Source organism: Pieris napi, chromosome 21 (assembly GCF_905475465.1).
Source record: "Pieris napi chromosome 21, ilPieNapi1.2, whole genome shotgun sequence".
NCBI lineage: Eukaryota > Metazoa > Arthropoda > Insecta > Lepidoptera > Pieridae > Pieris > Pieris napi.
In genome coordinates this window covers 4,411,655-4,555,833 of record NC_062254.1, presented here as the reverse complement: position 1 = coordinate 4,555,833, position 144,179 = coordinate 4,411,655, and the positions used below count along the sequence as shown (strand labels likewise).

The 144,179-nt window shown below is 32.2% G+C and overlaps 12 protein-coding genes and 1 long non-coding RNA gene across 20 annotated transcripts; 5 read left to right on the top strand and 8 right to left on the bottom strand.

Moving 5' to 3' along the window:
- The first annotated feature begins 31,080 nt into the window (after positions 1 to 31,080).
- Positions 31,081 to 42,360, top strand: LOC125060452. The gene is made up of 3 exons (XR_007118860.1): positions 31,081 to 31,310; positions 37,842 to 37,963; positions 42,289 to 42,360. It is a non-coding gene; the product is annotated as an uncharacterized LOC125060452 (long non-coding RNA).
- A 688-nt stretch (positions 42,361 to 43,048) lies between these two features.
- Positions 43,049 to 46,856, top strand: LOC125060107. The gene is made up of 4 exons (XM_047664823.1): positions 43,049 to 43,943; positions 44,126 to 44,242; positions 44,551 to 44,625; positions 46,696 to 46,856. The coding sequence occupies exons 1-4, from the start codon at positions 43,215 to 43,217 to the stop codon at positions 46,726 to 46,728; spliced, it is 954 nt and encodes a 317-aa protein (XP_047520779.1). The 5' UTR covers positions 43,049 to 43,214; the 3' UTR covers positions 46,729 to 46,856.
- Positions 46,857 to 48,207: 1,351 nt separating this feature from the next.
- On the top strand, positions 48,208 to 50,926 carry LOC125060295. The gene is made up of 5 exons (XM_047665140.1): positions 48,208 to 48,532; positions 48,624 to 48,890; positions 49,050 to 49,261; positions 49,773 to 49,922; positions 50,744 to 50,926. The coding sequence occupies exons 1-5, from the start codon at positions 48,523 to 48,525 to the stop codon at positions 50,828 to 50,830; spliced, it is 726 nt and encodes a 241-aa protein (XP_047521096.1). The 5' UTR covers positions 48,208 to 48,522; the 3' UTR covers positions 50,831 to 50,926.
- A 2,350-nt stretch (positions 50,927 to 53,276) lies between these two features.
- On the bottom strand, positions 53,277 to 71,574 carry LOC125060333 (solute carrier family 46 member 3-like). The gene is made up of 8 exons (XM_047665206.1): positions 71,375 to 71,574; positions 63,571 to 64,453; positions 61,549 to 61,708; positions 57,853 to 57,954; positions 56,903 to 57,040; positions 56,122 to 56,205; positions 54,607 to 54,763; positions 53,277 to 54,436 (listed from the first exon to the last, which is right to left on the bottom strand). Exons 2-8 carry the CDS (start codon positions 64,447 to 64,449, stop codon positions 54,223 to 54,225), a joined length of 1,734 nt encoding a protein of 577 aa, XP_047521162.1. The 5' UTR covers positions 64,450 to 64,453; positions 71,375 to 71,574; the 3' UTR covers positions 53,277 to 54,222.
- A 511-nt stretch (positions 71,575 to 72,085) lies between these two features.
- Positions 72,086 to 86,853, bottom strand: LOC125060457 (angiotensin-converting enzyme-like). 4 transcript variants are annotated; one of them, XM_047665361.1, is made up of 11 exons: positions 86,428 to 86,853; positions 85,749 to 86,171; positions 85,222 to 85,383; positions 84,681 to 84,783; positions 84,050 to 84,385; positions 83,558 to 83,795; positions 82,965 to 83,098; positions 78,858 to 79,077; positions 76,726 to 76,824; positions 75,543 to 75,665; positions 72,086 to 72,846 (listed from the first exon to the last, which is right to left on the bottom strand). In XM_047665361.1, the coding sequence occupies exons 2-11, from the start codon at positions 86,166 to 86,168 to the stop codon at positions 72,474 to 72,476; spliced, it is 2,208 nt and encodes a 735-aa protein (XP_047521317.1). In that variant the 5' UTR covers positions 86,169 to 86,171; positions 86,428 to 86,853; the 3' UTR covers positions 72,086 to 72,473. The 4 variants fall into 4 exon arrangements, with proteins under 4 accessions (XP_047521317.1, XP_047521318.1, XP_047521320.1 ...); XM_047665362.1 differs by having other exon boundaries at positions 86,487 to 86,853; XM_047665364.1 differs by having other exon boundaries at positions 86,612 to 86,853.
- Positions 86,854 to 87,752: 899 nt separating this feature from the next.
- LOC125060299 (glutathione S-transferase 1-like) lies at positions 87,753 to 104,883 on the bottom strand. 5 transcript variants are annotated; one of them, XM_047665149.1, is made up of 7 exons: positions 94,070 to 94,107; positions 93,355 to 93,415; positions 91,988 to 92,168; positions 91,140 to 91,198; positions 90,669 to 90,810; positions 89,671 to 89,835; positions 87,753 to 87,947 (listed from the first exon to the last, which is right to left on the bottom strand). In XM_047665149.1, the coding sequence occupies exons 2-7, from the start codon at positions 93,399 to 93,401 to the stop codon at positions 87,807 to 87,809; spliced, it is 735 nt and encodes a 244-aa protein (XP_047521105.1). In that variant the 5' UTR covers positions 93,402 to 93,415; positions 94,070 to 94,107; the 3' UTR covers positions 87,753 to 87,806. The 5 variants fall into 5 exon arrangements, with proteins under 5 accessions (XP_047521105.1, XP_047521104.1, XP_047521106.1 ...); XM_047665148.1 differs by having other exon boundaries at positions 93,966 to 94,098; XM_047665150.1 differs by lacking the exon at positions 94,070 to 94,107 and adding an exon at positions 94,035 to 94,053.
- On the bottom strand, positions 96,720 to 100,262 carry LOC125060300. The gene is made up of 3 exons (XM_047665152.1): positions 100,157 to 100,262; positions 99,277 to 99,396; positions 96,720 to 97,122 (listed from the first exon to the last, which is right to left on the bottom strand). Exons 1-3 carry the CDS (start codon positions 100,256 to 100,258, stop codon positions 96,880 to 96,882), a joined length of 465 nt encoding a protein of 154 aa, XP_047521108.1. The 5' UTR covers positions 100,259 to 100,262; the 3' UTR covers positions 96,720 to 96,879.
- On the bottom strand, positions 101,337 to 103,908 carry LOC125060301. The gene is made up of 5 exons (XM_047665153.1): positions 103,659 to 103,908; positions 103,078 to 103,329; positions 102,278 to 102,378; positions 102,104 to 102,197; positions 101,337 to 101,698 (listed from the first exon to the last, which is right to left on the bottom strand). The coding sequence occupies exons 2-5, from the start codon at positions 103,327 to 103,329 to the stop codon at positions 101,420 to 101,422; spliced, it is 726 nt and encodes a 241-aa protein (XP_047521109.1). The 5' UTR covers positions 103,659 to 103,908; the 3' UTR covers positions 101,337 to 101,419.
- Positions 104,884 to 104,960: 77 nt separating the features above from the next.
- Positions 104,961 to 113,701, top strand: LOC125060523. The gene is made up of 13 exons (XM_047665488.1): positions 104,961 to 105,281; positions 106,179 to 106,526; positions 107,346 to 107,759; positions 108,073 to 108,403; positions 108,469 to 109,197; positions 109,297 to 110,274; positions 110,353 to 110,432; positions 110,500 to 110,667; positions 110,737 to 110,878; positions 111,284 to 111,477; positions 112,376 to 112,495; positions 112,985 to 113,146; positions 113,681 to 113,701. The coding sequence occupies exons 1-13, from the start codon at positions 105,231 to 105,233 to the stop codon at positions 113,699 to 113,701; spliced, it is 3,738 nt and encodes a 1,245-aa protein (XP_047521444.1). The 5' UTR covers positions 104,961 to 105,230.
- A 54-nt stretch (positions 113,702 to 113,755) lies between these two features.
- On the bottom strand, positions 113,756 to 117,862 carry LOC125060337 (chymotrypsin-2-like). The gene is made up of 5 exons (XM_047665211.1): positions 117,014 to 117,862; positions 116,802 to 116,949; positions 116,071 to 116,314; positions 115,005 to 115,154; positions 113,756 to 114,121 (listed from the first exon to the last, which is right to left on the bottom strand). Exons 1-5 carry the CDS (start codon positions 117,057 to 117,059, stop codon positions 113,957 to 113,959), a joined length of 753 nt encoding a protein of 250 aa, XP_047521167.1. The 5' UTR covers positions 117,060 to 117,862; the 3' UTR covers positions 113,756 to 113,956.
- Positions 117,863 to 118,190: 328 nt separating this feature from the next.
- Positions 118,191 to 124,275, bottom strand: LOC125060227 (pre-mRNA-splicing factor 18). The gene is made up of 8 exons (XM_047665018.1): positions 124,228 to 124,275; positions 123,688 to 123,831; positions 123,482 to 123,605; positions 123,108 to 123,280; positions 122,632 to 122,712; positions 122,213 to 122,347; positions 121,631 to 121,843; positions 118,191 to 118,444 (listed from the first exon to the last, which is right to left on the bottom strand). Exons 2-8 carry the CDS (start codon positions 123,748 to 123,750, stop codon positions 118,205 to 118,207), a joined length of 1,029 nt encoding a protein of 342 aa, XP_047520974.1. The 5' UTR covers positions 123,751 to 123,831; positions 124,228 to 124,275; the 3' UTR covers positions 118,191 to 118,204.
- Positions 124,276 to 124,361: 86 nt separating this feature from the next.
- LOC125060228 (mitochondrial transcription rescue factor 1) lies at positions 124,362 to 125,573 on the top strand. Its single transcript, XM_047665021.1, has 4 exons — positions 124,362 to 124,691; positions 124,770 to 124,909; positions 125,027 to 125,099; positions 125,266 to 125,573. Exons 1-4 carry the CDS (start codon positions 124,512 to 124,514, stop codon positions 125,464 to 125,466), a joined length of 594 nt encoding a protein of 197 aa, XP_047520977.1. The 5' UTR covers positions 124,362 to 124,511; the 3' UTR covers positions 125,467 to 125,573.
- Positions 125,574 to 125,596: 23 nt separating this feature from the next.
- On the bottom strand, positions 125,597 to 135,281 carry LOC125060226 (DNA helicase MCM9-like). The gene is made up of 12 exons (XM_047665017.1): positions 134,959 to 135,281; positions 134,602 to 134,873; positions 133,719 to 133,948; positions 133,105 to 133,211; positions 131,855 to 132,074; positions 130,868 to 131,018; positions 129,880 to 129,989; positions 128,968 to 129,114; positions 128,330 to 128,454; positions 127,399 to 127,522; positions 127,178 to 127,323; positions 125,597 to 126,611 (listed from the first exon to the last, which is right to left on the bottom strand). Exons 1-12 carry the CDS (start codon positions 135,051 to 135,053, stop codon positions 125,597 to 125,599), a joined length of 2,742 nt encoding a protein of 913 aa, XP_047520973.1. The 5' UTR covers positions 135,054 to 135,281.
- Between the last annotated feature and the right edge of the window lie 8,898 nt (positions 135,282 to 144,179).

Genomic DNA, 144,179 nt, shown 5'->3' with positions numbered 1-144,179 from the left:
AAAAAAGAATTGGCCAAATTGGTCCAGGCGTTGTTGAGTTATGCGCTTACCAACACATTTTGCGATTCATTTTTATATTATAGATGAGTTGATAATCATGAGACACGCTTGTAAGCTTTCATTCGGCTATATTGTGATTGAAACTATAAAAACTTCCTCGATAAATTTACTATTTAGAACAAAAATAATATTCAAACGCGAAATGTCGAAGTAAATTAAATTTACTCGTTCAACTTCGGATAAATCCTTATAATATGAGTATTTCTATGGTGAAAACAATCCATTTTGAAGGTGTTCAAAATACTTTTAATAAAATCCAAAGTACAGGAGTCTGATTAAACTCATAAATACAGACGCCAGATGGCGCGCGCCGCGTTGTAAATCCACAGCCGATACGACATTTGTCTCTATTCCCTCTGGCTCGATAACGTCACGCTATATTATGTCATCAATTTCAGATTTTTAAGCAAAAAAATGCGTTTGCGTAAAAATGCACAGCTGCGTCAAACTCGCGTCTAAATTTATTTTTATCTACGGAAATATACTACTTATTGTTAATTATATTATTAGTCAATAAGTCAAGCGATTAATTCATCTAAATTCGTGCTTGATGGATCGATATACAGTGGTATACCCATTACCTTCTATTTACGCATAGCTCTTGCTCGCCCTGTAAAAAGAACACATCGTGAGGAAACCAGCTCATCTAAGATATTGTGTCATATGCGTTATGAAATAAAACAGAAGCTAGAAAACAGATACAGAAGTCTGAAGCACTCAGAGACAGAGAGCCCAGTCAGATTTCGAACAAGCCTCATTGGTTTTGTTTCTTATCATAAATACAATTTCCATCTCACAGACGTAGAAATGTCTCTACCCTCACTACAAGGAACTTCATGCAACTTAGGGTACAGTAATTAGGTTTTGATTTGTAACTTTTAAAACTATATCATTAAAAAGATCTGAATAATTTCGAGACTTCAATTCTACTAGCTACGTTGTTCAATTGAGAATTTCCACACGTTCACTGGAAGAATTCTTAATACCATACCAAGTTTACCATTCACTATCCGTAAACTTTAAGCACAGTTTTTATTACTGAAAAGCGTGTCTACAAACTTTTGCGGTTTTATAAAACATTCAATCAAGATTAACTAGACAAAGATTGTTTTGATACGATTATTTTATCTAGACGAGACAAAGCTTTTAGTAGCAAAGTATTTACGACTAGTCCGTGACGTTTCTCAATTTCTAATAATAATTCATAAAAAAAGGGTGCATGTACTTATGTACGCGCGTAAGAAGTTATACTTCTTTGGCATTATTAAAAATAGTTTTAGACAAATAATTAATTACAATTAAATAATCAAAGACTGGAAAAGGAGTCATTATAGTCAATAAAGTTCAGTTTACATTTGAAAAATTAAATAAATAAATATTTATTATTATTCTCTTACATCAATGTGTAACATCAATTCTATTATTCGAATGTTGTTTTTAAATTATGTCCAATGCCGTAGCATCTTCTGTGGGCAACTTCATTCTGTTAATTTTGTATCACGGTGCACGCGCATCGTAAAATTTCACACTCATCAATTTTTCATAACGCGCCTAAAGAAGTATAACTTTAAAAACTACATTATTTCAAAAAGAAACACAATTCTAGGAAATGTAAACAAATTCTCCAGTTTATGGCATTGAACTGCTGGGCAACAAATTAAAGGGTATACGGTCATACTCGTAAGTCATACTTAGCGTCAAGTGAAACGTCTAAACCCTCCCCAAAGATCGGTTAGATCTCACTGTTATTGAAGTTACTTACTATATACTTCTTTTGGCGCGTGAGGAAAAAATTAAGAGTAACTTTTGTCGATGTCACCGTTACAAAAAACCTACACTCTGAAGTTACGTATAGTCAACATTTTAGTTTTTTTCTATTGTTAGTGTCGTTTTTTCTACAAAAGCAGAATACATTTTTTGGAAAGAGTCTTTCTTGTTATGCCAAAGAACGCGTGTACATAAGTACACACACGTTTTTTTATCATAGAAACTGTATCTTTACACCCAGTATAAACAGTATATTTTAAGGAAGTAACCATATGACATTCTGCTATAACAACTAGTTACAACCGGATATGTGTTAGTGCATTTGACAATAGCCACCTGAACCCTGGCAACCGTTTCCTGCACTAAGTGTAGCGAAATTCAATGTCTGACCTCATTGTACAACCAACAAAATTATACAAGCCATCTCGACGGCTTTGAATACATTATATACATAAAGTGAAGGAAAATGTGCTCAACCAAGACTATCTTAGACGTTTTAAAATTTAATATAAAACCAACGTACATTTTATCGCTCGAGGTTGTTCTACTTGATTTTCTTGTTCACTGTAGTTAACTTTTAACACTACAAAATTACAGAATCGTTTTTACCACTTATTAATAGCCGTTTTGCTAGAACCAATATATAATAATAAACTTTTTTATGTATAGGAATAGTAATTTTTTTTTATAGAACGGGGGGCAAACCGTCAGGCCTGATCAATTAAAAAAAACGAAGAAATTAACAAATTATTTTATTTTAGGCAATAAGAGTAGAACTTTTGTCAGTTCACTCAACGGACAATAAAAATGTTCTGTTAATTCGTTGACTAATGTAATACAGCCAATAATATGTACCTACCCTTTTTAGAAAGTTTGTCCTTTATAAATGTACCTACTTTATCATATATATATATACCATATAAGTTGTTTTTAAAAAACCTTTATGATACCGCCGCCCATCCATACTGAATCCCAGAGGGCTCGCGAGAGCGTTGCCGGCCTTTTAAGAATTGGTACGCTCTTTTCTTGAACCCTAAGTCGAATTGGTTCGGAAATACTTCAGTGGGCAGCTGGTTCCACAAAGTGGTGGTGTGCGGCAAAAACAGCCTTGAAAAACACTCAATAGTGGTACGGCGGACGTCGAGGTGATACGAAATGTCGAAAATACGTATAAATTAATAAAGTTCAGCAAAATATTTTTTCAAATGTCAGTGTTTCATATTTATTTGTCTGCCAAATCTGTAGGTAAACTAAACATAAGTGCAACAAATCCAGTGGCGCTACCACCGCATTTCTGTTTAGTGATTTTTCTAATAGGTAAGTAAGTGATTTTGTGCCAGACGAAAGCCGTGCACTGGATCTGAAGTATGCTGGTTTCGTAACTCTATCCACAGTACAAGAGAGTATTCTATGCCGGGGTACGAACCTACGCCCTCAGGGATGAAATTTGCAAGATCAAACCCTGCTCACCTTCAGTAACAGGAATCATAAATTTAGATATCCTCAGTGAATAGAGCGATTGTATGAAATTCTAATATCACGAAGTGCAATAACTGCAAACAAATATATTACCTAACAGCAAACAAGACAGTAGAACAATGTCTAATATCTATACAAAGGGGTGTTTACATTCACACTGGCAGTGTATTGCGTACGTTGTGTGAACTCGTGTTAAATAAATATAATTTTCCGTACGAAACAAGATACACAGTAAGATAGAGTAAGTTACGAGTGCACGAACTAACTTCTTAGCTCCGAGTTTATTTGTTTTACTACGTACTGAATACGGGCAACTTATATCGTAGTACTTGGCACATAAATTAAAGATTTAAGCCATTTATGGCTTTGTTGAATTGGCTCGAATTAACATGGTGTGGTAATGTCATGAGTAATTTATTTTATTGTCTATAGCACATTTTATTAAATTTAATTCTCTAGTATCTATTTTGTCTATTATTTATTTCAATTATAGGAACTTGTGTCGAAAAGGGATCTAAATTCAGCCTCGTCTAATACTTTACAATCAAGCAGATCTACCTATACAGTATAACCGTTCACGCTTTGCCCCTTTTCACTTTGTGAAATCAGCTGAATATTAAGATACAAGTTGGTCCTTTAAAAATATTGCTTACATTTTACAACAGTTGTCAATAACTTATAATAATTCTAAAATAATAATAAAATAAAAGATACTAAACTATTAAAGAAATATAATATTTTAAAACTTAATCTTGTTGCAAATATATCGTATTTAAATAATATGTAAAATCATAGTTAAACGAAATTCATACAGTCTGGATTTTAATTTAACGAAGAATATTATTAAATTTGAATACAGAAGCTGGGATATATGAATACCAAGTTTTCTCAGGAGTGGAAGTGATAACAATGGCGGGGTGTTTCAATGAAATTTGCATTAGAATGCGTAGTAGAATGGTGCAGCCGGCTTTTGTGACGGAGTTAAGCGTGGCCTCGTGAAAAGAACACTAAATGTGGGTTCAAAGTATTAAACCAAGTTGGCATTTTAAAGCCTTCATGCGGCGATTACAACAACTTTAACTAGCTTTTTATATGGTGTTATACTGGATAAACATAATTCAGTCTACGAATGGGAATATTATTAAGGCAATTAATTGTTGTAGAAAATGGTTGGGCAATAAATATAAAGAAGTAAAGAAGAAACATTAATTTATCACCAATAAATCATGGGGACACATACATTTCTGAAGATTTATAAAGCAAGTAGATAATACCAAACAAACATAATTGTTTTACTACGACTGAAACTTAAGACCTTATTATTATTTTCGATCCTATATTTACGAAACAGTTAAGATATCTGCCTTGCGATTCTGTAACTCACTTTTCGAACTCACACAGCGGTTTTCGCATCGGCGGTCGCTCTCAATTCAGTCGTGAAGCAGTCATTTTATGACTGATTTGAGAGCGACCGCCGATGTGAAAACCGCTGTGTGAGTTCGAAAAGTGAGTTACAGAATCGCAGTACAGTAAATTACCGCGGACTGAGAATCTCCTCATTATAATTAAAAAGGAACCAAATTCTACATCAAAGTTTCAAGAACACAACTATGTTTAAAACACATTTAACAGTTATGTGTTTACGTCTTTAAATTATTTAGCAATTTAAAAATATATTATAAAAAAGTGGATATATTCTGTGTTTTATTTCCAATTATCTGATCATTCAAGTCACTATATATATTTTATTGTACATATAAAAAATAAATCAGTGGCGCTACAACCTCTTTTAGGTCTTGGTCTCAGATTTCTGAACCTGTTTCATGATAATTTTTTAATATCTTAGGCACCTCCAGTGCCTGACACACAACGTCGACTTTTTGGGTCTAAGACATGTCGGTTTCCTCACGATGTTTTCCTTCACCGTTCGAGCAAATGTTAAATGCGCACATAGAAAGAAAGTCCATTGGTGCACAGCCGGGGGTCGAACCCACGACCTCAGGCATGAGAATCACGCTGAAGCCACTAGGCCAACACTGCTCTTGTACATATTAAACGTTTGAATAAATAATAATCATGCCTTCTTTGATCATTTTTATTTCATAGATAAGTAGGTGATCAGTTCTGTCTGACTGATGTAAATTTTTCGATTTGAGACATGCCGGCTTCCTCACAATGTTTTCCTTCACCGTGCGAGCGAGTGTTATATGCGTTAAGACAGTAAATCCAGTACAGCCAGGGTTCGAACCTACGACCTCAAGTATAAGACTCGCACTCAAGCCACTAGGCCAACTGTGAGTTCCATATTAATTTGTATAGGCAAGTACGTTTTTTTATATATGTTATCGATTAACTGTTATGGCTATGTATAATACTTTATGTATGTGTTTAACGTCTGAATATATATTATATTTGTAATTAATATCGCATTGGTACAAAACTCAAGTTTGTGTGATCAAATAAAACTGATTTGTCAAAACAGCTTATAGTTAAAAAAATACTTATCTATGATAACTTTAACATTTAATTAACCTTAACTTTTTATTTCATACATAAAATAGAGAGAGTAGAGTAACAAAAAAGTAATCGACCAGTATTCAATCAGAAAATAATTGTATTTGACGTAGACATACAAAACTTGTTACAACAACTTAAACAATTTCTCCAAGTTGAATCATTTATTTGATCACTTATGAAAGGCTTATAACTAAGTTGCTCTGATTTGAAGAACGGCCAAGAATCATTAGTATAAATGTTCTTGGGAAAAATGCTGCAATTAAAGCTATGAGCGTCCATCAAAGAGATTTTACATCGCGTATAACTTTGAACGATATCATAGTTATACATAATAATACATTTTCAGGGTTGTAAAATTAAGTTTGCGCTAGTTTCGTATGAACCACATTTAAAGTCATTATGATTATTATTGATAAGTCGAAAATGGCCAAGTAGGAAAAATCCTTCAAATCAAAATGGCAACTGAAATTGTCTTTCTGGTGGCTAATGCGGCGGATTTTGTCCTCAATTTTAGATTCAGACAAAAAAAGGTTGTGGAAAAAAACTAAAGGATGGTGCAATAAAATTTCTACTTAGAATTAATGGTAAAATAAAATAAGACGACAAGACAAGCAACTCCATCTGTACGACTTTAGTCACCTTGTTTGACTTCGTTTTCAAGCGAGATCTAAGCAAACCAAGCAAATAAGTAAGAAAAATCATATTCAATCTTTAACTATGAAATTGGAGATTTGTATGAAAATTTTAAAACTTTAAAGTTATTTTTGTCTATAAAAAAAAAGAAACCTTAGATGTCGAGTATGTGCTAATCTTTATATCGTATTAAGATTTCTCTTCCTGTAATAGTAAAGATGAAGCAAGACTAAGTAATAGATTATTAAACAGATTAAGAAATATATCTGTGTGTATATTCCATATATTGGTTACAAGAACTTAATCGAATTAATGCTATTTCAATTGGGTTCTTGAAGACTATAGGGGAAGATCGTTACCCTTCGTACGCGGGGCACATTCATACAGTCAAAATAAAACTTGAACGAAATAAAGTACAGTCTTGCTTTTGTATGTGTGCATGAGTCGAGGTACCAACTATACATCAACGAAGTTTCGTGAAATTCGCACCGATGAGAGTGAAGTTACAGGCATGGACGTGTTTTCGCGCTCGGTAAGTAATTTTTTGATCTATGTTTTTATCTCTTGTTACCGTAGATAAAATAAGTTTTCGTGTAGAGTATTCTATCAGTAACTAGCAAAATATACTTAAGATACGTCTCCAATACTTAATTTATGACGTTTTCCTATTAATATTAAATAAGTTATATTTTGTTGTTATTCAGTTAGCGGGGTACATTCGGACAGCACTAGATGGGGCACATTTGAACGAATTGTACAACTAAATTTGTATAAAAATTTGTCGACCTGAACTGTCTTTTTCATACAAATTAAGTTTTCGACTTTCTACATATTACACTACTGTTAAGGCATCTTGACTAAGGTTGATTTTGATGCTTGTGAACCAGATGCTGTGAATAATTTACCAATCCATCAAATAGTAGTTCCGTCGAAGTCAGTTTTGACACCAGAGGCATTTCGACCCTATTCGCATTCTGTAAGAAGTAATAAAACAAACAAAATGACGATGACGGCCAGGAAAACTACGAATTTATACTGCCACACCCGAAAATAAGAAATTCTAATCCACACCAAAGAGTAAAAAATATGTATAATTCTAAATTTAAGATACCTAACTAATTAAATTTTGTTTTACATAAGAAAAGTATTTTATTTTTGTTTAATAGAAGTTAAATCTTTATTTTTGTGTTTAATTTCATTGCTAATAAATGAATTTTGAACTATCCCACAGCGTAAGAAGGTACCCCCGACACTGTACGAAGGTGCCCCGTTGACGGGGCAGATTCGTACGTATTCCAGATTTAGTTTAAATCATAATTGTGGTTGAAACATCGGATGAAATCATTTGTCATTTTTTTATTTGAATCTCAGATAGTTAGACTATAAATTTAAGCTATCAGGTGATAGATTCATGGAAAAAGAAAAAAATTAAAAAATAAAATGTGAAAACCGTACGAAGGGTCCCCACCTTCCCCTATACAATAAGGAATAAACCTTATTATATATAGTCTTAAACATTAAAAGTATATCAAATAGGTTAGTTTACATAAATATTAACAATTTCTCTCTCTTCAGTCGGCAGCTCATGTCTGAGCGTCGTCAACAAGGAGCATCTGGAGCGGAGAACAATCTGTTTCCACCGGTTTCTGGCTAGCTCCCCTCTCATGACAGTGTATTTGAGGACGATAAGTCTCGCTTGATCGGTCCATCTGGTTAGTGAAAAGCCCCGTGAACTCTTGTCTTCAGTGTTACCAACCACGATCAGTTTCTCCAAGTTCTCATCGCCTCAGCGCATTGTATGGCCGAATGAGATAAAATATGCTGTTGGCCTATGGTAGATAGGCGAGTCCGTCTAATAGTTGGGTGTCGATGTATTGGTGCGTCTAACAATAACAATTTTTTTATTTTTTTTATTTACTTTCTCACAAAACTTTGGACATAAGCAAGTGACAGTTATATTCTTACTTCTGTTTATGGAAAAAGCTAGTCTGTGTGAGACTGATGCCTGCTAAAGGTAAGAGTACCTGTGTTACAGGTCATCAGGCCTCCACCACTTCGGATCGATCAATACAATACAATATATAGAGGAAATGGTGGTACAATACAATATATAAGGAAACCACATGGGGTATATGTGTATGTGTAAATTATGTGTATGTGTGTGGGTGTGTGTCTGTGTATGTTTTATATTTAAAGTTCTTAAAGAACTCAAAACTGTGACTATACCTTTATACTGCAAAATGTTCCAGCCGATTAATTTTTCTGCTCAAGTCGGATGGTCGTTACATTTAAACATTCAATTTCATCCGCAACAGACAGTTGCAAAAATTAAAGCTACATGGAAATTTTCCCTTACAAAAACTCAAGAGCTGCACTCAACTGTATCCGCTACGTTGAAGTGGTCGAAATGCTGCATTGGTTGCTTTATGTAAAAATCTACTTCTCAAACCTCACCTCTATCTCTATTTTAAACTTTATTCTATCACATTAGAGTTTACTTTTGAGTGTGTTTTATGTCTTGCAAAGGTTATATTTGTATGCAAACAAAAGACTGCATGCGAGTGGAGTCGCTTCGTTATCCCGATCTCGCAGGACTCCGCTAATTGTATACTTCTTATAGGCCTTGTAATGACGTACTTGGATATAAAAATGAGATGATGACAATTCCCTTTTCATGGTTCACGTCATAAGTAATATTCTTGAATAGTAAAGTAAGTATTGAGGAAAATATGAGCCAGCTGTCATGTCTGTCATGTTAATACTATGCCTTGTTATTATTTATTCTATAAAGTTTTTTCTTTGGAAAACAGGCCTAATCTCTTAGTCAAACAAAAATACCAACAACAGGCAAAGAGGTAAGATAATTTCTTTTTTCATTTCTCACTGTGTTTGCCTGGAATAGATCGATAAGGCCGCCAGTTGCCCTCCTTTTCATTTAATTATGTTAAATTTTTAATTTGTAATCCAACGAAGTGTTAATAAATAAATAATTCACAGCCATCAAAATCATTTAACATTATAAAACGACTTTGACGACTCATTGGTCTAGTGGTTAGTACCCCTGACTGCGAATCCATGGGTCCCGGGTTCGATCCCCGGCTGAGACGAACATCGATGTGATGAGCATTTGGTGTTGTGCTTAGGTCTTGGGTGTTTAAATATGTATTTACATGTCTATCTATCTATAATATGTATGTATATCCGTTGCCTAGTACCCATAACACAAGCTTCAACAGCTTAGCATGGGACTAGGTCAATTGGTGTGAATGGTCTTAAAAAAAAAAAAACATTACTAAAAAAATTTACTACTACTAAGCTGCTTTAAGATATATACATTTACAAGTAGTTTTCTTAAGTGGAGGGTGTCAATTAATATCCTTAACGCACGTCTATGACCCGCAATTAGGGTCATACAGGTAACGGCGTGGTCAATAATTAGTTTATTTCATTCCACATTCTAACTTAAACTCAAAGAAATGAAATTTTCTAAAACGAGCCTCCATACAATATTGTCACCTGGAATCAAATCTACGTCATGTGAATTAAACCATGGTGTTATGTACTTATTGTTGCTGTGTAAATAAACTCTGCACAGATAAAAATATTAGTTCTAACAGTTTATTTGCTACGACAGCAAGCTGTTCTCTAATACCCGACCGCGATGGAAAACAGCGGAGAAAACTCGAGGCAATATCCACTGTGCAAATACATTACCGTCCACTTCGCAATAAGTTGGTGAACAGTAAGCATAGGTTCGAATCATAGGTTTTTTATCAAGTGAATAGTTGAAAGAAGACGCACGATTGCATATTCTTGCATGTTTACCTATAACAGCAATGCTGCTTATTTAAATCAAACTTATTTTATCTGTTGCTGAAAAGCACTCGATATTTGTTTGAAGTGAAACTTCTTTAGGCGCATGAGGGTAATTTTTTTACGGATAAAACGCAATAATAATATTAGCGTCACGAAGATGTGCAGGGTTTTTGTCGAAGAAAAGGGAGAGAGCGATTGAGACTGATTGAGAGAGAGTGAGAAGAGTGAATTACTTTGTACGCACGCACTTTTTTTTAGAAAGATAACTCAAACTCAAAATAACTTTATTCATATAGGTAAACAAATACACTTATGAACGTCAACAGAAAAGATGTTAAACTGATTCTAAATTTACATTTACTAACAGTGCGGTCAAGTCAAGGCCGTAGAGCGGGCCTGAAGAACTGGCAATAAACTCTCCGCCACTCTTTTTAATCGCCAAGTTTTGAGTTATACAAATTGTTTGAACCGGCCCAAGGATTAGATCATTTAAATAATCGTAAATTTTATAAAAAGCTTTATTGATTAATTTACATTTAAAGAGAGTTTTGAATTTATTCAGTGATAATTCTCTAATTTCGCTTGGAAGTTTGTTGTAAAATCTAATGCAATTTCCATATACGGAGTGGTTTATCGTTTGGAGCCTGATTGGTCGTACGCTTATATTAGTTCTCTTTCGACTATTATACTGGTGAAAGTCACCATTTGTTTGAAAATCGCTTATATTTTTTTGTACATACAAAAAGGTTTCAAGAATATATTGACCAGATATTGTCATAATATTCATTTCCTTGACCTTATTCCGTACCGACTTCCTCGGGGAAACACAGCAAAAACCCGGAACACCCCGCTTCTGCAGCACAATGATATCGTAATGGTTCGTGTTAACATTAATTAAAGTAATTAATTTCTTCTATCAACCAACGATTACTGATAATTTTCAAAGATACATATGTTCATGTAAAGATCTTCGATTCTCGATGAATAATTTGTTATTTCGGAGACAGAAGACTGATAACCCACTTGGCTAAAAAAATGGTCTTGTTCAAAGATATGGACGCGGAAAAGTGTGTGCCCTATTAGGTACACGAGTTGAAACGGAATATCCTGCTTTATTAAACATTCAAGTTATCATTTCCATTGAAAGAACCAAAGTCCTTTGTAAAATATACTCTGAATATCTAATTTATAAAATTCTCGTGTCGCGGTGTTTGTAGTTAAACTCCTCCGAAACGGCTAGACCGATTCTCATGAAATTTTGTGTGCATATTGGGTATGTCTGAGATCGGGCAACATCTATTTTTCTTCCCCCTAAATGTTAAGGGCAAATTATTTTGCTTTAATTTTTTTATGGTACAGCATTAAAAAATACATACAACCCCTAATTTTCACCCCTCTACGATCAACCCCTATTTTTTTATTATTAATGATATACATGGCAAAACGACGTTTGCCCGGACAGCTAGTTTATATATATATGTGTCATAATAAACCTACATTCATCAAGAAACCTTCTTAACAAGTAATTTAAAATAAATTATTTGCTTCCCTGAATATAACTTTTATTGGATAATTTGAAGTGCCAGCGTGGGCCGAAGTAATTCTATTGACTGCTTCAATATAGGGTATTCGAAAATAGCTACTCGTAACATGATAGTCGCTGAAGGATCGATTCGCTGTTATAATTGTATAATGGCGATGTTACTCTTTAGTCAACGGTGGGGGCGAAAATTAAGATACGCCTTTGAGGATTTCCTAGATGAGGAAATTGTGTAACACCTTGCTCCGGATAAGCATGCAAAGCTAATACTGTAATACTCCAACCGTGTGCACCCCAAGGGAGTATGAGTGTTGTGGAATAGAGAAGACCCTTATATGCGCACGTGTGCACAACAATATCTCCATACATAGCCATTCTTAATAGAGAATAGTATAGTATTGTCTTTGATTGACATAACCTTTACACATTTAAAGAAAAAACTTTTTAACCGGATTAAAGTTATGTATTATTATAAATTTACAACTATTTAACATAATTTTAAATTTATCCGAAGTTTCGCGTGCTTTACAGCGTGCGTGGTCACGGTGACTGAAGACAAAAGGTGTTGGATGTCAAAAAGTATCACAGCTATAGAGAAAGTTGCATTATCTGTATTTATTTCCCCGGAGTTGGTATCGACTAAAAGATGGACCCTCCATCTTTTAAATCGTAAATCTATAATAATACATAACTTTAATCCGGTTAAAAAGTTTTTTCTTTAGAGAATAGTACTCGTGTCCGTCCTGGTGAAAATTATTTTGTTACTAGTCCAAGTCCCATACTCATTGTTAAGTTAAAGATCGCTCAAGAAAGAATTCAATCGATAAGACATTGGAAGCAACTGTGTCAATATTGACAGATGCAGCATTCCGCTAATCTCATAAAACTATTTGCTTTTACGATTGAATGTTCGATGCTCTTCAAAGTTTTCCTCAATTCAAATATTATTTGCATTTCGGCTGGATAGCAATATTTCCACCCACAATTTCCATAATGCTGATAGACAAAAAGTTATCTGAATATTGTTTGCTGATTTGAGTGTTTTTTGCTTTGAAAGTTGTTTAAGGCGCCGCAAAGCGTAGCGTAGTTTTAATGATATGATGTTACGCATGTCAAGTCGTTAACCATGGGATTCTCGTCCCCGAAGTCGGGAGGTCGAAACCCAGTTCGTGGTATACAATTGATTTGCTCGTTCGTTGAAGGAAAAACACGTGTTTCCTTCACCCAAACCAAAAATCGAAGATGTGATTCACTTGTCTAAAAAATTATCCTTGAAACTGATGCAGAAATCTGTGGCCAAGAAGGTGGGTGGTTTACAGCGGATGAATACGATAAGATCTATTACTTGAAAAATCGGTTTAAACTTTAAAGATTATTTGATAACACTACTTGCCTTTACCGCGTAGAGACTTAAAAAACTTAAACTCTTCATAAATGTACACACTTTTTCTAGCAATTACATGTTGTGATCTTGTCCAAACAGACTTTGACAAAATAAGAAACTAAGTACAGCTTCATTCAACAAAATAAAAAACTAAGAACAGCTTAAAGTATTCATTCAAAGTAATTCAAACAGCAAAATAAAACGATTGCAATGAAATCAAACAAAAATAATTTTGTGTTTGAGCCAAACCGCTGATTTATTTTCATTATACGCTCGAATTCGGTTCCAAATTGTGCATCGATTTTAAAGTGTTAAATTGCGGAATGACTGACGATAGTTTTGTTAATAAATGGGAAATTATAATATTTTCATAGGTAAGTGATAGGTTTAGGTAGGTTAGGTAGGAGCAGTGTAGTGTGCAGGCCTAGTGGCTTCAGCGTGCGACTCACATTCCTGAGGTCGTAGGTTCGATACCCGGCTGTGTACCAATGGACTTTCGTTCTACGTGCGCATTTAACATTTGCTCGAACGGTGAAGGAAAACATCGTGAGGAAACCGACATATCTTAGACCAAAAAGTCGACGGCGTGTGTCAGGCACAGAAGGTTGATCACCTACTTGCCTATTAGATCTAAAAATGATCATGAAACAGATTCAGAAATCTGGGGCCCGGACTTTAAGGGGTTGTAGTGCCACTGATTTTTTTTTAAGTGATAGGTTTGATAAATTATAAGAATATTTTCTGATATTATGTACTATTTATATTTCTTCGAACTTACTGGTATTATTCGAAAAAGCCGCTATGACTTACTTAACAACGGCGCCAACTTAAATCTATAATTAGCGCCTGTGCACTTGAACACACGGCCCAAGATTCTCTACTCCAAAAGGCAACAACATCGAAGTTGGAGGAAAGATTCTTATAATTTAATGATCCGTTTAATTTTTCTTCTAAATTATATCATCAAAGAGAGATATCTAATCAATCTAACAATTTCAATAACTTTTTATGTCTTGGTTATGCTAGTTCGGTAAAATTCAGAAATACGGTGAAAGCATAAATAATAAATCCTACAAGGTTTCTCTGTTATTAAGAGAAAAACTAAAAAAAACTGTTAAAGATATATAGAATTATCATTTGTAAAATTTATAGAAAGAAATTAGTTATATTGTTAAATACAAAAATATCAATATTTATTATTTGTATACAGTTCTGTTGAATAAATATTATTGATATTATAAATATGCATAACGTTTTACAAAATGGATTTATTAAAATATGAATTGGATTAAAATAAGTTTAAGTTTATACAAGCGTCGCAGTTATCTGAAATCTGCACAAAAAGCGCTATTGGCCTTGTGACTTCAGCGTGAGAGTCCTTGAGGAATGAACCAATTGACTTTCTGTCTATTTGAAGGAAAACATCGTGAGGAAACCGGTATGTGTCAAATCAAAAAAATCGACGACATGTGTCATACAGAGATAAAAATTATCAAAAAAAAGGATACTATCTGAGGCCAAAACCTATTTAGGGTTGTAGCGCCACTGGATAATTATTATAAACTAGACTTATACATCATTAATAACATAACTTGTTTATATTGATCGGTCATTGTTGACTGGTCGGACTTGAATTCGTGTATGCGGTGAGGTTAGTTATTTCGACTATGTACGTATATTTGCGTGTTGTTCCCAGGAGAATGTAAGTGCGTGCTCCTATTTCAGAATGCCTCCTGATAGAGGACAAATCTTTGTTTTTAATTTATTTTATTATTATTGATTAACTATTAATTACTTAAGATGTCATGTGGAACATGGTGTAATGGTTGCAGCTCTTTACAAACACTGTGTAAAAAAAATTACTTGGCGATGAAAGAGTGGCGGAGAGTTTATCTCTTCCACTCGTAAAATTAGAAGCATTTAATAGATATTTCCCTTGTGACGTTCATAAGTAGGTATACATACATACATACCTATATGAAGAAATGATTTTTGTTTTATTCATATACCAGATGAATATTCTTCTATGGTAATTTTTTTTAGTATATCAAAATAAGTTTTCATAAATCAATAAATTTTGTGTACTTTGCCGAAGAAGAGTCATGGTTTCGACCATTTCGGTCAATAAAGACTATTAAAACATTTTTGTGAGGTCATCCCTTATCGTTCACCACGAATATTAAATAGGCAAATACTATTTTTAAAAAGAGACAATATTGGTATTTTCTAACTTTTGTAACGTGTAAACACACAATGTTAAGTAGCGATTTCAAAAATTGTTTCACCATTAGAATACTACAATATCTAAATATCATTTTCTAATTGTATTTTTATTTTAAAAAAATATGACCTGTCTGCGTATGTATGAAACTAATTACACAACAATTATCATATGTAATACCACAAGAGCTTCAAAATTATCGGGTATTTCCCGATAGGTTCGTTGCAAACAATTAATATAGTTGTCATGACGACGACAGTCGTCATGACGACTCTATTTGTTTGCAACGAACCTTGAGGGAAATACCAGATAATTTTGAAGCTCGAGTGGTATTCGGTGGATTATTTTTCCGACCCAAATGTCGGCCAATAGAATTGCACCATGAGACGAAATGTACAGTTAACAAATAAGAATTTCATAATGAATAAAACAACTACTTAATACTTTTCTTGAAGCAACGACCAGAGAAAATTTTCACAAAAAATTTTCAGTATAATACCATGTAGGTTGTACCACGTGACGTCGAATGGTGCAATTCTATTGGCCGACATTAGGGTCGGAAAAATAATCACTAATATTATACTTTTTCCTGCTGCTGTTTTCAGATCTGATTTCGGATTGTTTTAAGTTTTTGAGATATAATTAAAACGCGTTCTTACGAAAAATCTTTTGTTTATCAAGAATCGCGTTAGAAAAACAAGCAATACTTTTTAAAAAGGATCTTTATAATGCCAGAGTTCATTATATAATAGACTCCACCATTATAAATATTCAATTTCGATTAGCTAAGTGATATAAGAACAAAGTGATTCAAATACTCGTCTAATTCTACGGCACCTTCATTGAATGCTACGTGACGTGACCTCGGTCTCAAAGCAATTAATCACTACGTCTGGTCTTAATAGAATGGGATTCAACGATCGCTATTTCTGCTATTTATTTGCTTAAATGAGGAGAAAATACTTCATATATCCCCCTTACTGGTAAGTAATATAAAAAAAAATTCACCCACGTAGTCCTGGTAGCCTGTGGCTTTTCAATGAAAAGAAATCCTAAGAGCAGTGTGCCCATTAAACTTCGAAGCTTCTGGAAGGATCTAGGCTGGCTTAATTAGCCAGGACTTTACGCACAACAGACCAAGTGCGCGTCTAATTGCGGAAACTGAGTTCACACTATATACATATATATATACCCCCCCAAAAAAGGCAGACAGATATATCACGTATTCAATGATTTGCTTGACGTTTATATGACTACGCGACAAAGGTAAAATAAATAGTAGAATTGTCTATATTACTTGTTAAACTAAAAGTAAAAAGGAAAAGGAATTCTTAATAGATCTTATTGCAAAATGAGTTCCAGAAAAAACAGGGCTATATACAGGTATATATATTATAGAACGGTGGAAGCTATTCGTCCAGTACTTAGTGACTGGGCAAATAGAAAAAGTGGTGCCCTTACCTTTCGTCTTGTGCAGGTGTTGACAGGACATGGATGTTTTGGGCGATACCTGCATGACATCGTGCGGCGGGAACCAACACCGAGCTGCTTGCAGTGTGGCGCAAATGATGATACTGCACAGCATACGTTGGAGGATTGTCCGCAGTGGTCTCAGTTACGTCATAATCTTAGTTCTGTGGTGGGTAATAACCTTGCTTTGCCTTGTGTTGTACAAAAAATGGTTGGCAGTGACGAGGTATGGAATGCAGTGGTATCCTTCTGTGAGCATGTCATGCTACAGAAGGAGACAGCAGAACGAGAGAGGGAGCGCTTTAGAACGAATCCTAGGGGTAGAAGACGGGGAGTAAATAGGAGAAGATATGCCCATCTCCTACCTCCTATGTAGTGTATACTGCACCAGAGGTTTTTGAGTGAAACATGCCGTTGAGGTCCCGGTAGAATGCGACAGCGACCCCGGAGCCTCTGTAACGCGGCTTTGTCGGAACTACTCGAGGTGGTTTTAGTGGGTATTGCCACCCAGTCTCTGAATAGCAGAGATTTTGGCGTGGGTCGAGTCCCACATACCCCTGTTCAGGGGATGCGCAAATGCATTTCCACCTCGGATATCAAAAAAAAAAAAAAAAAAAAAAAGGTATATATATTATCAGATTGCTCAATCTGAATGTCGATGAGTTTTATCCAAAAATAGTTTTTTCTAAAATGACGAACAAAAGGGATGCTTTCCTGTGAATTACCACCACCCACCACCTTTACCTTACAAGTTTTACATCACTAAATAATAATTGTATAAAATTACAATACATTTCTCGGTAGCAACGTTTCCTGGTATGAAAGGACGTTTCTTACAACACACTTTCCACTGTTACTTCCGTAGTTAAAACTCACGATATTGAAAATTCAAGATTTAGACGTTAAATCTTAAGATTAGTCTTGAGTTGACAAACTTTGTTATTGAAATTGTCAGGTATCACGTCTGCGAAGTTCGTTGTTGGTTAGATGTTTATGTTTCTGGATTAATTTTAAACTTGTATCAACTGATAGAAGCGTGAGTTATACCATATGATGTGATAACTTGAGTGCTAAATTTCTATTGAAGGCGGTGCTATATTTGAATTGAACGTGGTTTTATGCAAGAAAATCTTACAGTCTCACATATTAACGCAACTTTGTTCGCTGTTATTGTTATTGCTTAACTTTTCCGTCGCAGTAATAAAAGTGTTTAGGTAAGATACACAATTCATTTTTTGCGTCTTTGAGTGACAAAATAAACAGAGAGATTCTTCACGGGCTATATAACGCCAAAAATTGTACATTGTTTTACTAATTACAATAACAAAGTTACTATACTTATTTACGTACTGTGTAGTCAAACATTTGTGATTTGTGAACAGGTCACCAAGATATAAGGACATGAAGAAGATATAAGAAATATCAAAACAGGCAAATGTATAATGGGCCTGAAAAAATGTTACATCTTGTTAAATTTATTTAGTAAATAATATTTAAATGATGAAAACCTAACATTTCAATCTGTATTATATATTTCCTTTAAAAACTTGTACTCTAAAAGAATACACATTTAAAATAAAGTATTATTATATTATCTTAATAAGACTAAAGAAACAAAAGATGTACGCAGCTATTCTCTTTGGAAATATTTACAAAAAAGCCCTGGAGGCGACAGGACTACGCAAAAACATGATTGAATACCGAACTTTGTGACACGAGGTCAATTTCTAGCTATTTTAAGACTAAACAGTTTACGGACAAATATATTTGAGTATGATTATTTTAGCTGTAATTTATTACAGTTCGATGCTTACCTTCATTGACTAAACTTAATTCATCAACCTAATAGAAAATTTTGTAAACTGTTCTCCTTATTACATCAAATTCTCAATTCGTCGGCATGGTTGACAATTTTTGTAATAATATTTTATGGTCATATTGACCTTTTTAGAATGTCAAATCATAAAATGACTGCTTCACGACTGATTTCAGAGCGACCGCCGATGCGAAAACCGCTGAGTGAGTTCGAAAAGTGAGTTACAGAATTGCAGGGCTGAGCTAAATTAGTGGTAAAACATGAGATTCTCAACCTCAAGGTCGTTCGTCCATTCTTTAACTGAAGGTAAAACGGAAATAAAAGCCTCGTAAAGAAACCTATGACATGTATCAAGCACAGGGGTTGTGTACGTTTACTTGCTGTACTGTGAAGAAAAACTTTGTGAGAAAACCGGTCTCAAAATTGTTTTTATCGTATTAACCCGTCAAAGTTGCACCGCCACGCAATAATATTTGTCCTACTCGACTTTTAATTCGGCAAAAGGGGCATTAACGCTTATCGTGCAAGTTTTATCAGTACAAAAGATAGACAACGGACGCGTCAGTTGTACGAAATTCACAGTACATGCGGGACTATCAAGACTACCTACATATATAGTTTAAGTTTTAATAATAATTTTTACTGTACCCACTAAGATTTTGATGTCCAAGATTTCCTTGTAAACCAAAGGTTGACGATTATCAGGCAGACCTTCATGATAATGCAGACAACATAAATATATAAAACATAATACCTAGAACAAAATTCATAAGGCACGTATGTGTGCTTGAACTTAAAGCTAGTGAAGTGCTATAGTACGTGACCCGGCATTTAATTTCACTAAAGCACTACGTTTGGCAGCCGTTTCCGCATTTTGTTTGACTAGTTTCTTCGGTGTCCAACTTGTCTAAGACCAACAGGAAACTCGGACCCCACCCGTTATCTTAATTAACGCAAGAAAGTTTGAGAAATTTATTAAAACTTGACGTTTGTTCTGATCTGTTTAGAGATAGCGTCTGTAGATGGATTTGATAGCTCGGGTTTAGTTCGGGCTCAAAGAGGAAATTAACTCTGTCATATTCATTCGAACGAAGGGAATTACAGCTTTTTGTTAAATATTAATAAATGAAATAGTATTGTATTATGCAACGTAGAAAAAACGTTATGGCCTTGTTTTATACCTAGACTTGCCACAAATACTGAAACAAAGAAAAAAAATCTATCGCAAATAACATTTACAGTGTGTTAGTTTAATACGTAAATATAAAACAATTTAAAATTTAAAAAATACATTCGAAGTCGTCGCCATTGAAATTGAGAAAAAATTGCTAGATAAATTTAACGCTAATTTATTCATACTAGACATAGGTTAAAAACTGCAATGCCGCGCATTGTCGTGCTCGGTAGGATTAAAAGAATACCTACGACCGGAACGTAAATATTATCGATAACTTCACTTGTGTCGAGTTAGGATTAATAGGATACGATTGTTTACTTTAGATGATCAGAAGTGTCGAATGAGTACTTCATTAAATCTCAACTATACCTAATGTGTGCCGTGTAGCCTATAATAAATGTATCTTTATAACGCGATTTGACGACTCATTGATCTAGTGGTTAGTACCCCTGACTGCGAATCCATGGGTCCCGGGTTCGATCCCCGGCTGAGACAAACATCGATGTGATGAGCATTTGGTTTTGTGCTTAGGTCTTAGGTGTTTAAATATGTATTTATGTCTTTCTATATATAATATGTATGTATATCCGTTGCCTAGTACCCATAACACAAGCTTCACCAGCTGAGCATGGGACTAGGTCAATTGGTGTGAATTGTCCAATCTAAAAAAAAAAATGCATTCAATAGGTTCACGTCTGCTTAAATTGCGTAAGCTGACGTTATTGAACTCAATGTAAAAACCATACGTGGCATCATATGATTTTGTGATCTTTCATTCCAAGATGTAAAATGCAAGAGGCGAATCGGTGCACGTGGCGCGACTAGCTTCGAACAAGAAATGTCGGCGATTTAAAATAAGTTTATGCATTGTTCAAAATTTCGCTCATAACAAATAAGTCGATCTACTTTATGTTGCGTGTACGACGATTATTTAGTGTATAGAAATTATTATTTTATTACGTTTATACTTCTTTCAAAGGAAATTATATTTAGGTACACATAATAAATTGACTAAGAGGATGTACTTGTATCCTTGATTAAAACTGGTAATCTTGTTGATTGTCTACAATCGTTATAATCAAAATTAATCTTTAAAAACGATAAATATTTTTTCCACGAACGAATTATATTATTGTTGCCCGCGCAACTTGGTTCGAGAAAGATATGATAATGTAATATTAAGTCCATAATACATATGTCTTTTTAAAGCATTATCTAAATCAGTTCAATAGTTCCAGAGATACTCATTAACTCGCAAACTTTATGTCTGTATTGGAGCACTAACATCGAGATGTATAAAAACTTTCCTTAAGGAAAATGATAGCATATTATTAAAAATAATAAGAATATATTAATATCATTTCCAATTACTGGTTTTTATTTTTGATTTAAAAGAAAAAGTTGACTTATCTGATAAGATGATCCCTTACGTAAAAATTTGCTTGCGTCACGATTACGTATATCCATGATTATTTTAAAATATATAATTGGATATACTTCTGTTGCTGATTACATGCATTATTTGAAAAAAGCGGAGACATCATCCCTAAATCTGATTTTAAGGAATATTTTACTACACCTGATGTTACACGTACTCAAAGTTACCCATTAAATTAGCTCAAACGTAAATTAGTTAAACGGAAATGTCAACTTTTTAGCTATCCTTGGAATCGACTTGTACTCAAGTTATTCAAATAATAATTAAAAACTCTGAGTAAATGTTCGAGTTTCTATTAATCTAAAAAACTCCTAAGTAAATCTCAATAAACCTGACCTGGATAATAGTAATCTAGACTAGATTTTAAGCTTAGGCAAAGAACAATAAATATATCTACAATCTAGGTTACGTGGAGATTGAGGTCTGAACTTGATAGCTTTTAAAAGATGGTAGGATTACTGCGAGATTCGTATCAGTTTTTCCTATATTTTTAGTTATTACATTCTCAATGCCGCTGCTACAAACGCGAAGTAAGGTTCTTATTAATGCATTTAGAGAAACAACAATTTTTCTTATTTGGTTTCAAATCTCAGGTGGAGAGATTTAAAATTCCTGATCACAAAATGACATGTTAGACAAAGAGTGTGTGACGTAATCAAAGAGTAAAAGATTTTGGGTAGGTATGCAAATTCTACATAGTAGTTACTTCATGCTTTAAGAGTTTCTGTTTATCTCCTCGATCGGGCATAAAGACATAAACTCATATGGGTCTTATGGGTCCATGTAGTATAATATATATTAACAGTACTGTTTGACTTATATTTCTCTTAATAGTTCAAATGTTGTTGGATTGCAGGCCTCCAATATTTACTAAAAAATAAATGAAAACGATAAAACCTTAGATTTTTGCCCATAATGCTCATGTGATCAGTTTAACTAGATAAAAATACCAAAAATTACAAAATATATATAACAGAGAAACCTAAGAGTGATGACTGAAATGCCCTTCCTATAATCGAATGGACTGTTCGAAAAATATCAATATAGGCAAGGTATGCTTTTTACTACTTCATTTGGTATATAAAGACACAATTTCAATTCGAATGTTTTCATTTGTTAAGGTCGATTTACATCAAACGAGCGAATGCTCATTCTATCCCCACTACATCAAATTCTTCTAGTGTAAACAGGCGTAGAGCATTCTTTCGTTGTTCTTAGTGCGTTCGCAAAGATTCTATAGAATATTCTAAGAATGCTCGTTCGCTTGATGTAAACGGCGCAAGAGCGCGCGAACAGTTGCTTAGAGCGTTCTATCGTGTTCGGACGTGCTCGCGCCACTGAGCGGTCTTTTCAAAGCGTTCTTGTGTTCTAGCGATTGTTTACGTATCTTATCGATTAAATTATAGATTGGTCTCAAGAAAAATGTTTATTAATGATAGAAGCCTACCGCAATTTCAGATGCCTGTGGGATCCGACGTATGAAAACTATAAAAATACAACTTACAAACAAGATGCTTGGCGGGAAATCGCAAAACAACTGGAATGTAATGTTGAAAAGTTAAAAAAAAAGATGGACTCGCTTCTTGCATCTTAGTTTTGAGTTTTCGCGACAAAATAATAAATGCAGCACTTTCAATAATGATATCGCTGTCAGAGTCAGACATAACGAAGCACTACCAATACTAACCACAGAATTGACACGAATGAGCAAAGAACATTCGATCTAGCTTTTGTTTACACTAAAAGATTACGAAAGAATGCTCTTGTTCTAGCTCTAGCTCTATGTTCGTTTGATGTAAATCGATACCTCTAGCTTTCGTTTACACTAAAAGATTACGAAAGAATGCTCTTGTTCTAGCTCTAGCTCTATGTTCGTTTGATGTAAATCGACCTTTACTTGAATATAAATCGCACAGTGCTGCCGAAATTTTCAGTATAAAAATCTATGTCTTTTATTTCTTATGGCCATGACTGAAAATAACATAGATTTTTGTGTCCAATTTTACGCAGTGCACAGTTCTTTTTTGCGAAGGTTTTTATATGTGTAAAAATCGTTTGAAAGGCGAATATTTTACAGCTATATTTTTAGCCTACCACTCGACGTCTCTCGATCAATTTGCAACCAATGACACGTTGTAAATAAAGATTTATTCACGCCATCCATTCTACTATCGCGTTCCCGGGGGTGGAAACATTGTGGTTTTAAATTTATGTTAGAACTAGCTGATGCTAGTGGCTGACGCAGCTTTGGCCAAGTAGACGTCAATCAAAGTTAGGATTACAATATGCGGAAGTAATTTTTTGTTTTTGAATTTAAACCTCTTTGGTGTAAGAATTTTTTTAAATTTTTTTTTACGATACCTACTGAGATTTAAATTAAGAATATAACTGTGGAGATGGGTCCCATTACATTATGCGAAAGTGTAACGTTTTGTTTTTGAATTTAAACCTCTTTGGTGTAAGTTTTTTTTTTGTTTTTTTTACGATACTGAGATTTAAATTAAGAATATAACTGTGGAGTGGGTACCATTGAAATATCTGGGGTCAAGACAAAATGTTGTAGTGCCACTAATACTTTCAGTATCTTAACAAAAAAAGGAAAAGCTAGTCGTAACAAAATAGACACAATATTAAATTTATACTTTAGACTAAATGATACTAAGCTTGATACTTGAGATCCACCATGTTGACAGTTTTCATACAATTTTGTAACTCTACTAAAAGTTAAGACAACATTTAGATACGAGCATGAATCATGTCTAAGATACTTGAAAATTAGTTATTGTTATGTAATTAAAACCGATTAAATCGATTAATATTGATAGCTTTTACTAAGCCTGATAAGTTTAGAATAATAGTAATCTTAGAATACGATAAACGGATCAGAATGTGATAAAAATAAAACAAGATTTTGTGTGTGATGTCGGACCGGAATTCTTCTTTTTCGTTATTACCAGATGGTAAAATTAGGAATATTGCGGCACTGTGCCATGTGTCTTTATATTAGTTACGGGTCAATTTGACATAATAATTATAAGTTTAATAAAAACTAGTGTTTAGCCTTTTTTAAACTTTATCTAAGTTAACATTATTTAACCAATTTCTGTAAAGTATGCAACTTTAGTATAGTAGATCATTTTTCGTAAAATAAGGTCATAAAGAAGTTTCACTTCTTACGTGTGTACACTAGTATTATTATTATTTCTACAGATTACTCTCAATAAATTTTTTTTCATATACTCTATTCTCAGTTACTGTTAACAAATTCGTTCCTTATTTAAATTGAAAAAACAGATAATTTTACCAAAAAAAACAAAAAAACGTAAAAAGTTCGACCGACTTTTGCCTAGGTACATAGTATGACAAAGCTCCAGTACACGTGATAGGCTTTCAGAACTAACAATGAAAATCGACAAAGGTGGAATCCATACTGACTTTAAAATATAACAGAATATCTAGTACAGTACAATTTTGCAACGAATGCATACAAAGTAATTTGCGTGGGAGATTATAGGGTGCAGTTTGAGGTAAACTACTGAACAGAACATAGAGCGGTGTAAGACTACTGGCTAAGCTAATAGCCGAACCAATCCAAGTACAAATGGATGTTTCTTTCTACGTGTACTTTAACGTATGGTGATGTAAAACATCTACGGGAAGTCTAATATGAAAATTTAAAAAGCTAAACCTTACGTCAAATATGTGTGCGATAAAAGAGTGAAATTATATACCTTCTAGACAAAAATCTTAAGGAATGCATAATAGTAAATAGCTCAGGCAGATTTTTATAACATATCCATTCACTTCTTTTCTTGTAAGATAATAAACCTAAGTACGTAGTAGTGTATTAACGCTAGCTTTCTGTCCGAGAATCGAAGAAGTGTCAGGCACAGATCACCAAATAAGCAACGATACAGATACAGAAAAGTAACCTTTAGGAACTTCATTTTATGACAAAGGAAAAGGATTGATATATATACGTGTTTATAATATAGGATATGAGTAATACTTGAATCATTTAATCATGCTACATACGTATAATTTGTATTTATAATTTTCTTAACTTACAAAGTAATAATAAAATTATTAAAAAGGAAATTAAAACAAATTTAAATAGTTTGGTGCCTGTGGCAGTGTACCTTTAACGCTTCTTTTTTTTAACGCTGGCAGCATTTCCTCGCTGTATTGCGATACTTATTCGTTAAGCCAGGAAAGCACCAGCTCTGGGGTCACCGGTACTATGTACCAGGCGCCAACTTAATTCTTTAATAAGCGCCTGTGCACTTGAACCCCAGGGCCCAAGATCTTATATTTGTGCCGTTTATTATTTTCTATGAGAGTTGCATGCAAAAATGGTTGGAATCATATTATAATTATCGACGGAACTTTGCTCAGCAAACACTCCTGACCTGTCCCCTATTCGGACTCGGATGAAATTTTGAAACTTTTCCGCAAGATTGATTTCGAAACGTCTCGAAATTCTCATTGAACTTCCATGCTCGAGCGGCGAAAGTTTTAATGAAATCGGACACTGAATGAGCAAAAGAATTTAATATTTCATTTCCTCTATTGAAATAGTGCATTTAGAATAAGGAAATGGAAAAAGGCATTTGTGCCATTGTTTAAATGCACCACTTGCAGTTGACATGGCTCGTTGTTAAGACTGTCACGATATTTAAATGGAAGAAACTGTTTCATTTCTGAAAACAATAACTTGTTTTAAAACGAGGTCCAGAGCAAGCGCAGGTGCATTTGACTTAACGGAATTGAGTTCGTTATTCCAAGATGTTGTGAGAGCTGCCGACACTCTGAGCGTGTTAAAAATCTCACAGAATTCCATTTTTACTTATAGAATTAGCAATCGAAAGATTTCGGTTTAGTTTACAGCGACTAAACATACAAAACATACATGTTATGGTTATAAAATGCGACCTCCTTTCTATACATACAGGCTTACAAACTTACTAAAAACTATACATAGCCTATTTCAAATCCCAATACAAACACTATAAAAAAACATATTTTGTAAAAAAATAGCATTTGATATATTATTCTGTGTAGGTATTACGAGTAGGTACACCTATTATTACTACACCTTTTTATTACTACAAGCCGTGAATAGTTATATAATATGTGTAGTCAAGTACCATGAAAGACATTAAGTTAAATATATGGTGGATATGACATAGTTAAAATTACAAGCAAGATTTAAATAATATGATACTCGTAAGTACGTCTATACATATTACCCTAAATTTGGGGCTAACATTATTTATTTACACTTCGTTACAGTTATACAGAAATACAATACAATTTAAATATGCAAATAAAAAGAGACAACTGGCGGCCTTATTGTTTCGAGCAATATTTTAGAGGCAACACTGTGAGAAAAAAATAGATAAGATTAGCGCAAGAAGTGCAAAACTGAATAAAATAACTTAGACAAAACTAATTGAATAAAACAAAGCAATTAAAACATAAGTAAACTGTTAAAGGGACCATAGCAACTATTAATTTCTCGCTTCCTCTCAAAGTGGCGAAGACTACTTCAAGCCCTTAATTATCGTGGTGAGCCTTCCCGACCCACCACCTCGAACATTTGTACTACCCGTAGGGCTCCGTCTGTTACCTTAGATCTCTTAGTGCAGACATCCCGTACTTATTTATGTAGGTACGACTATAGGGCTTAGGGATCGGTACGGTTGTTAGGTTCTTACATCTCACCCTCTCATATATTTAGTTATCTAGTGCCGCTTGCTCATACATACATTACATAATATACTCCTGACATTCAATACAAATAAATTTAAACAAACATTTCACAGTTCACTGGCTAGCAAGCTGTACAAAAACAAAAATATGACGATTGTAAACGTCCTGCGGAATTATCAAAATTTCATCGCCTTATACGTTCTGTCTCAAAAACAATTGCAGCTACCCTCAAAAGCTCTTGTTCTACACAATATTGCCCAGAGAATGGAGACTTACGGCGCCGATCTACAATCACACCTGATTTATAGAGCTGAGAACACGACCGATGCACCCGTTGGTCCTTTAAAATTGCTCTAAAGACTTTCAATTTGTACCTAACTTGTTCGAGGGTCAGCGCAGTAAATTCTACTTGGATTTACTTGAAAATTGGGCCATCTCTTTATATGGCCAATAAACTGCGCGATCAAATGTTAATTTTTAAGACAATATGTTAGTTATCTATATATATAAAAGAAAGTCGTGTTTGTTACAACACTTATAACTCGAGATCGGCTGGACCGATGTTAGTTATGTCTTTTTTGATGGATTTTTCTCCACTCCGAATAGCAGAATAAGTAATAAAATATCGGATAAGTTATCGAATAACAATAAATAAATTAATTAATTTTACGAATGCACACGACATGAGGTGACATTTGTTGACAAAACTACGCATCATGTTACGTCGAATTCGTGTCACTTCAAGAAATTCCGAACTTGAGGTAAATGAGGAGATGCATAACCAGGCTTTGATGTTGAGGCGAAAACATGTGTTACCTCATCAAAAAATGTTGTAAAGCAGAAAGTGCTTTAACATGCAGTATCGCAATATTGGCGATAGAGAGAAGAGGCCTAATGTGTAAAACTGCCATTCTTCTTTTGCAATGGCAAGCAATAAAACATTTCTCTATTTGCAAAAAAAGTTATCACCTTAATGAAATCCTAAAATAAGTTTAACTAAAGTAACAACGATATTATTATTAAGGCGGAACAAAGTTAGCCGGGTCAGCTAGTATAGAATAAAAATGGTCCAATAAAAATATATGGATTGTTTTACATTAAAACATCATTTAAAGCGCATCCTACAGCCTTTTGCATATTGAATGTTTCTGGATCACTAGTCCAAGTAAATAAATAATCAGCAAGAAAATCTCTATGATGACTTTTATGAGTTCATCAATCTGGAGCTAACTGTCATAATCACCATGAACTTAAGTAACTAGCACAACTTTCATACGTCAAAGCATTTAAAGCAAATGTTTGTAGAGGATGAGATTCATCGGATATCAAATGTAACTTTCTTTGGACATCCACCTCCCTTTTTTCTGTCAGCCGTTAAGTATTGTATGCTAGGTCCTACTATTACATAATGAATTACCATTCTGTAACTCACTTTTCGAACTCACACAGCGGTTTTCACAGCGGCGGTCGCACTTAAATCAGTGGTGAAGCAGTCATTTAATTATTTGGCATTCTGATAAACAATAAACTACAAGCTCCCTCCTTATCAGAATGCCAAATCATAAAAATAATGACTGCTTCACCACTGATTCGAGCGCGACCGCCGCTGTGAAAACCGCTGTGTGAGTTCGAAAAGTGAGTTACAGAATCGCAAGGCTGTTGTTGCGGCTGCTAAACCATCACGCAACTTAGAAGAATCACTATCTGATTACTGCATTATTACATCAATATACCTTACAATATGAACTAAACTTTTGGCGGTAGCAATGTTTATTATAGTATACTGTTAAATATTTTCACGCTCATCAATTTCACTTAAAATGTTTTCAGGACTTAACACATTGATTTCACTTTTCAAATCATAAAACCTAACTAAAAAAGCCTTAAATTTACCTAGCTTTAACTTTAATTCTGTAAACTCGATATTATTTAAATATCATGACTTAAATAATGTTTAAATTAGTAATTTGACCTTTCGCGGACGACCTTTTGATAAATAATTATTTTAATCTCAACTTTCCTTCTACAGACATGATAATCTATAATAAACAATAATAAAGATACGACAAAAATTAATCATCGAAAATAATGCATTTAAATGAAAATGGCTCTTGTATGAGCAGTAATATCGCTGCTTATGCACTGTTCCCTGCGCAACTGCTGCAGTAACACCAAACAATATCCTGGAAAAGTCAACAAATACGTGACTTTAGATAGTGTTTATCGTATAAAAGCAACGAAAATATTATCAGATTTTAAAAAACATATTTAAAATAATGCATTCTTGGTAATATACACAAAAAATAAAAAATAATACCAAAGTATATATACGTATATATAGTAACACATTTTACAAAGAAATCACTGTTAAATGTAACAGAAATCGCAAAATGATAACAGGACTGGTGCGACGCCATCTTGCATAGAAAGCGTTTTAGCGGGTTATCAAAATCATGAATGGGCTTCAGATTTCTGAACCTGTTCCGTGAACATTTCCATAGGTCACTAGGCGCCAATTGCCACACACTGTCGATTGGGTCTAAGTCATGCCGGTTTCCTCACAATAGTTTCACAAAATTAGACACAAAATCCATTAGTGCACAGCCGGGGAGCGAACCTACGACCCCAGGGATGGGTCCCACGGTGAAAACTGGCCACACACGTTGAATTAGGCGAACATTCTCTGAAAATTATGATTATTTAATTTTAATTTCTAATGCTAATATAAAAAATATATAGATTTTTTTAACAATAAAAAAATATATATTAGTTTATGTTCCATAGTTACTAAAAAATATATTATTAGGTATGGTAAAATTTTAAAAATAAACGTTGCGCCTGATGCGAGATATGTGCAATGTCGCATAGGCATGCTCTTTTACTGTACCAACCAAAAAAATATTTCTTATTCTTACCACATTTGTCAAAAAATATCTTAAATATTTTAAAAGTAAAGGAAATTACTTTGCTAGTTCAGTAGTTGTGTTTGTTGAGTAAAGTTTGTGATAAGTTTGTTTGATAAGAACTTGGATCGATTAAGGCTAACAAAAATGATTGAATTATAATGAATTAAAATCTAATATCATAGTAATCTAATCATTATCGAGTTAATTAACTCTTATTGACACTAGCAACACTGCATGAATTATATGACTATCTAGGCAAAATATTGAAATGATACTGCCTATAAGTATAAGAATGTTATGTTTATACGTATAGAATAACGATTATTTATTTTTTATATGAAGTCGTATACGAGCCGGCGCCAGTATTGAGTAAATAAAAGTATTATAGGCGGGAGGAGTCATTACTTTCTCTCCAACGTAAACCATGTCATGCTGCCATGTTTGTTCCATTTTCAATTTCAAAAAGTTTCTATAAATTTTAAAATCGTAGACAGGAAGTCAGATCGAAATCGCGGCGCTGTTGCGGAAATTGCTCATTCTCACGCGACCGCCTTACTCCGGGCACACTCTAATGGAAAAAGTTAAAAAAATATACAAAACTTCTTTTTATAACGTTGCCCTCGCTGAAATCATCGAGAATAGCTCAGCTATCCGCGGACGAGGAAACTTTCAATTTAAATTTCACCTGCGAGTTTTAACTATCAGGCAGGGTTAGATTCGAGTTCTACAAATATTTTTGTTACTGATCTAAAAATGCAGTTGCTTTTTCAGTACGTTATGAAGGATTAAAGCCGGTTTATCTTTTTAAAATTGGAATTTTTCAAGATAACGAGAATCTGAAATTTGTTATTTTTTGATAAATGTCATTGCAAGATAAATTTTGTTATGAATCCTACAAAAACGTCTAATTATTTTTGAAGATGGAATTCGATATTTTTTTTAAATTGCTTTAATTAAGTGCCGGTCAAATTTCATTTATTTAACTAAATGACCTTTACGGGGTTATTATAATAAAAAAGGCTACAGATTATAATCGTTTACGTTTTACGAGTTTTACGCATAACGTTTTTATACATTTTAAGGTCATTGGTAAATGAATCACAAAAGTACCCACAGAGTGTAGTAAAATTACAGAACTTGGCCGCGTGGCATTGTAACGGTAACAGTCTGTGCATAAGTTCTATCACGAATACTACTTGTTAAGGACAAAACAATGTAAATAAAAATCCGTATCTTTTCCGTGCATTGATTTTTATATTATCGTTGTGATAGTGAATGAGATAAGATTATTGAACGATTGTCGACACAACGAGTTTCGACTTTGAGTTGTTAATACCTTTTCTGTGTTAATAGTTTATAAAAAAGCAAAATGTGGTATGTATTTTACTAATTTATAATTCAAGAACTAGTTTTAGCATTTTTTATCAAATGTTTTAATTTGTACCTTAAGGTAAATTTCCACATATAAACAACCTTGTCAGCTTGTAATGAAGGTGAAACTCGTTATACAGTTGCACTCGCCTAATGCAAAAGCAAAGTAATGTTATTATATTCATAAATCTTCTGTGTCTATGTTTGTAATTAACCTCCTCTTAAACGGCTCGACCAATTTTTATGAATTCTGATATTTGATTAGAGATTTTTTTTTAAATTTAGATTTACAATTTTTTTATATGTATTTAACATTGTGTTAGAAGACAACATTTGTCTAACTATAAAGAGCTATTATACCTTACTTTGAATTTATTTAATAACTTTTTATCTATTTAAAACATATTACACAACAAACATAACTATCTAACATCCTTATTACAACACATTCACAATCGTGACTAAAAATATATAAATAAATGTAAAAAAACCAAAATAATAGACGAAAGTGACCATTGATAAACATCAATGATATGTAATTTTCTAAAATAGCATATAAAGTCAATCACTTTGTTATAATCTGTTCTTTGACTATATTCTGGCTTATCCAAATCTCCACAAAGCATGTTGCAGGGCTCTTGTATAATCTCTAGGTATCGATTTTTTTTCTTTCGATAGGAAATAAAAAAATGGTTTATTATTTGACATGAAAATTATTTTAGACTTTTATAATCCGAACGATTCGACGTTTATTTTTTATATGTAGTATTTGATGATTCGATATTGTAATTTATATGGCAAAATATAGCTAACACTAGACTAACAACCCCGATTATTATATCAGTGCGAAACCTGTCGGGAGCGCGTCATAAACAAGCGTGAAACAGTAGCATCGGTCGACAAGCGCGGTTAGGGCTTGGCACAATGCGCTTAGTCTAGTCTGATAGTTCTCGTTTTACAAAATATATGTAATAAATTATAGGAAAAGGTTGTCGCTGTTATGACTTGAACGTACAGTCCTCTACAAAATGGGAGATAGATATATTCATGTTCTTGTCACATTAAAATAAACCACGAGCTATCATAGAGGATCAATATACAAACCTAAGTTTATTGTTTAGTTTCTGTTCTGGAATAGAAATTACTTTTTGTCTTTTAAAGTTATATTTCGCCCATGACTATTAACAAAGTCGGATCTGCAAAATGGCAACTTTACAGGAGAGCGATTCAAAGTTTCAATTATTTATATTTTTGTAATCACTTGAGATATAATCATGAAACTTTGCAGTAATACTGTACAAAAGGTGTATGTCTAGGACAGTATTTTAATTAGCAGGTATTTTATGTGTAAGTATGAGAAAAGTCAGTTGCTACCTTCTTAAAGGTGAAAAACTAATGAAGATTTGTCGGAAGTACCAGATCCGACATTGTTGCACGTGCGAAACTGATCAGTGTTTGTCGGGTGTACCACAACCAACATTGTTGCGGGTACAAAATTAATGAGTATTTGTCGGAAGTGGCATTTACGTCTTTGTTAGTCTATTGATAAGGTATGTCGTATGTATGAATTATTAAAAAGAAAGGCCAAAAATATGAAAAAAAATCTTATTTTTTAAAAGAAGAAATCTTAATCTTACCACCATAATATAAAGATATAAAGATATAAAACCTATCTTAAGCTATACTAATAAGTAATTTTAAATTCTCACTTAGGTAATAATCAAAGATAATAATATAAGTTTCATAAAAATAATAAAATGAAATAAAATTCCGATTTATGTCAGTCTTCAAATCAAAAGTCTACGAAAATTAAATTAACAAAACAAAATAAAAATTTAGGACACTAGATACAAAATCTAATTATTAATGAAAATTCTAATCCATTACTAATAATATATAAGGCATTATTATTTATTAATCACAGCGTTTCGTTCTATTACTTTTTTATACTAGGATAAGAAATCAAAGTATCAATCTTCTTCGTCCATGTTTCCTTCTGAAACAGTATAGAATTTTAAATTTTCATAAAAAATATGATATTTTGCTGGGATTACACCACTTTTACACAAGCTTAGCAAATCTTTATATTTGTTGTAACTTATGGCAAGTTCTCCCTCATAAGCCTGCTTTATAATCAATTCATGAGATATTCTAGCTGCCCTTCTTGTGCTAGATCGCAGGACAATTATTGTTTTTGGTTCATCTTCAAAATTGTATCTGAACTCTATCCTGTCAAAATTATTCGCATTCACTGTAACCTCTCTCAGAAGTGTCCAATTTACTTTTTCGTTGTTAGTGTCTTTAATCCAATTTTTATTTACCAGCAGAGATTTGAAATCTAAGATTTCTGAGGTGGTTATCTCTTTGACTTCATATGGGTCCCCTTCAACTTTGGCCCATCGAACGAGGCAATACCATTCTTCAGGCACATACACAATTTTGCGCTCACTAGCGCGCTCGATAGTTGAATGGACACTATCCCCTTCATTTTGTGTGTGGCCCTTTTCCATAAATCGATGTGTAATCGTGACTCCAAATTCTTTTGCTGCAAGCAAGTAGAGAGAGAACACTATTCGGTTCCTATTCTGACCCGCACAGTTGTCAGACCAGAATTTAAAGAATTTTACTCCTCTTAAAGCGTGTTCTTTTATATATTCATAGAGGCAACTAGAGACCTCATTTGCCCCGCGTTTAGCTATAGCTTCATGCCACATAAAACAGGTACCTTTTTTGGTAGCTAAATTGTATACCGTAAAGTTAAAAGTTGATAATTTTCTTTTATAGTAAAATACGCTTACATCACCGTGTGGTGTTATCAATACTTTTTCAAAATCAAAAGTAGCTGCTAATATATCAGTATTCGACTTTGCATCATCTTTATCCATCTGTTTTAAACGACGTGCAGCTATTTTTGATGCTTGATGCTGTAAGAATCTTGATTTTTCTTCTTCTGTAGGTAATTCTTTATTTTTGTATGTGTGACAAATATCACATAGGTCTTTTTTCGGCTTATGGAATGCAATATTAAAATTAGCGTTGAGTATATACTTGTATTGTCTCTTATTTGCTTTATTCTTATATTTTTCAGAATCAAACCATTCAGCGTACAACCCATACATTCGAGATGTATTATCTACACCTTCTAAATATAATTTTTTGGATTTTTTTCTGATGTAATGTGACTCCACCAGTGGAAATGAATTGACGTGGTCACAAACGCTTCTAGACATCTCGTCGTCAATAACTCTTTTTTTATGTCTATATTTACCACGCCCATCTTCTGATACTGATACTTCTCCATCATATTTATTCCATGATGTAGTGATAATGCGCTCGCCTGCAGATATTGTATTTAAAAACATGGTTTTGCACACCCTAACAGTTTCAGCCTTGCTGTTGGGAAGGAAATAGGTAAATGTATTCTTGCGATCGTGCTTCGTAATTTCTGTGGTACTTCGTCGTTTCGGTATTTTTTTGGTAAAACGTGCAACAAATTCCCACTGACGCTGGCGGTCCCCTAGCTCCCAAAATTTCTTGAAAATTTTGTAACGCTGATTTTCCTCGAACTTAATCGAGCACTTTAATCGACATTTTTCTGTACATGGTTCTTTTAAGCCCTTGTCTGGCACTTTTTTTCCTTTAGCATTTGTAAAACTTTTTCCATGATTTTTTGCAAATTTTCTTTTAGTGACAATCCAGTTTTCTTTGTGTGAAAGCCTTTTCTTTCCTTTATCAGTTTTATATGTAGGTTTACGAGTTTGAATGCTTTTTACAGAAGTGGGGGTATTAAAACTTGTTATGGATGCAACAGAAGGTGTAGGCAAATTTCCATACAGGTCGTCATTTGTTAAAATTGGCGGACTTTCAGTGTCAACACATGTACAAAATTCAGTATGACATTCATGTACTGAAAGTGGTGATGGCATTGGCGTTTTAAAGTCATCAGTAACATTGTCTACAAGAATTTGAGAGTGAGATGTACTGTTTATATTAGGTGATGGGTGTGGTGGTGATACTGGTAATATTACGTTGCTGGTGATATTCCCTTGATTAGGGGACACCTCGTCATCATCATCATTAAAAACGTCGCCGATCAATTCTTCTAGTTGAATCAACTCCTCTTGAAAACCTTCCGGTAAAGGAGACTCTCGAGGAACTAAAACATATGATATTTTATTTAATAAAATACTTTTTTTTTACTTTAAGAATAGTGTGTCGTATTAAAATTATTTTGGTTCATACATTTAAAAAAAAACAAAAACTAAATATTAACACATTCTTTTTTCCATGTCGCTTAGTATATATTAATTATAAATTGTGTAATATTGTAAATAAATAAGTTTCGGTGTAAATAAAAATATACATAAATTATTGCTTATTAATTTAGCGGAAATTGTCGCTAAAATAGTATAAATTAAAGATTCATGTTTTATTCATATCACAATTTTTATATTTAAAACTCATTTAAAAAAACCCTCAAATGTCGGATGTAGCGCTTCTGACAAAAAAAACCTTTTAAAAAGCCATGGACAACGTTGTGTGTGGTACTTACGACAATTAAGTAATTTTAAAATACGCTAAACAATGTTGAATGTGGTACTTCCGACAGTCAAGTAATTTTAAATAACGCTAAACAAAGTCGGATGTGGCACTTCCGACTTTCAAGTAATTTAAAAAAATGCTAAACAGTGTCGGATGTGGCACATCCTACTATTTTATTTGCACCTTAAAATATAAAACTTTAATTCAGTGTAAAGTTTAAAGTATCATTAATTTATAAACTCTAACATTAATATACTATAAAATTAATTCATAATTTATAAAAAAATACCTGTTTTGATACTGGGATTGACTATGGTAGGAATACGTTGACCGGCCTTTAAGTTAATTTCATGTGTAGTATTATTATTATTTTCTTTTTTACACCTTGTAGCAAGTTTGATTAAACGTGCTGATCTTGTAGACATAATAAACGTTGTTATTATTAATGGTTTTGCAATTGACCGTCGAAAATATTAGAAGCATACGCAACGTCCGTTCTATCCGTTAACAAAGTTGGAAATGGCAGATCACGCGCTCTCACCCTCCCCCGCGTCCCGTTAAAAAGTTAGGTTGTTACTTCGCGACATTGTTAACGGGCTGCCTATTAAACATCCGACGTTTTTAACCTCGGTATTTCAAAAACTATGCATAATTATATAATTTTGATTTCGGCTGATGATAACCTTGGTTATTAGGGCACGTTTTAAGAAATAAAATAAAAAACCAATTTTTGCACATCCGACTTTGTTAATAGTCATGGGCGATTTTATGTATTCGTAGGGAAAACTCGTCGGTATACTTATTTAAGCATGCGTCTCAAATTAAATTAAAATCGCGCAAGGTCTAGTATTTTTAAAGACAAATTACGATTAAATCCAATAAAAATCCTTGGCATCAATTTTCAATGAGGAAAACCGAAATAACAGGACAAAAGTACAAGTTTCTATGTAATTTTAGTGAATTATCCCACGATTAAAACTGTACTATGAAATAATAAACAATTGTTTTTTAATAGTCGCTGTCGGTACTCTGTAACTCCCAATAGCGAAAGCGATCCCAACTTAAATGATAAGTGTGTGCTGCGCTATTTCAAGTGATGTTGTAACATTGACGGAACGAATACTAATAACTAACGGTCGCTTTCTATACTCGATCTATGATCTAAAATTATTTCCAATCCACATTTTCACAAAGTTAGATTGATAAATGTCAAATTCAAAGATATTTTACAAAAACGATCCATCAATCGGGTATTGAAAAGTATTTTACGAGAAATGCATTGAAATATCAATCACTAGTAGTAAATTTTTTATTGGGATAGAAAGCGGCCATAAGAGAGCATTTTACACTATTTAAAGAATTACTTTTTGAATGGAATCTCACTGTTGGGCATTGACAAGTCAGTTGGAACTGTTTAGGATAAGGATATCAGATTCTCCTACAATCAAACAAATTTATATTACTACTACTTATATAAAACGTCTACCGCCATCTAGTTGCATTTAGAGTTTAGACGATAACACTTAACCTCATATTACTTTACTACTATTACTATTTGCGACACTTTATTGTGCATTTTTTCTAATTTAACTATCAATTCTAAGAACAAATAACATATACCTAAAATATAATTTGTAGAATTGAGCAAGATAGCAAAAGATTAAATGCCACACCTGTTTCCGCTATTGTGATAACTGATAAGCCTTGTACCTAATAACTTAACAAAAACTTCGAAAAATCATAAAAAAAATTTATGTACATGAATAAAATGTCTCGTAAAAGTAAAAGTCATGTACATAAAATAATTATCTATATATTATTTCAACAAGTTATTGTTACCATGCGGGGGTCGGGATAAACGATTCGTTTTGTCGACGGCGAGCGATTCGTTGGATTGTAGGGGACATTCACATACCCATGGTATTCATGGTATTAGGTTACGTTATAAAAACTCTGACCAATAAATAAATTAACTATAGTTTGTTGTTTCAGTTGCTGCGTCTGTAATCTTCTATGCAAAATCCTCAGTGCAATCTTCTCTTTATTATTCTTAGTTGCTGTAATACTACTCATATTATGGGGAGTCGGAGTAATTTTTCAGTAGCACAAATTAAGTAAGTTTTATTACTACTACAAATGTATTAATATAATCTATAATACATATATATATCCTATCCTATCCTGTCCTGTCCTGTCCTGTCCTGTCCTGTTCTGTTCTCTTCTGTTCTCTTCTGTTCTCTTCTGTTCTATTCTGTTCTATTCTGTTCTATTCTGTTCTATTCTATTCTATTCTATTCTATTCTATTCTATTCTATTCTATTCTATTCTATTCTATTCTATTCTATTCTATTCTATTCTATTCTATTCTATTCTATTCTATTCTATTCTATTCTATTCTATTCTATTCTATTCTATTCTATTCTATTCTATTCTATTCTATTCTATTCTATTCTATTCTATTCTATTCTATTCTATTCTATTCTATTCTATTCTATTCTATTCTATTCTATTCTATTCTATTCTATTCTATTCTATTCTATTCTATTCTATTCTATTCTATTCTATTCTATTCTATTCTATTCTATTCTATTCTATTCTATTCTATTCTATTCTATTCTATTCTATTCTATTCTATTCTATTCTATTCTATTCTATTCTATTCTATTCTATTCTATTCTATTCTATTCTATTCTATTCTATTCTATTCTATTCTATTCTATTCTATTCTATTCTATTCTATTCTATTCTATTCTATTCTATTCTATTCTATTCTATTCTATTCTATTCTATTCTATTCGATTCTATTCTGTTCTGTTCTGTTCTGTTCTGTTCTGTTCTGTTCTGTTCTGGGGGCCTACCATGAACTTTCTTAAAACAATCCAGTTGAGATGCAGTTGAGTTTAGGTACCTAAAGTCAATCGCATTTTTTCGTACCATGACCGCCTATAAGCTGAATCGTATTAGCATCGCAAGACCGAATGAAAGAACGATAATTTTGTTTGTGGTTTCAATGTAAGTTTAGAAATTTAACTGTCAAACTTACTTCGACAGATGTTTCTATAAAAATAAATAAAATATAAAATTATTTTAAATAATTCATCAATTACAATAAGCTATTATGTCTTTATATATATTTATTTAATATAAAACTATTCTTTTGATATATTTTAAATTTAAAGTTTTCTGGTGCTGTGCAGTTGACACTTATTATTTTTAAACGTTTCCTTCAAATTTTGATAGGAGCTTTCAATATATTTGGTGTTTACAAAATTTCGGTTTCATAAATATAGTTTTACAAATTGTTTAACTTATAAAATAATATGATGGGGTAAGTATTGTTCAAAAATTGGTTTATTAAAAATAAATATCTATATCGAAGTGAATTGCTGATATTAAACTCTTTGCATAAGATATTACAATCAACCTATTACTCGAAAATCATAAGTAAATAATGATAAAAATTGATTCCTTAATATTTTACAAATTCAATTTATACGTTAACTAATTCATATAATATAAATAATTATATTGTCTTTACAGCTTAAACCTGACAAACTCCCTGAATTGAGAAAAGGAAATATATAAATGAATATATGTTTATACTTTATATCCAATTGAACATTGCCTGATTCAAGACAAGACAAGACAAGATTTTTCTATCTTGATGGAGTCATCCTAACTAAATAAATACTGTTATTGTAATACTTTCAAATGGCTTATTATTTACACATTATAAATTTGAGAAACACCTCTGTTTTTTTAAAGAAAAAGCAGAGAAGAATAATTCAATTCATGAACATAATGAGGAAAAATTTAACTATAATAAATATCTACTAGTGATATGGCATTATTATTTATTGTAAATATGATATATTGGGGAATTATGTTTTTGTTAGATATGCCTAAATAATTAATTGAATATTATTGAACCATGTGCAATTATTTGTAGGTACACTGAAATCTTCAATGAGTCAAAGTAGTTAATCTATAATAAATTATAAACTCAATATCTACGAAGTCGGTAGAAGGGCATTGTCGTCTTGTTTCTCATCTCCGTCGATAATTTAATAATTTATTTATTATCACACTCTCTAAACTCAAAATACCCCAAAATATATTATATTTTTTTTTCATATTGTTAGCCATAGTAGATAAATCTTATTATTTTAACTTTATTAAAAAGTTTTAATACAAATATTGAATTTTATAGGTTCTAAACTATTATTTGGACATTTCGATACAAAAAAGTTGAACAAAAAGTAACTTTTTTAGAATCGCTTATCCTGTCATAGTTGGAAGGCGCAACTGTCAAATTTCGGTTCAGCCGAGCGGTCATGGTACGGATTTTCATACAAATTGAACGAACGAAATCTGATAATCGCTAAGGTCACGTGGGAACCTAAACTGTCTCGTTTTTTCGATGTCATGGTACGAATTTGCGATGCATCTCAGTTGTAGGTTGTCAATAGGCTCGCAATAAGAGTTCATGGTAGGCCCCCTGTTCTGTTCTGTTCTATTCTGTTCTATTCTGTTCTATTCTGTTCTATTCTGTTCTATTCTGTTCTATTCTGTTCTATTCTGTTCTATTCTGTTCTATTCTGTTCTATTCTGTTCTGTTCTATTCTGTTCTATTCTATTCTGTTCTATTCTATTCTATTCTATTCTATTCTATTCTATTCTATTCTATTCTATTCTATTCTATTCTATTCTATTCTATTCTATTCTATTCTATTCTATTCTATTCTATTCTATTCTATTCTATTCTATTCTATTCTATTCTATTCTATTCTATTCTATTCTATTCTATTCTATTCTATTCTATTCTATTCTATTCTATTCTATTCTATTCTATTCTATTCTATTCTATTCTATTCTATTCGATTCTATTCTGTTCTGTTCTGTTCTGTTCTGTTCTCTTCTGTTCTCTTCTGTTCTCTTCTGTTCTATTCTGTTCTATTCTGTTCTATTCTGTTCTATTCTGTTCTATTCTGTTCTATTCTGTTCTATTCTATTCTATTCTATTCTATTCTATTCTATTCTATTCTATTCTATTCTATTCTATTCTATCCTAATTCTTATCCTATCCTATCTTATCCTATCCTGTCCTGTCCTATCCTGTCCTGTCCTGTCCTGTCCTGTCCTGTTCTGTTCTGTTCTGTCCTATTCTGTTCTAATCTATTCTATTCTATTCTATTCTGTTCTGTTCTGTTCTGTTCTGTTCTGTTCTGTTCTGTTCTGTTCTGTCCTGTCCTGTTCTGTTCTGTTCTGTCCTGTCCTGTCCTGTCCTGTCCTGTCCTGTCCTGTCCTGTCCTGTCCTGTCCTGTCCTATCCTGTCCTGTCCTGTTCTGTTCTGTTCTGTCCTATTCTGTTCTAATCTATTCTATTCTATTCTGTTCTGTTCTGTTCTGTTCTGTTCTGTTCTGTTCTGTTCTGTTCTGTTCTGTTCTGTTCTGTTCTGTCCTGTCCTGTCCTGTCCTGTCCTGTCCTGTCCTGTCCTGTCCTGTCCTGTCCTGTCCTGTCCTGTCCTGTCCTGTCCTATCCTGTCCTGTTCTGTTCTGTTCTGTCCTATTCTGTTCTAATCTATTCTGTTCTGTTCTGTTCTGTTCTGTTCTGTTCTGTTCTGTTCTGTTCTGTTCTGTTCTGTTCTGTCCTGTCCTGTCCTGTCCTGTCCTGTTCTGTTCTGTTCTGTTCTGTTCTGTTCTGTTCTGTTCTGTTCTGTTCTGTTCTGTTCTATTCTGTTCTATTCTATTCTATTCTATTCTATTCTATTCTATTCTATTCTATTCTATTCTATTCTATTCTATTCTATTCTATTCTATTCTATTCTATTCTATTCTATTCTATTCTGTTCTGTTCTGTTCTGTTCTGTTCTGTTCTGTTCTGTTCTGTTCTGTTCTGTTCTGTTCTGTTCTTTCCTGTCCTGTCCTGTTCTATTCTATTCTATTCTATTCTATTCTATTTATAAGTTAAGAAAACAAAGTAAAAAAAATACACACCTACACATAAATTATATTAGAACAGAGAAATTAGAACCGCGCACCACCACTATGTGGAACCAGCTATTCACTGAAGTTTGACCGAACCAATTCGACTTAGAGTCCTTCAAGAAAAAAGCGTACCAATGAAACGCACGCCATAAATGGTCGGCAACGTTTTTGCGAGCCCTCTGGTATTGAGTGTCCATGGGCGGCGATATCCCTTAACATCAGGTGAGCCTCCTGCCAGTTTGCCCCTGTTATATAATTTTTTGACAAGCTATCTGCTTAACACACCTTTGATTTTACTTTCACCGTACGTGCAAAGATTGAAACGCACATACAGAGATCACCCATTTGAGTAGGTATAAGATCGCACCCACTATCATAAGATTAAAATTCAAACGTCAAAGCTAACATAGCCCACGTGACAGTCACTTATTGATCTATTCCTCTTATTTCAGAACCTTCAAGATAATGGTGACGTAGAAGAAGTTATTTACATTCTGTGACTGTGAAGTAATTAATGATTTTTTTGAAAAACAGTGAAGCCCAAAATAATTAACAAACCAAAGATTTTATTAGGCTCTTGACTGTTCATTCTTAAATTTATATTTTATCTTCAACTTTATATTTATTAAAGGTCGGATCATCTAAGATGTCCCAACTTTTTTACGATTTTTAAACCTCTTTCAATTTGTTACACTTTCTTTCTTAGTACGAACAAAATGCACTTCAACGATTATTTTTTAACGTATTTATAAAGGTGCGTTTAATAAGACTACTGACGATAGTATTGAATAAAAAGAAACATTATAAACCTCCTTCTGGTTTTTTAAGTGGGTTAAAAATAGAATTACGTCAAATCAGCAGTGATGTTTTATATATTTTCATTTCCAATCCATCATTTAATTTGATAAAGAAATATTCGCAAGATATGACTATGATGGCTTATTTTCTAAATTTTTTCTTTTACTTCAATTCTTCTATTGTTAGGAAATGTATGCATGAAATACGTTTATTCTAGCGATGTTTATGTTTTGTGATCGGTAAGAATAATTCTTAGCTTATAAACTGGTAACTGAAATGTGAATATGTTTTTGTGTTCTATTTGAAAAAAAATACAAAAATATTATAAAATCTATTGGGGTTTTCTTTATTATGACAATAATCTAAAGAAGAAGAAATAATCTGGAATCCAATCACAATGGTGAAGAACACCGTTGAAAAAAATTCGTTGCAAGTAACACCGCTTGTATAAATTCATATAAATTGGACTGAAAATGTTATCAAATACAATGATAATTAAACTAGTATATGAATGGTACTTAAAAACGAATCAGCTCACGCACTCGTTTGATTACCTCCGTTCAGCATTGAAGTGTTCGATATGTTTTACACAAGTGATTATAACTCATACAGAAACCAAAATATTAAAGGAAACATTTTTACCGTTATATTAAACGGGTTTTGCACCTCGAACAGTTTTCCTACATTCTCCGTTGCACATGCATCGAAACCACTCATAAATTTTTCAACTATATTTGGAATGCAGAATGTCCGTTTCAATAAAATGGACATACAACGAGTTTCAATCTTCAATAAATTCTACTGCGTTTTTATATTAAGTCTGTTAATTTGTGTCATTGTCTACATCCCGCCTCTTAGTTGGAAAGAAACTAAATCGGATCTACCTTTAAATATACTAACGAGATTATTCGGAGTTTTACAAACTTTCGAGATATTTTATTACGTTTTTATAGTCTCCTTTGGCAACGCGAGTTATTACTGGAACTTGTATAAAACTTTAAACAGTTTGGATAACCATTATGAGAAGAGGTTGAAAATGTTTCGTAAACGACGATATTTGGCTATTTTTCTAATGTTTACTCCGCTACTGTTAGTCTCATTTACTTTTTATTCACGAAAGTTTACCATAAAGAATGTTGTAGCACATATAACATTCTTTCTTATTATGGTCCAGGGAGTGAACTTTGTATATTTCATCGTCAATATTTTTATAGAGGTTTTAATCTTTAAGGCTGTATTGTTTAAAAAAGTTGAAGACTTTGTTCCTACAGATATTAACAAAAAGTGTTTTTTTACGAAACTGTTGATAGTAAGTATAGCTAGCTCCTTATTTTTTTACTTGTTATTTACGCCTTGATATATGCCTCCGTGGTTTAGTGTTGGCGATCATACGCCAAAGGACACATCCTGTAAAGACTCAATTCCTGGCGAAGCAATCATTGCTTTTAACAGCATGCAAAAACAATATTATATCAATCTTGTCCATTTCAGAAAAGACTTGTTAGCACAGAAAACTTGAAGCGTAATTATTGCTGGTTTGAACTTATGCAAATTTATGATAAGATCGCTGATTGCGTTTATATCTTCAATAAAATATATGCAGGGCAGGTAAAAAAGCTTTTATTTTATACGAAACATTACTAAAATCACAATTTTTCATGAATTCTAACCAATTTATAAAACTTATGCCTTTGGTATAATAGAAACATAATTTGTAACATGTAATATAATAATACATTATACTTTGGAAATAAGATTTAATTTATTAAATTCAGAATTAAGAACATTTTCATGTATCCAGTATTAACAAAAGTTGAAATTAAACCTAAACTTTTAGGAGTAGCAAAGTATTGTATACCGTTTATCAAGTACCAACCACAAGTATAGTAAATTTTATAAGGAATTATTTCTTCTAGATTTTGATTATGTTTGAAGCCTGGCTGCTAACTACTGTTCTTGTTATATGCAGATCATTATCGCCATCTATGAAGGTATAAATTGATTTATTTATAAGTACACTTACATATACTTAAGTAAACTTATTGAAACATTTGTGGATAATTTCTTAGGCGCCTGTTATACGTAAAATATTTACTGTGATTTATCACATTCTAAAGGTTCGTCAATACTGAATCAAGATATCTAGAAATCCATTATTAAATATTGAAATTCATCAGTACGCTAGTTACACGTTCAATAAATATCATGATACGTGAGTATTTATTGGCGAACACAGTAAATACTTTCTTTACGTGTAACAGCCGCCTTAGAATATTAATTTAATATTGAACCGCTTTGAAAGCCAGTTTAATTAGTTACATGCAAATGTGTTCTTCATGATCTCGAATACGAACGTGTATAAAGACCTACTGAATGTATATGTCACCGTAAAATTGTAAAAACCGTTAGATTGTAATCTATCTCGCGAGATTGTAAACTGTCGAAAGATTGTCAATTCAACATACTGCTTGCAATTTAACGTATTATTATTCGGTAGTTATATGAAATTGTTGGGAAGTAAAATTAATCTGTAATTGACCAAAGAAGTTTGAATGATAACTAAGTGTAGTACAATCTACCGAATACCGATAACCGATAGATTACAATCTAACGGTTTTTACAATTTTACGTTAACATATACTTAGATGCGTTGAGTTTGTTTATATTTAATATGAAGATAAATTACAATGTCCTTTACCGTGCAAGTCTTACTGTTAAAAAAGCAAAACCTGTTTTCAAAGCAACTTCGATTTCGTAGTATCAAAATTAAAATCAGACGACATTCCCAAGAGATGTTTAACGTGAAAGCGTAACAATCTCATTACTCAGTTCACGGATTGCATTTGGATTATATTTATATTAGCACACATACATACCATACCAGTATTTTCCACTGACCTGACCTTCACACTACCATGGTTTCAGAGCCGTAACTCTAAAACTTTTAATAGCCTTGCTGCTCAATTGAGTTTTAGTAATAAGCGATCATGTGACTTCAGGTACGCTTTGAACCTCAAGATTTTTCGTCATCTATTCGCTACACATATCTTAACTACTTGCTCCTAACAAATTCTACGGTAACGGCTTTGTTAGGAGCACAAGCAAGCACAATTGTATTTATAAAATACCAATAAATAAGACCCACCGGCTACCACTAAAATCATATAAAAATTCCATCATTTGAAATCCCAGCATCGCGCGCGGGATGTCTAGCACACACAGCGCATACGTAGGTAATAGTTATACTGTTCAACACATTAAAACTCACGAAAGGCGGGTAGTAAGATATTCTACTTATACATTAGATAATTTTAGCTAATTTTATAGCCTAGATATTAGAATACTTATTAAAGTATATTTTAAATAATACATTTTATGTTTGCATGGCCAATTTCTTATTTATAGTATTCTGATGTGATGTGGAGTGATGCGTTCTATTACACATTTCTAAATATACGTCCATTTTTTCTTACTAAAATTAGTGATTTCTTTATACAAGATAGAAGAGAAACACTGTCTTTACTCATACGTGTATTAATTCATAGTGATGTGAATGGTAAGTTACCTTAACATAATGATTATTTCAAACTGTCACCTGTTTTACCGACAACTTTTCATATTCTCTGCCATTGTTGCTCTCTCTGGTATTGTTCTTTTTAAATTTTAAATAAAAAAAAATATGTAATTTCTTAGATAAGTTTGTATCACTGACAGCTCTTTAAAAAAAAGCCTGTTACGCACTGGCATACATACTGTCAGTTTGAATGTTAATCGACAGCAGTACCGTTTAAGCCTTTTCTTAATAAAAATATCCTAATTTTAAAAACCAACTTCCAGTGAAATATTACAAAAAATTTAATAAATTGCCACAGTTTAATTACATTTTAAAGAAAAATAATTATTAAAAATTCATTTATCCAACATTCAAACATATTATATTCGCGGTTGATTCTAACTAAATTTGTATGAAAATGACAGTTCGTGTCGACAAATTTAGTTATCGAAGTTCTACATACACTACTGTTAAGGCATCTGGACTAAGCCCCCTTATATTTTTGCAGAATATATATATCAAAGCCAAGTACAAACTATGATCAATCTAGTGCAAGGCAGAAAAATAGAATTATCGGCTGTCGTGACAGCGGTGGATATACCAATCCTGATTGCGTTTGCTGGCAAAGTTATATCCTATAGTGTTTTAGTAATACAATATTTTTACATTAATAACTAACTGTACCATGTGGTTTCACTCGTGTTAATTAAGGGCCCGTGCACATCATAACTGATGAGATTTTGTTAGAATATGTATTTTGGAACGCAACCAATTTTTAGTTCCTAATTATGTCACGAGTGGTTCTTTAATTACTTCTACTGTTTTGCACAAAATGTTGTAGTGGTTAAATCTCAGAATAAAATGTATTCACTGTATATTTCTTTTATTACAACATCCATGTACATTCTAACAGATTTATATATTTCTAGCTACCCCCGCGAATTTCCTTAATGTACTAACATACCAACATGGTACCATTCTACCCCAAAGACTGTTCGGTTTTTTGGAAACCGAACAGTCAAGTTGAAAATAAAACAAAAAACTTTATCTAAAAAATAAAAATATATGGGTGGCCCGGCCCACCCTTTAATATTTAGGGGTTTGAAAAATAGATAGTAGCCGATTCTCAGACTTACTGAATATGCATAAATTTCATGAGAATCCGTCGAGCCGTTTCCGAGGAGTATACGAACATTGTGACACGAAAATTTTATATATATAGAGATATATAAATAAAACAAGTTAAACTTTATTCAGCATATTTAGGTCCTCTTTAAATTGCAATGACAAATTATTAAGTACTACAATAACGCAATCAACAGGTCATGTTTGTGAGGTAAAGAAAAAAACATTGTGAGGTATTTATAAGCTAAGAGTTAAAACTTAGGGTAAGTTTCAGAGTTGCAATGGCAAATCTCATTAATTTTTGATATATTATTGAAGTCGTACTTAGCGCTTTGTCTCGACTTTGAATTTTACACTTAGGTCCGTATTCGAAAACGTCAATAACAGTTAAATCTAGTTTCAGATAGAGAATATACTTAATATTTGAACACCGCGCAAGACGAGATTGTGATTTGAGATAATAATACTAAAATACTGGATCTAAGACTCAAAAATCCGTCTGTTTTAGACACAGAAGGTCAATCTCCCACTTGCTTAAAGAGAATAGGTAATATCAATAAAACGAACGCAAACTTTGATTTATTCAATTTTTAATTCAAATTTCAAAACTTTATTGTTGGCATAAAACCATTACAAAGTAGCATTTTATACTTTATCTGAAAGCCAATAAAATTGTCATGTAAAGCATTAAAAGCCAGGCCTTTCGCTTTAAGATTATATATTTCTATTGTTAATTAAAACTAAGGTTTTATGTTAGGTTAGGTGTATTTTATATGTGATAACAAGTATTAATTTAGCTTATAAAACGGTAACTAGTACGGTAAGCTTGTAACATTAATCGTACCAGAGACTATAATATTATGACCCTATGAATAATGTACTCTATGGATTATTCGATTTCACAGACTACAGAGTACCTTTGTTTAATGTAATTGCGACGATTATTGTTTGCGTTTTGCGATTAATTTTTGTATTTCATCAGCCATCAAGTAATATCTTTCCTACATAAAATAATATTATTACACATTTGCAGTTTGAATCATATTTATGAAATAAAAAACAGTGAGTCATAGGTAACGGCCACGTCAGTTAACAATATAGCCGGTCTAAATTGTAATAGATAACATTTATATTTAGTTAATTACAGGCAGCTATTACGTTAAAAGATTTAACTTTCAACAGCGGAACAGAAAGCGAATTCCAAAACATCATGTCTGGATGTAAGTAATTTTGAGTGTTCTACAATTACTCTAAGTATATTATGTAAATGTAATTACGTTACTAAATCAATTATATGATTCTGATTTCCAGATCCTTATGGAAACCCACAATTTCCTCAGCAGCCAAATGCAATATATCCTCAAATATATAATCCTTCATCTGCTCCACCCCCTGGTCCTCAAGGACAACCCATGATGCCAGGCTATCCATACCAGCCAGGATTTGCAGTTTATCCTGGTCAAGGAGTTGGACAGCAGGGACTGCCTCCATCGGCTATGTCATATCCAAATGTTGCTCCAACTGCACCAGCTTATGGCTACCCTGGCTTTCCAAATGTTACGCCACAACAACCATGGTGTAAGTAGATTTTTTTTTAAAGAATAAACAAAAAATGATATATAATTCTTTTTCTACACCAAGATGCACCCAGATGTGAATTATATTTATATTATTTACATTATATTTCAAGCTCTATTTAATTCTGTTTAGTTTATTAGGATAAAATTCTGCTTTCAGCTGTTGTTGAATGGATACCTGCGACACCACAGTCTGCCCATTCTCTAAGCAACAAAGCAGTAGTTGCTGGCTATGAAGGGCATGACCACAGTCCTCTTTGGGTTATTCGGTCAAGAATTCAGGGAGATCTTGTTCCTGGCAAGCTTGCTATTAAGCATAGTGCTGCATATGTACCTTGGAACGGACAAGAAAATCCTGTGCAGAACTTTGAGGTAAGGAGACTACCAAAGCTGTTTTATGCTTAACTTAATCCTTAGTTTTACACATGATAAATTTTGAGTTTATAATCATTATTGTTAACATATTATTTAATAATATGTTCCAAAATGTTGTTGATAAAACTGCTCTAAGCTGACTAGGAGAAGATTGATCAGACAAATTGGGTGGTTCTGTAAAATCAAATTGTATATAAATATATTGTCCGAGTGATTGATTGTGGAAAAGCTATTAATGACTAACTCTGGGATATTTACGTAGTAATAATATTTATTGATGATTCATTAATTGGCCTAAGATAGTTTAAATTACTGTGGTGCTTAATTTCTTTTTAATCTGTTTTAGTATCTGACTAGTTGTTATCTATTAAATAAAAAAAATTTGAAATAGTTACTTCTAGTTTTTACATCATTTAAGATAAAATGATAATGAATTGTCCAAATATACATACTGGATAAATGGCCAATTGATATTTTTGAAATGCAATTTGGATGTAAACATTTTCAGGTGTGCTGTGCTCCGGCAGACAAGGTCCGTTGGATTGAGACTAGAGATGGTATAGTGCCACCTAACGCTATAGCATCTGGTAATACAGCTGCTGGAGAGCCGCTGTATGTCGGCAGGGCTAGGGAGCAAGGCTCACTTACTCCCGGAAAGGTGAGATTCATATTTTTGCATACATTTTTACATGTTATGTCAATAGTTGTGGATAGTAATAAAAGTATGTATTTATAGAGAAGTGACCATTTCATATTAAAACTTAATTTATGCATTTAGACATGCAAAAAACATATTTAAGATTTTTGCATTGGCTTAGTGGTTAACCTATCTACCTAGACTCTGTCTACTGTTAGATATTTCTTTAGAAGAGAGAAGAGAAGAGACCTAATCTCCTATGTAACAATACATCAAAGAAACAATATAAGGCACCCTAATATTATTAATTTTAAGTGCATCTACTTGAATCGCAGTTCTTATTATAAATTTACGTAACATCATCTTACGTCTTGATAACTGGTACCATACTTTCTCCATGGCTCAGTGGAACATGGAAAAGCGCCATCTAGCGATCTCACATCTCGTAATATATTGGACTGATGAATTTAGTGTTGTTCTTTATCAAGTGGTCTAATGTCATATCATGTAAATCAGTGACAGTTTAATCGTCATTTTAATAATCAATTTTTATTTTTTTTAATGGCTCTGGCACGATTTGTGCATTAGCCAGCGTCAAGTATAGGATTTTTATAATTCGTGCTTGTCTTTTAGAAATTCGACCGTGTCCTCCATGTACGGTTTAGGCACTCGCCCGGTACCGCACAACCCTCCTAAAGGCCGAGAACAAATTTAAATTAAATTAAAACTTGCCCTCGAACCGGGAATCGAACCCGGTACCCCTCACCTAGCTGCCACTTAATAAGACCGCTAGGCTATGAGGCCCCTATATATTTATACTTATGATAATTTTAATTTTTCAGGTCCACCCAAGCCACAAGGTGCTGTACATATCCTTTGGCGGCAAAGAAATTGGTCACAAAGTCTATGAAATACTGTGTACAGTGTGAAAATTTATATTTACTTTAAATGTAACAAAAACCCTGAGGTTTGAAGAAATTCTTTCCCATAAATAATTCACATGAATTTTGAATAATATATTTTCTATAAAATTAAAGTAAAGCAATGTTTTAGTGTACTTAAGAAATGCTGTTTAAAGATGAATTATTTTACAAAAATGCATTCATTTATTTTGCTTATCAACGTTTCCGTTGATAAGCAAAATAAATTAAAAAAAAAAAGAATGAATTTTAAATGAAAATAAAAAAATATCTTTTGTACTATAGATTACTTAAGCGTTGCCAAATTGTATCCTTAATGTTTTTTTTCTTTTTTACCTTACAGGGTTTTTGTTTATAAGATTTTAAAGCCTGTTCGAGAACGTCAATAGCCTTTTTTTTTGTTTAATGTTTCGCATATTAGACTGTTCTTAAAGACAACATTGTCATTTCGAATAAGATTTCGGCCCTAGAAGTAGTTACGTTCTCGCTAAAAGCGTTTATATTCAATATGTTATCTCGAATAATTTAAGGATAATTGTAAGAATGCCTAAAGAATGTTGCAGAGACTGTTTAATAAGTATTAATTTTATATTCTGGGAACTTTGAATTAAATTTTAATAATACTTTGTTTTTTATTTTTACGATATCTCTCTTCAGTCGGTAGCTCATGTCTGAGCGTCGTGGTCAAGAAGATTTGTTTCCAAAAGTTTTAGTCCTCCGCCTCTTATAACAGTGTGTAGTATTGAGAACGACGAGTCTTTCACTAGATCGCTCCTCTGGTTGATGATCTGGTTGGTGAATGTCCACGTGATCTTTTGTATTCTGTGTTACCAATCACAATCAGTTTCTCCATTTTCTCATCGCCTCTGCGCATTGTATGGCCGAAATATGATATAATTCGTTGGCATATTATGGTAAGCAGGTGGGTCATTCTCGATGTATTGGTGCGCTTCACAGTCCACGACGCATGGTATTCTTAGAATTCGCCTCCAGCACCACATCTCAAAGACATCAATGCTATGCCCTTTTCGAGCCAAAATAGGTCCACCTTTCTGCTCCATACAGAAAGACAAGGAATAGTAAAGCTTGCATCAGTCTGATTTTGGATTTGATACCTCATTCCTTCCAGATGTTGCTTAACTGAGTTATGGCATCTTTAGCCACGATTCGCCTTTTTATTTCGGGGACAGTGCTGCCGTCGTATGGGATTTGGGATGCGCGATATAAAATGCAGTTAACGATATTGATCGCAAATATGATATCTATATCGTATAGATATACCATATAGCAAATATAAATTACTTCGTTTCATTGAGCTGCCTATTTTTCAGGTATTACTTTTCGTTCAAATACTTTTACACACACGTTCTTGTGTAAAACATAGATGGCGTTTTACATTGTGTTGAAGATAATTTAAGGCTACGAGACTTTTGGATTAGTAAAATTTTCTCTTTTTTTTTGGTCATGCTACTACGATCTTTTTTTAAAATTGTTTCGTTAAACTCACGGATTCCTTAAAAATAAAAAAAAATCATTGATATTCTTATAATTAAATACATACTTACCTTGAATTAGGATAAAAAAACTTCAATCCTAAAACTCCCTCTAACCTCAAAAATGAATTCAAATTGTTAGATCCTTAATAACTATTTTACGAAAATCCTTTAGGATCTCTGCCATAAAGTTGTGGAATACGCTTTCAGAATCCATACGATTGGCTTCCTATCTAACCTCTTTTAAAAGTCTACATAAACACTTCTTGACTTCAATGTTACTAGAAATTTTATTTTTGTTGATTAGGTTATGCACTTTATTTACCCTTAGTATTTCTTTATTTTAGTTATTTTACTTACCGCCCGTGACATCCCTAATAAGTTATGTAACTTGTTTGTATTTCTAATGTAACGAAGTTTAAATAAATAAATAAAATACAGAATCATGCATTTTTATTAGTAAGTACATCAATAACAATAAATATAGATACATGTTTTAAAAGTCGATTTCTAACAAAAATATTTTTCATGCTAGTGTACGATTCTTACCTTAATTAATCTTATAATTCATAAATTATCAGTAGATTTTAGATATGACTTTCTTTAAATGAATTTATATTTTTAATTCTTTTAGTAAATATAGACGCACATACAAATATTTTTACACATTGTAAAAATACTGTGAGTGATAAACTAATCCTTATTTGTTGTAGGTATGAATTAAGTCCTATAATATTATAATAGGGTGCAATAATGCAGTAGATTCATTTATATCATACTTTTCCGATTAGGTATTAAAATAAAGATTTTTTTCAATACTAAAAACTAAAATCAATTTTACAGTTCAAATTAGTATTTGCAAAAAAAAAACCATTTTAACCTCGTTAAAATGTATTTTAAAACACGTTGGCATACATAAAGAAAATATAACGTCTTTAAGGCACAAGAGGTAAATATTTTGTAAAATTATACTAAAACTGAATTTAAATATTGCTACAGTTATGAATTTACACATTTTTATTAACAATCTCAAAATCTCATATAAATAAATTGTTTTAATAATTATTCTTAAGTACTAGTAAGTATAGGTACTAATTATCACTTGATCGTTCTAATATAATAATGTCAGTTGTGTTTTTGATTTAAGCTCTTTCAAACCTATGCATGTAGATATTCAATTTATATAAGCGTTGATATAAGTGATAGAAAATAAGCTTTGAGACACAAGAATTTAAGCATTTCACAGTTAAGTCATAAGTGTCATGTTTAAATCCTTATGCGATAAAAGCGCGGGAATTCGCGCGTCGCAAGTGCTCTACTCTCGTTGGTCTACTTGAACGAAATACGCTTACCAGACCATAAAATCTTCAATAAAAAAAATCTTATGTTTGGCGCTTGAGAATCGAATATATATTGTGAAATTATTACCGTAGTAATATTTTTTTGTAGGAACGCGACCCTATCGCACTAATATATAATATTTGAAACGGAAGGACAATTTTATGTGGTAACTAGATCGGACTTTTTTTTATTAACATGACCATAGATACAAGTATTTCAGTTTGAATAATAATAATTGAAATATCATTACTTTATCTGACATATATTCAAGAAAAACCATAATCTAAAAACGAATGACAAAGTAAAACTAAGCCTTATTCTCTCTACCCTGTTAACTAAAGTACTGTTTCGTCTATTCCTGACAAATTGTTGTTATTTGTCAATGTCGGTGCAATTCGACCTATGTTTTTTATGAATGAGTAGGTCAATATTTACGCTAGCCTGCTTACTTATTAAATAAATATTTGCGTTTGTTTGAAAAAGCTCAATATGAACGACAGGAACTTAAATATGTCTAATAAATATCGTATATCACAGAAATTCAATATCATAATGCGTTCAATGCATTTATAGCTTACTTGTGCAAACCATACTTTGTGTGAAACCTATTTCTATCTGTGCGGCAACACTATCTGGATTTTCTGGGATGGCTTCGACTTTATGTTTTTGATCATCACTCTCGAATGCTTTGTTTTCTTGTCCTTTTTCACGTTCTTCATTGACATTTTCTTTGTTAGAGGTTTCGCTTGCGAGAAATTTCTTGTTTGCCAAATATAACCATCTGTAATCAAGTGATACATTATTCGTACGGATATCTTCATGTTTATATACATTTATTAAACAACAAGCAAAAGCCGGTTTTTTAATGTTTAATAGTCCACTCAAAGCAAAATGGTCCAAAGGTCTCGTTTCTGAACCTTACTATTAAAAAATATTTAAAAAGATACTTACAAAAATATAAGTACAGCGGGTATTGTGAGACCACCGCCCAATAGGAAGAAGGCACCAGGGAATGTCTTGATGGTTGCTGTGTATACTGTAGTATACATTGGTGCGTATACTAAAGGCATCATGGCTTCCGCTACTCCAAAGAACGAGTTCACTTTACCTAAAACAGAGTATAACTCTTTGTTTATCTATATGCATTTAGGTAATTTGACTACTACATAGTTAGCTAGTATAAGGTATGAGTCAATACCACTTTGTGTTATTAATAACAATCATTGTTTGTTCACACATTCATAATATATGAGGAACATTTCTAGGTATATTTTATAAAGTTATTGATTAAACTTAAATTTAAGCTAATAATTTTTTTTTAAACTGGCTCTTATTTGGGAGATTATACAGTGTTAAATTATTCTCCAATTCATAAAAAAAATTGCTAATTAAAATATCGTATCATAACTACGTTTTTGAAGTGAAACTTCTTTAGAATCGTTGTGATTTCAAACCGGATGCAACGGAAAAAGCGACAGTAAAAAGAGACAGACACATCAATTAATAGGATTTGGCGTGAGAGAGAGTGAGATAGGAGGCATTATACAGTGTATAAACTTTAAATTAGTGTGTATTTGAACATTTTCTGAAATAAAAAAACAGATTCGATGTAAGTAAGTCAAGTAAGTAGTTTAATTATAAAATTAGATTATTTATCAATTTTATTTACAAATCATTAGTTATAGAAACTTTTTGAAGTGAAAACTTCGTACTACACTTAATTAAAAGTTTATACACTGTATAATTCTTCCTATCTCATTTTCTCCCACGTTGGATCTTGTGAATTTATTTCAAACTTTTACTATTTTAGTTTTTACCAAATTAAAGATTGATATTAAAGTTATAAATAAAAATTTAACATTAAAATATATATTTTTTTTTTAAGAAAAGATCCTACATTTAGATAGAGAAAAAGTCTAATTTACATATTTTAATTATAAAAACGTTGTTTTTGTAGGTTTCACTTCTACCATGTGTGAATTGGACACATGATTTTTTTTTTCATAACGAGGAAGCCATTTTCGTCGCTTTTTTTTGTCCATTTATCTTTATCTTCTCTCATAATGACAGATTCATGAAAAAATAAAACGAGGAAGACTAATAAAAAAATGGGAAGTTGATGTGCGAATAGCAGCTGGCCCTATGTGACTACGTAATGCTAGAAACAAAGAAGAGTGGAAACTCTTAGAGGAAGCTTATGTCCAAGTACAAGCTGTATAACAGAAATTAACCGGCTTGCCGAATAATTAATATTGGAGTTTATTTTTAATTATTTCTTAGAGTTCATTTGTTAGTACTTCACGTTTTTATGTACTAGTATAAGTAATTACAGCAATAAAGTCTTTTATTATTATTATTATATCATAACTACGCATATATTACTGACATTTTAGCCCTAAACGAGAGCGCAAGAATTGGCAAGACCCAATTTATATGAAAGACATAACGTTGAAATGAAATACTTGCCTAGTTCATCTTTGTCGACTAACTTTGACACCATAGACCGCATTGCTATAAACGAAGTTCCGTTGAAAACCTCGACAAGCGGTGCTGAAAATAAAGTAAATTTATTGAATTGTTCGATAAACTTATTAAATAACAAATATTATATTTTTTTTTCACAATATACAACTATAAAAGAAATAAGAAAGATTACATAGTGCAATGAGCGTTCTTAATAGGCGAACTCTTCCTAAATATCTGAGAGGTCTCAGAGGTTCAAATAGGTATTCTTACCTATGTTTACGAAACCTACCTAAGTCTATAGACACAATCAGCTTAGACTAGTGTTTCCCAACGTGGGTTCACGCCATAGGGGGTAGTTTGATTGTTAAGGGATTAAAAAATTCATTAAAATTATTTGAATTTTAAATTCGGTTTTTGAAAATTAACTTTCTGTTTCAAAACTTATGTGTTGAAAATTCAATTACTGTACCTAATACAATTTCCTAGAAATTTCTTTTATATCCTAGAATTTAAGTTACCTGATTTTTTTTTATATTTAAAATCATGTATGTTACATAAGCCATAAGAATTTTAGGAAGGCTTAGGCATGGCGTAAAAAAGGTTGGGAATGGTATATAAAACAGTGGATATTACTATAAATTTTGGGAATCATAATCCAAAATATATCTGAAACGAAGTAAAATTGCTAATACTACTTTCGAGATTGCAAAACGTAATGCAATATAGTCGAATTGAGCTGGCAAATTAATTTACAAGACTATATTTAATCAAAAGTACTTACCTATGTACATATGCCAGGATTTAGTAGCAAACGCGTACATGAAGCCAGACAGAATTTTACTCGTACATGATATGACACCAATGATTGCGTCATCAAATTTTAGTACGTGGCTGAATATGCCCACAGAAAACAAAGTGCCTGAAAGTTAAGAAACGTTACGTCATTGTTTATATGTAAATTAAATGAAGGTACTTTAGAGGCCTTTTTGTATCTTTGTTGTAACAATGTTTTCCTTTTTTTTATGTGACACTTGATATTAAGTGATAGGATTGGTACGCTCTTTTCTTGAAGGACCCTAAGTCGAATTGGTTCGGAAATACTTCAGTGGGCAGCTGGTTCCACATAGTGGTGGTGCGCGGCAGAATTTCCGCTGAAACGCTCAGTTGTGGAACGACGGACGTCAAGGTGATACGGATGGTATTTTGTATTCTGCCTTGACGTCCGATGTTGAAACTCAGCATATAACTAACTATAACTATATAACTGTATGTTTTCGATAGTACTTGGGAACTACCGTCTTTTTTTATTTGTAAATAATATGGGTGTTAGTTTTTAGATGCTTCAATTTTGTCGCTATTCTTATACTATATTAGACAAATGTGTTTGAAAATTACCATCAGGATAATTAGTATCCATGTTTATCCTAAATTAATTGTAATAGAGAAGGAAGCATGGCGTAATGGTAGCAGTTCCTTACTTTTAACTTAAGCAATTAAAAAGAGTTGCGAACAGTTTCTTGCCAGTTCTTCTCGCCCACTCTAAGTCCTTGATTTGGGACCTGGTAAATGTTGGTTAAGATCTTCCTTTTGAAGTTTCTTAAGTGTACATATACCAATATAAATAAATTAATTTTAGTTTGATTTGCAATTTTTGCTTCATATTGAATTTGATCTGCAGTTGATCGAGCTAGACCAATGAAGACCTCTCACCTACAATGTATGTTTACTTACCTACTAATGAAGTACACATAGCGTAAGTCGAGAACATGCTGAAATCCACTTCGTTCCAATTAAAACGATATCTTGTGAACAGATACATGACTGACATTTCACCTGAAATCAAATTATAAGACATTAAATCATTAACGGATAATAATACACATGGCAACACAAAAGTGACCAAGAAAATGCTAAACTAGTGCTCTCGGTGCAAAAATGCAAAAGAGAAAGACGTTTATACGGTGGTTAGACAATATTAAGGAAACAGCAGACAGCAGAAACTGGCACAGGCTATTACCATTATTATTATTAATAATAATAAAGTGACACTACAACCCTATATACTAGTCTTGGCCTTAATTTCATAGACAAGTATGTGATCAGCCTTCTGTCTAACGCATGTCTCTGGATTTGAGACATGCCGGATTCCTCAATATGTTATCACGGTTCGAGCAAATGTTAGATGCACACGTGGACAGAAAGTCAATTACCTAGTACTGTACGATTAATGACTTAGCAAATTTCGTCCAACTAATTTAATAAAACTTTATGAATTGCTATTTTAAGACGGTTAAAAGAAGTTATGGAACGGCGGAAACGATCATACACTAATAGGCAACAGTCTAAATATATGTATATTATTATTTAAAGAATTGAAACCATTTTTTTAAAATTATCGACGATAATATATAAAAGGAGAAGTAATTTAGCAAAGTTCAGTTACTTTCGAAGTCATGTCATAAATTATTCTAATCAAAAGACAATTTGATACAAGACAATCGGCACTTACTCATGCCACAAGTAATGTCAACCAAGGACTTAGAACAATGAAATAAAGGACATCAGTAAGAGGCGTAATGACGTAGGTGCTACCTATACTTTTACACGTACTATACATGTATACTTGTACGTGTATACTTTGATATATTGTATGATATATTAGCAAGATTAAATCATGACTTCGGATAAGTACACAAAATTATAAGGCGGTCATGGATATATGAAACCAGTGGCGCTACAATCTTTTTAGATCTGGGCCTCAGATTTTTATATCTGTTTGTGAATCTAATATATAGTAGTTTATCCGCCTTCTGTGCCTGTCACACGCCGTCGACTTTTTGTGTTAAAGCAAGCCAGTTTCCTCACGATATTTTCCTTCGCTGTTGGAGCGAATGTTAAATGCGGACATAGAACTAAATAATATCATAATTATCTATAGGTACCTACTATATATTATATATATACTAGGTACTAATCATACATTCGGACATCAAAAACTACACAAAAATTGCGAAATAAGATAAAATCGATACGGTTTTAAAGAATCTTATTCTTTAAAAAAATTGACTATCATTTTTAGCTAATATTTAATAAGAGAGTCGTCTTTATTGTTGATAATATTATAAGTAATGAATAAACAGTCACCCAAGACGGCGCGGCATCGAAATAAATTATAGGTAGGTACTTCATTAGATAAAAGCGCATTGATTTATCACAGTTCAACAATAGTCTCACGTTAGTAGGAATTGTTGACCTCTGCGTCTGGTAGAGTCAAAACAAAATACGAATACAGACTATAAAGAATGATTTTTTTTTGAATATTTTTCGGTAAACCCCATATATATATACTATTAATATGGCTATGAAACATTACTTTACAATTATATTTTTAAATTTAACCCTTCTCTACATTTGACTGACACAAAACAGATACGAATTAAATGCATTTTTTTTTTCGTTCATACAAATGCGCATTTTTAGATCTACTATGTTAAATTATCCCATTAATATTATATCTATACCGTGATGTAGAAAGTATATGTGGAGATAGAATTGGAGTGACTTCTGAAATCTCGCGTCGCTGTAGTGCGAAATTATCTTTTTTTTGTTGGCAACAGTATCATTATGGTTTGACGTGAATCTATATACTATTATATTATAATCTCTTTAAATATAAATTTCCATAACGGCCACGCCGTTACCTCTCTGCACAAGCTCTATGTTATTATAATTGGTTCAAAATAAGCCTACAAATTTAACAATCGAAAATACGTTAGGCAAATATCTTTCCGAATAAAAGCGCGGGCACATGAATCGCCGGAAGCGATGCTCTGCTGCGTCTGACGTCACACTGCTAACGTTCAACGACACATCCGATTGGCCATTCATATCAAATGAATGACACATATTTAGTATTTCAGCGGGACTAGTTCAATGGACTAGACATCAATCTATTATTTCATTAATCTGAACTTCGTGAATACAGCGAGTTGAATGTAATAAAATACGCTAGTTTTCGTAGTTTAAAGCCATACAAAGCAATCTAATTGTTACGAGTTGAAATTTGCTATAGAAAGCGCTATTGATAGCTCATATCAATTCAACGAGTAATAATTACGGCTTTTTTTTTAATATTTAAGCCCAGGTTAGTGAAGTTCTGTAATAAGGTCCTATAGCCAGGCCTATTAACCTACGTGTATAGAATCAATCACTTTAAACAAAAAAAATGTGCGTGTACTAGTGTACACACGTTAGAAGTGAAACTTCTTTATGACCTTATTTTTCGAAAAATTATCTATAATATGCAACTTTACAGAAATTGGTTAAATAAAGTTAAATTAGATAAAGTTTAACAAAAGGCTTTTAATATCACAGACTTGAATACAAATAATACAATTATTTCATTTTACCTTATTACCACTAAGATTATTACAGAATTTCATAAATTGTAATAGAATTTTTAGTATCATTGTTATCGTTATTATACATTTTTGTTATTAATGGTTTAGAATCTCTTTGAATCAACCCTGGTAGGGACATGAAAAAGACGCGCGTAACGGTCAAATGTGTCGCGTAACCGAAACATGTGACGCGTAACCGAAAAATGTGACGCGTAACGAAAAAATGTTACACAAAATTTTTTTCCAACCCCGATAAAGAAGTTTCACTTCAAAAATTATTTCCGTTGCCGCGAATTGAGAAACGTAAACATAAAATCGAACCATTGTGCATATTAAACATAGTTATATGTTATTACATTTATTTTCTTAAAAATTGTCTAGAATCTAAATTATAAAATAATACATAATATATAATTGTAGGTATATTGCTGCAAAATTTTACGAATCATACTACAGTCATTGTCAAAATGACATGTACGATAATATATTTTTTCCTCTCAATACTAATTTGTGTACTGGAACCTCGTAGTTTAAATTATAAAATTTATTTTACATTGATCTATATTTTATACAGTTGTTTATATTATGTTCTATATTTGTTATGATATCAAGATTTTAAAAATAAACAGATTCCTAAAACTCTCACATATATCCATAAAATTCTTAAATTATTTCTATAAACCGAAATGAATATTGACTAAAATAAATAAATCATCTATAACCATTTTCAATTCTATCTAAAAATCAATATTTTGCAAAACGCATGATTCGCGCCAAAATCCGGGACGAGAGAACAGCGGGCGCGCCAACTAGATGGCGCACTACTTAAACGCGTTACACGCAACACCACTTACCCACTTGTTAGTTAATTTATTGTATAATTTCGATAAGTTCGAAGTTCGAACATCATATAAACATTTGACTATAACGTTATTCAACTTATTATAGTTTCATTCAATATTTCATTTATAGGAAATTAATAGTTAGAGAATTACACTAGAGTGCCTAGATTATTTTAATTTCTTACCGTAAATTGGTCCAATGACTACGCACAGCACGATTACTAGCATAATAACTCGTAACCGTCTCCTATTTGGTCCATTCTTGAATGCCACCATTATAGTGTCTTTTACATAGCGTGTATCAAAGAAATCTCGTAACCACTCGCAGCAGTTATTAGTTGGCTTCTGAAAATATTATTATAAATTAAACTTTGTACGAATGAAAACTAGCACTTAGAAACTAAGTCTACTGATTTGTTTAATTTGCGTTTTGCTAACAATTCCTCTATAAAGAGATACAATTTCTGTAGTCATTTTATGATTTGGCATTCTGATAAGGTGGAAGCTTGTAGTTTATTGTTTATCAGAATGCTAAATCATAAAATGACTGTTTCACGACTGATTTGAGAGCGACTTCGGATGCGAATACCGCTGTGTGAGTTCGAAAAGTGAGTTACAGAATCGCAAGGCTGAATACGGAATTTTTAATTTAAGGTTTACCGAGAGGCTATATAGAAAAGGCTGTTCCTGTTCAACTTGCCTCACGAATACTAAAAACTTAATAACATAAACATAATATGTTTATATAAGTAAATATATAACAAAATATTTTTTATCAAAAGATAACACAACGCAAAGACAGTTGTCAAGGGTTTTCAGAAAATCTCGTATAATCTAACTTTATGAACGAGTGCACTCAAATGTCAATAATTCTTGAGAATGATTAGGGCGTTAAAGGCCAAATTAATTATTAAAAAAATTGATAACGTTCAATTATTATTATTGATATTAATATTGATAAAGAAGGTTGATTAATGCCTACTTAATGTCTGTTTATTAAACACTTGAAATTTAAATATAATGCAAATGAAGTTTTAAAAATAGTTTATATATTTACGAAAATTACATGAAAATTTATAACAAAATCAAGAGATACGAAAACGATGATAACTCACCTTATAGTTTCATTAAAATATTTACTTATTACAAAAATTACGTTAGTAGTTAAAAATTAAATTGGTATATATAATTATTGGTATGTATAGATTTTATTCAGACTGATTCAAGATTTATCTTTAATAATTACTTGTTAGTCTTGTTTAAATTTAATTTAATTTCTTAGCCATCGATCGAACACGAGAACAAATCTAGGTCAAGTTGACGGACTTTTTCTATTCGCACGCTCAAATTAATTTTATTAGGCATTGAACTTGTAACCTGTTATATAATAAGACGATACGGTGATTGACAAACCTTCTTCATGGTCATTGCACGCTGCTATTTATTTGAAAGTGAATGCCTAATTGAAGTTATAAATCTGTACAATTTAAAAGACAATTTTTAATTTATTGCTTACAACCGATAGATTCCAGTACATAGTCTTAAATACCAAGAGCTTTAACTAAATCTAAACGATTCTCGAATCTACTTGAACACACACAAAATTCATCAAAATCGGTTAAGGGTTAATCGAAGAAATCTTAAGTCTATAATATTTTTGTCAACAAAACATTATATAATTATGTTTTTGTTATCTTTTTATTTTATAATATACATGTTTCTCATCGTTTGATCTTTCCCTGAACTTCCAGAATGTTTCAGAATATTAATCAAATCTGTCCAGCCATTATAGCGTTTTAGCGAGACAAACAAAGAGCTATTCATTTATATATTTTGGTGTCGCAAAATATGGCTTCAAGGAGAGCGCTCTTACATTTACAAAGTGAAAACGTGGAAATGTACCACAATAAATCACATTTGGCTGATCACATGACACTGCAAATAGATCTGACTGAAGCCAGTATACGTAATCATTTAATCATACGCACTACAGAACTTTACCTACCCAAGATATCTGATCAGGATCAAGGATGTATTAATGCAAATTATATACATTGTTTCAAATACGTGAAGCGCACAGCATTTTCTACGTATTCCTCACAATAAAAATTGTGTAACTACAATTACCGCAAGAATGAAGCGTGAAGACGTTTTTAATTCGTTTCAAAGAAACATTCACACGTACAGATAACAATGACAATACTCACCACACTTGTATTAATTCGTTTGACTTCCTTTATCCTGAAGAAAGCATATAGAAAACTCAAAACATATAACGAGGCACTTAAAGAAAACACTCCGTATAGCCCGATTTTTCTGACTAAAATTCCACTTAAAGCCGCTCCAACGGGGACTCCTAAAGAATAAAATAAATTCACGATTCCGATTCGCAACGTTCTTTGATCCTCGGTCGTCACTTCAGCGATAAAACTAAACACTCCCATAAACATGGTGAACCATCCTCCAGTCAAAGCAGGGAATATGGCTTCGGTCACTGCTGCAACTTCTACCGGCAATTCGTAGAAAAAGTACGTATTCACTATAAGGCCAATACTTGTCAGGAATTCGCCTATTATAGGTAATAGCATGCAAATCTTTCTCTGTCCAACTCTATCACTATACGCGCCTAAGAATATTAAAATCCCACATGGAAGAAACGATTGCAATACTGTTTTCCATCCAGCTACAGACGCTACGAGTGTCTGCACTGCTTCTTCTTCAAAAGTGTAATTAGCGGTATCTCTTTTGGTTAAGGCATCGCAAATGTGGTGATCGAAGGCTAAATTTACTCTGCACGCTTTCTCCAAATACAAATTTTGCGTAGCGAGAGCTGAGAGTACCGAAGGCATGACGTAACCAGCAAGTATCGGTTCAACCGTTATTAGAGATATCAAGCGTTTGGCTTTCTGGAAGAAATTTAAGTCGATCCAATCATCGGTTTTCTCCTGTACCTTTTCCATTTTGTTCTTTACAAAATTATTTTTCATTTCGCTTGTGGCGATTAAGTCAGTGTCTTTAAGTGTTTTCTCCGCGAGTTTTTCTTCTTTCCCCTTTGTTGTATTGTCGTAAGCCATGTTATTTGTCATGTACCTGGAAAATAAAAGGCATTGTAAGATTGTCGGTTTATACTTAGGGACGGCTTGTTTGATTAGTAGATGCGCTAATGTTGATTACACCGGACGTGGTAATCATTTCATCATTTATTCGTATTGTAATCGTTTGGACGGAATTAACTTTACCTAGACAACGAAATAACTTCTAAACTGAGAAACCGCAAATGCTCTTTTAAAACTATGGTTCCAAACTGCAATGTTTACAACTACTTAGTATAACTCCGTCACGGATCTTGACAATGTTTAACAACAAACGCTTTATGCTTGAATTGGTTTTGAATTTCGCTGCTTACTTGTAATGTTGTAATAATTCATTGATTATGCAGAATCATATCAATAAGAAATATTGAAACAAAAAAAATTTCGACATTTACATCTCTTACAAAAAAAAATATGTATTTATTAAAGTTTACCACATCATACATAGTACTAAATCTACGGCATATTTTACTAAATCTTCCATCTAAAATGTATGACAATTAAAGTAAACATTAGAATTAAAACATATATAAGCATACAATAAAATAACCAGAAATGTTTGGTAATGCAGAAAAAACATTATCAGCAAAACAGCGAATTAGGTTCGAGTTAGGCACCCAACAATGCTTTCTCTAAAACCGGTCAGCCCACTACCGAATATATCCAGCTCCAGATAAGCACTGTTCAATCCGTTAAAATCGCGAAGAGTTCGAAAGAGAGGTGACTGGACTCTTAGGTTGGTTTTTGCAGTATGAATTTGGAAAATATTACTAATTTTAGACATTAGCAATTTATATAAGAATAGTATTATAATGCTGTCAGAATTATTGAGTGATTAAGCATAAGCAATAAGCGTAATTTCTAATGTTACCATTTTTAAAAAGGGCCTTTTGGTTTTCCCTCTTAACAGTACCTAGGGTTAAATGAAAATACATTTAAAAGAACTAGTTTTAACTGGTTTTAACTGGTTCGTATGCCAGAAAATAATTAGGGTACGTCCAATTACGAATTTGTTCAGTTCTAGGTTCACGAGATTCAGATCTATCAACAATCAGAGACCTTGTAATCTCCACAATAGCCAACAAAAACCGCTAAGCGGTGTCATCGTATTGGCCTTGTCAATCGTTCCGTATTCCTAATCAAGGTTCACACGGAAGTAATGTGATGATTTTGTGCAAATCAGTGTAAAGGAAATGGCATAACAATGCATTAGTAACAGTCTCTATAAACTATAATAGTTACCCGCCATGTGCAGAGATTTTTTCAAATTCTACAATATGTAAGAAAGTCCTTTCCGAATCTTGTCACAAATATTTATTTCCGAAGTTATCGGAATAATGTAAATTACTTAATATTTTGTTTATTACCTTTACATATAAAAAGAACAATCCTACTCTAAAAATTTGCGAGTGAAAATTCATAACACAAAAACATCGCGCATAGCAAATTTACCAATATAACACTTTGTACTTCATCCTTTGTGGTTTAAATAGAAAGTCATAACATTCGTAAACACATATTTGCAATCTTCACGGTTTTACAAAAATTAGAATCGTTTTCTTAAGTAAGTAGGTAAGGTGTTCTTGCGAAATTTCATTTACATACGAGACTTTTCACACATACGAGTAGATTAAAAACATAATCCTACATCTAACATAAATTAATATTACAATAAACTAACCTTAAAATATAATAGCTAAAAAAAGGAGTCCCTTTAGGTAAGATAGAAGAAACCAAACCCGAAGATACTGGCAGCGTTCCCCCTTTGAATAGCCAACTCACCCGCTTAGCCACTAGGCTAAAACCGCTCTAGCAACTTTATAAGTAATTGTTTAATACTTTATCAAACAAATGGTAACTTCACATATCTAGGATTTCAAAGACGACACAGCCTTCTATTTTAATATTTTAGTAACCATCTGAACGCTATGACAATATAATACGTGGTGATCTCAAGTATTAAATCGTCTCCGCAATGCAATAATCACGTTTTGAATAACTTCAAATGTACATTCCAATACATAGATAGATATTTATCAGGCACGTATGAAACATCTCAAGAATAATTAAAATAATATATTAGTAGGCTATCTTTACATATTATTCGAGTTCTAAAAATTCATCTCTTGATTGAAGGGTTTGATGAGCTGTGGTCCGAATTTAAATAGTGTAAATTGAATTCCTAATTCGTAAATAAAAGATGAAACAGATTATATAAATATAAAAAAAAAACCAGAAATATACTTATAACGAGTTTTTTTTGTATTTAACAGAAGCAACGCCACAAAAGTAATCATGATTTAAATGAATGAATCAACAACGGACTTGAGTCGAAAAAATCAGGATTAAACAAGTGAATAAAAGAAGTGAACTAAAGGCCAGCTGGTATAGTGGAGTTATTGGTTGTACTATAAGAAACGGTTTAATGGTCGTTAATACAGAGTTTTTACGATACAAATTATTAAACCCTGAGTACATACATCGATATGTCCTTGGTTTTAATTAATAAAAGAAAAAGCTCATAATTGCCTGTTGTAAGAAAAGGTTATAATATATTATACTTTGCCTCAGTACAAATACAAACAGTTAACAGCACGCACAAGACACGAACATAACAATAGGGGCGTAATTAATATTAAACTTAAGATTTGCAATTATGAAAACTATTTCAGCGAGTGAGTCTAACCAAGCTAAGAATCTTATTAAATGTGTTGATTGGCCGTATATGAAATACTGGCATAAATACAAAATTTTTAAAAAGTACCCATTACAATAATATCCTAGATGACCTTAATTCTAGAGTTGAAAACCCCATCTTAAGTAAAATGACAAATGTTTTGGTCGAGAGTAATAATTATGGAATAATAATAATAAAATAATATAACCAGTGTCCGATTGTTTCCTGATAAATTGTAGGTACATATGTATATTCCTCTTAAGTACTTAATAAATCTTTTTGTTAAAACACTAGATCCTCACAGGAAAAATGTACTGATTTAATTTATTTAGAACTACCAAACTACAGACTATAAAAAATATACTTAATAACCTTAAAATATAATATAAAATATCAAAAAAAATCTTTATTTTCACACAACAATCGTGACCAAACAATTGTTTCGTGTCTACATAATAATGATTAGTGTAAATATAAAAAAACCAAGGAAATCCCCATTTGTGTTCATGTAGCGTAAAGTCGTACAAAAACTGCATCAATACGGCTACTCTCGAGTTTGTCGAATGTATTTATTAACACACAAAAAAATAACAAGAAATAAACTGTAGAAAACCACATCGGATAGTCGATATCTTTCAAATCGAAGTTAAATCTGATGTGGCATTGCGTGTTAGAAGTAATTGGGTATTCATTAGGTTGACTAATAATAAACCAGTGGTGCTACAACTACATTAGTATGGGTCACGGTTTTCTGTATCTCACGTCAAGTAGTTGTTCCACACCTGATACAGTCCTTCGATTCTTGCCTCTATCTTACCTCAAGAAATGCTGGGTTAAAGTTTACCTTCATCGTACCAGAAAGTCACGCGAATAGTTTGAAAAATTGTCCAGAGGAATCAGTCACCCATGTAGTACTGAAATGCGTGGCTGTGGCTTTCCAACGACTGGAAAACCTTGGAGCAGTCACTACGTGAAGCCTGCGAAGGAAACGTCTGAGCTTCTGGAAGGAACTAGGCTGGCTTAATTAGCCAGGACTGAACGCACAACGGACCACACTAAAATTCAAGTACCAAACGTTGGAATGCCACAGATGAGAATCACATACTTAATTTAAATACCAATAATGAAATAAATAAATTGTAAAGATTGGCTGGTTACCAATATACAACATAATATATTTTGATCGTACATATCGAGTATATGCTTTTTAAAATTGTGAAAAAGCGTTATCAATCTTCAATTACTACGTATTTTTGAGTTTAAATTTATATTATTTTGTGCTTTGACTAAAAAATATATTTTTACCGACGATAATAAAACAAAAACTCTTCCAGTGCTTTAAAATATTGTCTCTTAGTTTATTTATAATGTTCAAGCAATAATAGAAATTATTACAAATATAATAAAAATATTGTCCATGGTCGCTATTCAATAATGCGATACATTTAATATAAGGTTTATACTGTCCTTGCCTATTGTATACTAACTTAATTTAACTTAATTGCAGTTCACATTGTGTTCATAATAGATAGTCGGATGTTTGTCATCGCTAAGTACAAAGTTTTTAAAATTGTTCTCATCCGTTATTTCGTTTCTAGAGAATATTTTTTGCATGTCCGACAATGACACTTGATTATCAAACAATCAAAAAGTAATTTAGGATGTCAATTGTCAAAAAAAATCTTAGCGTTCAAAAACATCACTGCATAAAAAAATTTTGTCTAAATGTGACTGAAACATTTTAATTTTAACTGTTATTTTTAATTAAAAATTAAAACCATTTTGAGGTAAGCTGATGTTTTGCGTGACTCACACGGGTAGAAAATTTAACAAGAAAAACGCATTTATTAGGTAAATAGTAATTATTTGATACTGAAATAACATAAGTGGCAAAAAGGTTAGTCTACATCACATAAGACCGAAGAGCTGGCTCCGAAAAAGAATTAGTCTAGCTATTCAAAGAGGGAACGCTGCCAGTATCTTCGGAACTTTGCCTAAAGGGACTCCTTTTAATAATATATTTTAAGTTTAGTTATTGTTTTTGTTATATTAATTTATGTTAACTGTAGGATTGGCAAATGTAAGACAATAATAATAAAAAAATCTTCATCACGTTACTACAAACAGAATACTATACATCTTATTTCCCACTAAATTCCTGTGTAAAACATGTAAGTGTAAAATATAACAGGTTTATAATTATCTTATTATTATCGTTTATATATTTCAAGATAATGTCCAATCCTCTGTATATTATATAAACAAAGAAGAAACGGTTATTGTTTTATCTTGTTCTTATAAATGGCTAATTGTGTGATCGAATTAATAAACTATATTTAGTTACGTAATCACAATTGTTTTCAAAGAGCTATTATTATCAGGGTGGGCTGCGTTGACGCGTTAGCCAGTTCTCTAAATGATTTTTCTATCTATGTTTTCACTTTCTTTTGAAGGATCGTGATGTCGAAGAAAATCAGTGATATAGGCACAGAACCTTGATAATCTACTTGACTACAAAAAGAAAATGAGACAAACAAACCAGAAGAGAACGAATGAAAAGAACAAAAAAACGTGTACAGAAATCTGGGGTTAGCCCCAGATATTGGTTTAGACCAAGTGTTAGCGCACAAGTTATTTTCTATTTTTTTATCAGGTTCTTTGCTATAATAACACACGTACTTATGTAGGCACGAAAACCCATAAAAAACATATAGAAATACTTCTTTTATAAACTCCTTTGATGTTCAATCAGTTCAGACTGCTCTTCATTTCCTCGCAAGTATTAATTCCGTACGCAAAAATTTTTTTTGGTTCACGGCCGAGGTTAAAACGTACTCAGTATCTTAACAAAACTTGCTTTAGTTATCAGTTAAGGCTATTTTAATTCATGATTTCAATTATGTATATGCTTAAGGATTGCAAGTCCAAGTTTCCTTAAAATCCTTAAAGGTTTCCTTAAAATGATATGGGTTTCACATATTTCTTGGGGGGGACATTTATAATATGCCTAAGTAATTAATGTTGATATATAAAGGCGGTTTAATTTTCCTAAATTACTTTTATTATTATTATTTTTTGTTTACGAATTTTAGACTTGTTCAAGAAGTGCTCGCAGAAGCAACGGCTTTTACCAATGAAATAATGTGCTGGAAGATTATTTTAAATGACGTTGTTATAAGTACAAAAATTAATGGGTTGTTACAGGTAATTGAAAAATTACAAATATGCAGAACAATATTTCGACGTTTTTACATGAAAAAATAATATAGAGTTAGGCGCAGGACTGGTGATCATATAATTTTATTCTAATTCATTTTCAATACATACTTAAAATTATAAACTGGAAGAGCTTGTTCGATTGAATGCAAATAAGAAACTGCAGGTTCGAATCAAAAAATTGTGTTTTTATCTATGAAGATCTATGAAGATCGCGCAACGGTCGAAAGTATGTTTTTCTTAAATATCTAATAAGTAATATATCAATTTTTGTCAATGACATTTCAGTACATCGTTTATCTCATATATTATATAATATTTTTTTTTAATTGCTGATTATTACCAACCTATATTTTATTCCTTTGAAAGTAGAAGTTTGAGTACATTTACGCAGTTTTGAAAATTTTTCTCCACTGTCTAAAAATAACTTTTGCAAAACTTGTTTGACATATAATTTATTTTGTACAGAAATGTCGTTATACTTAAGTGAACTTTACAGTAATTGTAACGTTTTTAAAAGTCCTTGGTACTTGAATGTATATTTTAATTCTTAGAACTGAGTTTAAACTTAACAGAATTAAGCAAATTTTATAATTTTAATTCCATAATATGTAAAGGACACTGGAAAATTTCTTATATTAAAGCACTTGAAACTTTTTATGTGTAATTTTTTTATAGACAAGAAGAAATTAACATGTAAAAAATTTACATTAAATAAATAAAATACTGAAAAATAAATTATATATAGAATATTTAATTTATTTTTCAGAATTGGTTTGGGTTATTAAAATAATAATCAATCCCTCCTACGGTGTAGCGAAATCTGTATACAAGGCCATGAAGTGAGCGTGCTAAAATTGATGGTAAAATAGCATCAATGCAATAGATCTCAAGAGGTCAAGGATTACCTCAAATTACATTAAAAAAAAAATAGTAATTAATTAGAAATAATATATTACCCCATTATTTATTTACATTAAATTAATATTTATTTATTTATAAAGTAAAAAATTATCAAATTCTTACCAAATTTATATTTATTTCACAACCAAGTATCACAAAATCAGTCTTAGATTAAAAATCCATGTTATGAAAATGGACGGAACAAAATTTAAAAATCGAATTGTTATTTGGACAGATCGCGCGCATAGAATCCCGCCGCGAGCGATGTTCCGCGTGCGTTTGACAAACGGCAACTAAAAACTCCGCGGTTGCAGTTTGTACTGACTACTATTCTTAATTTACAAGTTCTTAGCAACCACAGTTCACTATGTAGTTTGTGAACAGAGCGGATGTCCATTCTGATGTCCACAGAGTACCGGTGGCCGCTATTCCGTAGTTGGGTTTTGAAAGTTGTCTCTGCTCCAAAGATAGAAAGTTTAATAACATTGTTTGAATGCTTTTGAAAAACTTTATCAGATTGATATAACTTTGCGTATTTTTTTTATTTATACTTTATTACCTTAATCAAAAACATACAGATAACAAAAATAAAAATTAGGTTACAAAAGTTATAAGGCTACGGGCGGCCTTATCGCTAACAAGCGATTTCTTCCAGGCATCCCTAACCTCTTGTGTATTTTAGATAATTACGTTAATATTGGAATCGTTGCAAATTACATACAAAACTATCATACCATTCAATTGCCTAAAAATATAGCTTATTGTTATGGAAATTAAATGTATTAATTTTCTATGGTAGTATAAAGTTATAAGGTTTTAATAAAACAAAAAATGTTTAATAGTATATTTATTCGATCTCGCCGTTACACTAACTACTGAAAAGTTTTAAGTGTGGTAAAATAATATTAAACTATATTATACATTTTAACCGATTTCAAAGAACTCAAAGTTTACAATTAGAAGTCCGAAATATTTCTATATATAGTTTTCAACATTTTTGATGCTACACAATGGTCTAATAGAAGGGTTTTTAATTCAGTCAATATATAGTCCCCTTGTAAATAAACTTATTTTTATTTGTCTTAAACACCACCATCGATGCAACGAGTATAGTTGAAACAGTGTAATATGATTAAGCTTTTATAAGAATTTTAAATATACAAAATAAATATCGCTTCCGTAACAAAATCACTACACTTAACCAGCCCATACAATTGACTTTTCACACTTTGTCTTCACTGATACCCTGGACTTCATTTGATTTATTATTGGACAATTCATTAGTTACAATATCTAAAGAGCCATTTTTACTAAGACCGCATATGGATAATAATTTTCTTAATTTATCACGCTTTTTAATACAATACAATAAAAACATTAAACACGTTAAGACAATAACAATAATACCGACTATAAAAGGTGCGCTTTTGTCTAAATCGTCGATAGCCCTTTCGAATTTTAATGTTTCATTTGACAAGAATGATTGTAAGGGAGCGAAATATTCCAAGATCCCTTCAGTTGACAGTTCAGTTTCACCGGTCATTGCTTCTAGAACAGTCCTCCAGTCTTCGCTTGCGCCAAGCGACATTCCCTTACTGAAACAATAAAGTGTTCAATTCAAATAGTATTGTGCGCGGCTTACAAAAAAAATTACGAGGTGCCTATTTTAAAATTATTTATTTTTATTATAATTAATTATTTATTAATTAGTTTTGCATTTATAATATTGCGTCGGATTCCGCAAGTTACTGAGAGGTTTAATATTAGAACCAACAAAGTTTTGTTTCCCAAAAATTATACTTAAAAAACCAAAACAATTTCATTGTTTTCTTGAGAATACTATTGTTTGATACGAATTCTTAGATTGAAGATAAAAGTTTTAACTACATAAAATTACAATGCATACTGCACATTTTTTATTAATTATTTCATAAAAAATGTCATATCAAGCATATACATATACATTTATCCTGTGACAATGGTTTCATTCGTACTGAAAATAAAAGAGGGTTATTATTCAAAGTTCTGGCTCTATATTCAAACCACCAGCATTAGTAGAGTCGCAGGCTATAGTATATTTTGTTTTGTTTAAATAAGCTTTTATTTTGAACTATTGACAATTTACATGTTTCTTTGGTACCTACTTATTATTCACGCAAAAAGCTCAATTCTCTACTGAAACTATAATATTGCATGGGTACAATCATTAGTATACCATTATTGCGTAAAATAATGAGACACATTTGACACATTTTTTTATAATTAAATAATCTGAAACCCTTATTATTGACGCTTAAGCCCTTATGTACGCTGAAAATAGATGCCTGGACAAACCGGTACTCATAGTGTGTTATACTCTAAGGCCCTTTCTCCACTGCTCCGGTCCGACGTCGGATACCGGAATGAGTCATGAGAAAAATATCGGAAGGCCGGATTTCGCTTCTCCACTATATCCGATCCGACAATAATCGATACTTGTGTATTTATCATGCAACACTTATATTAACTAAAACCCATATACTTAATTTTATTAATAAAACGTTCTATATTTTAAATATTTTATTGCCCTGGCTAGTTTATTACTTTTCTATATTGTCTATCTTGAAATATTAAAATCTACTTAATAAATAGTTCACTAATACTATGGTATAAAAATATAAATAAATAGCAACATAATTTGGTTTGGTCCGGGTTATCCAGATTCTTTCAAATTCAAGAAACTATAAATAAACCTATGAATAATAATTTATAACCTCTTGGATATACTTGGACCGATAAAACACCGCGTTCCGATCTAGCAAGTTATCGGATCGTTAAAAACCGGATGCCGGAGTAGTGGAGAAGCACGTAAGTACTGTTGTTAGTTTCTAAATCGGATCGGTAATTAACGTTTGCCGGACCGGAGCAGTGGAGAAACGGCCTAAGGCAAATCATAGATTGGAAAAGTGATGTCAATTCCTACAGATTATTCCCTCTAGGACCAACTCTCAGAACCTCTAGGACAAATATACCAAAATATAGATTAAAAAACCCCTAAAGTTGTTGATATACATTCGCTTTGAGAGGAAATTAAAATATGCATTACAAATACATGCAAGTATAAAAGAGCTGTTCAATCTTGAACTATAACTTGAAGTATCCTAACTCAAACTCAAAATATATTTATTCATGTAGGTAAACAAGTACACTTATGAATTGTCAGAAAGAAGTTAAATTAATTGTAACTTTACATTTACTACCAGTTCGCAAGTCAAGGGCGTAGAGCGGATAAGAAGAACTGGCAAGAAACTTTCCGCTATTTTTTTTAATCGCCAAGTATTGTCATACAAATTGTTTAAACTGGAGCAAATCAATCCCAAGGATTAGGATCATTTAAGTATTCATCAAATTTATAAAAAGCTTTATTGATTAATTTTCGTTTAACGAGGGCTTTGAATTTATTAAGTGATAATTCTCTAATTCCGCTTGGGTGTTTGTTGTAAAAACGAATACAATAAATAAAAGTACCCCCTAAAAACCCCTGGATATCTTGATTGTCTCTAAATTTTGGGGGGAAAACTAACAAGTTGGCATCACTGGATTGGAATTGACGACTTATATAAAAGTTACTTTCAATAATTATGACCTCTTAAAAGTCACGGCATTTTACCAGACTTAAGGTTGTAATATGACCTTTCCTTGCCTAAAACTATAATAATAGCCTACGCAAGGCAAATATTGTTTAGAAATATCGTTTAATTTTTGTTCGTACGTCCGAATAATATTTTTCTAGTTGGAATGGTAATAGAAAACATGAAAATGTTTAAAAATTCCATGAAACCGTGTAAAAATCCAACGTTATCAATCAACATAATAACGTTTCTTTATACCATGGGGTTTCCCTCATTTTCTTTGCTTCATACAAAAATATACATCTAAGTGTAGTGAATGCGATATAAAATCTCAATTGATATCGTGAGTAAAAAACATGTACAAAAACATCTAAATCGTATTTTAATTCAAATGTGTATTAACTATTAAGATTTTTTTAAAGAAGCATGTAGGTACATATTCTAAGAAGTAAACAATGTAGAAGTGAACAACATATTGAAACCTGAAATTGTTTATTTTTTGTTTATAATTAAGTTTTTACACGCGTTTTTACATTCAGTGTATTTACAAATTTCAAAAGTTATATGGTGAAAACGTGTTTAGTATAATATATAACTATTTTTTTAATTACTGACATAATTCACCTTCAAAACCGGAAGATGCAATAAAATCGGACGCCACCAAAATATTAATGATTTACCTTAGAAGTTTTCCCGCTTCCTTATTTCTGTGTATGGAGCATTCGTGAAGAGGTCCTGTGTGGTTCACTGCTTTACATAAAGATCGTAGTATTTGAAATTCCAATATGTGTGAAATTAGGTACCTGGAATAAAAACACGGTAAAATCATGTAAACAGTGAATTTGCCACACACGTTTTGCTGTGAAAAAAGAAACGATGTTTAGCCAAAATTTAAGTAAATAAGGTAATAAATGAGAGTTTAATACCAGCCCTGCGATTCTGTAACTCACTTTTCGAACTCACACAGCGGTTTTCGCATCGGCAGTCGCTCTCAAATCAGTCGTGAAGCAGTCATTTTATGATTTGGCATTCTGATGAGGTGGGAGCTTGTAGTTTATTGTTTATTAGAATGCCAAATCATAAAATGACTGCTTCACGACTGATTTGAGAGCGACCGCCGATGCGAAAACCGCTGTGTGAGTTCGAAAAGTGAGTTACAGAATCGCAGGGCAGTTCATCTCGTCCGTTCTACGCCATTGATTTAAGAACTGGCAATGAAAATTAAGAAGCATAATTATTTGTAAAAACGATCATAAGTGTTCATTTATACCTGTAAATTATATTTTGATTTTAAAATATAATTGCCTGTCACGACTCCCATTTTGGCCGCGAACTTTTTTTATTCTTGTTATTATCCCGTATGTTATAGACGTATTGGATTTTGACAGCTTTTTTTATTGGAAGCAAACGGGCAGGAACGGCAGGCTTACATGATGTTAAGTGAGTCCGCCGTCCATGGACACTCACATTTCCAGAACCGGCAACACACTTGCAAGCCAGTGTGTTGCCGGCCTTATAGGTCTACACATTGTTTCTTATATAACGCCCAGAGATACAGGGCATAGGCGAGGTGCATTCTGTATGTGTTATAAATTCTTCTTTTCTCACTTGAACATGTACAAGAGGCTTCGATGTGCTGGTTTCCTCATAATGTCTTATGAGCAAATGTTAATAGCGCACATGAAAAGATAAACGGTGCACAACCGGGCCGATATCAGGGTCTCTTTTTAAGCTATACGATAGTTTACAGCTGTTAAGGCTTTCTTTTCTATTGAAAGTCTTGCTCGTCCATTTCATAGTTCCGGCTAATAAATCCTTATATTTGGAGCCAAAGTCAAATAGTAACCTGTTAAAAAAACTTACGTAATATATTGCACGTGCGAAACCACATGATACTTCGAAGCCGGGTCTAAATCGCTTTCATTGCGAAGAGTCGGTGGCGAAATCATTGTCTCTCGTATCCTAAAATTATATAAAGTTACACCATATGAAGTAAACTAGAAATTGTGCCATTGAGTGCATAACCTTATCTGGTGAATGAAAGCTGTCTATAAAAGGTATGGTCTCTTCTGGTTGATAGACGCGTAGTGGAAAATTTTGTATACATATGTTACAGGTCAATGACTTCTGGTGAACGCAATAAAAGGTTTTTAGTACGAATAAGCTTCTAATCACACGTAGACTCACGTGTCATTAATATTAAGGTTTGATTATAATTGAAGTTTTGAAGTTATACTTCTTTTGGCGCGTTAGGGAAAAATTTTGAGAGTAAATTTTTACGATGCGCGCGCACACCGTCACAAAAACCGATACCCTGAAGTTAGCTATAGTCAAAATTTTAGTTATTTCCATTGTTAGTGTCGTTTTTTGCTACAAACGTAGAATTTTTTTTTTTAAAGATTTTTATCCGGTTACGCCAAAGAAGTATAACTTCTTACGCGTGTACATACTCGTAAGTACCTACACACGTTTCTTTTATCGACAGTACCACATTACTCGTATTTAAGATAACTGTACCGTTATTTTAAATTTATATCTATGATACATTCATGATAGCAACACATGTGGTCACTATGTTATAAATGCGTGACTAATTTTACAATTATACATTTAAAATAACTGTAAGAGTGGCATTGACAAGTAGAAGACCAGCCTTCTGTGCCTGACACGTGTAGATTTTTAGATACATATTTATAGATAGATGTTTTGTTTTACCGTGTTAATGCACAGCTGGAAATCGAACACACGACCTCAAGTATTAAAGTCCCTAAAGCCTTTAGAGTCTAGAAGAGCACTACACGTTAGTTATTTTAATAATTATTTTGTTATTTTAAAAATCCACCAGTGAACAGAAATTATTAAAAATCTGAAATGTTATAAAACTACTAAATAACTGTTGCTCCAGAGATCTCCAGACGTTGAGAAATTTACTTATTTTTTTGTTATAAAATAGGGGGGCAAACGAGCTTACGGGACGACCAAAAAGGGCAGTCTGCGCAGCCCATAGACACCCATTTTTAGTGGGGGCGCTAGTTCGCAAAAGAAAATGCCTAATAATAATGCTTAATAAGAAATTTAAGGTCTTAAGTAGCATTCAAGTTATTGTTGATCTACAAAACTACTCTTATTCAAATAATAAATTTAACTTGTAAAAATACCTAAGAGTTTTCGTATGAAGGCATTCTCAAGGCTGAACATAACAAATCCTTTTTGAAAGAATGCTTGATATAATTATAATGCGCTGGTAAACCCTAACAATTTAAGACAAGCGGCAATTAGTTTATAATGCAAAAAATTGCTTATATAGCTATGATAATAATAGTGAGAATTGATACTCTATTCTAGTATTCCGTTATACTTGACTTTACGTTAAGTATCTAATGCAAATTAAGTTAAGTATCTAATGCAAATTACAACTGTAATCTGTCCTCAAAAGAACAACTGTCGTCTATTAAGTTATTCATATTTTTAATTAGATTTTGTAGTTTAAAATCGTGCGCCTAATTAGTTTATGTAATGATGCATAGGCCGGACCTCTTTCTAGTTTATTTTTTTACTAAATCCAGGTAACTCCTTATGGTCGACCCTGATCTTGATCTGATAAACGTAAAGGGGAAAAAATCAAAAGCACTTCATATTATACCTATACTCGTAACATTTTAAAATGTGTTAGTAGTTTTAATTACCTTTTTGATTATACAAAACAATACTCCTGACATGAAAATATTCTAGTTTATTCGTTGATGACCATAGCTAATAGCTAGCACATTCTCATGTTACATAAAATCGTAAAATAAGAGAGTGCTAAAAATTATTTAGAAACATGTGGAAGTAAAGTAAAGAAAAGAATACAAAAAACAGCATAAAAATGAGACTAGTTTTCATAATTTATCTCAAGGCTAAGAGGTATTCATATTCAAAAGACATATTCGAAAGTAGCAGACAGAAGAGATCAAAAGTGGCGCTATAAAAAGAAGTTTATTGAAACTGCATACCTGATGTTCCACCAATGTTCATTCAAGTTCTCAGTACTATTAGCAAAAACGTCCCATCTCCATTTATCAAGGGCATAAGCGTAGCCCATCAACGGAATCTTCTCCAACGCCAGCCATAGAAGATGGTTGATCATTAATTCTTCACACTTTCCTAGAGGGTTTAAGATCCATGGCGACGCCAGCTGCACCGCAACAATGTCGCTTATGGCGTCGTGAAATGCTGTAAAAACCACAAGCTTAGTTATGTGGAAATCTGTTAATTATTGTGTAATTTCATTAATGATACAATGGGAACAATCATTTCAGTACCTTGAAAGACACAATTAATGTAAAACAATGTTACTAGGTATTATAATAATAATAAGCCTTTATTCATCCACATATTATTGACATAAATTTAATAAAAATAGATATAAATACAATTTTAACTAAGATGCGACCCCTGTCCGGGAGCAGGCCTCCTCCAACTTTTTGCACCCTAATTTATTTTGTGCCATAGTCATCCCATTTGTTCCAGCTACCGTCTCGATCCCGTCTAATCGCTCTTCTTCCTATGTTCCTTTTTCCTTTTGGACCAGGCCATTCGGTTCTGTCCAGAACTCTGTCCAAAAATGTCCTGTCATCTGCACAACCGGCCGGATGTGGCCTGCCCATCTCCATTTAAGATTTAGGGCATTATACGTATAGTATAGGGAGTGTTCAAGTATTACGTCACGCAATTTTTGGAGATTATTGACCCCCCTCCCCCCGTGTAACGCGTCATAAAGTTTTTCTGTACCCAAGTACAGTACTGTAACCATGTATAGTAAAACGTTTCGTGACCACCTAGTGACTCTTTATACCTAAAAGTTACCATTATGTTTTGTAAAGTACTGGAAAGTCGAATAATATTAACAATAACGCGTAATTCAATCCCCGCCCGCATCGTAACGTTTTACAAAGGCCCCCTCCCCCTCCCGAAATTCGTAACGTAATACTTGAACGCTCCCATAGTTTCTAGGTATTATAATCTTGTATATAATATGAGCCTGGTCAATATTATGTATTTTTACGTGTAGATAAAATCTGAGTTCAAAAAAGCGGTTATCAAGGCCACACAGTCAAACTAGGATAACGTTTTTCTATTATTTTCCTGCTTAAAGTATATATTATATTAGCTTTTATGTTCTTGTATCTAAATCAATATATACATAATAATCATTAACTTTATATAGTATTTTGAAGTTGTTTTGTTTTCCGTTCGGATTTCACTTAAGTTTTTGATCGTAGCGGAGAGTGCCAAATGAATTTTGTTATTGATTTGAGTTGAAGGTAATTTAAAGGCATTCTAATATGGCCTTCTGCAGTGCATATTATGTTCAGAGTTTTTTGTTCTAGGTTTCAAATGAATGTTTATATTTTCCAATAAATGACTGGCTATATTTAAAAACATAAAAAGCTAACCATTTTATTAGGAAGTCGATAATAACGAATGTTAACGAATAATAACGAAGTCAAATCAAATAGAGACAAAGAATAAATATCGTATCTTTTGGTTGAAAACAATTAGTGTAAAAGGAAATAAAATAAATAAATAAATATCTTTAATGCGCAGCGGCGAAACTATTTTATCAACACACAATTATTAAATGTAACCCGTTACTTCTGTATGTTATTTTTTTCTATATCTCATTTTGACACCAGCTTTTTGCTTACTTTGAAAGGTTATTGCGCTCAATAGTCAACTTAATGTATCGTATTTATTTATTACTGTTTATTACTAAGCACAGTCGTCCTTATTACAAATCGTTGATTCAAGTTAGTATTGAGTTGGTTACCATGGTTACCATTTTGTCTGTGGAAATACCAACGTAACCATGGTAACAAAAGGATGTTGTTATTGGACCTTAGATGTAGATAGGCATAGCACGAACTATACATTATACAACTCAAAGAAATATTTCCTTCTAAAAATGATCTTACGCGATGGTATTTTTGAAATGTAAACAATCACATTTATAATTTATACAAATAGTTCAAAATGGAAAATGGAGCCATTGTGGCGATCAGACTGGTCTGTCCTTCCTCCACAAGACGATCATGAGTCATCATTTTTATTCGATCGCAAAATATCCATTGATAAAGAAATCGATTCCGTTAATGCCAGTTAAAGTATGAATTCTGAAAGTATCAGCAACAAACTGTGGCCTGTACTGTCTTGTTAACTAAGATTATAACTAAACAGCATTACAGTTTCAAAATTTAAAGAGTAGATTTACTAAAAATATATATTCTATTGTATTGAAAGACGGCGACTTCGGCGATTCTTACCAAAATATTAAGGCTATTACATGTGCTTTTCGAATGTGTCGAAGTGTCCGTAAATGTTAATTACATTACATTTTTTGAAGTTATACTTCTAGGCGCGTTATGAAAAATTGATAAGAGTGAAATTTTACGATGCGCGCGCACCGTGACACAAAATTAACAAAGAAGTTGCCCACGGAAGATGCTACGGCATTGGACATAATTTAAAAACATCATTCGAATAATAATAGAATTTATGTTTAATTTTTCAAATGTAAACTGAACTTTACTGACTATAAGGACTCCCTTTCCAGTCTTTGATTATTTAATTGTAATTAATTATTTGCATGCAATCAAAAACTATTTTTAATAATGCCAAAGAAGTATAACTTCTTACTCGCGTACATAAGTACCCGCACTCTTTTTTTATACACATACCTTTCTATAACTGTTCTTTTTTAACCCTAGCTATTCGATTTAGGTATTCGTGATGGCCTCTAGTCGTTTGTCGTGTCAAACTATCAACATGCTCAATATGAAAGAAAAATCTCCTACTTGCAAACAGATGATCGAAATTCTTAAAAAAGTTAACTGATTTTAAATACGTAGTTTTATAACTAGCCTTTCGTAAGCGCATTCAAGCGTGTTATACGGGATATGGCAAGCCATACATTACATTCATTAGAATGGCAATAAGTTTGTATAACTTGTTTCTTAGAAATCGAGGGAGATGTACAGTTAATTCATTTATTCAGCTTCTGTTCTAAAAATATCTGCTGACCTAATGTAAAGACATTCTTGAAGAGTGTGTAGGTTAGATGTTCCTCGACTATTTTCTAAAGAAATAAGATAACAATAATTTTTGCGTAAAATAAGTTTTACAGAATGAATAATTTTTGCGACATCATTTAAACATTGAAAGGTCGGCTTTTTAAATATCGTTCCACACAGAGCGCACTCCTTGCCGCGCATCACCGGCCCGTCTGCTATTCCACGTATTTCCGAACAGTTACGACTTAGGGGCCTTCAAGAGAAGAGCATACCTTAAAAGCGGGCAACGAACTTGCAAACCTCCTGGTATTGAAGGTGTCCATGGACAGCAGTAGACACTTAACATTAACAGACCAAATAAAGGTGGAGATATAATAAAGTAAAAACTCTTAAGGTGTCTAAGTCGCAAAATCGTGTCTATGCGCGCGATAAGTACCCACACATTACACAAGAACGAGCCACATTGTCAGCTACTGTATGTTTACCAATCATATGTTTTATCAATGGTAGCTTTATCTATCTACCAATCCTAAGAGAATTATTGTTTCACTGTTAATAGAACAGGCCATAACTGGTCATCCATATTGTGATCTCTGTGTATGAACCAACAAAGCATTAATGCTATTACATCTTAAGTGCGTCTGTAATATAGCCTTTCTTTTACTGTATATGCCTTAACCTATTAAGACTATTAACTATATATTGTTTTTTTTTTATTGAGTATAAACTTCAAGAATTATTTTGTTATTTTTTTAATCTTATTTTTTTCGGAACCTTGCCTAAGGGACTTCTTTTAATAATATATTTTAGTTATTATATTTTAAGGTTAGTTATTGTTTTTATTGTTCTTTTTTTTGTATTTATAAGCTAGGTTAAATTATAAATTAATGTTCTTTATATAAACATCAGATTATATTAAATATTTTTAATATATTCTATAAGCCTTACATCTAGTGATTAAGCCGGCTTACCTCAAGAATTATTTCGCAAGACTTTTCTTTCTTGAAGCATATTATATTATTTAAACAATTATTTTAAAATTATAGTTACCAGGGTTTGGACCATCTCTAAACAAGGGCTGTAAGTTACTATAATGCCGGAAATACTGGACATGCCCCAACAATCTTGCTGCGCGTGAGAGTCCGACTACTGGGTCGGTCAACTTTTCACCACACCATTTAATCCTAAATATATAGCATACGATTAAGAGAAATGGATTATTGATTTAATTAAAACTTAAATTATGTGTCCAAACTTAATCTGCGAATTATAACTGAATTTGTAATTAATTCTTGAGAATTTTTTGGAATTAGAGTTTCACTTAAAAACTTATACTTAGTGCCGTCTCATGGCTAAGTTGTCTAAGCTTATAATTAATTTAGATCTAACATTATTTATTTTATTATATTTATTGTTTATAACCTTTTAATAAGCGATATTTAGAAATTACATAGACCTTTTTATGTCATATTATAATAATTCTATGCAAAAACAAATCTATCTGCACCGAGTACTTATTGACGTGCAAAAGAATTGCAATTGCAATGCAGATTTTAACATAACTTTATAAAACTGTTCAAAGTCTGCATTGCAGGACTACAAAAGACTTCAAAACACTAGTTAACTATACCAAAATAATGTACCTGTAATTAACACCATCGCACATGTCATGGCTAGATGGTAGACAGTTAGCCGTAGTCGGTGCTTCGTTAATATTTTCGTAGGACTCTTTAGCGCTTTCAAAGCCCAGAGATTGGTAAAAATCATCTACCGTGTCAAATAAACTCGTAGCTGTGAACTTGGTGAAATTGTCCCGTTTTACATCAGGATATGGAACCACTAAGGGGTATATTGCCTGCCATTCTTGGGCCCATAGATTTCCTGGAAAGTGTATTTGGTCACAATTTTTATCAGGCGCTTTAAAATCAAGCGTTATTTAAGTCAATCAAAAAATAGAGAGTATGTAAACTTTTTTTTTTTCAATTTATTGCTTTACATCTTTAATAGACATGTTCAAAACTACCCTCGAAATTGTAAATAATTAGATCATATAATTTATATTATCATTATGTATGATGAGATTGATTATCAATTGTTTCGGTATAGCAAGGCATCGAAGGTTTTAATTAATTTACCTAAAATGTGTCCTGGTATTAACCCATCGTTCTTCTGAAGATCACGTTTGTACAAATCTTTCAACTTAGCCCGTACATAACGGTGTAATAAGGTATACAATGGCTTAACTTCATTCCATAATCTATCAACTGTATTAAGAAAATCATCATCTTCATAATTATATCGCCACATATCACCCGCATCTTTAAAACCTTCTACCTGAGCTGCCGTATTCATTCGTATGAGATAATCTTTAAATATCGGTCGTACTTTCTTTCCCGTTGCATCCCTGTATGCTTTCCAGTAGTACTTTAGTTCTTCTGAATTGTTGCTCGTTTTAAACAAAGTTATTATATCTGTAATGTTAATGACATTTTAGGTATTTAATAAGTTTTAGTCGGAAATCCTAGTTTCGACTCCTGAGTCCAATAGAGCAAGGGGCAGATGTGAATCTGTTTGTTCATCAACATACGAGTCACAAAACAGTTGATAGTGCACCGATGACTGATCGAATACTTACTTATAACAGTCAATAATAATCAATGAAACAAGCTCATAGGTGTGTTTGAGATATCTGTATATTTGTAATATCAAACAATATGTGCATATGTATTAACAGAAAGAAGTGACCAAAGATTAGAAAAATCATACCATTCATAGTAAGAGATGAATCTTCAGTGTCACACGAGGACTTGTACGCGCAAACTGTAACTCGACTCCAAATGCGTTGCATCAAATCTATTTCTTCTCGTTGCTGTAAATAAGCAAGCTACATATTATAAAGTTCTAAATCGGAAACTGATAGTCTTTTTGATAACAACGACTCCTCTCGAAGCGTATCTTGAAAATTTGTAGTAAATTCGCGTTTTGTACGTGCCGCATACATACATACCTAGTCCTTAATTTTAATTTTGTGAACTAGTTTTTAAATCGTCACATACGTTTAAAATAACATTAAGTAATTAAGTTTATATTGGAGTCAAATGAAAATTTAAAGCGCAAATACATGCGTTTACCACTTTATAATCCTTTATTGTAACATCATGTTCTTGAAAACTATCGCGGGTAAAATTTGGTGAATTAGGAACGTTTAAGAGTTTTTTAATCAAATTTATATGATGGTATACACGATTGTTTATTCATTATACTAGCTTAAATTACTTATTATTTCTAAAATTAAATAGTTACGTACTTTGCTCTGTGGCATTTGAACATTAGTTCCCCTCTCTTTGATTATTCGTAATTTTCTTTTCAATCTTAAGTCGTTATTATTATCGATTTCATTTTTATATTTTCTCTTTATTATATTCCAATATCGACGTTTGATTTCGTCCTCCTCGGCAGCTATTTGTACCTAAAAATAATATAAAAAGTTGCTAATTTGTATGGTATGGTATGGTTGTAGGTATCTCCCCCTTGAACCATCTACAGTTTCCCCAAAAACTTAAAACGAAATTAACCTGGTAACTAATAGTATTAGAGAAGGAAGTTTAGCATCCGGTATTCAACACTGAGTAATTCTTTCTAACAGGTAGATTGTTGATTTTCATTTGTATGTGTTCAATTATTAAGCTAGCCAGAATTCTTGCCAGTACGGCGAAGGAAACATCGTAAGAAAACCGTCGCCTCGTTGACGCGTATCACCTATACTGAATCACCTCTAGAGAAAAATTCGTCCGGTCCGGGTAATTATTTTGATTCATAACTTAAATAACTAACCATTTTATTTTTCTTTACATCATTACTTGTATCTGTAACGTATGCCCACAAAGCTTCTTGAGATGTTTTACACACATCAAGACTCAGCTTATCCATTTCTTCCATGAAGATTTCAAGTGTTGCGTTTTCCTTATCCAACTCGTCTAATTGCACCTTAAAAGTATCTACATCGTCATGCTTAATTATAACTGTGTCTGGATCTAACACAGTTTTCATTGCAAAGTCTAAAAACTTTCTATCCTTCGACTCTTCATCTATTTCTATTTCATGACCGCTTTCGTCAGACTGCTCTGTTTTATTACTTTTCTCCATACTTTTGTCGTCGGCTGACATTTCTGACGTTGGGTTCGTGAGAAATTGTACAGCAAAACATGCGGTCAGCGATATTAAGAAAACAAAAGATTCCTGTCGAATATGCATTTCCTAAAAGAAAATTTAAATATATAAATTGCATCTGGTTAGATCTAAAAACAAGACTGCATTTAATATATTTTATTGCTATGTGAGATAACAAAGCCACATTATAGAACAGACAATGGGCCTGGAGTGATTATTAAATAATCCAACTAGCGATTATGTAATAACCGTCCGTGTTGCAGAGGATACAGCTAGCTACTCTTAAGACCATAGCATTGTATGTAATCAACATAAATGCAGAGTAAATTGCTAATCGCCTTACCTACTCGTTTAAGTAATTACAGTGCACTTAATTTCATTTAAAAAAAATTAAAAACCAACCAATATTTAATACTAACGTAAAATTCTGTTCACAGTAACAATATCACAAAACGTAACACAACACTGAAAACATATTCCTATTACACATTCCAAAATGTAATAAAACTATAGTTTCACCAAATCACCGTTCATGATATGTCGCGGCCATCCGATGTTTGTGAATATTCCGTACTGTTTAATCTTTTTGTAATGAAAATTTTTGAAATGGAACAATGAAAAGTTGATTTGTTTTGAAAACGTGCGTCGGTGTAGGAGCGACGCGGCCTGACTTGGGCGTAGACGCATTGTTGTGCCATATACAGCATATAGGAATGGTTCAATCGAATCATTAGGACGTTCGCGTGAGACCGGAAGGTATTATACTAACACCTTATTAACGTTTTGAAAGGATTAAGTAAGCAGCGAACTGCAGGTACATACTATAATTTCCCTTCTATATATCTTCTCATGAAATATTCATTTTATTACAAAATACCTACATATTTTTTTAGTAAAATGTTTTTGAGTCTTCATTAGTGAGATAATGAGTCGGACATCAGGGTCTCTATCAAAATCATCTCTACCTACATCAGCTTTTATAGTAACGTGAAAATATTTTAAATCAAAGTCAAAGTCAAAATCGTTTATTCATATAGGTAACACAATGTACTTATGAACGTCAAAAAAGAAATACATATTAAATGCTTCTAATTTTACATTTACTGCCAGTTCTCAAATCAAGGGCGTACAACGGAGGAGAAGAACTGGCAATAAACTCTCCGCCACTCTTTATAATCACCAAGTTTTGACGTGACAACGTCTTATAATTCGATGGAGCCGGCTGCACGCACGAAAAAACATAACTCATGCGGCGTTACCTCGCTCTGAGGCGTTACCTCGCTCTGAGGCGTTACCTCACTCTGAGGCGTTCCATTTAAAATTGACATAATTGTATTTATGCGTACAAATAAATGTAACTTGATCAATTCAATTGTGATTTCCATTTACCTCCTCTATATCCATACAAAATACCTATCAAACAAATTAAATTATTATTTTTTTGAAAAATGCAACCATCCCATCAATATTTTTTTATGGAGTTGTCACGTTCAACTATCGTCAGTAAACCGACTTTACAGACAACCGATTTTTTTTAATTTACACAATGTTTTTAAGGAGCTGCAACCATTGCACTATGTTCCACATGACTTCTTAAGTAATTAATAGTTAATAAAATAGACACTTGCTTATGTTAAATATAATGTTTGGTAATTAATTAAACAAAACTTGTGTCCAACGTTTTATTAGTGAAAGATAATAATTAAGTGCCAAAAATATATTTTAATTTTTCTTCAAAAACGATGCTAATTGTTGTGCGCCCGCCGTGTTAATTTCTTCGTAACCGTATGGTTCAAGCGCTTTTTGAGTTCGCTCGTACCACTTCGATACATTATCGTGAGCGCTGAAGTCAAAGTTGAATGCCTAGAAAAAAACAATTTAGTTAGAAAACTTAATGTCTAGACAAGAGACAGTGTATTTTATTACTTTTTATTAAGTACATCCTTCTGTATCCAATACAAAACAATTAATATTTTATAGGATAATAAACCTGCCACGTCGGTGTAGTTGATTGCTAGAAATTTATTTGATATTGAATAAATACGATTCTCTTTTGTTTTGTGAAATATTTGTGATAATTTTAGGAATGTAGAGGCTAAAAAGCAGTTGTTAGATTCCAGTAGTTTACGTAGTGATACTTGAGTGAATATATCTAGGATTCCTATTTGACATATGCCGTAATATATAGATGTTATATTATATATATTTTAGTATATCTGAACGTAAGGCTGTCTTGTCTATATATTCTTATTTTATCTGTAAAACTTATCAAGGATATATCCAATATTCAAACATTATATTATTTCATTGTAATGTAAATGTTTTACTAATAAATAAACACATAAAACAAGTTAACTTCTGATACTATTGATTGGTTCAATCAATATAAAAGTGAACCAACGATTAAAAATTAATATTTAATGGTAACCAATACACGGCTATTTGGGAATTATACACCTGTTATTTTACCCATGACCCAATAAAGTATAATCAATAGCTACTTTCTTATTATTTCATTTCAATGGGAAATTTTTTACTTTCAAACTATTATACAAATTTGTGTTCGTAATTTTCTTTAAGTTTTATATGTATGTGTTTTTGAAGTTATACTTCTTTGGGCGCGTTAGGGAAAAATAATGAGAGTCAATTTTTACGATGCGCGCTCACACCATCACAAAAAACCAACACCCTGAAGTTAGCTATAGTAAACATTTTAGTTTTTTCTTTTATTAGTGTCGTTTTTCTACAAACGTAGAATAAAATTTTTGAAAAGATTTTTATCTTGTTACGCCAAAGAAGTATCATTTCTAACGCTATACGCCTACATAACACACGTTTTTTTTTAATCTTACCTATTTATAATATTATTTGTTTCGTCTAAAAATAATAGTAACATTGATTTTTGTATCTACCCCGAAGAAGGTATTAAATACTAAATGAAATCAAAATATAATTCATTAACTTAGGTAACACAGTGTATTTGGCCATGAACGTCAATAAATTTGTGAAGTTAATATAGATTTGACAAACTCTTGGCCATCCTCTTTTATAGCCATATTATTTTTTATAGATCAGGAGGAAAACGGGCAGTAGGTTCAGCTGATGCAAAGTGATACCGTCGCCCATGGACACTCTCAATGCAAGAGGGCTCATGAGTGCGTTACCAACCTTTTAAGAGTTATTACAGGCAGCATAGACAATGGTGTTCTGCGGAAAAAACTGCCTTAAATAACGCTTAGCCTTGCGATTCTGTAACTCACTTTTCAAACTCACACAGCGGTTTTCGCAGCGGCGGTCGCGCTCAAATCAGTCGTGAAGCAGTCATTTTATGATTTGGCATTCTGATAAGGAGGGAGCTTGTAGTTAATTGTTTATGCCGCTGTGGCAACCGCTGTGTGAGTTCGAAAAGTGAGTTACAGAATCGCAAGGCAGTTGTGGAACGACGGACGTCGAGATGATACGGGTGGAATTTCGTATTCTATCCCAACGTTCGATGATGAAACTCTGCCACATCTTAATCCATGCTTAACATGAAAATTATTAGAAACCATAAAACGTATTCAATTATAGTAATAAAAATACTTACGTCTAAACTAGTAATTGTAACAATTATGCTTATATCTGCAATGGTCATATTATCTCCAGCCACGAAGGTTTTTCCTTCTATCAATGTGTTGAGCCAAGCCAGCGCTTCTGTTACTTTTGCTGCTAAATCCTCATTGTATGGTTCACCACGCATTAACATCGGCGCCTGAAATATTAATACATGGATTTTCTACTTAAAAAATCCCCCGGGGCCACCGGGGGTCTCATCCAAAGGGGCTTGACCGCGAGCCGCGAGTCTGTCCGATACCCTGCCCTGGTGTCACTGACTATGACACCAGGGCCTAGTCGAGACTACTCCTTGGCCCCTCACCACCGGATTGACACCCCGGACATGACCCCAACATCAACATCATCGGCTGCGCGCAGCGAGTAGAGCCTACGTCTCCTCGCGCGCTGCGGCCCCCATCATGTGCTCGCCCCCGTGCCGCCCTGTATCAGCAGGGTGCGATCAAAAACACCACCCGAAGGGGGCATATGCCCCGAACGGGCCAAAAGCTCACCCCTCTCGAGGGAGTGTGCAATATTTACTACAAACGGTACTTATAAGTTCAATGTTACTTATGTTAATAAAGTAAAGTTGGTGCAGAAAATATGTACTACTACTTTACTGTTCCCTAAGTTGAAATATAGCTTAAATCACAATTAAAATAGTAATCTTTTTATTATCCTTTGAATTTTAAGTGTTGCGTTTGTGTACCAGTATAATCTTTGAAGCCTAAAATCAATTTACATCATCTAATTTCAACAATGTAACATACATACAGGCAAACTGGTAACCTTTCTTTTTTAAGTCTCTTAAAAATAAAGCATGTAAGCGTAATAAACAGGAATTTTATTTAGAAAGGATCGATTTAATTTACCCTGCATTTGTTTTAGTTACTAGTTTAGTTACTCATTAAGATTAAAGAACGACTATTAAGTGTTATTACGCGTAAAACGTAACATATTGTACACGTATATATACAAACAAAATCTTACGTATAAAGCTGAATATCTCGAATACAAAGTGCCAAGGTCAAACTGTAGCCTTTGGTCTACAACGGCTCGCAATCGTGGATTCTTCGGGTAGAGTGTGTCATCCCGGCCATATGCATTCACCAGATAGGACATTATTGCCCGACTAAAATGAGAAGGTATCCAAAATACATATATTTCAATACTTACTGTTTCACAATGTACTGATAAGTTCTACATAAGTTCCAAATTAGCTATTTATTACGTATTGGTAGGATAAACAGTATTGTTGTGTTTCACGACTGTCAGATAGCGCTATTCGTCACATAAAGTCCATCATAAGCTATGAGTCCGATGAATGTTAAATGGCACAATTTATCTTCCAAATAATTTATGTGTTGCATAGCTATTTGGTACTTTATCTATACATTGTGAAACAGACCCTTAATGTAAGAGAATATTAATAAATATTCCTCTTATATTCTATAATCATACCTTTCCCATAGAATAAAACCACTGTCATCAATCGTTGGAATCGAGTGTTGAGGGTTCATCTGAAGACAATGGAAGAAAATATATTATCCTATATGATTTATAGTGTGCGTTGCCTTTCTAAAGTATTAAGTTTGACAACAATTATAAATAACTTAACTTATTATTATGACATTATGTTAATTTTCCTTTTAAATGACTTTATGATATATGACATTTGCGTGCGTATTTTTATATGGCTGATTGTACGGATTTTTATAATAATCGATCTTAATATACCTCATTCTTCGCAAATAAACGATTTATTTATTTATTATTGTTCATAGCATGTCACGTCTCATGTAAAATTCTAGATCTAGGGTTTGTAGTTATTGTAACGAATACGAAAGAATGCTTTATGTTATCTAAGGATACACAAAGCACAAAATGTTTAGTAAATGTTTCTCGCAGTAGTATTGCTTTGCATATTTATCAGGCGTATTATAAGGATACTCTAACAAAACTGCCTGTTCATAAAATATATCAGTAAGAGACACAGTTGTGGATACATCCCCCATTTAATATACTACAGCTATACTCACACTGAGCGACGAAATATTCAGTTATTTTAATCTGTGCTCCTTACTTTTTGGTAATATCTTCTTTAAAACCTATATTTTTGTAAAGATACTTATTCAATGTATATCATATCATATAGTAATAATTGTTTTGGTTGATATTGTGATTACCTAAACCTTTTTAACTAAAGAAATCAGGAGATAAGATTAGAAAAGATGTAGAATAGTAGGAACCCGGAACAGAAAATCCGTAGACTAAAAAAATTCTTAATTAATTACAACCTATGATATTACCTTTAGGAACTCGGGCGTCAAATGTTCACCTTTCATGATGTTAGTCAGTACCAAATCCAGTTCTAAGCCGATAATCTTTGCCGTCATCATCACGGCTCGGCAAGGTGGCGATGGTGGCAGGTAATACAATTTAATCGCTTGGCTCGGCATCTTGCCTCCTTTAGATTTGGCTGCAGCGTTACTATGGAAACCAGGAATGAAATAATTTAGGAGAAGCTCGAATAATGGATTTTTGTCTGCGATTCGTGATTCAAATATTTTTGGGTATGTCAAAGTAAATTTCTATTTCAAACTAAATTATAAATTCGTAATTAAATTATGTTTTATAATTATCTAGAGTCTCACAAAGTTACTTTAACGTTAACGTTTGTGTCAAATATATATGTAAAAAATCGCCGCTTGAAATGCTGTGAAAAACTTAAATCTTTCGAATCATGGTAGAATTCTCTAAGTGTGATTTTAAGTAAATAATTACTTTAAGGGCAGATGTTAACGAGAATTATTAGTTATAAAGTAATTTTCCCAAAACAAACTCTAAGAAACGCGAAGAACATGAGATTTTTGTTTCAATGTTTATAGCTATATTTTGTTGGCTATTAGGAGAAAAAGTCAATTAAATTTTCCATTTCCCTAATGATATGAATATAAAAGTCCCTATAATATTGGAATACACCACGCCCTTGCTAAGGGCTCTTAACATATTTTAATATTAGTAAAGAAATACAAACAATAATTTAAACATAAGCGTGTCAATAAAATAAACGGTGTATGTAGAAAAACATTCCTCACGCGAAATATGATACATTTAATATATCTTTAATTTATAGATTTAAAATATAAGAAGATTTTTACAGACATTTGTAAGACAAGGGGAGAAAACCCTTTTTTGGTTTTATTAAATTATCCACAAATTATTTTTGTTTACCCATCGGGATGTCATAAAAACCCGTATATTTTTATCGGAAATTAACCCACAAAAATTAATATCTAACCATAAACGGGACCTCAAACCAAACCCATTTTAACCCAAAAGCCAAATACCAAGCGTAGAACCAGTTCAAAAGCCAAAAACCATTCAAGTGCAAAAGCATTTGCAGACAATGAGTTGGAATACACAAATAGCCACTAAGGATAAAAAATATAAATAAACTACTTTTCCGCGTATATTCTCCCATGAACTGTGTATAACACAATGTATTATAACAGAAATTATGATTCTGCCCGGGTTGCCTAAGCTGGACCCTCACACATAGAAGTAAACTTGCACATTACTCACACAAGGTACTACGCCCCAAATTGTTAGTGGATATTAAGGATTAGTAGATAAGGAAATCTCATGTTTTATCTGTTTGAGTCACCAAACTTACCCAAAACTCATTACACATAGAACAGTGAAAACTGCTAGATATTTCATGGTCCTAATATTTCCTAAAGATAAGATAATATTTTTAATAAAAATGTAAATGGTCCAACCATTACCATTATGCAACGGTGACAAAAGGACCTAAGCAATACAAATTTTATTTTTCAATGCATGTTTGCATAAAATTAAACACAATAGAAAATGATATATTTTCTATATATCTATATCGAATTTATACCGAACCGGTAAGGTAATTCATATGCATTTTCGCATATAATATATATATGTAACTATATAACCAGTAGGTACTATGATAGTCATTGGGATCAAATCTTTCTTACGTTCGTATATTTAATAATCGACTAATGCCATAAAAAATATTATTCTGTCTAAATATATCATAGCAGGCTTGAGAAAGTTAAAATTTATTTAAAACGAAACTAAAATTGCTATTGTAAATGTTCCACACAAATCAACATGGTTTTATATATAGGAATTTCAAATTTAATAATATTATGTAATTAATTTAAAAAAAATAATTTAAATACTAAACGTAATTTTTAACATTTATAAGTGCATTGCAAAATTGAAATGCGCTTCAATTCTATAACTCACTCTTTCCACTGTATATTTTCTACTACAGATTTGTCCATACATTGACCCAGATTTAATATTAAAAGTTACGAAATTCAACTGAAAATTTCACAGAAATAACCTACTTCACAAAGCCTCGTTACGTGATGAGTAAACTGGTATTTGTGACTGGCAACCATTTATATGATATGTTATGGTTGAGGAAACCATGGAGACGTTATTATAATATTTGCCAGTCATTATGGGTTATTATCCACACGACGACAGTTAGGGTTCTGTCGCCACCATGAGTTTCACGAAGGATTAAAATAAAACTTCTATAAATGCGAATTTCATATTTTTCTTCTAACTCTTACAGTTCGTTAGGCTAATCGTGGTCAGAGAGAGAAGGTATGATATGCTGTTATTTCTACTTCTATGGTTCTATATACAAATTGGAATGACGTAAGCGCAGATAATGGACTTCGAAAACTATTGATTATAAAAAAGTTGTTTATGCTATGTACTCTGGGAACACACAAAACCGCTAATAATAACTGTTTATTGTTTAAATTATTGAAATCAGAATACAGTTAAAATCGATTTTAAAAAAGTTTTTTTATTAAGTGTGCGATAGTAAAACGTATTTATATAAGGGTGATTTATGAATATGTCTAATAGGTAGTGATTAAACAATTTGCTAAGAGACCCATTTATCTAATCATACTTTTATCAACAAAGACTTTCTAACATCTATGTAATTAAAATTGGAATTAAATATTTCGAGGGTAAAATATGTATAATGTTTTAACATTAGTAAATTAAACTAATTGAATCTCCGCATGTTTCATGAAAACAATGATCCTATGCGAATATTTGACCGTTCTTATGATATATCAACTCATTTCTGAACGCCACATGCGTATAAAGGCGAACCAACAATAGTCTAGTCCGTACCGTAGGCTGTGGAGGTTTATCTAAGAAAATTCACGAGGCCAGACTTCTGCTGAACACCTTAGATACCTCAACATCCACAGCATTAGCCTTTTTATGGAATACATGATATGACAATTAACAAGATCAGACGAAAACACAAAAATTACGAGTTGAAAAAAAGAAATCTTTAGGTATTTTGAACCTTGAAAAATACTTATGACAATGATTAGTTTTTTCAATATTGTTAACTAATCTAACAGTCACTCGTATGTTATTACTGGTATTTATAGTTTTAATTGTTTTTAATTCACACGAATTTTGTTAGTCCTTATTGAGTAGAATATTTTTCTTCTTTTGTCTTTGTTATTGTATTATTCTTTATCTTAATGTTTTAAAAGTAAAAGGTATATACAACATGTTAATGTTTATGTATTATACGAGATAAGGTAAGAACTAAGAAATATACCTACTAAAATATTTATGTACTGTAAAGGCCTTCATATGTAGATCTATTGATAACTATAGCCTTTACAAATATAATATCGAGCTGGTTAAAGTATTTGGTATTTGCCAAAAACGCGGTGCCAAAAATTCGACAGTATATACTGCATTACATGCTTTTAATTGTAACACATTTATTTTAAATTTCAACTTTAAACTGTCCCAACGTTTGGCGTGCTCTTCATAGTCAAAACGTTTCTATGAATGTGTCATCCACACGTAAATAAAATCAATATTATCATTTAACTTCGTCACACAGCTATCAATGTTGTCCATTAATGATAATGGACTTATAATAGTGTTTTTAACCCTTACATTGTTGCATTTCAAGAGAATAATATTTATATCTTACGCGATAAAGACAATAATAACAAAACCGTGATAATTAAAACAAAAAGTAATCAAATAAACTTTTTAATTTAAAGCACATAAAACAAATATGACACAGGTATAAAATCAGCTGATAAAATCACTTATCGTCCAACACTTCCACCGTCGAGGCACTGCTTGCATTATCATTATTTTTCTCCTCAATTTGCTCCGAGGCAATTTCCACTTCATTATTTTTGTTCGCGTTATCCAGAGATTCGGTCTTTATAGTATTTATACGTTCGTGAGATTCTTCGACAGTCGTGTCGGTAGAGATTTTCATTTTCTTACTCTTAGAATTTCCCATATTCAAAATGCAACCGATCGCATGGGTCACCCAATTAACACTGTTCTGATATCTTGATAACAATTACTTTGGTGAATTCTGACGCTTGTGATAACCGTCCGATACCGAGTGAGTGCGAAAATGCATCTGTTGGAATACACTAAAAACAGCTCTGCTTACAAGATAAGGCAATGACACATTGGCCGTTTTATTTCAATGACCTGAGTCTCAGTAATCGAATGGAGCGTGCTCCTTGGAGAGCGGATGTCTCGGATGACGTGGATTTATAATTGTTTAATCTTTGTTCTTTCTCTTTTAAAAAGCATATTAACGCGTGTAAATTTACTTCATCTTAAGAAATGAGCACTATGGTACACAATACCGATAACTCTTTTAAAATGAACAAAAGACAAATTATTGCATGCCATTAGTCACATTCTACTAACCACGATACTGAGTCATTATAACAAAAATAACTCGATATGATATCATGTATGAAACTAAATATTACTTTGTTCGTTAAGAAAACAACTCATTACGAAGAATAATATTCAGATTATTTGAAGGTAGGTTTTAGGTTATTAAAGTCATAATATATAAACAAAAAATATTACAACATAAAGTATTACTTATCGGTTAATTTTTAAAGTTAGTAAAAATTGCAATAAAAAAATTGATTATACTAAATTATTTATTACAGTAATATTCAAATAATTATATCATACAAACTTAGGCTTAAATGTAGTTTCAATAGCTGTCAAACCATTTTTTTATGTTTGACATATTTGACAGCGCTCAAGACTAGATTGTGACTTGACTAGCGGTTACGCACTAGCAGTATCTTGTGCATTATCCTGTAGGTCATTATTTGTTGAAAGCCTGAAATTTTCTTATAGCAGTTTCCACGAACTCAGCAGCTCTAGTCAATCGTTCTGGGTTTCTGTATATGTTCTGAAGGTCATCTGCCGTCGGTAGCATATCCAAAATTCGCGTATTGCATATTGGTGTCAGCGCACAAGCTCCAAATGCTGCAACTGTCCCAAATAACACCACGGGTAAGTTTGACAGTAAGAAATTTATGCCACCTTTGAAGAGCCGGAGAACGTTCTAAAACAAATATGGTAATTATATAATCTGTATTACTGCTTGAGATTCAAAGACAAAGATTAAGTCTAGTCTAATAGATTTATTAATATAGGTAAACAAGTACACTTATCTATCGTCGTATATATCGTCAGAAAAGAAGTTAAATTAATTCTTAATTTACATTTATTACCATTTCGCAAGTCAAGGGCGTAGAGCGGGCAAGAAGAACTGGCAAGGATCATTTCGCCACTCTATTTAATCGCTAAGTTTTGAGCCATACAAATTGTTTAAATTGGAGCAAATCAATCCCAAGGATGAGGATCATTTAAATATTTGTCAAATTTATAAATTGCGTGAATATAACTTATATTAAAAATGTGATTATCTGACAGATGGTTTTCTTCTTTGTTTTAATTGGCTTGCATTCAAGAAAATGGGCTATGCGTCACAGACTTCACGCAAAAGACAGAGGAAACGTACGGCTACATTTTATCTTGGGCAAAGGTTTAAATACTAAATAATTATCTAATAATGTCTATAAACATTGCTAGAGAAGTATCTATACAAAAATCAAATCTATATATAATAAAAAAGGTACAGTTACCGTAGTTAAGTACGTTTAACAATAATAAGTTGGAAAATATCAGAGAGGACAACCAAAACTCGATTCGTTTAATATATTTTATATAAAAAAATATATATATATATATATTTCTCAGTAAAGAATATTAATATAAATTGTCTTTGTTCTTAGTTACTTTTGACGCAATTAAAATGAAATCATTGTCGCGCGCTATGTTTATATTTAAAGAGTTAAATACCGGGGAAACAACATTTTAGTTTAAAAATCACAGACTATAGAGAAAAATGATAAACTATAGACAATGATTTTTTCTCTCATAACATAATATTGTTTTTAAAGTGCACTAACGAAAGATAATTAATATCAAAATAATTAAGTTTATCTGAGATTATAAGATAAAATATACACATACAAACATCTATACCAAACAAATGATTACAAGTTCATATACCTGTATTATTAATTCTATCTATAAAATAAATCCTTGTCCCGACAGCATCTTACAAATTATTGCATTTGGTAAATGCCCTCTAAAAATAACCGACGCTTTTGTATGAAATTTTAATATATTCTCTCAATATCCGTAGCGCTTATCGCATACGAGCGATAGAAATCTATTGAAGTTGTTATCGCATGGGAGTTACTGAGTACCTGGCCCTGTATTCTGTAACTCACTTTTCGAACTCACACAGCGGGAGCTGTAAAGGTGGGAGCTTGTAGTTTATTGTTTATCAGAATGCCAAATCATAAAATGACTGCTTCACGACTGATTTGAGAGCGACCGCCGATGCGAAAACCACTGTGTGAGTTTGAAAAGTGAGTTACAGAATCGCAGGGCTGCGCTGGTTCGCGATTCGCGACACACTAAAATGGTCGTTGGAGATTTCGGCCTAAACCTTTTTATTACCAAACCAAGTTTTACAATGTCGAAACATAAGTTATTTCTGTAAGTAGTTTTTGTCATAGTCCCCTCACTCTCACAACGAATTCATGGAATGAATAATTAGTATCTTATCTGTGATATTGTTCAAGCAAATAATGGCAAAATTTTACTACCTAAGCCTTAATGGACAATCACTTGGCGTGCCTAGATAAGAGCTAACTAACTAAAACCTTTACATTCAAAAATTTTGCACATTTTGTCATACTTAGTTCATTTTGGCAGTTCTGTTACCAATAATGTAAAAATATATATCGAATTAAAACATGCCATATCTCTATTGACATTATTGATCAACCGGTTGATGAAAAATCGGTAGGTAATAGTCGTAAACGATTATGTATATTTACAATAAGCGGTGTTTGTGTTAGTAGAGTACATTTGAAGCTCCCTACATTGTAAGTTATATTGTGAACGATAATTTAAAGGAATAATAATGTTTGCAAAAAAATTTAATTAACAATTTTTCGTACTTTACAATGTCAAAAATAGTCACCGATATTTTTTCGCGGTCCGAGAAAAACAATTGTTATTTAAAAAGTCTTTGAAATATCTCTATCTCTAACAAGATTAGCTTACAACGGATTTAAAAGATCAAAAAACCTTTCAGAAAATCGTGCACATGATTTAAAAAAATCTTTAAAATACTTACAGAAATCGCAGGAACCACACTCAAATCATTGGCAACTGGTTCTAGGAGATCTTTTTTCTGGATGTGTTCTTCACGTCGTGTGGGTTCATACTCATTATAAGGTAATGGGAAAGGTAGCACCTGGAAAGATGTATTAAATGATTATAGCACATTAAATACTTTTACAAACTTGCGATCAAAGTAAAGTCTTTCGACCATACCGGCGTATGGTTTTTGGCTTTTAAAACCACAATTTTAAACGTCAATACTCGAGACTAATAACTACAGAATGCACTCGCTATTTCTCGGGAAAGTAATTAAATATTAACAAGAGGCAGTAAACTAATCGCCTTTTCTGGTTGTTGGGCTCTCACTCAATCCCTCCTGTGTTATAGGAGTTAAATTTAACGTAAAAGCAGTGTATGTATATGCAAAGTATTTATTACGCACATACAAAAATGTACATAGCGTCACTCCAAACGACCCCAACCCTGCGATTCTGTAACTCACTTTTCGAACTCACACAGCGGTTTTCGCATCGGCGGACGCTCTCAAATCAGTCGTGAAGCAGTCATTTTATGATTTGGCATTCTGAAAAGGTGGGAGCTTGTAGTTTATTGTTTATCAGAATGCCAAATCATAAAATGACTGCTTCACGACTGATTTGAGAGCGACCGCCGATGCGAAAACCGCTGTGTGAGTTCGAAAAGTGAGTTAAAGAATCGCAGGGCAGGTCTAGAATTGCTTAACTACTCACAAATATCTCATTCTGTTAATAGAATCTATTTCATATTAAAATATTTTCATTTAAATTGTTATTTACAAGCGACGAACATATAGTCATTTTCCTGAGCACAACCGTAACTAACTAATAACTAGTCATTTAAATTTTCCCACTCACTTGAAAAGCTGTCTCATCATACTCCAACACATTATTACTATTATCAATACGAAAGCCTTGAACAAACGTGCTCATTAATGTCATCAAAACTATGGCTTGCATCTGAAATAATCTTAATATATATATTTCTTGTGTGCGTGTGTATGTGACTGAACTCCTCCTAAACGACTGGACCAATTTTGATGAAATTTTTTTTGTGTCTTCAAGGGGATCTGGGAATGGTTTAGATTCACAAATCAGCCCGCCAGATGTTAAGGGTAGTCCACCCCTAAATTTTTATTTTTATTTTTTAGACAAAATTTTTAATTTCTATTTTTTTATGATACAGCATTAAAAAATACATACAACCCCTAACTTTCACCCCTCTACGATCAACCCCTATTTTTTTATTATAAATGATATACATGGCGAAACGACGTTTGCCGGATCAGCTAGTATGTATATAAATATCCTAATACACAAATTTGCTAAATATTACACGTGTAGCTCAACTGTGATTTTGGTGTAATAATAACAGAAGGCAATTGAATAATGTGTTAATAACAATAATTAAAAGCTACGTTACTAGATTAAGTAAAAATAAATTACAAGAAACTTACTCTGCAACCCTGTAAAACATTTCTGTGAAACATATTTTGTATGAATCATAAAATTCTTAAAAAATAAGAGCAAGAAATATTTAATATATAGGTACCTATTCTATGATATGTGAAGAATAAATAATTTACCTTTCCAAATCGAAATATATCCTCAAATTTTAAAGTCTGAGCTCATTTATATACTTGATTAACTAATAAACTATAAGGTTATTTGTAAATAAACTAAATTCCCTTGTAATATGTAATATAATCACGTAAAAGACTTCTTACCTTCAAATATACTTTTCTATTGCTTAAAAGTAACAGGTGATTTTTTTTTAATTTTCACTACTAACACGTTCACTCCTTGCACTTATTTGTGACAACTTGTGCAAAACGCACTCAATAAATACCCGATATTTTTCATTAATTAGGTCAGAAATCCCTAATTAGTTAATGATTACTACTCAATTTTTTAACAATGAATATCCTAATTGTATAACAGGTAAATAACGGCACTATTAACTCATTATAGAAATACAGTAATTACTTCCAGTAAGTAATAAAATCGATTATAACTAATCCTTTTGTGAATAAAAACATTTTTGAGATTACTAAATAATTTAATTGAAGTAAATGTTAAGACATCAAAAATACATATTATTATATATTACATTTTTAAATATTAAAACGATCTGCGTTTTCTGTTATCAGCGACCTTCTGAATAGTTTGATATTTGTTAATCGCAGTTTTAACAAAATCTGCTGCTGTGCTTATCTTCTCCAACCTCTCTGGCGTGATGAGGGATCGCATTTCCTCATGTATAGGGCCAACTCCATTGAATGTGATGGAGCATAGGTTCGTGTAGCTACAAACGCCAATTGTGAGAAGAGAACCGAGCATGATCACGAAGATACTGCTAAACACCCAATGAATTGTTCTACCCACGTAGCTGACCAGCGTCTGAAAAAGAACATATACATATATCTATGAAATTTAGAAGACTTTGTGGCTGGGGCCAAATGAGTCATAAATAAGAATTTAATAAAAAAACGCGTCTAATTGTGCGATGGCGTTTTAAATCATAAAAGGTATGTATTGTAAAACAATAGAATGAGATGTTTATTTTCAAATTTCCGAGTGTTATAATAGAGTTTATAGCACCTAGTCGAGGATTATGGTACGTTTATAAAAGGGGGAATGTTGTGAAGTCTTCCTATTAGACTTAGAGATCCCGTAATTTCCCAATAATTTTTTTTTTATCATTTTTGAAGCAAGCCTGACACAAGTTCGATAATGTTTCACCGTGTCGAATCCAGGACTTCACGGTAAAGCGATAGGCTCAATAATAAACAGCTAAATTCTCACCCGTGAATTGGGTACTTGACTCCATAACAGTCCCATAGACGAAGTATCTGGTTCCATGAAATAATCACTCAGGCTGTTACCATAGAGATCATATCTGAAAGAATATTAATGTATGAAATTTCTATTTGAGTACTGATTTAAGACCAAAATAGTTTTAATAATAAGAATACTTACGCATTAGCATATGCATTTCCATAGCCGTACCCTGGAGCATATGGTATATCAGGATAAGCCACCTCACCAGGATTAATGAATGCCGTTGCAGACATGTTGTCCTGTAATCATTACATTTTTATTTAAAAATGGAAGTCAATTATTAATATCCATTTTGCTGGTTAATTAATATTTTATATTGCTATTCTAGGCTCTAGGTATTCTGTAATTGTCAAAGAATTCCGACTTTCTTTACGCGCCTTCAACCAATGGCTGATATGGTTGATTCCAAAATACTGAATTACCGATAGCCTACCATCTACATACAACTGAATTAAATATTGACTATACACTATATTAAATATAAAATGCTTCATTGCGACAAGTTCTTCGAAAGATTATAAGTGAAATAGAACGAAGGTCTGTCACAATCTAATATATAAAATTCTCGTGTCGCGGTGTTTGTGGTTAAACTCCTCCAAAACGGCTCGACCGATTCTCATGAATTTTTGTGTGCATATTGGGTATGTCTGAGAATCGGACAACATTTATTTTTCATCTCCCTAAATGTTAAGGGTAGTCCACCCCTAAATATTTTTTTATGATACAACATTAAAAAATACATACAACCCCAAACTTTCACCCCTCTGCGATAAACCCCTTTTTTATTATAAATGATATACATGGCAAAACGACGTTTGCCCGGTCAGCTAGTAAAGTATAAAAGTACAAATTTTGTAGAAGCCATAGAAAAACTCGAGAGAAGTGTTTTGGTTTCTACCTACCTACCGACAAAATAGCTAAATTACAAAGTTACTTACAGAGCTGTCGGCTACGGGAGCTGGTGCATCAGCAAGCATGTCATGTTTTGCAATCGGCACCATTCCTCTTAATACATCTTCCCTTTCTTTCACCTCAGACTTTTCATCCCGATATACAGGGTGATGTTCCTCAGAATGCTTCTTGAAAACAGGGTGGGCTTCAGCATTTAATAGAGGATATTGAGGCTCTCGAGGTATTTCAGCGGATAGCGCGCAGGCTACTAACGCGGATAGTAACAAAATGTTGTTCATCTAAAAAAAAAGTTTCATAAATTGCAATTGTTTAATATGAAAGCGTTTTATCATAATCAACGTATCTAAGCGTAAGAAAAAACAACTAAAAGCATAACTGAAATATTTACTTATTTTTTAATACACGAAAAAAACAGCAAGAATAAATTATTATATAAACTAAATTGACTTTGAGAACTACAAGTGTAAGATTCAGAAACAAGACAATGCTAAGTCTGACGTCAAAAATGTATTGGAACTTGACATATAGAAGAACGTGATTCGCGATGTCTCGTTTTTGAATCTCACTCCCACTTTAAAGCAAAATTAAAATATTAATAGTTACTTACATTTTCCTGTTCTGCTGAGCTGATCCCGAAGAACTGATGCAGATCACTTGAGGGTTTGAGTTTTTATACTAAAGGGCTATTTAGAGAAACAATAGATCCCTTAACGTTATCTTTCTTACGATTTCCAATAATAGATAGAATACCGTAGACGGATTTGTCAAAACATCGGAATTTGCAAATTGAAAGGGTTCCTTAAAATTTTTGAGCGAGATGGATATTTTTATGTTTGTGACTCATTGCAAAGAATAGACTAAAACGTAGAAGAGTTTCATACCAAAAATATGTATGTTTTATATATTACATATGTGAAAAATATACATACTACAGCTAGCTAGCTACATAACACCAATGTTGCGTTATTATAAATCATTTACTATAGTTAGTACAGTAACATTAATTTTATATAGAAATAACATCGCAGGCATAACAACAAACAACCACAACAAACATGGTAATAACTTTAATCTACGTTACCGATATTTAAACTTAAAAATCTGTAGTCAGCTGAACTGATTTAAAATGAGGTGAAGGCATATTATTTACGAGCATAAATAATCGTCCATTGGACTAATCCTGACCAAAACGGTGTACACATGTGTAAAAAAATAATATATTTAACTGCTGATTTTTTTATAATTAAACAACTTTATTTACTCCATAACATTTTTTAAACTCATTTTATACAAAGATTACTAGCCTATTATTGTAATAGATTTAGACAAATTTTATTTTAAATTTATTTTGGACTACAAAAACACGATGTATTTTAAATCATTCAGAGGTGAACTCAATGCAGTCAACGCAACCACGAGCCAACAACAGTTGGTATTCATCAACAGTTGGTTAAACAAACTTGAATCATTTACTGATCAAATTTACTATGGCCGCTTTAATTCTCATTAATTAATTTTAGACATACACACTATGAAATATATGAACCCATTTGAAAATACACTTAAATAAGGACTCTACCTATATGTAAGAGAAGTCATTTGTAGTGTCGCGACCCCAGATAGGAAGCTGCTGGGAAGGAAGTTTATCAGGAAAAAAACTACTGCTACATAGTTGCGTCACGCTAGTGGTTTTCTACGTTTTTAAAAGCTATCCTTACCGTTTGATGTATTCCCAAAAAATTCGTATCTCTTCCTCTAAATTAACGTTCATAATTTTGATTTTCATATCAACACAATAACATAGTTTTTAAAGATTTGTTTATAAAATACGACGTATACATTACGATACCGACTGAAAAATGTATCGTTTTCCACAACTCAGGGTTAAATTATCAATCGATGTCCATTTAGAATTCTATATGTAGCTATACTAACACCATACAAATATGTTGACGGAGTAATTGTCCGGTGTTATCAAGGACCGCCTTTGTTGTTTAATAGTTAACGCGCATAAAGGATCACTATGTAACGATTCCCGGCAATATTTGTTAAAAAATTGTTTTGTAGATATATCAAAGTGATAATTTTAAGATCTTAGAAGGAACAGCTTGCATAAAAATTTAGATCCTTACGATAATTATATCCAGGATACCCATTTTTATATGAGTCATAACATAGGATGAACTGTGTGTTGAATTATTACCTACTACAGAGACGGGTTAAACTAAATGTAAGTTCTATTCTTCTACTTATACAGAAAGTACCAATTTATGTTTCGAAAATAAACTATGTATTCTGTAGACTAGTTGCGATTTTAATTAGAATTTTAAGGATTCACTACATAAATACTGATGAAATGTATTATTTTTTTAATTTTATACAATACTAGACGAAGTTCAAGCACAGATAAATATAGTTTTACTGTGACCAAAGCGGATATCTTAAATATAGTAATCGTTTTTAACATGCTATACAATTATAATTTGCTTCTAATTACGGTAATCCTACGTAATGTGTTTCGTAAATCGTATGGTTTATGTAATAAAAAATAATTAAATATGAAACCTCTTTGTAGTTAACAGAAAAAGTTAAAAACATTGTTATGATTATCTTTTGTTTTATTAATGTGTCTTAGAAGTATTCACGCAAATGTTTAACAAATTAACATTTAGTGCAAACAGTAATTAAATGTTTTTTTTCTACTTCTACTAAATATTGATTATTTTTAAGTGAAAATGATAAAAATACCTAAAGATCTTCAATCATTGATAAGTGCATCTTATCATGTTAACAGTTTTAAAAGAGTTGTCGAAGAGTTGGTATGTTATATTTTACTTGCAATATTAGTTCATATTAATTTTATTATTTGTATCATCGGAGTCCTTGTGGGTTTTATTCCCGGTTGGACCGCAGATTAGATAATTTGTAATTTGTTCTCCGCCTTTGATGGATTGACCCGACAGAACTGTAAAATTTCTATAGCAATTGTACTGCCGTAGAAATTACATTATTAGCCTAAAACGTATGTTGGTGACCAAAGACAGTTATATATAGCGTGGGTTTCAATATAGCGTGAGCAGAGCAATCCCTGAAGGTCCTTGTGTCGGCTAAAACATGGTTTTTGTAGGTGTATAATTCCCTCGATGCTACCTCAACATCCATCGCTATTAGAATTAATATACAAGAAAATTCTATACAAGTAATTGATAATGGTATTGGGATTAAACAAAACGATTTTGCGTTACTTGGTCAAAGATATACAACTAGTAAATTTGATAATATTTCTGTGATGAAAAGTATACCTCAAACCTACGGATTCCGTGGATTATCTTTATCAAGTATTATTGATATATCACGCAAAGTGAAAATAATATCGAGATTTTTGGACTCAAAGGATACGCTATCTAAAACATTTCATAAAGGAACAAGCAAAGAGATTGTTGAAATACATTCCAGACCTTCCAAAGGGACTACGGTAATACTCTTTCCTAATACATTTGATCTTTAATAAAATAGGACTATTATAATATTGTTTATTATATTAAAGCTTAACAAATAGACACTTATTATGATTACTAAGCCTCATGTATCCCTTGAAACATTCATTCATATTTAGGTACATAAGATACACTTAAAATTTTATGTTTTTTTTTTTTCACGGACCTCTTAAATGTCGGCTTCCAACTGGCTCTATCTCTCTCTATCTTGAGCATTTTTCTCTCAATCATCCCCAACAACATCTTTGAGCTCGTCACCCCACCTCAGGCGACCTATCTTTCTTTAACCTGGTGGCCCTTTCCACCTTGTCCATCTGCCATTGTTCATGCGAGTGGTGTGGTCCGCCCATATCCACTTAAGTAGGTAAACTTGTAAAATATGACAATAATGATTCAATTGTTTCGTTTAGTTTAGATAATTAAATACTAATTAGAAATATATTAAATACTCAGTCAGTCAGTCCCGGCTTTCTACGGCTCGATTTATTTTAATACTATGGAAATAAATATAGCCTTTGTCTAGAGTCAATGATCATTTAAATTGTGAAGAATTTTTAAACAAGTCCAATAGTTTGATTCGTTACAAACATAAAAAAATACAAAACATTAGTTTAGATATGTTCTTTACAAGTCTTTGATGGCATGCGCACCCATTTGTATGAATTTGGGTAAAAAGATAAGATATCATAGACATCACTTTCTTTTGTCTATAGTAATAAAATGTAATAGAAGTTTAAGTTCATAAACATTCCTCAATTTTATGAGTAATCTTGAAAAATAAATGTGAATACTTTTAGGTTGAAATCTATGGACTTCTCTGTAATCTAAAAATACAGAAGAAAGCTCTTGAACAATGTAACGAATTGTTTGCAATAAAAACATTATTAGAACAATTATCACTAATGCATGTGAACGTATCTATTAGTCTAAGAGATGACGTAAAAAACGAAATTATATTCAAAATTCAAAAAAATCGCAACATATTTCAAACAATAACGAGTATTTTTAATATTTTACCCGAAGAATTACAAGAAATTAGTGTCGAGAAGCATCAGTATAAAGTCAGGGCATTTATTCAAAAAAAAGATGTCAATTTAAAGAAATATCATTGGGTATTTCTTAACAGAAGATATATTTCTAAAACAAAAGTTCATAAGATAGTCAACAAGCACTTTTTGAAAAGGTGTTATCAACGTAAATATTTTAAAAAGGTAATTGGTTCAATTTGTTTGTTTTATATTTCTTGTTATTTAAACACTTTAAGTTAAAACAAAATCATCAAAAACAAAATCATAAATTATTACTATTCATTGTCACATAATGCCTGTTGTATCATCGATGCGACCTACCTGCACTTTTGTAACAAATATGGTACATATTGTTAGAAACTAATATTTTTATTTTATATAGTGTATTTTCAAATAATTTAATAACACATTGTACATAACTAACTTACTCTAAATTTTCTCGCTAAGTGAATGTAATTCTTTGAGAAATAAAGTATCTTTGAACCTAATATTTCAGAATAAACAGGAAGATGAAGTGGGCAACCAAGCACTACCTACATATTTCTTATTCATATCGTGTCCATACAGTGACTATGACGTGCTTAATAGTCATTCAAACAAGACATTCATTGAATTCAAAAACTGGAAACAGATTACTAATTTATTAGAAAGACTTGTACAGTGTCACACTGGAGATATTAGGTTGAAAGAAATTGCAAAACCGAAAAACATTCCCGCTGCAGAAAACAACGAAACGAAAACACGAGAGCAAATAAAAAATATAATCGATAAAATACTTACGAAAAGCTCCAAGAAGCAAAACGTACGGATGTGTAATGGAATCAAAGGTCGTGCCAATACTATATTTTTATTGATATCTAAATGTTGATTAACTAAACACTTTGTCTTTCAGGAAAGGAAATTAAAAGGAAATGTCCACAAAATAATCCTAAGAACAGAACAAAAATTGTTACGAATAAAACTAATCAAAGCAGTAAAAGTAAAATATTATCTAACAAACAATCTTTTCTACTTGAAAATTCAAATTGTCAAAGAAAGAGGAAAATTAAAACCGCTAACGTAAACGACGTAGAGGACAAAAAGAGGCCAAAGAAATTAAATCAAAATAAATGTAAACTAAACTCTGAAAGAATCACATTGAATAATATTCCCTTTTTAAAAACAATGCAACAAAAAAACATTCGAAAGAACAAAATACAAGATACTGAAGATAGCAATAAATCGCCTTCAACAATATTGCCCAATGCCCAACTAGAAATACGGGCCGAAAAAATAGGAAAATGTGAAGTTGGATCTGATGCATATATTACACCAGATATTAATCAGCCACATGAACCAGTTGAATATATAAAACAACAGTCAGCATTTAAACTTAATCCCATTAAAGATGATATGCTTAATGTAGCAAAAGAATTTGATATTGATCCTAAGCACTTACTAAACGAGATATGTAGAAAAAGTGTTTTTCAAAAGACTAATAAGAAAACAGTAATGACAACATACGACCTAGTAAAAACGGTTGTAAGTAATTCTAAAAATATTGCAGACTTAGTAGTAAGTCATAAAAACAATTTTATAGGTAGCAGGATACACGTTCCAGAATATACAAGGTATTATCCAGGTAAATAAAGTATTTAATAAATATTCTCTAAAGCTCTGGTCTTAATAAATTATTATCTATACTATGTTGTCGTTTATTAATTAACGGTTGATGTTTTAGTAGGTATTAATAAAGGAATGTTTTCTAACAAGTTAACATTTGAAAGCCACCAATATGAGAGCATATATAGAAAAGAAAGAGAATCTCGTGCACGATTAAATCCTAACATACGTTTTTTAAATAAAGTTTCTACAGAAAATTTACTGTCTAGAAACCATAACTTTAAAAATAATATTCAGGCATCCGTTAAGAAAACTGTGAGTAAGAAATATAACAAACGATGCCTTATCAACCAAATCAAATTTGGAATGGAACAATCTTTGTATACAATTCAAGATGATTTTAGTTTGTCCAACAAGAATAAAATGCCAACTGGAAATGTGTATTCCAAGTCTATTGATTTATCCTTTGATAAATATAACACTGTTTTCAATTCGATGTTTGAAAACGATTTAAACCCTGTATACGTTCAGAAAACATACAAAAAAGATGGGACAAATTCAGACGGAAACAATTTAATGGAGAATGTTAATGAGTACCGTGTTACATATTCAATTAAATCATCCAGAATATACACAGAATTAAGTGATAAGAACAATTCTCCTAAAGAAGTTAACAATGATTTTGGACCAACGTACACAAAAAATATCGATACCTCCCATGATTTGATTGTGAATAAGGATATAGGTGCATTAGAAATAAATGCGAGTAGTTCACAACTAGTAGATCCGATGGAATTGTGTGAAATAATATATGATAAACAAAATTCTATTGAAGAAAATAACATTAACGAGAATAATGGCGATCCCAATACGAATGGTATTGTAAGCGATTACTCAAAAAACAATAAAACAGAAGCTAGTCAGAATGTCATATCACACCATTTTCACACGGATGAAATTAATGAAATTTTTCTAGATACATTTAATTCTAATGAAAAGCAAACGGTGAATCCCACTGAAGTCATTGAAAACTGCAATCATATTAAATATTTAGCAGATTTTAATATACAAAGTAGATATGCGTTTGTGCCTAAAGGTAAATTATAATATTAACAACATATTATAGATGGAATGAATTTAATATATTTCAATTTACAAACTATGCTTCTTCTAGGTATGTCACCGATTTTCGTTAACTGTAATTTGAATCCCTCAATCCCAATTGGACATTTTGATGACGAGTATTATAAAGATGTAAGAATTTAATCATACAATTTATTGAATATTACCTTTAAATATATACTAATCAGCACTTTTACAGGCTATTTATGAAAAATTTGCCGAAAAAGTTCAACAAACTGCTCAATTATTTGAGCCAACTATCCAAAATGTTAACGACGCAAAAACAAACGATGGTGTAAAAAATAACAAAATGAGAAAAGAGAATGCTGACTTAACGTTTGATGCTGAATCTATAAAGAATGCTAAAGTAGGTTCATTAAATTATGTATTAATTTGAACTTCTAATGATGATCCTTTAATTCATTTTTCATTTTAGGTGTTTGCTCAAGTTGACTGCAAATTCATTGTTACCATATTACCTGGAAAAACCATTTCCAAAAACGCCAAATTAAATTATTTAGTTTTATTTGACCAACATGCTGTGCACGAAAGAATTAGATTAGAGAAGAATTTGTCAGGTATCTATTCTACATTTTTGCGAAAACGTCTTTACAACTTTACCAGTTAAATAATTCTCCTAATAAAATTATAAGGTAAAAAAAACTGTTTCGTATTTTATGTCCAATATTTAGGTTTTTTGTTTTTAACAGTAGTAATAAAGCAGTGTAGTGTAGTAATAATACTAACATCAATAATATTTTGTATATTAAGCTTATGCGTATTATTAATTAAAAGTAACCGATATAATATTGATCTTGCTAAGTTAATTGTGTCAAAAATATTAGTTTTTCCAACTGGATTTGACTACATATTCTAATTATGCTCTTATTAATTAAAACATTCACGTCATAGCTTTTATGTTCCAATCAGCAGTAGATTTAATGTGAGATATACATCTTAATAAGAAACCGTACAATTTGCAGACTACTTTGATGGATTAGCTTGGAAATTTGTCAATATTGATACAATTTCATTTAAATTACCAAAAGACGATACAACCCTTCTTCACAATCACAAAGATAAACTTAGTACATTTGGATTACAATGGCGTATCGAAGATAATAATATATCGGTGTATGCTATACCAGAGGCTATTCTTGGTAAAAATCCTAGACAAGTAAGTTAAGCCTTGAATTAGACCAGTGCCGATAATTTTTGAAACCAAAAAAAATTACAGTAGGATGAAACCCTTTAGAAAAGCAGGGGAATGTGCTTTCAGTTTTTTCAGTTGGTGTGCTTTCAGTTCATTGAAATCTCTACTTTCCTTATGTGAAAGTGTTAGTTATGTGAAAAATGTGTGCATACAAAAGTTTTAGATCTTTTTATTACCTACAACTTTGCCATTTAACTTTCTTCGATAGGACTTTTAGTTTTGCCGGAAATCGAGATAAACCATTTTTTACCCTTAAAACTCCCCCCCTACCCCTTCCCGACCTCAGATCGACCGTAATTTATTTTTCCTTTCATTTTGATCATATTCCCCTCCTTTTCTAATGGGTTTCATCCTACTGTAATTTTTTTCGCTTTTTATTTATTTTAAAGGCTATCTGCACTGGTCTAAATGGAAAAGTTTAAATTAAGAAAATAATGCGGGCGTGGGTAGGTAAAACAAAAGATAAAAAACAATGTTGTTATTGGTCTACTCTACTCCAAGTGTAATAGACGACCAACTGCTGGTTTCAGACCACGATCTAACGAAACCTGTCATCGTTTCGTCTTTTATTTAACATTCTTAGCCCCGCGTGAGGTCTGACGATTGTTCGGCTATTGCCAATAGTTCTGTTTCTTTGTTGCTATTCAGTACAACGGAAAAAATGATATAATTTTTTAGTTCCTAACAAGTAATTTTCAAGGAGTTAGTTTTGCCAGTTCGTCTAGACCGCTGTACGCCCTTGACTTGTGTAAATTTAGAATTTAACATATTTTCTGTTGACGTTCTTAAGTGTACTTGGTTACCTATACGAGAAATAAAGTTATTTTGAGTTTGAATTACCGTTTCACCATTTAATTTTCAGGCTGACGTAGTGCTCAATGCAACCAAATGTTTGTTGTCTGAACTTATTGACGCGTTAAAGAATCTTAACGGAAATATACCGCTTTACCCACAATCAATCATGAATCTTGTTTTTAGTGAGGTAAGTCAATATTTTACTATTCTCTTAAAATATGGAAATGTTGAAATGTATTGTCACTTCAACAAGGCCAATGGACGGCCTTAGCGCTAACAAGCGATGTCTTCCAGGTAATCCTAGACGTAATATCCTTTTTTAATAAAAAAATAAAATAAATCAGTGGCGCTACAACCTTAATACAACAATAAAATAAATCAGGTCTTGGCCTCAGATCTCTGAATCTATTTCATGATCATTTTTAAATCTAATAGGCAGGTAGGTGATCAGGCTCAAGTGCTTGATACACGCCGTCGACTTTTTGGGTCTAAGACATGTCGGTTTCCTCACGCTGTTTTCCTTCACCGTTCGAGCAAATGTTAAATGCGCACATTGAAAGAAAGGCCATTGGTGCACGGGGATCGAACCTACGACCTCAGGTATGAGAGTCGCACGCTGAAGCCACTAGGCCAACACTGCTCAATTATTTTTAATACCTTAATTAAAACGTTCTAGGCCTGTCGTTATGCAATTATGTTTGGAGATAAGTTGTCGAAATCGGAATGCGTCAATTTAATCAATTCTTTAGCTGAGTGTAAGACTCCATTTCAATGTGCCCATGGGAGGCCTGTTATGGCAGTTATTATGGAGCTCAGTGAAGAAAAACCACGGTATATGGTAAGTTATTAGGGAATGGTTCATATACTGATTTCAATTATTTACTATAATATAGTTGCATATTATGCATGCCACTTAATTTTTGATTGCATTCAGCGAGGTCAGTTGAGAAAATTAAATACACATTTATGTTTCAAAGATGAAATATAATAGACCAAAATGTGTTATATTCTTCGATGCACCTGTTTTATTTTTAAGAGATTTAAAAAGTAAGCTAATGAACAAATTTTGAACATAGTTATTGAAATAGAAAACTCAGACTTGTTAGTCTTTACTCTTTAGTAAAAAATCCTCTGCGAGGGCTTCCGGTGGCCGGGTTGTTATTATTCGAGATGTTTTTAGATATTATCTCACTGTTTCTAACTCGATGATTGACTCTCTCTCACTCTTAAGAGAGTTAGACTGGATCTATCATCTACAGCGATGCAAGCATTTAATTTTTTTGTGAGTTTTACTAACGAAGTTCTATGTATGTTTTTCAGGTTAACGATACCAAAGTTTTGGAATTCACAAAAAAATGTAAATTAATTTAAGATTAACCCAACATTAAATTGAGGCATTTTTCGACAAAAAGATTTATTTGCATTTGCGATTAAATAAATACATATATTATGTTTTTTGCATTTTTATTCATAATAGCCTATATTTTATAGAAAATAGCCATTCAAATTACTCTCATCTGTAATTAAAAAAATATGGGAAGAAACAACAATTTCTTAAAAAAGAATCATTCTTAAAAGTTATGTATAAACTAATATATCTCTGTCAGTTTTAGCAATAGTATACTGACCATTAAATATATATTTAAAGCTAACATATACATTTTGGAATAGTTTTGTCTATAACATCATTAATCCAATCGATGTAAACATCAATCCGGGTATGAACATCCGGATATCCGATCGCGCAGGGTATGCCCCAAGATACCAGCCCCACTAATTTGTTATTTCTTATTAATGGTCCACCTGAGTCACCCTGAAATTACCAATGAAAGTGTTATAATAATACTCTATTTAAAAAATTTATATTTTTATGACCTAAAACAGGTATAAAACAGGAAAACGCGCAGGAGGCTCATCAGATGTTAAAAGATACCGCAGCCAATAGACACTCAATGCCAGAGAGCTTTCGATTACGTTGCCGGCCTTTTAGGAATTGGTACGCTGTTTTCTTGAAAGACCCTAAGTCGATTTGATCCTTAATCAAAACCTCATAATTAAGTAGGTACTAAGTCTTAACCAATTTTACCATTCCTTAATGATATTTGTGGTTTTTTGGCAAAATATTATTGAAAAAATTTGAAAAACGCGCCATCTCTGATAAGGTTTAGCGAATTCGACACTTATCGGCGTCGTCTGTTTCAAATTATTGTATAACGATCAAAACAAGGTTGGCGAAGTATTTAACTTTTCCAATTATTAAATGCATTCTTGAATATATTAGTGTTAGATCGCAGAATATATCTTTCTAAACTAACTAACTTAACTAAAATTCATTAGAGTACAATAATCAGTAAACCTAGAAATATATTATATCCAAATGTTTAATGTTTTACGGAACATCTAGATTTTCAAGTAACATTACTGTTATCACAAGTGCGGTGCGAGTTTTAGATTTTTCAGTTAAACTTTTCAGTTTTTTTTCAACTATCAATCTGATTTCATAACTATTCCCCATATTCGCAAAATATAATAAACATTTTGCAAATCGGTTTGGTTGGCGGACTTTGTAGCAATGGTTGAACATTTAAAAAAATCAAGACCTCGAATTGATAACCTCATATTATAAAAAGTGATGTCGGACGCGACATCATTCAAACAATATTGTTATTAAATTTTTCGTTAAAACAAATACTCACATGACATGTCCCTTCACCGATAGATGTAAAGGTGCAAAACATGGTATCAACAACGTTTCTTTTCGAATACCGCATGGCGTATTTGCAAGTGTCTTGATTGAAAACTGGCGCCTCCAAATAGTTCATTATTCGACTGGAGTCTCCATTTTTCTGGAATTTTTTATTTTTTTTTTTATAATTGGACAATTCACACCAATTGACCTAGTCCCATGCTAAGCTGGTGAAGCTTGAGTTATGGGTACTAGGCAACGGATATACATACATATTATATATAGATAGACACATAAATACATATTTAAACACCCAAGACCTCAGCACAACACCAAATGCTCATCACATCGATGTTTTTCTCAGCCGGGGATCAAACCCGGGACCCATGGATTCGCAGTCAGGGGTACTGACCACTAGACCAATTTGTTAATTAATACATTCGTAAACGTAGTAAATTCGTATCTCATGTCTGCGTGTCACGGTTATAATAACGATTCTTGTTAACATACAATACAGTAATATAAAATTAAGAATAACGCCATCTAGTGATCGTAAAATTAACCAAACTTAATAGGAATTAAATAGTTTTTAATAGCACTATCTTATTAGAATGCAGCCAGCTAATATACTTTAAAGAAGCGCTTCGGGTAAGATTACCGTTAAAAACTTTACTCAGTAAGCATGCAATAAACAAATTTAAATAAAGAGTTATTAAGTGTTATTTGATTACTTTTCTATTATCATAGGTTAGTGCAATTTATAGATATAACGCTAGACGGGACTATATTAGTAAAAAAACACATTCGTATATATTATCTATATATTCCAATACCAAGATCTAGTGGCTAGAATTAAAATATCGACTCTCATAATTTACTTAAAACAAATTAAATATAATAATATATGCAGCCATACCTCTGTATCTTAATTGGCCATTCACGATATTTGTTTTATCATGTTTTAGCCTTCCAAATAAATAAAACAAATGTAAGTTGTATTTTAAGAAATCAGTATCTCAGGATATCTTTTTACCTTAGCCGGACAAAAGGCGTAAATTTATGACGAAATTACTTACTTTTTTAGCTCCAAACCCAGTTAACACCACAATATCACCTTCTCTAAGAGGTTTTTTATCCATACGTATCATGTGAGCGTAATTTAAATCAAGCAATTGTTTTACTTCAATAACTGCTATATCGTGAATTCTCGCGGTAGTGTTATAGTCAGGATGTATGTGAATGGACTTCACTTCATTCACTGAGCCACCTACATCTAGATTTGTTGTTCCCACAACTAGCTTAATGTACTTCGGATCGGCACTGAAATGATACGTTTCTTATAAGCTGTTATAGTACAGACGTAGGGCACAATATAAAATGGTAGGACGAGGTCCAAAACGAATGCCCGGTGTTAACTTTACAATTTATAACTTGATTTTTTAAATTTAAATTGAATTTATACTACGAGCCAAGACTACATATTTTATTATTATTTTATTTATTATTCATCATTTGATGAATAAAGGTAAACGGTAAAAATGATGCCGCACTTTATATCAGAGATACAATTGCCTTACATATGTGAAGTATAGGTACTTTTACATTAAGTATGTTTTAGGAGTATGTACTTAGGTACATGGAGCAGATGACTAGGCGATGCGCTATTCGAGTGTATAACAATATTTCTATTATATTTACTGGGATTCTAATTACGGACTAGCATACCTGAGAGAAAATACAGAGACACCGATTTTTTTTAATAATTTTACACTTTCTCATCTCTTTTTTTTCTAGTATAAAAACTTACCCAAGAACGCAATGCGCTGCAGTAACTGCGTGTTTGTGGGTAATAATTGCACCACCACAAACATGGTGCCCAGTGACATTTTGTAAGGACGCATGAAAAAGGCCGTTTCCAGGCGGGACTTTGCTACCACCAACCAATCTAGAGTCTCCTAAAACGCAATTCCCATAAGAAATTTTAATTATTAACAACTAGCCATTATTTAAATAAATAACCTTGTACTCGAAGTAACAATGATGACAGAATAATAATTAGAAACATTTTTGAACACTACAATTTGAAAACTAAAACTTATTTGTTCTCACTGTTAATCGCCCCTCCATCTGAGATAAATGAGACTATCTTTCGATAAGATAATCGAATCGGTATTTTCGATCTTTGTTTAAAGTAATTAGAAATATCTGTTGATTAATTTCTTCTTACTGCTACCTGATATAAACAAATATTTTTATCAGAATTAGAGATAACAGATTATATCAGTATTAATGGCGATGTCGTACGATTCTCATTCCTGAATTCCGTCTTAACACAGAATGAATTTACTTTGTATGTACCCATCCAAGTATTGACGATTCCCGACGTTGCTAAATGTAGATAGTGAAATATTCTAGACACTAAATCTGTGATGACGGCAATCTAGTTCAGGAAAAAGGAAGCTTGGCCGGTACCTAAGAGTAATGCCTATAAAACTTTCGATATTTTTCGATTACAGTCGACTCCTGATAATTTGACACTCGTTAATTTGAATCTCTCGATAATTTGAAAAATACTCGATAAATTGAATAAAATCAATGATAATTGGTCCCTTCGGTAATATGAAGTTGAAAAAGTATTATCTTGCTTGCCAACATGCGATAATTTGAAATCCGGTCTTCCCTACTCTCTATAATTTGAAGCATTTATGATGCACATACCTGTCGTTTGTTTACATACATGCACAGACTTGTCAATTGTTTACAAAATTTGTGAATAATTGTTAATACATAATAAGAATATAGAAATAATAAGTAACAAATTTTGATCAAATTCTTATTTCCTTCAGTCGCCCCTCCCCCTCGTGGTTATTCAAATTTTGAACTCTTGATAATTTATCTCTGGTCCCTTGAGTTTCAAATTATCGAGAGTCGACTGTATTTACATTTCATCATGTAACCCAGTATAATTGCACTGCCAGAATGGTTTGAAATAAGATTCAATTAAGAGACTAATCGGTGAATGTTTAGAAAATATCTCTTATTTCATTAAGCACTGGTAGTGATGTTAAACTATTTTATTTTCACTCGACTCGAATGCACTCGAATGTGCACAGAATAGTACCGATTGACGTTTCTCTCACTTGCTTCGTACTTTTCAAACTCCGTAAATTGCCGAGGGTAGATAAAAAAACGAAAAGACAAATAATACAATCATTTAATCTTAGTATATTCAACACATCTCGAGGGGTCGGTTGGGAAATATTCTTGGCACTTGGTCATTAGTCTTTTGAGGGCTTGTATGTATTTCCTTTGAGTTTCGTCGTTCATCACATGCGCTACGTTCTTAGAGAAGATCTTTTCACGTCCCGTACGAGCGTGGATACCCACCATGGTCACTCCGATGGGCCATGGGGCATTTCCTATCGCCATTTGGAGGTAGTCGTCACTTGCCTGAAAATTATTAATTTTATAACATAAAAAATGACTTAATAAAATAAAAAAGTGTTAATTAGGTAGTGGGCTGATCGGTTTTAGACAAAGCATTGTGGGGTGCCTTTCTCAAACCTAATTTCGCTGTTTTGATGATGATACTTCTTTTTTTTCTGCTCTAAGTGAAAACAAATTTCTGTAATTTTATTTTATTGACGTGATAACGTCTTTAAAATCGTTTTAGTCGGGTGACATGTTCAGAAACTTGTGTCACACCAAAACCTCACGAGCGCGATCGCAGGTATAACGAGAGAGAGACGGACCGATCTCCCGTCTCATCTCGAGCGCTGCCAGTCATTCCGTGAATGTATGAAGAAAAATGTATATCATAGTCGAATAAGTAAACTTGTCATTTTACACCCGAAATTTATCATCAAAAGTGTGAATAAAACGATAGATGTAATTTAAAATTTGAAAAAATTGTTTTCTTCATTAATTCCTTACTTCCCAAAACTTATATCACCAATAAGACGTTATCACGTAAACATCTCGATCGTAAACCTACTTTACAAACAACCAATATTTTTTTTATTGTATGCTTTTACTATGTATATGTTTTAATTGTAATTTTTAATTTCTATTTTTTTTTTTTGTGAAACATGCTTATATTAATTGTCACACATTTTAGATGTGAGATTTTTTGTAAAATAATTAGTAATTTTAGTACTGTGTGTGATGTCATAAGCTTAATAACTAAATAAATAAATAAGTAAGTCATTTTAAAATTTTAACATGCCTAATAACTATCTAACTAACACTACAACCCTAAATGGGTTTGACATCGATGTCATAATCGAAAGCCCAAACATCGATGATTTATGCATTAATAATTGACAAATAATTAAATACAGTGAAATGGTTCGAACTTCGAAATTTATTATGAAACAGAAAAAAATCATTACATATTCCGATTTAATCAACGGACTTAATGAAAAGTAATTTTGATAAAGAAGATCCTTTTAGTATGTATATTTATTTGTTGATAGAGAGTAATGGGGAAATGTGAGAGAGAAAGAGCGAGCGATACTACGAAGAACGAATGAAGGAAAACGACCTAGGCGCAAAGAATGAATACGCGTTCAAAATTTTAATAAATCTGATTTGTGGATGCGTTCATAGAAGAGATAATTTGTTTCGTAAGTTGCATTAGTCGTGCGAGAGGCCGTGAGTTCGATGTTAACTGAATCGAACATCGATGTTACGATTTTTGAAGTAAAACTTCTTTATCGGGGTTGGAAAAAAAATTAGTGTAACATTTTTTCGTTACGCGTCACATTTTTCGGTTACGCGCCATGTTGCTTTTTGAAGTCAAACTTCTTTATCGGCGTTGGAATGAAAGTTCTTTATCGACGTATGGGAGAAATTTTGTAGCAAATCGTCACGTTTTTCGGTTACGCGCCATGTTGCTTTTTGAAGTCAAACTTCTTTATCGGCGTTAGAATGAATTTTTTATCAACGTATGGGAGAAATTTTGTAGCAAATCGTCACGTTTTTCGGTTACGCGCCATCTTTTTCTTGTCCCTACCACGGTTGATCCGAAGAGATTCGAAGCCATTAATAACAAAAATATATAATAACGATAACAATGATAGTAATAATTCTGTAATAATCTTAGTAGTAATAAGGTAAAATGAAATAATTGTATTTGTATTCATGTCTATGATAATAAAAGCCTTTTGTTAAACTTTATTTAACCAATTTCTGTAAAGTTGCATATAGTAGATCATTTTTCGAAAAATAAGGCCATAAAGAAGTTTCACTTCTTACGTGTGTACACCTAGTACACGCACACATTTTTTTTTTTGGTATAGCAACATCGATGTTTTTTCTTTCAACATCGATGATCATCGAGCGTCCCTAGTATCGGCCTTAGATTGTATCCTTTTCTTCAATCTTTATTATTTTATAGACAAGGCAGACAAGACAAATCTCAGCCTTCTGATACATTTATTGATTTTTTGTGGGTTGAGATCACTTTCCTCACAATATTCATCTTTAACATAAGAGCAAGCTCTAGAAAACGAAAAATGGAATTTTCATTATGAAATTTTATCGTGATTCGAACTCAAGACATCAGGGATGACGGTCTCACGCTCAAGCCACTAGACCAACACTGCTCTTATACACTACTACTCATATTAAACTAAATTTGAGGGTTCTAATGTCATATTAATATCATTTTGTTATTCATTAAGACATGTAATATATTAGTATGACTTATCTATAAACAACATCGTCAAACATAATCTAAAAATAAAATACCCCTTATGCTTCTATAAGCTATTTTAAATATGATCTTTTGGCTTATTAGTTATGCAACTAGCGATATTCATAAGATTAGTACTTATAAAGTGTATTCAAATATTATGTTTTGTGTTTTTTTCATCAAACGGGCAGAAGGCTAACATGATGATAAGTGATACAGCCGCCCATTGCCACTTACACTGCCAAGGCTCGCGAATGCGTTTCTGGCCTATTTGGAGCGCTCTAATCTTGAAGGAACCTAAGTCGACTTGGTTTGGAAATACTTCAGTGAGTAGGTGCTTCCACATAGTGGTGGTGCACGGCAAAATGTTAAAATAACTTTAATGTAAAAATTGTACATATATATATTTATTTTAAATATAAAAACTGATTTTAAATGTATGATACTTGGTTTATTAAAATTAATTTAATTCGTTTAATGATAATACTTTGTTAAAATATATTTCCATAATGTTTCTGTAATTTTACATATCTTAATTAATAAATATAAATTATGTGTCACGTTGTTTGCCCGCTATGGACTCCTAAACTACCGAACTGATGTCAATCAAATTTGCACACCGTGTGTAGTTTGATCCAACTTAAAATATAGGATAGCTTACATCTCAATTTTAAAACCCGCAATGTAATTTTATTGCAAATTATTTGTTTATTATTTGACATAATTCTAACAGATGGCGCTGTGTTGAAAGTACCAACGTTTCACATAAGCTACAATTTAATGGCCTTACCACCAAAAAAGCATGGTGGTCCCCATGACTCTTGTTTTCCAGCCGTTTCCTTTGAATAGTTAACTACTATGTAATATAACAAAAACGTTAGCCACAGCAACGCTTGGCCGAGTCTGCTAGTATATATACATGTTCAATTAAATATATTTACCTTGATATAGTTTCTCTCAAGCAAATGTTTTGTGATCTCCGTCAAGCTGTCACAAATATCTTCCGGCAGATTCTTCTTTTTTAATTTCCTCATTAAAGGCTTAAGATACACTTGTGTCTGTGTGTATGTTGCTCTAGTCATTTTGTGTTTTGTTGATGTTTTCTCCGCAGCTGTAGCAGATGTAAGCTGCTGACCCCATAGATTTAATAAAAACTGAAATAAAAAATATGTCTAGAGCATTTTTAATAGTAGTTATACATACAATTTTTATTATAATGTGAGGTTCAAATAAGTTTTGGTATTGTTTGCGATATTTCTAAAATGTCTTGTTTATAGTGAAATGCAAACGCAAAATTTAGCTACATATTCACCTTGCAACCAAGAAAATGAAGTATTAGTACGTAGGAATAAACTTATTTGCATACTAGTAGTACAATTATGTAGCAAAGGACATGTAAACACATTTTTTCACACTACACCAGCTAGCAGACTAAATCAATTGAACAATGAAAAATACATTGTAATGCCAACCTTTTTCATAAAATTCTATTAATAAGATAAATTACAAAATTAATTTCTTACCTGTAACAAAGACATAATAACATTCATGTCATGGCTTCTATCACCTTGGCCCATAGTTTTAGCCATTTCCTGAATTGTGTCATATGAAATTGTCTCATCCAGCGCCTCTTCTTTTTGTAATTTCTCAATGTCACTCTGAAATGATTTAGTGTTGATTAATGTGAAAAATTGGTAGCCTAAATTAAGGCTTGTATCAAGAAGTCAGGCCTTTAGTCAGTGTGGGTCAAGTAATAATTGAATTTATAATTTAATATGCTACTTGTGAGTAACCGAAGAAATTAGTTCTAGACCAAAAATAGTAATTTTGCCTTGAGTTCCCTTATCAAAAATAGGGGGCCTCTTCATTGAAATGTTTAGAGTGTGATCTAAGGGCTTTTAAACTTGTTTTTTTTTAAAAGTTCCGTAATCACATTACTAACCTGGGCTCCCAGTGCCAAAATTTCATTTAAGTAAGCTTGATCCACTTCGTCCATAGCTTCTTGAAAGTCATTACGGAATCCCTGAAAGAAGCAGTAATACAAATATTAACTATAATTTTGAATGTTACAATAAAAATATGATAGAAACATAAATAGGGTTTCTGTTTGTATGTTTGAATTTTTTGAAAATGATGAAATTGAAATGCATGTCAAGCAACAATGGTTTTATAGACCTACATATTATATATATAATGTTATGAATATAGTTAATTAATATAAGGCTTTATTAATTGAGATTGACCCAGAGTAAAATAGTATTAGTTTCAGAGGTGGGTCATGAATATTTCAGGCTTTCATTAATAAAACAATAATCACTAAAAAAATATGTAGGCAAGAGACATTTTATATAATTCTGACTAACAATTAATTAAAAACCTTCCTTAGGTCGATTAAAAATAATTCATTTTCTAATATACCTTATTTGCTTCAGGTTCTAAAATCTCTATTCTTCTTAATCTTTTAAATGATTGAAGGTCTGACTCTCCAAAGAGTGATATTGGAAGTCCCCGTTCACGTAACCTCTTAATCACCTCATACCTTGGCAATGAAGCATTTTCATTCTGCTCACTTTCATTATACTGGTTTTTGACTGGAATGCAATAATAATTATATTAAATACAGCATAATATATTTTATGCTATGTTTCATATACTCAATGTATTGTATATTACCAATTTAGATTCTTACAATTAGTAATAAACATGAAAATGCTTAAGTTCAAATGAACTGAAAATTTTCATATTCAACCACCATCTGTTTAGTAAAACAATCCTCTGGTTGGTAGGTTTACCTGTTTCTGCTTTTTCATTTTTTGCGATATTTTCAATATCTTTCTGTGGTCCATATTTCTGCAAATACTCTTCTTGTTCTTTGGCCAATAGATCGCTGCGCTTGAAGTACTTTTTAGAAGGATTCTGGACATAAAGTGTTAAGCTGTGAAATATTTAAATAGAATAGTACTAAGAATAATACGTTCGATATGGTCCAAATACTTACTAAAATGTTTTTTTCTTCCAAAAGCTTTCTTTTCCTAGCTATCTCTGCTTTTAAAATGTCCATTTTTATTGTTGTGTACAGAAATCTACGAACACGGAATGAGTTCCGAGGAGTATATTAAATAATAATAAATTAATCTTAACTATAGTCGAATTTTTAATTAGACGAAGTCATCTGACGTTTACGGTGTTGTCAGTTTTTGATGAAATAAAAATAGTGTTGTGACAAAGTAAAAACCCGTGAATTAATGATCGGTGATGGCATTAGTCGCCGCGCCGCGCTTTGTAATAAGACGTCAAAAAACTGATTGTAGTTACATAGTACTAGTACCTAACTTATATCAGAGCACTTTCATACAATTTTGAAATAGAAATAATATTCTTTTATTGTTTGAAATGATTGACTATTCACACTCATTGTTCATTCATCTGATTGAACAAGAACTGAACGCATCACTATTACTTTAAATATGGCAACATTATTTTACAAAGTGACATTAGCTACTGTCAGTTGGCTTCGTCTAATTAAAAATACGACTATAGTACACATACATTATACACCGTATTCTGTACCAGTGAGTAGTGACACTTCTGTAACAGTGTCAAGTTTTATGTGTAATATTATGCTTGCCTAAGTCAGATGAGTAACCGACAACCGTCCGTGTGAATTATTATAGTCTGTACTCTGTAGTTTGACAGTTGACTTTAGTTTGGTTATTCAATATTTATAATAATTATTAAATATAACTTATTTAAATATGCGATCAAATAAAAAAATATAGTAGTATTTAGTAAAATAGAAAGGGCTTCGCATAAAGTATAACAATGAACTGCGTATGGAGACAGAGTGTCCAAAAATGTGGACGTTTGGCCTACATCAAAAATAATGTTGTAAATTTACCTGTAAATTTTGTTAAATTCTGTTCATTTCAACAATCTTTGCCAAAAACCCTTAATCCGGCTCCATGTGCGTTTTATAACGTCATACGACACAAATCTAAAAAGGTAATCTCAATTATTTTATTAATACCTTACTAACAAGCTCCTCGAGACTTAATTGTAACGCAATAAAAATATTTCCAGCAAAGAGACTATGACTCTGATGAAGAAGAATTTGATGAGGGTGATCACTCACTATCAAAAGATTCCAAAGTTATGAAAATTACTACAACATCATTAAGGACTGATGCTGTACTTAAATTAGCTCATGGAGTTGCAAGAAAGTGAGTAGATTATAGGGAGATCAGATTTTATTACATTAAATAATCACTTCTGATAATCATTTAATGGAATGGTGGAATCATGTTCATATGATTTTAATACAAAATGTTCTTTTACAGTAAGATAGAACAACTATTCTTCGAAAGTAAAATTAGAGTAAATGGAAAAAAAATACTTAAGAAAAGTAATCCGGTAAGTGTATTTTTGTAAATAAATCAAGAATTATCTGTATGTTTAATTTAATTACTTCAAATTTCTAAGTTTTATATAATAATAGGCTTTACTGTAAATTAAAAGAAAAATGTAGTATAATATGTTTTACACTTTAAATACTTTATAATGATCTTTCAAATTTCAGGTAAGGGTTGACTATGAAATAGATATTATCAAAGGTTATAGTCCTAAAAATCCTAATCACATTATAGTAGCTAGAATTGAAGTTTTAGATATAGCTGCAAAAGAAGAATCTATTGTAATATCTATTAGAAGGTTCAAAAATTTGCTCATAGAAAATTATGAAAAGGATCCTTACAAAGCTAGTACACAAAGTGAAGAGTAAAAAACAGCATAGAAATTTATGTATGATATTTATTTATTTTATAATTGTAGAACATTGAAACATAATTGTATTTATGTAAAAATTATTATATAAGGACACTTGTTCAAGTATGTATTTTTCTTTAAGAATCCTAAATATCCAAATCAATATCACAGTCAGTTTCAAACATTGATATTTGAGAATTTTTATCAGGTTTCTTTTCTTCTGATGTATTACTGAAACTTTTTTCTAGGACAGTATTTGTATAAGGTTCTTGTTTTACACTGTCACCATAGTACTTATTTATATCATTTTTACTTTTAAATTGAAACTGTTTTAACTTATTTAGAGTATTATCCTTACTGTCCAATTCATTGTTTGTAGAAGTTTTTACATTACCTAGATCTCTCTTGTTAGATTTCTGTTGATTAGAATTGAATAACTCACTTGGTTTATTATTTTCAACATCAAGTACGTCTAAATCATGATTTATACTGAAATCAATACCCAAGTCATTAAAAACATCATTTACACTTGGAACTGCATTTAATGCTTTGCTTATATCGAAATCTTCATCACTTTCAACATCACTGTTTAGTTTAGCTTTTTTCTTTTTCATCTTAGTTTCTTTGAGTTGTGCATTTGTATCTATAACAATTTCTTTTCTCTTTCGTTTAGTTTTTTTTTGAACCAAAGGTATTTTTATTTTTTTATTAAGTTCTGCATGTTTGACCAGAGTAGCTGCTAGTTTACTATTAATAACATCTTTCTCGATTTTTTTGTCATTGTTATTAAAGTATGAACTTGTGACTAAAGTTGCTGAAAGTTGTATATTGCTATCTTCAACGTCATCAACTTGAGCAAATATAGAAGGATTTTCACTATTAATTTCATTTTCTAATGTCTTATGGTCTACTCTTAATAGTTTTGCATAGTACAGTAGTTCTTCTCTCCAGATTTCATCTAAATTTAGTTGTGCAAGAAGCTTTTTGGCCATGTGTAAGTATTCATAGTCTGGATATTTTTGGAATGTGGAATGGAGAGCAGTGGCTGTGTCGGAAAGTGTGCAATCCTGCATTGAAAGATCTACTAATGAAACAGCCACTATTGCGTCAACTGGTAAAATAGTGGTTCTATACATGAGTCGGCAATGTGCTTGTGATAATCTAAAAAATGAAAACTACTATATAACATGGAAGGCAGACTACAAAATGTGGATAACTGCTGTATCTTTGCACTAAGGGCTATGCCTGCAGCAGCAGTTTTTTTTTAAATTTCTTTTTGTGATTTCATGAACATTTGGTAAATCCAAAATGTTGATCAGTCTTTTATGCATTTCAATCCAAAACAAACTAAACAATTAACATTGCCTTTACCGCGACAATGAGCAAGATAGTGATTATTAAAATTTTCAGTAATAATAATGGCATTTTTATTCAAGTTGTCAAGAAACAGTGCCAGTTTCTACGCGGTGAGATCACGTTTTCTCAGCCTGGCTGTGCACAAAAGAATTGTTTTCAGTGCATAACTGTTAGTACTTAGTATGGTAAGGCAAACATCGTCTCCACTACAGACGGCTGATCACCTATCAATAAAGAAAAATTACTAATGAAATAGACACATAAATCTGAGGCCCAGTTCCATATACTTCATAGAATAAGCGCCACTGGATTTTTAAAAATGTTTAATAAAATAGATGGCTACCCCATGGTTACCACAAAGACATACAAACCTAACAAGGCTATCGAGCATCCTAACTGTTGTTCTAGAAGGATCCCTGTAGGCTGACTTCCTTTGACTCATGTAATAATGTTGAATTATTATATTCGCTGATTTTGTCATTTCCATTTGCCTCGGTCCAATAAGACTGATGTACATCTAGAAAAAATAATTTTAATATGAGTATCTCATTTGAAAAATAATTTATTTACGAATAATTACAATTTCTTATACCTGTAATTTCTCAATGCTCCACCTTTTCTTACTGTCAGCATTGCCTCCAAACAGTATGTACGACGATACTAATTTGTCCCAATGTTTATTTTTCGAATCCAGTAAAATAAAAATCAAGTCAAACCTAAAGAAAATATTTTTGATTTAAATATTTATGTTTGTAATTAAAACGAACGCGAAAAACAAATCTGACAATTTATCAGAAAACTAAAATGAACTAACTAACTATTACCTCTTTATTCCTTTTAAAATAAATTAGTACAATCAAATTGTTAACGTATTTTTTTTGTGTTTATATTTGGAACTAAAAACGGAAGACCAAATAAATTCTTGAAAAAAACCTCAGGAAATTTGAATTTAAATTTTTAAATATTAATTTTAATGAGCAGTGGTCCAAAATAAAGACAAGCAGATTGATTTACATTTTTTTGCAAAAGAGTTTATATTCGCTTTCAAATGACTGTATAAAAACACATGTCTACACTTAAAATAGTTTTGTCATATAATTCTATACGTCAATATTATGATCTCACTCTGACTGCTACAACGTATGTTCCATAGAGTTTAGTTCCAAAAACTGACACAGCGCTGTAAAGTCATTACAAAAATTACGTTATGAAATATTCATTATTTTATAATAGTAGTTTATATAATCACATTCGGTAATATTCTTATTATGAAATGAAATACAGACTTTTATTGGCATATTATTTACATACCTCTTTAAAAAAATTACATTGTATTTTAATAATTAAAAAAATATTTTAAAGCATTGTTTTGTTAGGAGAATAATGCTTAATTTTTTAATTTTCTTAAAGAAGTATGTAAATAAAATATGTCAATAAAAGACTGTATTTCATTTCATAATTAGAATATTACCGAATGAGATTATATAAATTTATTGTTTTAAACTTGTGACATTTAATATTACCTACTTAGCAAGGGTGTTCCAAGTGATACATTGACGCTAAGAGGCTGGTCAGTCTGATAATGTCCTTTGGGATTGCAAGCAGCTATCACCGCACAACGGGTGTTTAATTTGCACACTATTCCTGCCTATAAAAATTTGACAATAATTTGTTAAAGCAATTAATTATTGTATTATTATAACATTAGAGGAGTGTTGTTCTAGTGGTTCAGCGTGCGCCAAATCGTCAAATCTGAGGTCGTGTATTTGAGTCACGGATATGCTATGTATTCAATTAATTATCGCTCGGTAACGGTTATCAGGAAACCGGAATTAGATCCAAAACTCGACATTGTACTACTTTCCTATTAAGAAAAAAAATAACGAAACGAATACTCTATATATATAATCTAAGACCAAGAACTATAGCGTCTTTTCTATTCGATATTAAAACATAAATTACAACCGTGTTGAGGGCGTTTCTATGTAAAAATAAGTTCTGTCTTCTATTCTTACTTATTGTAAAGTTATCCTAGTTAAAAATTTAATTCATAAAGTAAGTATAGTAAATATTTTCCTCTGTAAACTAGAGAAATATAAATAATGGCGTTAAAATGCGTTCGATTAACTAAAAAAAAATACAATAAAAGATGTTAAATTACCTTGGCTACGGAAATAGTCTGTTGCTCCATAGCTTCGTGTATAGCAGTCCTGTCATGGTCTCGTAAGTGAGATATCTCGTCGATACAACAAACGCCACCGTCCGACAGTACTAACGCTCCCGCTTCTAGCTGCCATTCGCCTTCCTCCTGAGAATACATATTCCATAAAAATCATCGTAAAATTTCTTAAGAATATACAGGAGACAGAAAATGGAACAGATCTCGTCGGTGGAGGAAGAGAGTGCTGTTCTTCCTCCAACCTTAAGCAGGACGCCCTTGATTTGAGAACTGGCAGTAAATGTAAAATTAGAAGCATTTAATGTATATTTCTTTTTTTGATGGTGTAGGTAACACAAGTGCACCATAAGTGTACATTGTGTTACCTACAACGTCAGTGTGTGTTACCTACATGAATAAATGATTTTTTACTTTTGATAACATCTAAACTACATGATACACAAAGTAAAACCGAATGTAATAGAAAAAAGTTCTTAAGCCTTACGCGTAAAAATCCTTGGAGGATATTTAACTATTATACAGTATACTATATAATCTCTCAAATCAATATCTAACGAAGATAGGACACTATGGCATACATAGCGTAAAGTTTTCTATAATTTTGTCAAGTATTTCAACACATTTGCAATTCATACTGACAACACAAATGCATACATTTTCGTACTAACCATTCCGCTCTTTTCGATTCTACATTCCATCCCTTTAGTTATTTTACTTGGCGCAATGACTTCCGTATTAAGACGTATTAGATTTCACATACATGAGTCATTACTTAAATCCCTGTCTGAATCTTACCCTTAGACTGGGGAGTGGGTCAAAATATTCTTGTGTCATAAATCTAATTTAAATATACTTATTTAATTAAGACTGACCAAAATCTGATATCTAACCTACCCTCAGTGCAGCACAAGTGAGTCCCGCTCGAGTGCTGCCAGCGCCTGAAGTGAAAACTGAACGAGCAGTTAGATCTGCGCCTGCGCGGAGTAACTGAGATTTTCCCGTACCTGAAAATATGAAACGATGATTTAAAAATAATATTTTATGTATATAGATAATAGATAACCGTGGATAAGGTCGGGCGGGCCTCGTCGTACATACTCCAGAAGGTACTAGAGACAAGTCAAAAAGAAGGCGAGCATGGTGATTATCATGAAAGTAAAAGCGAGAGAAGTATGTTTGGACCTTGCCCTCCTTATTATTAAATAATTTTAATTGTAATGCACTTCTTGCATGTGCAAATAAATAAAAAATAACTATAATGAAACTTCTATCGCTGGTTTATATTGTAAGCGTGTCCAAATAATAACGTGAGTAACTATATTTATTAAACTACCTAATTAGTACAATAACTTTGTACTTGTATTAAAATTGTACTTATATACATTATCCATGTATCGTTAATTGAATATAAACGTCATACATTGCATTTTACGGAATTTTAAGCATTATGAACCTAAATATATTTGATAAAGTACGTCCATTACAATTATAAACTTTAAAAGACGTTTTAGAGTTGCCAAAATGAAAAACTTTTATAAGAAAATGAGAACTAACTAATAGAGAATAAATAAATACAAACCTTAGATTAAATACAGTCAAAATCTGTTTTAACGACATCGAAACAACTACTCATATTTGGCCGTAAAACCGATGACGTTGTTATTAAGTACCGATTCAGCCGGGGCCTTTAGTTTTGGTCAATATAACCGGTACGTTGTTCTAAAGTCTAAACGATATCGTCGTAAATGGTTTTGACTGTAATAATCAAAATACATATATCCAAAATAATCTCTACCAATCACTACCACTACACACTACTACTGTAACGTTCTATAATAATATCGATTCGTAGAAATTACGACTCGTATTTTAATATAGATACCTGGATCGCCAACAAGTAGTAAATGACACTGTCCCCTCACGCGTGTTGTGTGGTTTTCGTCTACATTTTTCCTTTCATGATCAATGGCATGATTTGAACCAGTAATCACTGTTAACAATACTGCTAATTTAACCAGATGCAGTCCATACACCTTTAAAACGATATTTATTAATTAATTTTATATCTGTATACAGCCTTACATCTATTCTGATATTATAAAGAGGAATTATTTGTATATTTGTAACATCACAAAAACTACTGGACAGATTTGAAAAATTGTTCCACCATTGCAATACTTCAATAAAATTCAGTAAAATACTTATTTTTATTTGGAAAATTTAAAAAAAAATTAAAAACCTATTAAGAAAAAACCTTTTAATATATAATACATATATATATATAATATAAATCTTCTGTGCGTGTGTGTAATTGAACTCCTTCTAAACGGCTGGACCGATTTGTATTTAAGAGGTGTGTTTCCGACGACTGTCGGGTGCGCAAATATACATAGATATAACTTTTTGATTTCATTAATTGATATTAATTAAATTAAAAGGCAACGCAATTAAATTAAATAGTACTTACGTAATACCTGAACGGCCCAATTCAGTTAGTTAAAGTCAATTTACTAATTTATCTTAAATATGTATTTATTTACTTATTTATTTTGTACACAACAAACATTAATAAATCTTAAGACTGAATGCAATGCCTTTGGGGGCGTCCATAAATTAGGTGAGGTGTTTTTTTTTAATTTTCAGTAAAATCATATGGACAATGGACATGTTGGTTGGTTGGACATGTTGGACAAAACAAAATAAGGGAAATGTTATGCAGACAAAAAATTGTGTGATATTTGCTGAGACCCCTCCCCCCTCTCCAACGTAAGATTAAATGAGATTTGACTCGACCCCCTCCCCCCCTTAAACACCTCACGTAATTTATGGACGCTCCCTTATCGCTTATCACGGCGATAGAAATATTTACCTGAGGACAAACAGATTCAAGTATCCGATCTCGTCCTTTCAACGGACACTTCTCATATTTAGACCAAAACTCGTCAAAGCAGTCCTTAACATCAGGTGCTGATGCTACCACTTCCGAGCGAAGGGCGTTAATGACGTCAATGTAATTCGCGTGTAAGACTAGTTCAACCTCAGACCGCTTTGTTTGTGACGAGGGACGCCATCTCCGGCGAACTATACCGCTGTAATAACAAAAGTAAAAAAAAAAAAAAATTTAAAGCAGGCTTTTCTTATTAGGATCAAAGGGATATTATTCGTTACAATCCGAATACAATATTTTTGTGTAGCAATAACAAAACGAATCCTTAATTTGTAATGTTTTTTTAGTCGAATAACTTTAAAAAAATAAAAAAAAGGTTCCATTTCGTGAAGAAATCTCACGGAAATACATATTTAAATATCTAAAAATAACACCCGCAAATTACAAGGTAAATGTTTTTGTCCAACCTGGGATGTGATTGCTTAGCAGGTATAAAAACATTTTTTTCCAGTGCTTGTTGTATTTTTTTAAACTCTTTAGTTTAAAAGGAATTTAAAGAAATTTGTACTGAGGTGTATCCCTTCCGGCACTCCTTGTTTAAAGTGTTTTTGTATATTTAGTATAAAAAATATATAAAATACCTAATTACTTACAATTTAACAGAGTACAGATATCATAATTACATTCAAAGAGAAATTGTCATACACAGTACAGAAGTAAAATTAATAAGATTTAAATGTTATAATATAGCTAATTTTCGTAGTCAAACGGACGATACTATCTTCAAAACAGGAGGTTCGTGTGTGAGCTAGGACATTTTCACTTTTTTAAGCTTCAGAAAAGGAGTTTTTTTATCTCTTAATGTTTGTTCGCGGATAACTTCGACGTTATTTGTTGAAAGGAGATATCCCAAGGGTGGTACCATGATAAGAAAATTAGTATATGATGGCGTCTCAGATAAATCGAGGGGAATCCTCGAAAATCTGTTCAACATAAAAAATAATGTAATCATTTCTTAGAAATTAGTTTGTTTTTTATTATATATATATATATATTTAATTACACTATTTGTTTTCAGGTGGTGCGTTGTGACACCCACAAGTATTTTCTATAATTTGTATTTTGAACTGAACTCTTCTGAAAAATTAACTAAAATTATAATTAAGTGTAAGAGATCTTACAGATTTGTGGAGGCTGGTGAGCGTGAAGGGGCAAATAATTTTGTCTCTTACCATATAATAACATCATCACCAGGTTTGCAACAATCAACTAAATCATCTTCGAGCACCACCCACATGGAACCAGGAATTGAGCCAATACTTAGTTTATTTACTTGTTCCTGTAATATTAATAAATAATCTGTTATGATCCACAAAAGAAAAGAAAAGAGCGTACCAATTCTTGAAAGGCCGGCAACGCACTTGCGAGCCTTCTGGCATTGTGAGTGTCCATGGGCGGCGGTATCACTTAACATCAGGTGAGCCTCCTGCCCGTTTGCCTCCTATTACATTTAAAAAAAAATATGTATGATTGATGCTTAGTTTTTACTTTTTAATGTTTTAACTTTTTTATTTAATGAACTGAAATATTAACTTTCTCAATGAATGTTTAATAGATGAAACCTATGAATTTACTTCTCTTATAATAATAATGCTCCTAATAACATACAGGCTATAAGGAAATTCCCTTATTCATAAAAACTAAATTAGTCATAAACAAAGACACTAAGGCAGGCACTCTTTTAACTAAAGTTGTCTTTCATCTTTTTCTTACAAATTGTGTTTACACTGCAATGAAAGAGACAGATGATTTATGCTTCAAAATTAATCAACCAACATTTTATTACCTGTATTTTAATTTCTTGATAATCTTTACAATATTCCCTAGAAACTAAATTAACCTGTGTGAAAGTGGAACATTTACACCTAGTTTCTGTATTGCCACATTTTGTTGGTGCTTTTAATATATATCTGTTTTCAAAGTCAGCCTCAATTATATTTTCATATTTACATTTGACACAAACATACTTTCTCTGATATTCCAACATCTTTGCTTGAGTTACCCTTACAACGGTTCCTGTAAAATTTATAAAGTTAAATGTTTATAATTACAAGGGACATGAAGGTTGTTATTCTTTTATTTATATTTGGTTTGTTATGTAGTATAAGAATGGGACGAGGAGGAGGAGACGTCTCCCCTGCATGTACTACGCCCTTGGATGCCTACTGTTCAATTAAGCATTGCAATGATGGAATGGCGTATCTGCTTCAATCTAAACTGTATAACATATTTAACAATGTCAATATCATACAATTCATAAAATGCAATTGGCTCTAGTGTTTAAGATATGTGCACGAAATGGCAGGGCTGTGCGGTCATTGATAATAATACAATGAAAATGCTTTGCACTTTTATTACATAGAATATGAACAATCAAATAGTACCAAGATAAAGCCACCATTAGTATTCAATCTACGATAGTATTTTAAAACCTAAATTTTTAAATATATTCCATAGAACTCTTAACCAAATAGAAGGAATCACAATTGAATGAACAAAATCAATTAACTAAGTTCATGCATATTCTGTTATGTTGAAGAGAGTAAGAGTGAGTAAAGACAATTGGTGTGCCATAATACTATATTTTTAATGTTTATATAGCAAAAGGTGTAACTAATGGTGAACTTTAGAATTCATAGCAGATGATTCAAACACTTGTCGTTACATACCATTTACTTTCAAAAAACATCCCAAATCAACATTCTTGGGAAATACTGTTCTATGCAATTCTGGACAAACTGGCAATCCAAAGAATCTTGCGTGAACATTCTTTTTTAGGCAACAATGGTCAAGCTTTTTGATCAAATGTTTATATTCTGGCATTTCCAAGATATGCCTCTGTGCTAGAATAACATCTCTATTACAGGCAGGTAGAGACTCCACAGGACTACACAATACTTTATCACCAACGTCAGGATAGGATTCAAAGAGTTTTATGAAACTGAAAAGAAAATACCAATTTTTATTATTATGGAAACAAAAACGACTCAGTACAGCGGTCTCCAAAATTATCAGAGATAACTTACTCTACTTTTATGCTGTAGTAAGCAAGGTCGTCTTCTTTAGATAAAATATCAACACAATCATCAATATGAGTCGTTTTTAAATATTCTAAAATCATTTTTTAGATGCCAGAAATAATTTTCATGGCATTAGATTTAGACAACTTTTGGGGCGAAGAAAATTATATTTAAATCAACCCAACGGCTCCACCCAACCCAACCTCACGGCTTTTGCTTCATTCCACTATAAATGTTAATTAAATTAATTTGTAAAGAATATCAGCTTTGTATGTTTTGAATTTATCAGTTTTTTGTTTTTACATATAGTTGATAGTATATACCGGTTACGGTAGCCGGTACTCGGTACTCGGTAGGCGATTACTCTAGTAGACACTTCACAGTTGACAGTTCACACTAGACAGTTATAGTTGGCAGTTGACACTTGAGCGTAGAATTTGTTGTGAATAGAGCCACCTACTGGCTACTATTGTTCTAATAAGATTTATAGAAACTTTCCGTTATAATAATTTTACAACGAAATTCTAGGTGGCGGTACCCCATCTGTTAAGTTATTAAAATAATTTCTAGTGCTGACAATTTTGTCAAAACCTTTTCGTTACTTTTGGAAAAAAGTATAGATGTCAGCATAAAAGATTCAAAAATATGGCATGTTGTGGATAGAGCCCTCTAGAAACAATGAAAGTCACTTTCGTAGAAACATTTTCTATTACTTTAATTTTGTAACACAAGTAGATGGCTTGTAGTGCTTAAAAAATTACCAAAAGACAATTAAAGTAAGCGTGTTCCCTCTTACAACACCGAAGAGTTATTTTACCTTCTTTGTTCTGGATTAAAATAACTATGTATTATTAATATTTTATTATTTTTAACCGACTTTACAATACAGAAGTACTTCTGTTTTTTTACTGTAGTGCTTAAATAAGACTACAAAAAGCGATTCAACTGTAGGTTATAGCTTATTACTCATTAGCGATAAGGCCGCCCGTTGCACAATGTAATTTTTACCACGTCAACAACATAAATGTGAAATGACAGCTAAGTTCAATATTAAATAGGGCATCGTTCTCGACTTTAGATTCTTCCAATCTGAGCTATATTTATTGTTTTGTTCTCACTACAATGTAATTGTATGCTACTATTTTGTTTAGCGTTTGTTATTTTATTTTTATTACATTTAGTTTCATAGTTATCAGCATGTATATGATAATAATCAAAAAGGGAAATTAAAATTATTTTATCGTCGCATTACATTCGGTATGCTTTAGTGCCATGTGGACACATGTCTCGAATTCGAAACTGTCTTTTTATTTTCATACACGAATATGTTGACGGCAAGTTCAAAGGGTTTTTAATTTGACACACTTTATGGCTTCGTCTCGCGTTTGATGGCTGTGGGTGGAAGGCGTCACAAGTGTCGTTTTAATCAAATAACAAAGAGATATTAACAACTACTGGTTTAAGTGTTTTATAGAGAAACAACATAAAGTAGATGTGTTTGGACTTCATATGAATCAACACGGAATATAATAAAACATTGCACTACTGTATAATGTACATTTATAAAAATATGACGTAAAAAAGGAACTGAATAAGTTTTTTCTGTGAGAGAATATTAAAGTACTTTAGTCCATTGATATAAATGTCTTTGCTTTAATAATATGTCCTATGTCTAGAGGAATTATACCTAAGTTAAATCTACACAAATATAATGTGTTGTGTTCAATGAATTAAACGATATGTTTGCGTTAATATTATTTTCGAGTTCTTCATACACATTCACTCATAACCACATTTTTTGTTGCGTGACATGTCTCTATTATCTCTTATTTATTCTTCTCACCTATTAATAACTCTATTAAATTGATTGTCTATTGTGTTTCGTTGTGTTTTGACCATAGTTTATGGTTTATACACATCGACAGCGGAAACTATGAATACATCATTGTAACAATTTCCTTGTTATAATGTTGGTGTAATACAAACAATCTTATGATTTAAGTCTTGAACAGAAGGGTGAAGTCAAGAGAAATCTTTTCATATTGTAGTAATACTTGAAAATAGGAACATAAAAACAAAGAGATAATACTAATCCATAACAACGATTGTACAATAATCGTATTGAATCAAACGTATTATATTTTGTTGACAAGCATTATATTAGAATTTTAGGTTAAAAAACGGTGTAAGTTGAAGTATGTCATCGACGTATTATTAAAATATTTTTTATTATCTACAACCGTTTTACAAAAAAATACCTTCGAATATTACAAATAGCCGGCAGCGTCTATAAGCTAAGAGGAAATTACATTTCTTATTTGCCGCTCGGGATGGCATATCGTTTGTCATACGTTGACACCTCATCTTGTCATGGTGGCCAGCCTCTTTGTAAAGCCATTGGAGTGGAAAACGGATGACAGGAAGGCAGGTCTTGAAAAATGGCTGTCCAATTACGTTTATGGCATCCTATTATGTAATATGAGGTAGTCATCATGGTGAAATAAGTCACTTCAAAGTATTTATTTGGCGTTTAAGAAATCTTTATTTCATTTTATATGAGGCTTGGGCACATTTCTGCGTACAATTGCTTTACAAATCATTGAATATTTGCCTTATTCTGTGGCTAATAAACAAATACTGTTTCGCGGTGGCCTAAAGGTCGAGATACCAGGCCATAAACTCCAAAAAAAAACTCGTTCGCGGGGTTTTGAATTCAGGAGCTGACGGCATCAGATCAATAGATATATTACCAAGCATGGAATTTAAATACTATGTTGAAATGTGTTTGTAATGATTAAAGTTTTCTGAAACGATGTTATTTCACTTACGGGTGAATCTTCAGAATTACTTAAAATACGTATAAGCATTTACAACAAAAATTAAATAATCTATTACATTAACATTCCAATGCACAATTAAAACTGTCTATTTATTTTTAATGTGTGATATATAAATAACATTTCTTAATAGTTTCTAGTTGTAGCGTGATAGCTCTTCGACAGATAGATCTTCGCATTCGTGATATATCATCTCGTGAAGAAATTATTTACAGTATCAATAATCTAATATGTAAAATTCTCGTGTCACGTGTCACAATGTTCGTTCTCATACTCCTGCGAAACGGCTCGACCGATTCTTATGAAATTTTTTATGCATTCAGTATATTCAGTAAGTCTGAGAATGGGCTACTTTCTATCTTTCAAACCTGGAAGTTATAAGAGGTGTCCACCGCCAATTTTTTTTTTAATATTTTTTAAGATACAGCATACAAAAATACATATAACCCCTAATTTTCACACTCTACGATCAACCGCTATTTATTATTATTGTAGACACATAGTTATTTTTATTGAACTAAAAAAATGTTTCCTAGAAATAATATACATGGCAAAACAAACGTTTGCCGGGTCAGCTAGTATCTCTATTATTATTGATTCAATAATATCTCTAATATTAGCGCCAAACAAACTTTTCAGCCGTACTACCTATAGATGCTATTTGGTTTAAATAGCCTGCAGCCAAAGGTCAACAGAGTTCAAGACGAATGTGTCATTGTCAGCATCCAGAATCCACCAATCAGACTCTTCGTAGTGCAGTGAAGATGTTTGTATAAACTTAATGACAATAAAGATACACCCATTAATTATCCCAATTTAGAATTTTAGTTTATTGCCCGAGAAGATGGATATTTTTGGGTTCCGCACGAAATTAATATTTTGTCTCGCAACTGTAATCTGATCAATCCCTTGATTCTTAAATGGCCAGTTTAACTTGCAACGTTTGATATTGACGAGTGTAGTGGTTTACGCTATTTCGCACTAGATCGCACTGATCATTTAAAATAAGTTTTCAGTCAAACAAAAAAATAAATAAATCAGTGGCGCTACAACCTCTTTAGGCCTCAGATATCTGAATCTGTTTCATGGTCATTTTTAAATCTCATAGGCAAGTAGGTAATCAGTCTCCAACGCCTGACACACGCCGTCGGTTTCCTCGCGATGTTTTCCTTCACCGTTTGAGCAAATGTTAAATGCGCACACAAAAATAAAGTCCGTTGGTGCACAGCCAGGGATCAAACCTACGACCACAGGTATGAGAGTCACACGCTGAAGCCACTAGGCCATCATTGTTTATCATTCAGTCAAACACATGAATAAATATGAATACACATGATTAAGAGGGCTACGATATTGTGAAAACGAAAATAGTGTCAACTCAAAACTACCTGTTTAAGAAATAATATATTGTGTATCTCAAGGATGAGATTTTAATAGCCTATATTCGTCCTATTCCAAGTTTTTTTCATAACAATAAAAAGCTATCTATCGGGATCTTCACACATTATCTCGGTTCTATCTTGACCGATTTTTTATAGACTGTGGGTTTACGAGTGGACCACATGGACTATAGCTTTATAAACTCTCACTAATGTAAGTTTTATGAGTAATTTCATGGCTATTCATTCTCCCGGCAGGGGTCGATCTTGGGGTGCCAAACCAATTCGTCGCACCCTGCGTTATCGCTCACACATTACTTGAAATTTACATCTGGTAATTTTTTTCACATCCGGATTTTTAAAAATCGAATAAACCTACTTGTGACCACTTTATCAAATGCAATCAAGTGCACTTGACAATTTGCGAATTCTGTTAAAGTCATTAAAGCCGGGGCTTTTAAAATATTCTGAGTACGGACATCATGTCATATTGCAGCTTTAATTTTCGGCCGTAAATGCATATTTGCCATTTGCAGCTTTATATTGTTGGAACGAATTAAAATTTAATAATTATGGCTACACAACTGTATCACCTTAATAACTAAAGTGCTGTTATTATCTAAATTGTATTTTATTTTTTAAAACATTTATAGTATTGTATATTTATACATTTATAGACGGAGATTTAAATAATAAATGATTATACTAAACTATACTTGTGTAACGGTAGTGAAGTTATGTAGAATTTATTACTTCAAGTACCTATAATAAGTATGTCAAATGGAAGAGACTAGCCACGACACAGGGAGTCCTACACACTCTCAATTTACTGTACATCTTTAATAATAAGGCCTTTTATTTCTAAAAATGCTACAATGAAATAATATGATACAAATTCTTAAGTCTAGGTTTTGAACCCCATGATAGACCTCCTCCAACCCCTTTCAAAGTTCCCTTGCTTGGGCTTGCCGGGTCCATGTGCCACCGGCCAGCTGCACCAGGTCTGGATGGATATGGATGCCAATGTAGGGATCACTCCACCGATTGTCTTTAGCTCAGTATCGGTTACATTTATTATTTTTTTAACATCTGCGTTTCGTCTTCTTTCCGTGTGCTTGATGTTAAGCATAGCATAGCGAGAGGGCCGATGGCTGGCCATGCGTCATACTCGAGAACGGGTGCTACTTGTGGTGACTGATCGTACTTGAATTCGTGTATGCGGTGATATTAGTTATTTCGACTATGTGTTTGCGTGTTGTTCCCACGAGAATGTAAGTGCGTGCTCCTATTTCACCATGCCTCCTGCTGATAGAGGACAAGACTTTGTTTTTAATTGATGTTATTATAATTAATTGATTAAGTCATGTGTAACATGGTGTAATGGTTGCAGCTCCTTACAAACGTTGTGTAAAAAAAAACATGGCGATTAAAAAGTGTTAGAGTGGCGGAGAGTTTATTGCCAGTTCTTCTCTTCCGTTCTACGACCTTGATTTGAGAACTGGCACTAAATGAAAAGTTAGAAGCATTTCATATACATTTCTTTTTTTGACGTTCATAAGTGTACTTTGTGTTACCTATATGATTAAGAGATTTTTTACTTTTGACTTTAGCAGAGCAGTCTCTGTAGCTCTTTGCATTATGAGTAATAAAGTTTTACTTTAACGTTTTTGCCCATATTTGCCGTGCTAGTAAACATACGCGGCGGCCCTTTTACATATTTCAATTATACTAATGATAAGGCAGTACGGTATTATATAGAGAGTGCATTCATGACGTGTGAAGGCTCGTTTACGTTGATAACATCCAACGTATTCAATGTTCGCCATTATAAGCTCATTTTGTCGGCTAACAGGGTGATGTGAGCATAATTAAAATTCTGCACCATCAATCATTGGATTATTGATTTTGTGTCTCTCGCATTTGGCGCGCTGCCACTCCGTTATCAATTAGGTATGACGTGCTGACATTCTAAATAGTTGGACAAAATAACTAATTTACAGCAAGATAATTTTAATTAATAAAAAGTGGGTTCCCGTCTTCTCACGATAATTACATTGCGTTAATGAATGTTTTTGCATATGAAGCGTACTTGTCCCGAAACCTCTAACAATCTTAGGTTATCTCAATAACTATTATAAATTATTATAAAAATTTGGTAAATGGGTAAGTACCTTTGTGTCTTCCAAACGTTTTATAAATTTAATTTCTTTATGTTACAATAAAGTTCATAAAATAGAGACATAAATTACAATCTAGCCGATACGAAAATTATAGCTAATAGGTAATATTATGTTGAGTAAATTTTCTACAATACTAGTGAATAGCTTAAACTAACGTAAATTTCATTAACAGTTTTAGTGTTGATGTTTTGACACTATGTTCGTGTAATGCAAGGTAAGTTTAATAAATAAACGCAAGAAAAGAGGTGATTATAACTTATAATTATTGTGTAATTATTATATCATATTAGTGTATAGGAGAGCGCCATAATTATACTTGCTATTATAAACACTAGCCTGAAGCAAGTAGAATTATATATATCTCATTAAACAAGTAATTTAATAGTCTAACGGCAAATGGGAACCTTTATTTGGTGTCAAGAAAAAACGCAGTCCATTGAAAAGTTTCCATGCTTTCTGCAAACGAATCTACAAAGCCAGAAAGCACACGATATCGTTTTATACACAATATGACTGTTGACTGACTGTATCCGCTGTAATCTTAAACAGATGCTTGGACAAAAAAGCTCGAAATAAAATTCCAAATTTAAAAGTCCAACTTCAAATCTTCATAACGTAAAGGATTTTTTTTTTTTTACTTGAAACTGGCATAAAGTTGAAGCTGTTGCCATAATATTAAAAAAAAAAAAAAAACGTAAAGGATTTAAGAGTCCAGACGTTTCGCGTTATGGATACAAATGTAACGTATTTTTAATGCAACCACTCGATTCCGACTTTCATAGGATGCTTGTATAATTTTCTATACAATCTGGAATCTGGAGGGCAGCCAGAAGGACGGCGTAACTGCATTGCAGACGGCTTTTACCTACCACTTAGCATTTTAATCTCGGAAATAAGCTTTAATATCGCTTTTCATTGAGGTAATTACGAAATCAGAAAGTAAATGGATTTCGACAGATATAATGGCTGTAACATTTAAGAGTTGTGCAATCGTAATTAAAATTTACGTAAAGACAAATAGGATTAAAAGATTTAAAAACTAAAATACTTGTCCAGTAAAAAACATTAATAAAACTTTCCTTAACTAATTAAGGCGTATTGTATGTGGAGTGATACACTCGTATACGTAGGTATATTACTGTAATATATCTCTTAACTTACTACTAACTATTTAATTTTTTGAAGTTATACTTTATAATATTTAATATTTAGTAGGTACTTTAGGCGCGTTATGAAAAATTGATGAGAGTGAAATTTTACGATGCGCGCGCACCGTGACACAAAATTTTCAGAATGACCATAATGACCTTTGTAGTACCTTTTAAACAAATAAAGGAGTTTTAATTATTTTTTTAAAGAAATTTAGCAATGCTTTTTCACAAAGACCTATTGTTACTTAGTTAAAAGGTTATGAAACATACCTAGTTATTAAATTGAAGGAATAATATAATAAAATAATAAATAATAATAATTATTAATATTAATATTAATTAATAATTGAATAATAGACTAAATATTAAATATGATTAAATTATCAACGTTAAATATTTATAATTAATTATTTAATATTTAAAAAAAATAAAGAAAGCCAAAGAAGTTGGTATAACTTCTTACGCGCGTACATTAGAACACGCACTCTTTTTTTTTTTAACAAATCCAAATAAAACAGTTAAAAAAACCATTTTTAGTGTGGGCCTCTGATTTCTGTATTAGTTTCGTGTTTTAATAGGAATATGTCTGAACAGTAATACATAACGCACATAGTTTTAATCCATTGGTGCACAGTCGGGTATCGAACCTGTCGTAGATTTCGGGATAAGAGTCGCACGCTAATACCACAATAACAACACTGCTGTATTGTAGAAGATAAATATTACGGAATTTTCATAGGCTTAAGTAATTAAATATAGGTATTAAAAATTATCATTTAAAATCTTTATCACAAAAATAAGTATGTTTATTATATACTTTCTGTTCTCACAAGTTGTCACTTATTTACATGTTACTTAACACAAGTAACAAGTATAATACTTAAGGTTAACAAAGGAAGTATTTGGATGGTTCATTCATGTTGCAATAAAGCTGAAAGAGCGGAGGTCGGGACTTGAATGTGATGTTGTAGGCGGTTTACTGCAAGACTTATGGGCCATATACTTGCTAAGGACATCTTCTTAACTCAGGAGTGATTATTTAAGGGAACATTATTTTTGTATTTATGCTCTCACGAATTTGACAGATATAAGGTCGTTCATCAATTTTTGCCAAAGATTTATTAGCGATTTTAACGTAAAAATAAAACAAGGTATTTTTACCCAATTAAACCTACCACCATATATTTCACGAAACCGCGGCCGAGATACATTTATGATAGAAAAATATGATGTCATGACATTTCATTAGAAAACATTAGAAGTGTAATATTTATTTTCTTCTAGACTATACAGGTAAAATACATAAGCGATAATTTAATTACCATTTTCAGTCAAGTCTTGATTTGTTTGATTATGTATCCGCACATAATGACAAATCTAATTAGCAAACAATTTTTCTTCCAAAAATTATTTATATAAAGTATACAATTGCATATTTTTATAGGTTATTTTGATAAAAACATTTCACCAAAGAAAATATTGAAAAGCCGAGGATCCTAACCGAGACTGGGCAGATGTTTATGGGCCATACAGATAAATAGTTTATCGCTGGTTTATTAATCGTTATATAGGCCTGTCGTATACAATGACTCTTAACATTAATGATTGCTTGTTACTTACAGCATTTTATATAGAGCGATAAAAAATACATGTTTCGTTGTTGTTATTTACGCTTCTGTA

Excerpts from the sequence above, each read along its gene's own strand:
- LOC125060107 (XM_047664823.1), top strand. The coding sequence starts at position 43,215 with ATGTTTTACACAAGTGATTATAACTCATACAGAAACCAAAATATTAAA. Across the intron at positions 43,944-44,125 it reads TTTTTACGAAACTGTTGATA|AAAAGACTTGTTAGCACAGA; the intron begins GTAAGTATAGCT and ends TGTCCATTTCAG. Across the intron at positions 44,626-46,695 it reads CATTATCGCCATCTATGAAG|AATATATATATCAAAGCCAA; the intron begins GTATAAATTGAT and ends ATATTTTTGCAG.
- LOC125060295 (XM_047665140.1), top strand. Across the intron at positions 48,891-49,049 it reads TACGCCACAACAACCATGGT|CTGTTGTTGAATGGATACCT; the intron begins GTAAGTAGATTT and ends TTCTGCTTTCAG. Across the intron at positions 49,923-50,743 it reads GCTCACTTACTCCCGGAAAG|GTCCACCCAAGCCACAAGGT; the intron begins GTGAGATTCATA and ends TTAATTTTTCAG.
- LOC125060333 (XM_047665206.1), bottom strand. The coding sequence starts at position 64,449 with ATGACAAATAACATGGCTTACGACAATACAACAAAGGGGAAAGAAGAA. Across the intron at positions 56,206-56,902 it reads ATCCTGGCATATGTACATAG|CACCGCTTGTCGAGGTTTTC; the intron begins GTAAGTACTTTT and ends CTTTATTTTCAG. Across the intron at positions 54,764-56,121 it reads AGTCGACAAAGATGAACTAG|GTAAAGTGAACTCGTTCTTT; the intron begins GCAAGTATTTCA and ends ACTCTGTTTTAG.
- LOC125060457 (XM_047665361.1), bottom strand. The coding sequence starts at position 86,168 with ATGCATATTCGACAGGAATCTTTTGTTTTCTTAATATCGCTGACCGCA. Across the intron at positions 84,784-85,221 it reads TTCAAATGCCACAGAGCAAA|CAACGAGAAGAAATAGATTT; the intron begins GTACGTAACTAT and ends GCTTATTTACAG. Across the intron at positions 76,825-78,857 it reads GAACATTGGTGGAACATCAG|GATACGAGAGACAATGATTT; the intron begins GTATGCAGTTTC and ends ATATAATTTTAG.
- LOC125060300 (XM_047665152.1), bottom strand. The coding sequence starts at position 100,258 with ATGCAAGCCATAGTTTTGATGACATTAATGAGCACGTTTGTTCAAGGC. Across the intron at positions 99,397-100,156 it reads ATGATGAGACAGCTTTTCAA|GTGCTACCTTTCCCATTACC; the intron begins GTGAGTGGGAAA and ends ACATCTTTCCAG. Across the intron at positions 97,123-99,276 it reads GTGTGGTTCCTGCGATTTCT|AACGTTCTCCGGCTCTTCAA; the intron begins GTAAGTATTTTA and ends TATTTGTTTTAG.
- LOC125060301 (XM_047665153.1), bottom strand. The coding sequence starts at position 103,329 with ATGAACAACATTTTGTTACTATCCGCGTTAGTAGCCTGCGCGCTATCC. Across the intron at positions 102,379-103,077 it reads CTCCCGTAGCCGACAGCTCT|GACAACATGTCTGCAACGGC; the intron begins GTAAGTAACTTT and ends TAATGATTACAG. Across the intron at positions 102,198-102,277 it reads GGAAATGCATATGCTAATGC|ATATGATCTCTATGGTAACA; the intron begins GTAAGTATTCTT and ends ATATTCTTTCAG.
- LOC125060299 (XM_047665147.1), bottom strand. The coding sequence starts at position 104,837 with ATGAAAATCAAAATTATGAACGTTAATTTAGAGGAAGAGATACGAATT. Across the intron at positions 90,811-91,139 it reads GGTTTTATTCTATGGGAAAG|TCGGGCAATAATGTCCTATC; the intron begins GTATGATTATAG and ends TTCTCATTTTAG. Across the intron at positions 87,948-89,670 it reads TTACAATTACTAGTTTAGAC|GCATTCAACTTTGACTTCAG; the intron begins GTAAGTATTTTT and ends GTTTTTTTCTAG.
- LOC125060523 (XM_047665488.1), top strand. The coding sequence starts at position 105,231 with ATGAACTGTGTGTTGAATTATTACCTACTACAGAGACGGGTTAAACTA. Across the intron at positions 107,760-108,072 it reads AACGTAAATATTTTAAAAAG|AATAAACAGGAAGATGAAGT; the intron begins GTAATTGGTTCA and ends CTAATATTTCAG. Across the intron at positions 109,198-109,296 it reads ATATACAAGGTATTATCCAG|TAGGTATTAATAAAGGAATG; the intron begins GTAAATAAAGTA and ends TTGATGTTTTAG.
- LOC125060337 (XM_047665211.1), bottom strand. The coding sequence starts at position 117,059 with ATGTTTCTAATTATTATTCTGTCATCATTGTTACTTCGAGTACAAG. Across the intron at positions 116,950-117,013 it reads ATTGTTACTTCGAGTACAAG|GAGACTCTAGATTGGTTGGT; the intron begins GTTATTTATTTA and ends ATTGCGTTTTAG. Across the intron at positions 116,315-116,801 it reads GCAGCGCATTGCGTTCTTGG|TGCCGATCCGAAGTACATTA; the intron begins GTAAGTTTTTAT and ends GTATCATTTCAG.
- LOC125060227 (XM_047665018.1), bottom strand. The coding sequence starts at position 123,750 with ATGGACATTTTAAAAGCAGAGATAGCTAGGAAAAGAAAGCTTTTGGAA. Across the intron at positions 123,606-123,687 it reads TGGAAGAAAAAAACATTTTA|AATCCTTCTAAAAAGTACTT; the intron begins GTAAGTATTTGG and ends CTTTATGTCCAG. Across the intron at positions 121,844-122,212 it reads TTATTATGTCTTTGTTACAG|TTTTTATTAAATCTATGGGG; the intron begins GTAAGAAATTAA and ends TTTTTATTTCAG.
- LOC125060228 (XM_047665021.1), top strand. The coding sequence starts at position 124,512 with ATGAACTGCGTATGGAGACAGAGTGTCCAAAAATGTGGACGTTTGGCC. Across the intron at positions 124,692-124,769 it reads TACGACACAAATCTAAAAAG|CAAAGAGACTATGACTCTGA; the intron begins GTAATCTCAATT and ends AAATATTTCCAG. Across the intron at positions 124,910-125,026 it reads GCTCATGGAGTTGCAAGAAA|TAAGATAGAACAACTATTCT; the intron begins GTGAGTAGATTA and ends GTTCTTTTACAG.
- LOC125060226 (XM_047665017.1), bottom strand. The coding sequence starts at position 135,053 with ATGATTTTAGAATATTTAAAAACGACTCATATTGATGATTGTGTTGAT. Across the intron at positions 133,949-134,601 it reads ATGTTTTTTGAAAGTAAATG|GAACCGTTGTAAGGGTAACT; the intron begins GTATGTAACGAC and ends TAAATTTTACAG. Across the intron at positions 133,212-133,718 it reads ATCAAGAAATTAAAATACAG|GAACAAGTAAATAAACTAAG; the intron begins GTAATAAAATGT and ends TTAATATTACAG.